Below are 144,179 nucleotides of genomic sequence, written 5' to 3'. Positions count from 1 at the left end.
GGATGGGAAACGGTGAAGGGTGTGTGTGGGGGGCATTACTGGAAGTTTGAGAAATTGATGTTCATGCCATCAGGTTGGAGGCTACCCAAATGGAATATAAGGTGCTGTTCCTCCAATTCAAGTGTGGCCTCATTATGACAGTGGAGGAGGCCATGGATGGACATATCTGAATGGGAATGGGAAGTGAATTTCAAATGGGTGGCCACTGGGAGATCCTGCTTGTTCTGGTGGATGGAGTGTTGGTACTCGGTGAAGCGGTCTCCCAATCTACGTCGGTCTCACCGATATACAGGAGGCCACACCAGGAGCACCGAACACGGTATATGACCCCCACCCCACAGACTCACAGGTGAAGTGTTGCCTCGTTTGAAAGGACTGTTTAGGGCCCTGAATGGTAGTGAGGGAGGAGGTGTAGGGGCAGGTGTAGCACTTGCTCTACTTGCAAGCTTAAGTGCCAAGAGGGAGATCAGTGGGGGAGAGGATGAATGGACAAGGGAGTCACGTAGGGAGAGATCCCTGCGGAAAGCAGAAATTTGGGGGGGCTGAGGGAAAGATGTACTTGGTGGTGGGGTCCCATTGGAGGTGACGGAAGTTGGAAGATTCAGAGAAGTATGTGCTGGACATGGAGGCTGGTGGGGTGGTAGATGAGGACGAGAGGAAACCTATCCCTGGTAGAGTACGTCTGAAGGAGATGTCCTCCTTTTTCAAAGAAAGGGGCTTTTCTTCCTCCGCCATCAATGCTGCCCTCAACCCCATCTCTTCCATTTCACACACATCTGCTCTTATCCCATCCTCCCAACACCCTACCAAGGATAAGGCTCCTCTACTGCCCCACCAGCCTCTGCGTCCAGGACATACTTCTCTGAAACTTCTGCCACCTCCAATGGAATCCCACCATCAAGCACATCTTTACATTTCCCTCCAGCAAGTTCAATATTCAGGTATGGTGATCCAGAAACAGCAGGTTTACAGAATATCATTGACAGCCGGTTTAACACTCAGACAAGTTGATCCAGAAACAGCCAGTGACAGTGGGACAAGCACGCGGATATCACAATCCCAAAACTGCAGCTTCAGGGGATACCAGTGACAGCAGGTTTAACATTCGGTTACAGTGATCCAGAAACAGCATTTTAGAGGATGTCTGTGACAGCTAATTGAATACTAGGGCATGGCTGTCCATAAATTGCAGGTTTAACACTCTGGCGTGATGATCCAGAAACAGCAAGTTTAGAAGTATGCCAGTGACAGCAGGTTTAACACTGGGGTACGGTGATCCTGAAACTACTTGATTAGAGGACCCCAATGACAGCAGGTTTAACATGGTGATGCAGAAACGGTCGGTTGTAAGAGGGTGCTAGTGACAGCAGGTTTAACACTGGTACAATCACCCAGAAACGTCATGTTTCGAGGATGTCACTGACATCAGTTTTAACATTCAGTAATTGAATTGACTTTATTACTTACATCCTTCACATACATGAGTAAAAATATTTACGTTATGTCTCTGTCTAAATGTGCAATGTGCAATTTATAGTAATTTGTATTAAGTAGTGTGTACACCAGGACAGTCAGTATAGCAAAGAAATACAGTTGTATCAGCGTGAATTATTCAGTCTGATGGCCTGGTGGAAGAAGTTGTCCCGGAGCCTGTTGGTCCTGGCTTTTATCCTGTGGTACCATTTCCCGGATGGTAACAACTGGAACAGTTTGTGGTTGGGGTGACTCAGGTTCCCAATGATCCTTCGGGCCCTTTTTACACACTTGTCTCTGTAAATGTCCTGAATAGTGGGAGATTCACATCTATAGATGTGCTAGGCTGTCCGCACCACTCTCTGCAGAGACCTGCGATTGAGGGAAGTACAGTTCCCATACCAGGCAGTGATGCAGCCAGTCAGAATGCTTTCAATTATGCCCCTGTAGAAAGTCCTTCGGATTTAAGGACCCATATCAAACTTCTTCAACCATGTGAGGTGAAATAGGGGCTGTTGTGTTTTTTTTCACCACACAGCCAGTATGTACAGACCACATGAGATCCTCGGTGATGTTTATGCCGAGGAACTTAAAGCTGTTCACCCTCTCGACCCCAGATCCATTAATGTCAATAGGGGTTAGCCTGTCTCCATTCCTCCTGTAGTCCACAACCAGCTCCTTTGTTTTTGTGACATTGAGGGAGAGGTTGTTTCCTTGATACCACTGTGTCAGGGTGATGACTTCTTCTCTGTAGGCTGCCTCGTAATCTTGTGACAGCAGATTTGACAATCTGACATGGTGATCCAGGCTGCAAGGATATCAGTGACAGCAGGTTTAACATTGGGGAACAGTGATCCAGAAACAGCAGGTTCAGAGGGTGTCAGCGACTGCAGGTTTAACATTGAGGAACAGTGATCCAGAGACAGCAGGTTTAGACGGTGTCAGTGACAGCAGGTTTAACATTGGGGAACAGTGATCCAGAAACAGCAGGTTCAGAGGGTGTCAGTGACTGCAGGTTTAACATTAGGGAACAGTGATCCAGAAACAGCAGGTTCAGAGGGTGTCAGTGACAGCAGGTTTAACATTGGGGAACAGTGATCCAGAAACAGCAGGTTCAGAGGGTGTCAGTGACAGCAGGTTTAACATTGGGGAATAGTGATCCAGAGACAGCAGGTTTAGACGGTGTCAGTGACAGCAGGTTTAACATTGAGGAACAGTGACCCAGAAACAGCAGGTTCAGAGCGTGTCAGTGACAGCAGGTTCAACACTTGGTTATGGTGATCCAGAGATGGCAGATCCAACACTCCAGGATGGTGTCCAGAATCAGCAGGTTCAGAGGATGCCAGTGATAGCAGATTTAACATTTGGGTACAGTGATCCAGAAACAGCAGGTTTTGAAATATGTTGGTGACAGCAGTTTTAACATTGGGGTATGTTCAGAAGATTCCAGAGACAGCAAATTTTATACTTGGTTATGGTGATTGAGTGGCAGCAGGTTGAATAACAACTTTAAGCCCCATGTGACTACCATCCCCTTGGTCAGGCAAGGACAGACAGTGCCACCCTCAGGCACGCTGGAGCCTGCTCTTAACTGGAACATGGTTGTTGACCTTGGACAAAAGGCTAATATTTCCCGCGGACACAGCAGAGCAGACTTGGTCTTGTGGTCCAGCAGTCCGAAGGCTTTAGTAATCTCAGAGCTCACAGTGCGCTGGGAAGACGCAGTCTGCGAGGCGCATGATCGGAAGCATGGAAGGTACGCTGAGCAGGCCACGGATGCTGAGCAGTGTGGATGGAGGATGCAGAGTTTTCCAGTACAGGCTGCCTACAGAGCATTTGTGGCTACTTCCATAGTCAGATTGCTGAAGGGATCGGGCGTCAGAGGCCAGCGCCAGTGGCAAACTATAAAAGAACTCTCGGAGGCAGCCAAGCCAAGCAGCCACTGGTTATGGATGAAGAAGAGTGAAGGCAGCTGGGCCCTAAAATGCCCCATGGGTGGAGAGATGTGAGGGGGGGGGGTGTATCTGAGACACTGGTTGAGCCCTCCAGAGATGTAGTGGGCTTAAATTGATGAAACATCTAAGAAACATCCCTCCTGATGACCCCGAGAAGCATCTTCCACCCACTAACTCCACCTGAAGATCTCTATGCTACGGCTTGAGTTAGGATCTGCTTGTCAAAGGCATTGCAACATCTGGTCCTCTGAGCTCGAACACTCCAGAAAGGTGCTCCTGAAACAGAAGGTTTAGAGGATGTCCGTGACAGCAGGTTTAACACTAGGGTATGGTTCTCAGTTATCAGCAGGTTTAGAAGGTGCCAGCGACAGCTGATTTAACACTGGGTTATGATGATCCAGAAACAGCAGGTTTGAAGGATTCCAGTGACAGCAGTATTAACACTTGGTTATGTTTACCAAGTAACAGTCCGATATGGTATTCCAGAAACAGCAGACTTAGAGGACGCCAGTGACGATAGGTGTTCCATTCTGATCTGGTTATCCAGTAACAGCACTTTGAGAGGGTTCTAGTGACACCAGGTTTAACACTGTGTTATGGTGAACCAGTGAGAGCAGATTTAACAATCCAGTACGGTGATCCACAAACTGCAGGTTTACAGGATACCATTGAGAACAGGTATAGCTCTAGTTTATGGCGATCCAGAAACAGACAGTTTAGAAACACAGAAAACATAGAAACATAGAAAACCTACAACACAATACTGGCCCTTCGGTCCACAAAGTTGTGCTGAACATGTCCCTACCTTAGAGATTACTAGGCTTACCAATAGCCCTCTATTTTTCTAAGCTCCATGTACCAATCCAAAAGTCTCTTAAAAGACCCTATCGTATCCACCTCCACCACTGTTGTCGGCAGCCCATTCCACACACTCACCACTCTCTGAGTAAAAAACTTACCCCTGACGTCTCCTCTGTACCTACTCCCCAGCACCTGAAACCTGTGGCCTCTCATGGCAACCATTTCAGCCCTGGGAAAAAGCCTCTGACCATTTTAGTGGATACAGTGGCAGCAGGTTTAACATTCTGGTTTGGTGATCGAAAAGCAGCAAGTTCAGAGAATGTCAGTGAAAGGGGGTCTAACAGTTGGCAATGGTGATCCAGAAACTGCAGGTTGAGGGGATTCCAGTGACAGCAGGTTTAACAGTCGGTGTGCTGATTGATCAACAACAGTTTTAGAGAATTCCTGTGACAGCAGGTTTAATACTCCAGTGAACCAGGAACAGCAGGATTAGAGGATTTCAGTGACAGCAGGTGTAACACTCGGTTATGGTGATCCAGTGACAGCAGATTTAACATTCCGGTGTGCTGATCCATAAACAGCCCATTTAGGGCAGCCCAGTGACAGCAGGTTTAACAGTCGGACTGGTGGTTCAGAAACTGCAGGAGGATGCCAGTGAAAGTAAGTTTAGCATTCGGGTACGGTGATCCAGAAACAGCAGATTTAGCGGATTCCAGTGACAGGAAGTTATGGTAAAGCACTGAGAGCAGATTCAATAATTCGATATGGTGATCCAGAAACAGTGAATATAGAGGATGCCAGTGACTGCAGGTTTAACACTAATGTATGGTTCTCCATACTAAAATGTTGCCTGGGTTTCATCTCCTAAGTTACAGAGAAAGGTTGAACAAGTTAGGTCTTTATTCCTTGGAGCGTAGAAGGTTGAGGGGGGACTTGATAGAAGTGTTTAAAATTATGAGGGGGATTGATAGAGTTGACGTGGTTAGACTTTTTCCATTGAGAGAGAGGAAGATTCAAACAAGAGGGCATGGGTTGAGAATTAGAGGACAAAAGTTTAGGGGTAACATGAGGGGAAACTTCTTTACTCAGAGAGTGGTAGCTGTGTGGAACGAGCTTCCAGCAGAAGTGGTGAGGCAGATTCTATGTTGTCCGTTAAAATTAAATTAGATAGATATATGGACAGGAAAGGAATGGAGGGTTATGGGCTGAGTGCAGGTCGGTGGGACTAGGATAGAGTAAGAGTTCGGCACGGACTAGAAGGGCCGAGATGACCTGTTTCTGTGCTGTAATTGTTATATGGTTATATAAACAGCAGGTTTAACAATTTGGTATGGTGTTTCAAAAGCAGCAGGTTTACATGATGCCGGTGACAGCACGTTTAACACTTGGGTATTTTTACGCAGAAGAAGGAGGTTTAGAGGATGTCAGTGACAGAATGTGAAACACCTGGGTGCAGTGATCCAGAAACAGCAGGTTCCAAGGATGCTAGTGACAGCAGGTTTATCGGCCTGGTATGGTGATCCAAAAACAGCAGGTTCAAATCGTACTTTGAAACAGACTGTGAAATGCTCCATTTGCTTCAACTATCAACCCAGCCTGTAAAATCATGCAAAGTCCCCAACTTGCTGACACTAACTCATATGTCCTTTTCTGGGATGTGGGTGGAAGTCGCATCATCCGAAGCAAACCCACATGGTCGCGGGGAGAACCTGCAAACCCCTCACAGACAGTGAACTGGGATCTTTTGATTGCTGGCACTGTGAAGCATTATGCTACCCGCTATACTAGTGAGCCATCCACATATCCCATACTCTCCACGGGACTCCAAACGGAGTCATGCTCAAGATCACGTATTGGCAACACCATTTGTTCGAATGGAGACATTCACAAACTTTCAAGTGGACAATTTCAAAGTAAATTTATTAGCAAAGTACTTATATGTTGGTAGATATAATTTACCTGGATGTTATGGTATCATGGTACATGTGACAATAACAATCTGATGACCAATGAGCTTAAGGTTGTTATTGCCGGGGGTAGTAGTGGGGATAATCTCCCATTATCTATTAGGACCCAATGGTATGCATCTCAAAAAGCCTCTGAAAACCAAGTCCAGCTCCTGGCCTCCATGCGTGGCTTAGTTACTAAGCCCAACACAACTATTTATACTAACAGGAGAAGGAACAAAGGCAGGTTATTGGCACCTTAAAACCATTTGCTTCGGGCAGATGGAATTCATCAGCAGTGGTTGGCAGCTTATCTGGAAGGAAAACTTTGATTTCAAACCTCCATTGCCAGGTGGCTATACTTATTCATGGAGAAGGCTTTGGGAGTTAGCCCTGACGGCAAAATCTCATGCTGGAGTCCCTAAAGCAGTCCTACATAGAGTTCAATGCTGACTGACAACTCCTGTGATGTTGCTGGTGCCAATCTGTATCGGTCTCTTCAGTTCCTTTGGGTTCATCAGCTGCGTGGACGGGAGGCGGGTGGTTGTTACATAGGCAGCAACTTGCTCTGCATATTGTACTACTCTGGCTTGTGTATCGTGTAGACATCTTGGACACAACATCTATGGTTGAGGCTGATGACAGAGGCCTCTAGATTTCTACCAATTACCAGCTCGGTGGTATTTACTTCTGAATGGGGACATCAATAAACTTTGGTGAGTGGGACTTCCTAGTCACTTTCAAGTCACTTACTAGTGCTCTGTATCGGTAATGGTAAATGAAAAGTTGGTTACATTGGTTACATCTCAGAGGAGGCGGGAGTGGCAGAGAGGTGGGCAGATTTAGGGAGACCATGCAGGAGCTTGGAGTTTACAGTTTAAACAAATGCAGGGAGTTGACAATAGTAGAGGAAATAACACGGAGGATGGAAAAGACCAGAACTGAAGGGTATGCACTGAATGTGAAGGGTCGTAGAGCCAACCTGTGGTTGGAAATTTGAAACTGACACATTACCATCACAGGAAGCAATGTAGAGCAGAGTTCATTATGAGCCTTCATGTATCTGAATGCTAATGCCTGTGGGATGTAGCTATGCCAACAAATTGTGATCTATATATTTCATCTAACTGATTTGCTGTTTCACTGTGAAAATAAAGCAGATTTAAGAACCAATGTGGGGGAGGGAGTTGGGGCCAGAGGGAATGTTCTGGTTTCAGCCACAAAGATCAATTCTTTGGAACAAGTGAGTCATGCAGCTGGATTCACAGACAAGTTATTCCTGTGTCAATTGTCTCGTCAAATGGGATGTCGGCTTCCTCATTGTCAAATCAGCCAAGTAGTGTCATCAGTTTAGGAAGGGACCCCCTCATCTCAGACAGCCTGATGCTCCAGACACCCCCAATATTTCACAAAGAAGGAGCTGCCTGCTCTTGAGAGAAACAATGGTCAGAGCAGGGTACTGTTTACAACATCACTCAGAGATCACATTCCCAGAAAAACAGAACACCGCTTTTTGATGGCAGTAAGTGAAATTAATGGTCCAATATGATGGAGGTGACAAAGGAACAACAATTCAGATTCACTCTGGATGTGTTGATGCCTTAGGACTCATTTTGGAATTTAATAACTTCAGATGTCTGCTTCTTTTTAGCCTGTCTCTCAAGATTTGTTTCTCTTTTCTTTTCTACCTCTAACTACCTTTAGACCTTCTGTCTGAACAGGACCAGAGACATTCCCTCCATTTTACCTCCTTTTCAAAGTTCAAAGAAAATTTATTATTGAAGTATGTATACCATATATGTTGTGTTTGTTCTTAATAAAGACCAGCAGTGTGGGTTAAACTAACACGTTTTTATTTACAGGACACTCCAATCATGGCTTCAGCTTGACACAAGTGAGTGAGACCAGTTCATGGCTTCAACTCGACCTGAGTGCGTGGGCCCAGCTCACCAACTTCATTCCCGGTTCCTGGTGAACTGCCCACAGTGCACACTGGGAACTGAAGTTCTTTATTACGTACACTAATAACAACACAATATATACAACCTTGAGATTAGTTTTCTTGCAGGGAGCCAAAGGGAAATAATGAAATACAATAGAATGCAAGAAAAACCATACATAACAAATGCAGAGTCCCAGAAAGGAGTCTATAGGCTGTGGAGTCTGTAAGTGAAGACATTCACACTGGTCCAGGAGCCCAGTGGGTGTAGGGCAGCAAATGTTCCTGAACCTGGTGACATGGAACCCAAGACTCTTGCACCTCTCGCTTGAGGGTAGTAGTGAGAAGAGGGAGATTGTACAAACGCAGGCAGACAGGGTAGGCTCAGCAGGGGATCTCGACTGGCGCGGAGCAGTAGGGCTGAACACCAGTTCATTTTCCATTCTCAGACCTCAACGCTTTAATCTGGCTTGAAGTCCACCCCAGTGCTCTCTCTTCCATTCCTGCTATAACTACATTCCTGAGAGACAGGTTTGCCAAATCCTTCAGGACAGCACAAAGTCAATAGTTTGTTTAGACAGTACAAAAGTTTGTTTCCACAGTTGCCTTTTCTACTTTTCCAGTTCTGAAGGATCCTTGACCTGAAATGGTTGCTGTCTACCTCACCTCACTGATGTTGTCCAACCTACTGAGCAGGCCACCATTTTCTCCTTTCATTTCAGCTTGCTGACAACAGCAGATTGTCGCTGGATTTAAAACTCCCATCTTTGTTTTCAAACCCTGTAAAATCTAAGCTCTTCATCTCAATATCATCCCCCACCTCCATAACCTTCCTAAGATCTTGTGCCGCTTTTTTTCCTCGTGCTTAAGCATTTATTAATTCAATTGTAGAAACAACTTCAGTAATCTCACACTTTTGAATTTCCTCCAGAAATCTCTCTACCTCTCTCACCTCCTTCTAGCACACCAATTAATTACTTATCCAATACAAAACACATAAACATATATTTTCCAATGATGCTACTGTGAAAGCTTTTGGGATGCTCCACATATTGGATCCTTTTTAACCAAAAACTAGAACCAGAGGACATAGCATCACATACAAAATTCTGGAGGAACTCAGCAGGTCAGGCAGCATGAATGGAAATTAATAAATAGTTAACTTTTTGGGTCGAGACCCTTCTTTAAGACATAGAGGACACAGCTTGAGGGTTCGGGGAATAGATTTAGGATGGAGATGAGGAGAAACTACTTTTCCCAGAAAGTAGTGAATCTGTGGAATTCCACCCAGCAAAGCAGTAGAGGTTACATCGTTAATTATTTTTAAGACAGAGTTACATATATATTTATTTATTTGCATTACAGGTAAGTTAAGGGTCAAAGGGAAAAGGTAGGCAGGTAAAGTTGAGTCTACAGCCAGATCAGCCATGGCTTAATCCTGCTCCTATTAGATTCTTGATTGGTCAGGGCATGAAGGGATAAGGGGAGAAGGCAGGAGATTGGGACTGAGAGGAAAATTGGATCAGCCATGATGAAATGGCAGAGCAGACTCGATGGGCCAAATGGCCTAATTCTGCTCCTGTGTCTTATGTTCCTATAGCCTATGTTTGTAGAATTCACGGTTGCACAATACTTGGAATTAGAATTGGTTTATTAATGTCGCATGTACAGTGAAAAACCTGTCTTGTTCTCACAGACTAAATCACTAAGTTAGAGCAAGGTAAAACAATAGCAGAATAGAGAATGAAGTGCAACATATTACATCTAAATATAGGACATATAGTACAGTACAGCACAGTGCAGGCCCTTCAGCCCACAATGTTGTACTAGCCTTTTAACCTACTCCAAGATCAATCTTCCCTCCCACGTAGACCTCCGTTTTTCTTTCATCTCTGTGCCTATCTAAGAGTCTCTTAAATGTCCCTACTCTTTCATAGAATTCACGATCTCTCAGCAGCAGCCTTGGCAACCAAACCTGGCAGTGCATTCCAGGCATTTATCACTCTCTGTGTAAGAAATTATCTACGTTAAATCTTCCGCCACTCATCTTAAAAGGATGCACCTTGTATTGACCATTGCTAATCTCGGAAAAAGGTACTGACTGTCCACTCTGTCTGCACCTCTCATACACCTCGATTGAGTCAGCTCTCATCCTCCTTTGCCCCAAAGAGAAAATACTTAGCTTACTCAACCTTTCCTTATAAGACGTGTATGGCAAACATGGCAAATCATTAAATATTCTGACAGTATTTACATGATATCCTATGGACAGTATTTCTTTCCCAAGCATTCAATCAGGGATACATTTGAGAAGATTTTATACAGGGGCCATACACTTTGGTGCTTCCCCATATAGCATTTGCTGTGGCTGTACCTAGCGTCAGTGGGTCCTTCAGCACATACCCCTTCACCTTATCATGAGCCAGTTGACAGCGTCCATTTGTGCACATTTCCTTGCACTGACAAACCAGTAAGGATCAACCAAACACAAGTGCATCTTTCAAAGAGTTTGTGATCTCTCAGCAGCAGTGAGATGTTTGTTTCAGCATGGGTCCTGTGTTACACAGCTGTTGAGATGAATATTAACAAAGACTGCTGTATTTGTTTCCTGACCTTTTGCAAATACACAGTCCACAAGAGAAACTCTATATGCAGAGTAACCTAACTGATGCATCACAACCTGGTATGAAAACACCAATGCCCAGGAACGGAAAAGGCTACAGAAAGTAGTGGACACAGCCCAGTCAGCACGGGCAAAGCCCTCCCCACCATTGAGCACCTTTACAGGGAGTGCTGACAGAATAAAAACGGCATTCATCGTCTAGATCCCCTGTCATCCATGCCGTGCTCTCTTTTCACTGCTGCCATTGGAGAGCTTTAGATCCCACTTCACCAAGTTTGGGAGCAGTTATTAGGCTCCTGAACCAGTATGGATAACCTCACTCACCTCAACACTAAACTGATTCTGCAACCTGTGGACTCGCTCTCAAGGATTCTACAACTCATGATCTCAATATATATATTTTTTTCATTTGCACACTTTGTCTTCTGCTGCACACTGATTGCTTGTCAGTCTTTGCTTATGCATAGTTTTTAATACATTTGATTGTAGTTCTTCATTTTCCTGTAGAAGCTTGCAAGAAAATTAATTTCAAAGTATAATATGGTGACATATGTACTTTGATAATAAATTGACTTTGACTGACTTTGGAAAACTGCTTCTCATCCACTGCAAACACCTTTGGAGATAATGCAGAGTGGAAATAAAATTCTGGCTGCACCTGAAGGAACAGACGGAAGTGTCCTAACCACCAGCCACATAAGGCCTTGGTGCTTGTGTGAAAGATATGCAGTTTATATATGTAACATCTATCATCAAAGATGATAAACACCTCCCAACAGTAGCCAGGATGTGGGTTACAAATTACAACAGGAGATGGAAAAGGCATGCGATAAGGGCAAAGATGCAGCCTCCCCTACATTGGTGAGACCTGTTGTAAATTGGGGGACCACTTCATCAAGCCCCTCTGAACCATCTGCCATAAGTGGAACTTCCCGGTGGCCAAACATTTTAATTCCAATTCCTATTTCCATTCCAGCATGTCGATCTGTGGTCACCTCTTGTGGCAAGATGAGACCACCCTTAGGGTAACACTTTATGTTTCCAACCTGATGGCATGAACAAATTCCTTCAACTCCTTCCCCTATTCCTTCAATTCCTTCACTCTGACCTTTCATTTCTTCTCACGTGTCGATTACTTCTCCCTGGGTCCACTCTTCCTTCCCTTTCTCCTATTGTCCAATCCCCTCTCTTATCAGATGCGCTCTTCTCCAGCATTTACCGTTCCCACCCTTCCGGCTTCACCTATCACCTTCCAGCTAGCCTCTTTCCCCTCCACCCACATTTCATTCAGGCATCTTCCCCCTTCCCTTTCAGTCCTGAAGAAGGATCGTGGCCCAAAATGTTGACTGTTTACTATTTTGTATGGATGTTGTCTGACCTTCTGAGTTCCTCCAGCATTCTGTGTGTGTTCCTTAGTCAGGGAGTGTTGTCTCTGTAGAATTAATGTCCTGCCTTCTCCCTGTAACCTTTGACGCTCTTACCTATTAACCTCCCCTTTAAAGATAACCAATGACTTGGTCTCCACAGCCATTTTTGGCAATGAATTCCACAGGTTCATCACCCTCTGGCTAAAGGAATCATTATCATCATCTCAGTTCTAAAGGGAAATCCTTCCATTCTGCGGCTGTACCTTCTGGTCCCAGGCTCCCCACTCTAGGAAATATCATCTCCACGTCCACACTGGAACATTCAATAGGTTCAAATGAAATCACCTCTCATTGTAATAAGCTCCAGCAAGCAGACCCAGAACCACCAAACACTCCTCCATGTTAACCTTTCCAATCCTTGGCTCATTCTTGTGATCTTTCTCTGGACCATATCCACTGCCAGCACATCCTCTCTCAGATAAAGGGCCCAAAAGAGCTCACAATACTCCGAGTATGGTCTGGCCAATGTCTTATAAAGCCTCAGCGGAAGAGATATCATTAACTTTTGCACAACAAATTCTCAGGCAACATGTGTGGTGTCCTCTTGCTAGCATGATCTCAGAGACATACTAACTCCTACAGATTAACACCTCACCCCAACATGAGCATCACAGGAGTAGCCGTTAATTTATTAATTAGATGGTGAGCTAATTAAAGAACATAAGAAATAGGAGCAGGAGTAGGCCATCTGGCCCGTTGAGCCTGCTCTGTCATTCAATAAGATCATGGTTGAAAGTCAGACTGTGACTTCCACCACAAAGTCATTTGGGATTGGGGGTGGAGGAGGTGGAAAAGAGGCAGATATACCAATAGCAAAACTAGGAGTATTTGTCATGTAACATAGAACAGTACAGTATAGGAGGAAGCCCTTTTGCTCATGATTTCAGTGCTGAATACAATGCCAGATTTAAATAAATCTCATTTGTCTGCACATGATACATAATCCTCCACATTCCCTGCCTATCTAAAAGCCTCTTAAACATCCCTATCATAAACACAAGAGATTCAGCAGATGCTAGAAATCCAGAGTAACACTCACAAAATGCTGGAAGAACTCAGCAGGTCAGGCAGCTTCTGTGGAAAGGAATAAATAGTTGACGTTTCAGGTGAAGACCCTTCATTAGAACTGGAAAGATAGAAACATAGAAAACCTACAGCGCTATACAGGCCCTTTGGCCCACGATGCTGTGCCGGACATGTACTTACTGTAGAAATTAGATTAGATTAGATTACCGAGTGTTACCCATTGCCTTCTATTTTTCTAAGCTCCATGTACCTATCTGAAAAGACTCTATTGTATCCACCTCCACCACCATCACCGGTAACCCATTCCATGCTCTTACCACTCTCCGCATAAAACACTTACCCCTGACATCTCTTCAAATCACCTAGAAACTATGCCCTCTCATGTTGCCATTTCAGCCCTGGGAAAAAGCCTCTGGCTATCTACGCGAAAGGAAGGGGTTAATAAGGAGGTGAGGGGAAGGAAAGGAGGAGAATCGAGAAGGTGATAGGTGAAGATACGTGCTATTGAGAATCTGGGAGGTGATAGATGGAAAAGGGCTGAAGAAGAGGGAATCTTATAGGAAAGCAGAGTGGACCAGGGGAGAAATGGAAAGGAGGAAGGTCATCTGGGGGAGGTGATAGGCAGGTAAAGTGAAGAGGTACGAGAGAAGCCGGAGTGGGGAATGGAAGAAGAGGGAAGAGGAAAGGGGAAAAATTACCAGGTTAGAGAATCAATGTCCATGCCATCAGGTTGGAGGCCACCTAGATGTTATTTGAAGTGTTTCTTCAACAACCTGAGGGTGGCTTCATCATGGCAGTAGAGGAGGCCATGAATTGACACGTGGGAATGGGAGCGGGGTTTATAATTAAAACGGATGGCCACCGGAAAATCCTGCCTGTTATGGAAATGGTACATGGTCCACTATACTCTGCTATCAGATTCAGAATCAGAATCAGCTTTAACACCACTGGCATATGTTGTAAAATTTGTTAACTTAGCAGCAGCAGTACAGTGTAATATATGATAAATATAGAAAAAATACAGTACAATATATATGCATATTTAATATTCAAATTAAAAATAGTAGTGCAAAAACAGAAATAATATTAAAAAGTGAGGTTCATGGTAGTGTTCATGGGTTCAATGTCCGTTTAGAAATTGGACATCAGAGAGAAAGGAGCTGTTTCTGAATTGCTGAATGTATGCCTTCAGGGTTCTGTACCTCCTTCCTGATGACAGCAATGTGAACAAGGCATGAACTGGGTGATGGGGATCTTTAATAATGGACGCTGCCTTTCTGAGGCACCACTCATTAAAGATGTCTTGGACACCATGGAGGCTATGGAGGGAAGATTCTTTCTTCCTCTGCCCTTTACCTTTTCCACCTCCCACCTCCCAATGTCTTACTTTATCCCCCGTCTCCCACCCATCTGGTTTCACATATCACCTGTCAGCTTGTACTCCTTCCCCTTTCCCCAGCTTCTGATGCTTCCCACTTCCTTTCCAGCCCTGATGAAGGGTCTCAGCCCCAAACAGTGACTGTTCATTCCTTTCCACAGATGCTGCTGCACCTGCTGGGTTTCTTTAGCAACTTGTATGTGCTAAACTTCACTGTCATATCTCCTTCCACTACTGACCCATTGCAGCCTACCTCTCTGTAAACAAAAACTTGCCCTGGACATCTCCTTTAAGCTTTTCCCCGCCAACCATAAATGTATGCCCTCTAGTATTTGATAGTTCTATCTTGTGGGAAAAAAAAAGATTCTGTCTACCTTAGCTAAATCTCTCATAATGTTATAACTTCCATCAGATCTCTCCTAATCCTCCAACTCTCCAGATAATTAATCCAAGTTTGTTCGGTCCTGCCCGAAACATTGTCTGTACTCCTTTCCATAGATGCTGCCTGGCCTGCTGAGTTCCTCCAGGATTTTGTGTGTGTTATTTGGTCCAACTTCTTCTTAGAACTTGTACCCTGTAACAGGGTAGCATCTCAATGAACCTCTTCTGCATCTTCTCCGAATCCTCCACATCCTTCCTGTGATAGAGCGAGCAGGATTGTACACAGTTACGTGATGGGATAGAGGCCCTGAAGAGGTTCTAATGCATGTTCAGAGAATGAAGGGATATGGCCATTGTGTGAGCAGAAGGGATGAGTTTAGTTAGGCATTTAATTACCAGTTTAGAGCAACACACACAAAATGCTGGAGGATCTCAGCTAGTCAGGTTGCATTCATGGAGGGGAATCAACAGTGACGTTTCAGTCCTGATGAAGGGTCTTGGCCCAAAATGTTGACTCTTTATTCCCCTCCATAGATGCTGCCCGGCCTACTCAGTTCCTCCAGTAGTTTTTATGTGTTGCTCTGGATCTTCTTGTGCTTAATTTGGTACAAATCTGGGAGTTGATGGGTGGAAGTGACAAAGTGGCGAAAGTGATAGAATCTGATTAGAGAGTTAGATGGGGACTGGAATAAAAGGAAGGGAGCTGAGAAGGGAAGACAGCAGTGGTGAGAGATGGGCACCTATAGGATCTATATTATTGAAGGGTAGGTGGGAGATGAGCACCTATGGGATCTATATTAGTGAAGGGTAGGTGAGAGATGGGCACCTATGGGATCTATATTAGTGAAGGGTAGGTGGGAGATGGGCACCTATGGGATCTATATTAGTGAAGGGTAGGTGGGAGATGGGCACCTATGGGATATATTTTAGTGAAGGGTCAGTGGGAGATGGGCACCTATGGGATCTATATTAGTGAAGGGTAGGTGGGAGATGGGCACCTATGGGATCTATATTATTGAAGGGTAAGTGGGAGATGGGCACCTATGGGATCTATATTAGTGAAGGGTAGGTGGGAGATGGGCACCTATGGGATCGATATTAGTGAAGGGTAGGTGGTAGATGGGCACCTATGGGATCTATATTATTGAAGGGTCGGTGGGAGATGGGCACCTATGGGATCTATATTAGTGAAGGGTCGGTGGGAGACTGGCACCTATGGGATCTATATTAGTGAAGGGTAGGTGAGAGATGGGCACCTATGGGATCTATATTAGTGAAGGGTAGGTGGGAGATGGGCACCTATGGGATCTATATTAGTGAAGGGTAGGTGGGAGATTGGCATCTATAGGAGGTGTATCTGAGTGAAGTTTAGGTATTCAATATTCATGCCGTTGGGTTGTCAACTACCCAAACACAAAACGAAGTACTGTTTCTCCAGTTTATATTTAGAACATAGAGCATTGAACAGTACAACATAGTATGGGCCCTTCAGCCTGTGATGCTGTGCTGACCCATATAAAACCACTCCATCATCAATCTACACAGTACATAACCCCTCAGCTTTCATATACTCATGTGCCTATCGAAAAGCCCTTTAAATGCCCTGTTATATCAGCCACTATCGTCATTCCTGACAGTGTATTCTAGGCATCTACCACTCTTTGTGTAAAAAACACTCTTCTCGGACATCTCGCCTAAACTTTCCTCCATTCATCTGAATCAGATGTTTGCTGGTATTGGTCATTGCTGCCCTGGGAATAAGCTGCTGGCTGTCCAGTCGATCTGTAGGGATCACATAATCTTTCACAGTACACATCTGTCAAGGTTCAGCTTTAGTCTGCGCTGGAGGAGGCTGAGGATAGAAATGTCAATGTGGGAATGGGAGGGAAGAGAACTAAAGTGGCCGGCAACCAAGAGACCACCCAATCATGATAGTTACAGTGAAGCTACTCAGTTTGTGTAGCCTCTCACTGTTGCAGAGGAAGTCACAACAGAAACACCAGGTGTCTCTCATTGGGTCAGTGATTCTGCCCCTCCTCCTTGCTAATTTCCCAGGCCTATGTACCCCTGGCCAATCAGAGATAGAAAATAAACACCATGTTACTGAAAACCTCAGTACCAAAAACCCCCCAGAGTATATGGGAGTCTAGTATATTTGGCTCAAGAAGGTGACCTGCTGCTGAACTACCCACCCACCCATCTCCTGTCCCACTCATGAGAGAGTCTGTAGACCCTCACTGGCCTCATCAGCAACTGCAGAACACCACAGAACTGGAGTAGAGGCAGCGGATGGCACTGTGGTGTAGACAGAGGAGCCACTGTCATATCCTGAACTTGAGTGCACATCTGATGAGCATCATCCTTACTGTTGTACACAATATACTGATTCATGAGAAGACTGTCCAACTTCTACAGCCTTAGTGATTCCAGAGCTATTTCTCAAGTTTTGCTTTATTGCACAGTTAAAAAGGAACAATAATCTTTGTTTTCCCACAGGCAGCAAGTGTCCTGAATTATTCATTCCTTGTTAATGCTACTATGGTATTCTAAAACCACTCCACATAAAACTCATTAAGGTAAGGGCTGACCTTGAGTTCAGCTTTCGATTTTCTCTCTCTTCATTGCAATTCTGCACAATTTCCATCTGATCTGTCTCTGCCAAAACATTAAATGAGTATCACCAGTCACCTTTTTGCTGTTGTTTAATCCAGTGTTGGAGAAGAAAGAGATGAGTGCTCTTAACATTAGTATGACCAAGGAACTGATTGTAGACTTCTGGAAGGAGAAGCCAAGGGAACACACAGCAGTCCTTGTCGAGTGGTCAGCAGTGGAAAGGGTGAACAGTTTCACGTTCCTGGATGTCAACATCTCTGGACTCTATCCTGGTCCCAACATGTTGATGCAATTATAAGAAGGCATGGCAGTGGCTATATTTCATTAGCGGTTTGATGAGATTTGGTATGTCAGCAAAGACTTGTGCAAATTTCCACAGATGTAGCATGGAGACCGTTCTAGCTGGTGGCATCACCGTCCAGTATGGAGGGGCCACCGCACAGGACTGGAAAAAGCTGCAGAAAGTTGTAAACTCAGCCAGCTCCAGCATGGGCTCTCTCTCTATATGTATCAAAGTTCCAAGGTACATCTATTATCAAAGAATGTATAAGTTAAACAACCTTGAGATTTGTTTGCTTCCAAGTAGCCACAAAGCTGAAAGAGCCCAATTTAAAAAAATTAGACCAACACCCGATGTGCAAGAGAAAGGGGGAAAAAACACAAATCATGTGAACAAGAGAAGCAAGCAACAACATTCCAAACCAAATTGGGTCCTTAGATCCGAACCGCGGAGCAGCCCAGAGTAGGCCCAAAGCCTTGGTGTAAGCTCATCATATTAGCAGGCACAGACCACAGCAGCTGGGGCAGTCTTTGCAGACTCAGTGTCATGGAGGAAGGGAGTGAAATCAGCTCTCACCTCTGATCCCGACACCCTGTCATTCCAGATACCTGAGCTAGCATTTAAATTGTCCAAACCGCATATCGTACCTTGAATTAGGACCCGAGAACTGATGCAGCGAAAGGCTCCGGGACTAGACCACACTGCCCAGCGACTTAACTCGGACACAGATTTTGGCATCCAGCCTGAAGCCACACTCAAACTCTCAATTGTCTTGGCATCCAGGGTGACCTAACTTTGCACCCTGGACAGTTGTACTGGCATTGTACTCCTCTGCCTTGTCTCCTCCTCTACAAACTACTCACTCCATTAGTGTCAATTCTGCAACACACCAGCGTGGCTCAACCCTCGAACTCACTTCACTTCTTTTTGCCTTTTCATTGTTTGCAGTGATAATTTATCACAATTTAATTTGTACTTACTTATTATTATAATTTATGCTCTTATATAAAAACGCATTACAATATGCTGTTGCTGCAAAACAACATATTTCACAACATATGCCAGGGATATTAAATCTGATTCTGATTCTGGAATACACAGCATATTGCTTGCTTGGAACTAGTGGTTCAAGAGTTCTTCTGTTAGTCTCTTTCTCTCTCGAACAAACTATATCCTATATCCTACCCATTCAAACATCTCCTACATCTGGGCACATCAAAGTTTGAGGCTGAGACTCCATTCTCTAAGCTTGTCAGACTCACAATCAGATTTAGTATCACCAGCATATGTCGTGAAAGGCAAAGAAGGAAAAGCTGTTCCTGAATTGTTTGAGTGTGTGCCTTTAGGCTTCTGTACCCACTTCCTGACAGTAACAGTGTGAGGAGACCATGTCTAGGGTTATAGGGGTGCCACCTTTTTGAGGCATTGCTCCCTGAAGATGTCTTGGATGCTACAGAGGCTAGTACCCATGATCGAGCTGACTGCGTTCACAAATCTCTGCAGCTGATTTTGATTCTGTGCAGTAGACCCCTCCCATATCAGATGGTGATGCAGCCAGTAAGAATGTCTCGCAAGCTCCTCCAAAATCTCCCTTTTTGCCTTTTATCTGTCACTTTCTTCCTACGCTGCCTCCTCTCACCCCACTATTGACAAGAGTTTTTGTCGGCCACCAAGCCACATAAAGGGCAAGACAGAGTGAGGATTCTGGAATAATGGAAGAAATAGTTGGAAAGGAACTGCTAGAATCTTTGTGGTTGGACGAAAGGAAAAACTTTGATAAGCCCACGGAGATCTTTTTGACAGATTGATGCAAGGCTGTAAGGATTCCTGGCAGCGAGAACTCAACAGTTCTTTGCTCTATCATGATAATAATGGAAGAATCCAATACAGGTTAGAGAGACATGGGTTCAAAGAATACAAATTGGAACGCTGAAGCAGATATTTATTGTGTTGACACAGTATTGTGGACACAGTAGCAAAGCCAGTAGAGTTGTGCTGCACAGCTTCACTGACCTGAGTTCAATCCTAACCTTGGCTGCTGTCTCTGTGGTGTTTGCACCCTCTCTCTGTGACTGCCGTCTCTGTGGTGTTTGCACCCTCTCTCTGTGACGGTTCTCTCTGTGGTGTTTGCACCCTCTCTCTGTGACTGCCATCTCTGTGGTGTTTGCACCCTCTCTCTGTGACTGCTGTCTCAGTGGTGTTTGCACCCTCTCTCTGTGACTGCCGTCTCTGTGGTGTCTGCACCCTCTCTCTGTGACTGCCGTCTCTGTGGTGTCTGCACCCTCTCTCTGTGACTGCCGTCTCTGTGGTGTTTGCACTCTCTCTCTGTGACTGACGTCCCTGTGGTGTTTGCACCCTCTCTCTGTGACTGCCGTCTCTGTGGTGTTTGCACCCTCTCTCTGTGACGGTTCTCTCTGTGGTGTTTGCACCCTCTCTCTGTGACTGCCGTCTCCGTAGTGTCTGCACCCTCTCTCTGTGACTGCCATCTCTGTGGTGTCTGCACCCTCTCTCTGTGACTGCCGTCTCTGTGGTGTTTGCACCCTCTCTCTCTGACTGCCGTCTCTGTGGTGTTTGCACCCTCTCTCTGTGGTGTTTGCACCCTCTCTCTGTGACTGCTGTCTCTGTGGTGTCTGCACCCTCTCTCTGTGACTGCCGCCTCTGTGGTGTCTGCACCCTCTCTCTGTGACTGCCGTCTCTGTGGTGTTTGCACCCTCTCTCTCTGACTGCCGTCTCTGTGGTGTTTGCACCCTCTCTCTGTGGTGTTTGCACCCTCTCTCTGTGACTGCTGTCTCTGTGGTGTTTGCACCCTCTCTCTGTGACTGCCGTCTCTGTGGTGTTTGCACCCTCTCTCTGTGACTGCCGTCTCTGTGGTATTTGCACCCTCTCTCTGTGACAGCTCTCTCTGTGGTGTTTGCACCCTCTCCCCGTGACTGCCGTCTCTGTGGTGTTTGCACCCTCTCTCTGTGACTGCCGTCTCTGTGGTGTTTGCACCCTCTCTCTGTGACGGCTGTCTCTGCGGTGTTTGCACCCTCTCTCCGTGACTGCCGTCTCTGCGGTGTTTGCACCCTCTCTCCGTGACTGCCGTCTCTGCGGTGTTTGCACCCTCTCTCCGTGACTGCCGTCTCTGCGGTGTTTGCACCCTCTCTCCGTGACGGCCGTCTCTGTGGTGTTTGCACCCTCTCTCTCTGACTGCCGTCTCTGTGGTGTTTGCACCCTCTCTCTCTGACTGCCGTCTCTGTGCTGTTTGCACCCTCTCTCTCTGACTGCCGTCTCTGTGGTGTTTGCACCCTCTCTCTGTGGTGTTTGCACCCCCTCTCTGTGACTGCTGTCTCTGTGGTGTTTGCACCCTCTCTCCGTGACTGCCGTCTCTGTGGTGTTTGCACCCCCTATCCGTGACTGCCGTCTCTGTGGTGTTTGCACCCTCTCTCCGTGACTGCCGTCTCTGTGGTGTTTGCACCCTCTCTCCGTGACTGCTCTCTCTGTGGTGTTTGCACCCTCTCTCTGTGACTGCCGTCTCTGTGGCGTTTGCACCCTCTCTCTCTGACTGCCGTCTCTGTGGTGTTTGCACCCTCTCTCTGTGACTGCCGTCTCTGTGGTGTTTGCACCCTCTCTCTGTGACTGCCGTCTCTGTGGTGTTTGCACCCTCTCTCTCTGACTGCCGTCTCTGTGGTGTTTGCACCCTCTCTCTGTGACAGCTCTCTCTGTGGTGTTTGCACCCTCTCCCTGTGACTGCCGTCTCTGTGGTGTTTGCACCTTCTCTCTGTGACTGCTGTCCCTGTGGTGTTTGCACCCTCTCTCTGTGACGGCTGTCTCTGTGGTGTTTGCACCCTCTCTCCGTGACTGCCGTCTCTGTGGTGTTTGCACCCTCTCTCCGTGACTGCCGTCTCTGTGGTGTTTGCACCCTCTCTCCGTGACTGCTCTCTCTGTGGTGTTTGCACCCTCTCTCTGTGACTGCCGTCTCTGTGGCGTTTGCACCCTCTCTCTCTGACTGCCGTCTCTGTGGTGTTTGCACCCTCTCTCTGTGACTGCCGTCTCTGTGGTGTTTGCACCCTCTCTCTGTGACTGCCGTCTCTGTGGTGTTTGCACCCTCTCTCTCTGACTGCCGTCTCTGTGGTGTTTGCACCCTCTCTCTGTGACAGCTCTCTCTGTGGTGTTTGCACCCTCTCCCTGTGACTGCCGTCTCTGTGGTGTTTGCACCTTCTCTCTGTGACAGCTCTCTCTGTGGTGTTTGCACCCTCTCCCTGTGACTGCCATCTCTGTGGCGTTTGCACCCTCTCTCTCTAACTGCCGTCTCTGTGGTGTTTGCACCCTCTCTCTGTGGTGTTTGCACCCTCTCTCTGTGACTGCCGTCTCTGTGGTGTTTGCACCCTCTCTCTGTGACTGCCGTCTCTGTGGTGTTTGCACCCTCTCTCTGTGACTGCCGTCTCTGTGGTGTTTGCACCCTCTCTCTGTGACAGCTCTCTCTGTGGTGTTTGCACCCTCTCCCTGTGACTGCCGTCTCTGTGGTGTTTGCACCCTCTCTCCGTGACTGCCGTCTCTGTGGTGTTTGCACCCTCTCTCCGTGACGGCCGTCTCTGTGGTGTTTGCACCCTCTCTCTGTGACTGCCGTCTCTGTGGTGTTTGCACCCTCTCTCTGTGACTGCTGTCTATGTGGTGTTTGCACCCCCTCTCTGTGACTGCATCTGTTTTCACCACATATTTCAGTTTCCTTCCAAATGCCAGAGAAGTGCAGATTGATACGTCAATCTGCTACTGTAAATTGCCATGAGTGTATAGAATCTGGGGGAGGAGAGTAGATCTGATGGGATCATTGTGGGGTGGGAAGGGATGGGAAATTTCTATTTCCATTACAAATTTTTATTGATACAATCTATCCTAATGTGTAATGGCTTGGTATGGCAACTGCTCTGCATGCAACCTCAAGAAACTGCAGAGCACATAACAGACACTGACCTCCCCTTCATGGACCAGGAGAAGCACACAGCAGAAAGCGTGCACGTAGAGTGCAGCGGGAGAGACCCCTCCATGGACACTCTTCATAATTCTCACTGTCTCAGTAAAGCAGCCAGCAAAATCAAAGGCTCACCTATCCTGGAGAGTTCCTCTTTTTCACTCCCCCATAGGACAGAGGGTACAAAAGTTTGAAAGGAGATACCACCAGGCTCAAAGGCAGCATCTATCCTGCAGTTATTAGACTGTTGAATGCAGCTCCTGTATGGCAAAATGTATTCTTGCCTTTATAATCTACCTCATTATGAACCTGCACATTATTGTTCGCCTCCATTGCACATTTTTGGTAGCTGTTTTATTCTGCTTTGCCATAGTTTGATCTTACTCTGTTCGATGTACTGTGTAATGATTTAATCTGTAGGAACAGAATGCAGGAGAAGTTGTTCGCGGTATCTCAGTACATGTGACAATGATAAACTAATTCCAATGAGTGAGAGTCTCATGTGGCCTCCTCATGTTATTAGGAAATGTAATGGCTGGTAGCTGACACGGATAGAGTAAAGGCACTTAATGGACCATAAGACATAGGAGAGGAATTAGGCAAATCAGCCCATCAAATCTACTCCACCATTTAATTTTGGCTGACTTAATAGTTCAAAGTACAAAGTTCAAAGTTAAATTTATTATCAGAGTACATTCAGGCCACCAGATACAACCCCGAGATTCTTTTTTCCTGCAGGTATACTCGGTAAATCTGTAGAATAGTAACTGTAAACAGGATCAATGAAAGATTAACCAGAGTGCAGAACACAACAAACTGTGCAAATGCAAATATAAATAAATAGCAATAAATAAGCTAGCATGAAATAACGAGATAAACAATCCTTTAAGTGAGATCATTGGTTGTGGGAGCATCTCAGTAGATGAGTGTAGTTTTCCCCCTTTGTTCAAGAGCCTGATGTTTGAGGGGTAGTAACTGTTCTTGAACCTGGTGGTGTGAGTCCTGAGGCATTTGTACCTTCTGCCTGATGGCAGCAGTCAGAAAAAAGCATAGCCTGGGTGGTGAGGATCTTTGATAATGGATGCTGCTTTTTTACAAAAATGTTTCATGTCGATATGCTCAATCATTGGGAGGGCTTTACCCACTATGTACTAGGCCAAATCCACTACCTTTCAGCGGATTTCCCATTCAAAGGCATTAATGTTTCCGCACCTGGCTGTGCTGCAGCTGGTCAATACACTTTTCACTACGTATCTATAAATGTTTGTTAAGGTTTTTGCTGATTTATTATCCCTCTCAACCCCCATTCTTCTGACTTCTTCCCGTAAACTTTGATGCTCTTACTAATCAAGAACCTGTCAACCTCCACTTTAAATGTACCCAATAACTAAGCCTTCTGTCATAGGCTATAATTAAATGAAGTTTAAATGGAGTTCTATTTTATTAAAATGGAATTTAGTCATGGCACAGATCTTACTACCGGTCTAATGAATTCCTCCTACTCTCACAAACCTATAGTACCTAATTCCCTCTCTGCAGATGCCACCTGACCTAGCAAGCATTTTATAAGATATACCCATTTCCAGTATTCAGTGAGGTGGAGTTATTTCAGAGACACAAATTCATAAGGTTTGGATCTCTGGTCATGCAATTATGGGATGATTATCATTGACATTGACAGGACACAGAGAAGGAAGCTGTACAGATGTTTCAGGGTATTTGACATCCAAGTTGCAAGGAGAATTGAATGTCTGGTCTTGTTCCAACTTTAAAATGGATTTTTTTTTTGTTTAGTAACCACAGCTGGACCTTAAGATCGTAAAGGAGATTAAAGTTCTTAAAGGCATGAAAGGCTCAAACACCAGACAATAGCAGCGGAAAAATCAGGAAGTCAGGATGGGTTATTTTTTGAACAGATAACAGCTTTAGGCCATAGGCAGGTTTGGACAATATGCAAGGCACAGCTGGAGGCATTTGTGAAGAAAGTCAGTTGAGAGCCACGGCTGTGGATTGTTTCACGAAACGATTTTTTAAAAAATCACCGTGCTCTGTGGATCTTCTTGTCCTTGAGATTACTCCAAAACCTATCCACCACAGAAAGGTGGTTGGTCTTACCTGCCCAAACGTTGACCACGCAAGTGGGGTCATTTTTAGTGTGACGAGTGATTGACAGCTGTGTTACCAGAACAAACCTACATGAAACCAGAGAAATCATGTGTGGTACTAATAGCAAATACAGAGTGATATTACAGGAAAAGGCTCTTTGGCCCATATAGTCCATGCCAAATTGTTACTCTGCCTCGTCCCATTGACTTGCATTTGATCCATAGTCCTCTGAACCCCTCCCATCCATGTACTTATCCAAACTTCTGTTAAGTGTTGAAATCAAATCCATACCTACCACTTCCACAGACAGCTCATCTCACACTTGCACTATCCTCTGAGTGAAGAAGTTCCCCCTAAGATTCTCCTCAAATATTTCACTTTTCACCCTTAATCTACAACCTCCAGTTTTAGTCTCACCCAACCTCAGTGGAAAAGCCTACTTGGATTTACCCTATCTATACTCCTCATATTTTTGTATACCTCTATCAAATCTCCCCTCAATGTCCTATTTTCCAGGAAACAACATTCTAACCTATTCACCCTTTCCCTATGACTCGGGTCCTCAGGTCACAATAAAACCATAAGACATAGGAGCATAATTCCACCATTCAGCAAGGTATATGGTATGCAAGTCTAAACTGCTTGGTAAAGACTTTCATTCTAATCTTATCCTTCATGGACTCAGAACGTCCCAAAGCAATGGATATCACTGTGGCACAACTGGTGGAGCCGTTGTCTCATAGCAACAGAGACTTGAGTTTAATGCTATCTGTACAGAGCTTACATGCTCTTCCAGTGACTGTGTCCCTCCTACATGCCAACGGCATGTTGGTTTGTAGTTTAAATTACTGCAGTGAGCAGGTGAGGGGCACAAGCTGTCAGTAGAAGGTCAGAATATGCCAGAGACTAAAAGTGACATTAATAATGCACACAAACTGCTGGAGGAACTCAGCAGGTTAGGCAGCACCTATGCAGGGTGTACCATATAGCCTACATTATAATAAGGGACTACTTTATGTCATAGTAACACGTCGTTGCATGAGCTATTAGGCGCGTATGGATCTGTATGTGTGTGAGTAAAAGTTCGGACTCTACCAGTAAAGAACCATGAAAATTTGCTCCCATCTCCCGCGTTTTTTTTATTAATAACATAGTTGTGTAAACAGGCCACATACACAACAAATTGGCGATGAGAATTATGAACCTACATCTTATTGTGCCAGTGTGCTCAAAGCAGTCTGAAGAGCAGAGATAGCTCCTGCTGGCCAGGTTTTCAGGGTGTGCGTTCTGCAGTTTGCTAATAACGCCATACAGTTCATAGAGCGCCTCCTTAGCATTAGGACTGGGGGGAATGTGGACACTGACTATAAGGACAGTGGTGAATTCCCGTGGTAAATAAAATAAGTAAACTGTCCGTAGTGTGTAGTGCACGGTAGAATTTGGCAGAGCTGTGGAAAAAATACATGATCTGTTCCACAATAGGTCCGGGGTGTGCTCCAGGAGATAAACACTGCTCTTCAAAGTACTGCAATGGGATATTTTATGTTTCATTCACCTAAGTGAGAGTACTGCCATTGAAGCATTAGCCTGGTAATATACTAAATGAAAAACTGATAATGCTGTAAGTACCTGGCAGTTCAACAGCAGAGGGAGAAAGAGAAGGGTTTCAGCCCAAAACCTTGACTCTACTTCTCTCCATAGATGCTGCCTGGCCTGCTGAGTTCCTCCGGCATTTTGCGTGTGTTGCTGGGAAAAAGAGAGTTAGTGTTTCAGAACTTCATTGGAAGCTTTATGTCTGTGCTCAGATCTCTGGTGGGTCTTGTGTCCTTGTCCCTGTGTCAGAGGTCAGGGTGCAAAGACCTTCTGTCTGCTGCGGCTCGCTGAGGGACTTCAGCGGGTAACAATCGCCGTGTTCTCCCAAGTTCAGCTTCATTTGATGTAAATCTGATGTCTGTGTTACAGAGACCCACAGGGTTGTGATTTGTAAACTTTGTTCGGTGGGGCTTGCCAGTGCTTTGTTTAACATACTGCTATGTGTGTTACTCACACAGAACATTTAATGCACACATTTAGCCATTGGGAAAATGTTTTATGACCCGGGCAATGCTGTCAGGCTGTGCAAAAGTTGACAAACAAAAAGTTGGAACTGGCTGTCTAGATAGCCACAGCTGGGAAATAGACAATCTCTCAACAGGGAGGCACCATTATAACTAATTTAAACTGGTCGAGTAGCCACAGAAAATTACTCGACACTGCTCTACCTTGAAATCTGGTTCAGATGTAAATTCGGTAATAAAAGACCAAAAGAATGTATCTCTGGAAGAGCTCACTCTTTGCTAATTAATGGAACATATTTATTCTTTGTTCACACACAGTCTTCTGTCTTGTTTACTGGAAGTGTTTGAGCAGCCCTGCTTAGGACTCATTATCTCCGATATTATCAAAAATCCCTTTTTTTCCTTCTGACTGTTATATTGTTTCAGCTTTGCTTAATTAGAGTTACTGAGAGGCAGCGACAGATTCTTCCCCAGAAATAATTGGAAACAGTTAACCTAAACAGTGCCTCCTGCAAGTAGTAACCAAGAGTTAATTGGTTCAAATAAGTAAATAGACAAATTTATTAGGGTATGGTATGAAAGTTTCTTATACATCTTAAGCTGATAATTGATCCATTCTGAAACTATGCCAATAAGTCTTGCGCCCACCATACAGGCAATGCTGTCTTCTCATTGCTGCCATCAGGAGGATGGTACAGGAGCCTTGAGCCCCGAGCCTCAGGTTCCACAGGTTCAGGAACAGTTATCACCCTTCAACCATCAGACTCCCAAACCAGCGTGAACCACTCCAGTCACCACAGCACTGAACTGATTCCACAACACGTGGACTCACTTTCAAGGACTCTACAACATATTTCTCAGTATTATTATTTATTGTTATTATTTTTGTTTATTTTTTTCTCAGCTCAAGCTGGTAAACATAGAAACATAGAAAATAGGTGCAGGAGTAGGCCATTCGGCCCTTCGAGCCTGCACCGCCATTTATTATGATCATGGCTGATCATCCAACTCAGAACCCCACCCCAGCCTTCCCTCCATACCCCCCGATCCCCGTAGCCACAAGGGCCATATCCAACTCCCTCTTAAATATAGCCAATGAACTGGCCTCAACTGTTTTCTGTGGCAGAGAATTCCACAGATTCACCACTCTCTGTGTGAAGAAGTTTTTCCTAATCTCGGTCCTAAAAGGCTTCCCCTTTATCCTCAGACTGTGACCCCTTGTTCTGGACTTCCCCAACATCGGGAACAATCTTCTTGCATCTAGCCTGTCCAATCCCTTTAGGATTTTATACGTTTCAATCAGATCCCCCCTCAATCTTCTAAATTCCAATGAGTATAAGCCCAGTTCATCCAGTCTTTCTTCATATGAAAGTCCTGCCATCCCAGGAATCAATCTGGTGAACCTTCTTTGTACTCCCTCTATGGCAAGGATGTCTTTCCTCAGATTAGGGGACCAAAACTGCACACAATACTCCAGGTGTGGTCTCACCAAGGCCTTGTACAACTGCAGTAGTACCTCCCTGCTCCTGTACTCGAATCCTCTCGCTATAAATGCCAGCATACCATTCGCCTTTTTCACCGCCTGCTGTACCTGCATGCCCACTTTCAATGACTGGTGTATAATGACACCCAGGTCTCGTTGCACCTCCCCTTTTCCTAATCGGCCACCATTCAGATAATAATCTGTTTTCCTATTTTTGCCACCAAAGTGGATAACTTCACATTTATCCACATTAAATTGCATCTGCCATGAATTTGCCCACTCACCCAACCTATCCAAGTCACCCTGCACCCTCTTAGCATCCTCCTCACAGCTAACACTGCCGCCCAGCTTCGTGTCATCCGCAAACTTGGAGATGCTGCATTTAGTTCCCTCATCCAAGTCATTAATATATATTGTAAACAACTGGGGTCCCAGCACTGAGCCTTGCGGTACCCCACTAGTCACCGCCTGCCATTCTGAAAAGGTCCCGTTTATTCCCACTCTTTGCTTCCTGTCTGCTAACCAATTCTCCATCCACATCAATACCTTACCCCCAATACCGTGTGCTTTAAGTTTGCACACTAATCTCCTGTGTGGGACCTTGTCAAAAGCCTTTTGAAAATCCAAATATACCACATCCACTGGTTCTCCCCTATCCACTCTACTAGTTACATCCTCAAAAAATTCTATGAGATTCGTCAGACATGATTTTCCTTTCACAAATCCATGCTGACTTTGTCCGATGATTTCACCGCTTTCCAAATGTGCTGTTATCACATCTTTGATAACTGACTCCAGCAGTTTCCCCACCACCAACGTTAGGCTAACCGGTCTATAATTCCCCGGTTTCTCTCTCCCTCCTTTTTTAAAAAGTGGGGTTACATTAGCCACCCTCCAATCCTCAGGAACTAGTCCAGAATCTAACGAGTTTTGAAAAATTATTACTAATGCATCCACTATTTCTTGGGCTACTTCCTTAAGCACTCTGGGATGCAGACCATCTGGCCCCGGGGATTTATCTGCCTTTAATCCCTTCAATTTACCTAACACCGCTTCCCTACTAACATGTATTTCGCTCAGTTCCTCCATCTCACTGGACCCTCTGTCCCCTACTATTTCTGGAAGATTATTTATGTCCTCCTTAGTGAAGACAGAACCAAAGTAATTATTCAATTGGTCCGCCATGTCCTTGCTCCCCATAATCAATTCACCTGTTTCTGTCTGCAGGGGACCTACATTTGTCTTTACCAGTCTTTTCCTTTTTACATATCTATAAAAGCTTTTACAGTCAGTTTTTATGTTCCCTGCCAGTTTTCTCTCATAATCTTTTTTCCCCTTCCTAATTAAGCCCTTTGTCCTCCTCTGCTGAACTCTGAGTTTCTCCCAGTCCTCAGGTGAGCCACTTTTTCTGGCTAATTTGTATGCTTCTTCTTTGGAATTGATACTATCTCTAATTTCTCTTGTCAGCCACGGGTGCACTACCTTCCATGATTTATTCTTTTGCCAAACTGGGATGAACAATTGTTCATCCCAGTTTGTAATGGTCTGTAATGTAATGGTCCGTCTGTAATGGTCCTACCCGTTATTTCATCCTCCGTCGGATTCACGCCTGCAATCGCCGTTTTTTTGACTTTGTCATGTTAGGCAAAGATCGCAAGATGCTACATCTACGGACTCCAGAGCCTACCGGCCCTGACGCTAGCAGGCACGAACTTCAGATTGCGGCTCCTGCCACTGATCTCGGCGGCTCCAACACCTCAGGGCATATTCAAAACCCGGACTCCAGCAACGACCATGGACACCCTCACAGCGATAGCGCAACCACCAACTGCGACGCCAGCCTTGAACTCCAGGCCGGGTCTTTATGTGCTGCTGTTGTGACTCCCGTCTCCCCTTCCCCCACCACCACTCTGCAACCCCGTCTCCCTCAGATCCCACCGTCAGCTCCTGGGCCCTCAGAGGCTCCATCTTCCTCTCACCCCAACCCTCCCCTCTCCATTGACACCCACAGCCTCCCCCCTCTCCCCTCTGATCCCAGCTCTCATCCGTGCCGGGTCTTTACCATCCCCTCCGACCTTCAACTGTCTGAGGCAGAACGATCTGTCCTCAGTAAGGGCCTCACCTTTGTCCCCCTTCGCCCGCACCTCAGCGAGTTCCGTGTTCGCCATGATGACGAACTCTTCTTCCGCCGTCTCCGTCTCCGAGCCTACTTCTTCGGCAAGGACTCTCCCACCCCCACCGATGACCTCTTCTCCCGTCTTCAACACTCCTCTTCTTCATGGACACCCTGCTCTGGTCTTCTGTCTGCTCTGGATCTCTTTATCGCTAACTGCCGACGGGACATCAACCGTCTCGACTTCACCGCACCTTGTCCCCATTCCAACCTCACTCCTTCCGAATGCTCTGCTCTCCACTCCCTCCGCACTAATCCTAACCTTATTATTAAACCCGCCGATAAGGGGGGTGCTGTTGTAGTCTGGCGTACTGACCTCTACCTTGCCGAGGCACAGCGACAACTCGCGGATACCTCCTCTTATTTACCCCTCGATCGTGACCCCACTAAGGAGCACCAGGCCATTGTCTCCCACACCATCACCGACTTTATCCGCTCAGGGGATCTCCCATCCACTGCTACCAACCTTATAGTTCCCACACCCCGCACTTCCCGTTTCTACCTCCTACCCAAGATCCACAAACCTGCCTGTCCTGGCCGACCTATTGTCTCAGCTTGCTCCTGCCCCACCGAACTTATTTCTGCATACCTTGACACTGTTTTATCACCCCTTGTTCAATCCCTTCCGACCTATGTTCGTGACACTTCTCACGCTCTTAAACTTTTCGATGATTTTAAATTCCCTGGCCCCCACCGCTTTATTTTCACCATGGATGTCCAGTCCTTATATACTTCCATCCCGCATCAGGAAGGTCTCAAAGCTCTACGCTTCTTTTTGGATTCCAGACCTAATCAGTTCCCCTCTACCACCACTCTGCTCCGTCTAGCGGAATTAGTCCTTACTCTTAATAATTTCTCCTTTGGCTCCTCCCACTTCCTCCAAACTAAAGGTGTAGCTATGGGCACCCGTATGGGTCTTAGCTATGCCTGCCTTTTTGTTGGGTTTGTGGAACAATCTATGTTCCGTGCCTATTCTGGTATCTGTCCCCCACTTTTCCTTCGCTACATCGACGACTGCATTGGCGCTGCTTCCTGCACGCATGCAGAACTCGTTGACTTTATTAACTTTGCCTCCAACTTTCACCCTGCCCTCAAGTTTACCTGGTCCATTTCCGACACCTCCCTCCCCTTTCTATATCTTTCTGTCTCTGTCTCTGGAGACAGCTTATCCACTGATGTCTACTATAAGCCTACTGACTCTCACAGCTATCTGGACTATTCCTCTTCTCACCCAGTCTCTTGCAAAAACGCCATCCCCTTCTCGCAATTCCTCCGTCTCCGCCGCATCTGCTCTCAGGATGAGGCTTTTCATTCTAGGATGAGGGAGATATCATCCTTTTTTAAAGAAAGGGGCTTCCCTTCCTCCACTATCAACTCTGCTCTTAAACGCATCTCCCCCATTTCACGTACATCTGCTCTCACTCCATCCTCCCGCCACCCCACTAGGAATAGGGTTCCCCTGGTCCTCACCTACCACCCCACCAGTCTCCGGGTCCAACATATTATTCTCCGTAACTTCCGCCACCTCCAACGGGATCCCACAACTAAGCACATCTTTCCCTCCCCGCCTCTCTCTGCATTCCGCAGGGATCGCTCCCTACACAACTCCCTTGTCCATTCGTCCCCCCCGTCCCTCCCCACTGATCTCCCTCCTGGCACTTATCCGTGTAAGCGGAACAAGTGCTACACATGCCCTTACACTTCCTCCCTTACCACCATTCAGGGCCCCAAACAATCCTTCCAGGTGAGGCAACACTTCACCTTTGAGTCGACTGGGGTGATATACTGCGTCCGGTGCTCCCGATGTGGCCTTTTATATATTGGCGAGACCCAACGCAGACTGGGAGACTGCTTTGCTGAACATCTACACTCTGTCCGCCAGAGAAAGCAGGATCTCCCAGTGGCCACACATTTTAATTCCACATCCCATTCCCATTCTGACATGTCTATCCACGGCCTCCTCTACTGTAAAGATGAAGCCACACTCAGGTTGGAGGAACAACACCTTATATTCCGTCTGGGTAGCCTCCAACCTGATGGCATGAACATCGACTTCTCTAACTTCCGCTAATGCCCCACCTCCCCCTCGTACCCCATCTGTTACTCATTTTTATGCACACATTCTTTCCCTCACTCTCCTTTTTCTCCCTCTGTCCCTCTGAATATACCCCTTGCCCATTCTCTGGGTCCCTCCCCCCTCGTCTTTCTTCCCGGACCTCCTGTCCCATGATCCTCTCGTATCCCCTTTTGCCTATCACCTGTCCAGCTCTTGGCTCTATCCCTCCCCCTCCTGTCTTCTCCTATCAGTTTGGATCTCCCCCTCCCCCTCCAACTTTCAAATCCCTTACTCACTCTTCCTTCAGTTAGTCCTGACGAAGGGTCTCGGCCTGAAACGTCGACTGCGCCTCTTCCTAGAGATGCTGCCTGGCCTGCTGCATTCACCAGCAACTTTGATGTGTGTTGCTTGAATTTCCAGCATCTGCAGAATTCCTGTTGTTTATGAACAATTGTTGTAGTTCATCCATGCAACCTTCAAATGCTTGCCATTGCATATCCACCGTCAATCCTTTAAGTGTCATTTGCCAGTCTATCTTAGCTAATTCACATCTCATACCTTCAAATTTACCCCTCTTTAAGTTCAGAACCTTTGTTTCTGAATTAACTATGTCACTCTCCATCTTAATGAAGAATTCCACCATATTATGGTCACTCTTACCCAAGGGGCCTCTCACGACAAGGTTACTAATTAACCCTTCCTCATTGCTCAAAACCCAGTCCAGAATAGCCTGCTCTCTAGTTGGTTCCTCGACATGTTGGTTCAAAAAACCATCCCGCATACATTCCAAGAAATCCTCTTCCTCAGCACCTTTACCAATTTGGTTCACCCAATCTACGTGTAGATTGAAGTCACCCATTATAACTGCTGTTCCTTTATTGCACACATTTCTAATTTCCTGTTTAATACCATCTCCGACCTCACTACTACTGTTAGGTGGCCTGTACACAACTCCCACCAGCGTCTCCTGCCCCTTAGTGTTACGCAGCTCTACCCATATCGATTCCACATCTTCCCGGCATAGTGAAAATGTTTATTGCCTTTGTTATATTTTTACTGTTGAGATCCATTTAGCAGATTTTCTTAAGCCTTGAAGTAAATTCTGTCAACATTTTTTACTTTATCACACTGTGATATGATCTATTATCTTTCCTTGTTGATATCCCATATACTTATAGGTTTCATATTCATCCATCGGTTGTATTGTATCCTGCTGTTCTGTTTTGTATTCTATTAGCTCTCTTGCTCCTTTCATTATGTTTAATGTTCTGCACTTATCCAGTCCAAAGTTCATGTTTATATCTTTAGACAACAATTCTACTATTTGAATTAATTGCTTTAGCTTAACTGATGAAGGAGCATGTAATTTCAAATCATCTATCTATAGGAGGTGTGTTAAGGTATAGCTCATGTCGTTGTTTCTGATTTGTAACCCAGTTTTCACCCAATTCAGTAAATTAGAGTGTGGATTTAAAGCTAGACAGAGCCAATGCTTCAACAGGGGTTGCAGGAATTTCACAAGCCTTAGGTGTAGTTTATATATATTAAGAACTTCTACCAACCATGATTGTGGGACAGATTCAAATGCCCTTTGGTAGTCGATATAGCAACATGAAAGATTTCTGCTTTACCGGTGGAAAAATATTATTATTATTATTATATTTGCATAGTTTGTCAGTCTTTGTGTAGTGTTTTGTTGATTATATATATATTTCTTTGTTCTATTGGGAATAGCTTCAAGAAAACAAATCTCAGGCTAGTGTATGGTGACACATACATACCTTAGTAATTAAATTGAACTTTGAAATCTAGGTTTCTCCACGAATGAAACAGCCTCTGAAAAACTTGTCAACCTTCTTTACATGTTTTGATACGATCATTGTACATTCTTTCCAACTCCAGTGATAAAGACCCTCATCTTCTAAAGTCTGGTATGTCACCAGAGACTCGAGCAAATTTCTACAGGTGTATCGTGGAGAGCATTCTGACTCGTTGCATCAGTCTGGTTTGCAGGTGCAATTATTGCAGGATCGTAAGGGGCTGCAGAGGGTTGTAGACTCAGGCAGTTCCATCATGGGCACAAACTTCGCACCATCACGGACATCTTCCAAAGTTGGTGTCACAAGAAGGTGGCATCCATGTTGCTGTCCAGGACATGCGCTCTTCTCATTACTGCTATTGGGAAGGAAATATAGGAGCCTGAAGATGCAAATTCAAAACTTTTCAATAGCATCCTTCCCTCCGCTATCAGACTTCTGAAAGGTCCATGAACACCACCTCGCTCTTCCTTTTTTGCTTTATTTATTTATTTTGTCATAACTTTTGCCTGCACTGCCACAAAACAACAAATTTCACAGCTTATGTCAGTGACAATAAGCCTTATTGTGGTTTCTCAATCTCCCATCCCAGAAATCCAACTTCACATGGATACATCCTTGAAATTAGGTGACCAAAACTCTATTCTAGAAGGAGTTTTACCCATCCTCGACCCAGTTGTAGATTCGAAGTGCATTTATTATCGAAGTATGTATGCAGTAGAGATCCCTGACAATTGTCTTCCCCACGGATAGTCATGGAACGAAGAAGACCATGGAACCATCCTGTTCAAAGAAAAACATCAAACATCAACACCCCTCCCTCCTTGCAGAAAGCATCATGCTAATAACAATAAAAAAAAACCAAGTCTTTGTAGAAAGGCTTTCTACTTTGCTTTCTACTAAGCTGAAATGTTTTTAGAAAGTAATGTTTGTAGAAAGTAAAGCTGAAAGTAAAGATGACTCAACAATTGTAGGCCATATCTCAGGTAATGATGAGTTTGAGTACAGAGAGGAAATTAAAATCCTGGTGGCATGGTGCGAAGACAATAACCTATCCCTCAACGTCAGCAAGATGAAGGAACTGGTTGTTGACTTCAGAAGGAGTAGCGGACCGCACGACCCAATTTACATTGGTGGTGTGCAAGTGGAACAGGTCAAAAGCTTTAAGTTCCTCGGGGTCAATATTACAAATCGCCTGACTTGGTCCAACAAAGCAGAGTCCACTGCCAAGAAGGCCCACCAGCGCCTTTACTTCCTGAGAAAACTAAAGAAAATTGGCCTGTCCCCTAAAACCCTCACCAATTTTTATAGATGCACTGTAGAAAGCATTCTTCTAGGGTGCATCACAACCTGGTATGGAAGTTGTCCTGTTCAAGACTGAAAGAAGCTGCAGAAGATCATGAACATGGCGCAGCACATCACACAAACCAATCTTCCGTCCTTGGACTCATTTTACACTGCACACTGTCGGATCAGTGCTGCCAGGATAATCAAGGACACGACCCACCCAACCAACACACTTTTTGTCCCTCTTCCCTCCAGGAGAAAGCTCAGGAGCTTGAAGACTCATACGACCAGATTTTGGAACAGCTTCTTTCCAACTGTGATAAGACTGCTGAATGGATCCTGACTGGGATCTGGGCCGTACCCTCCAAATATCTGGACCTGCCTCTCGGTTTTTTTTGCACTACCTTACTTTCCATTTTTCTATTTTCTATTTAATTTATAATTTAATTTTTCTAATATTTACTATCGATTTGTAATCCATGGAGCGGGAAGCACAGAATCAAATATCACTGTGGTGATTGTACATTCTAGTATCAATTGTTTGGCGACAATAAAGTATAAAGTATAAAGGTATAAGAAATGTTAGTTATTTATTCCTCTCCACAGCTGCTGCCTGGCCTGCTGAGTTCCTCCAGCATTTTGTGTGTGTTATTTAAGAAACATTCATGCTGGTACTTGAATAAACAACCTGTTGAAGGATTTGGTCTTAATGAGGGCAAATAGTATTCATGGAGATAGCAAAAAGGTCAGCATGGTTATCATGGTCGTGATAGGCTGTAGGCCCCATTTTTGCATTATTCAGCATCATCATTCTGTGCCTCTGCAACACTGAGGGAGGCTGTTAGGCCTTTTGTTCTCTGCTGCTTCTCTGGCTGAACCAAAGAATCAAAACCTTGCAAACTTTTCCTCCCGAATATCTATCTAATTCTCCTTTGAAAACCAAAAGCAAACCTATCTCCATCACATCTGTAAGCAGTGCCTATCATATTCCAACCATGTTGCATTTAAAATGCTTTTCCTCACGCCACTCTTAATTTTTTTACTCTACATTTTATACCTTTGATCCCATAGTTCTTCATCCTTCCACCAACAGGAACCGTCTCCTACAAAGTACTGCATACAAACTCTCATCACCTTGTTTACACACACAGCTTTCTCTTCTCTGAAGAAAACAGTCCCAACCTCTCCAATCTACCTTGGTAACTGCAGAGCAGCAATCATTCTCATAAATATCTTCCAGACCCTCTCTAATGTATTTCTATAATAGGGCTATCATAACTATTGCCCTTCTCTGTAACCTCCTCAAATATTTGCTCCTCTGTAGAACACACCAAGCAGAGTAATAATCCATCTAGTGATTTTTAACTTTTACTAGACAGATTCTGCCTTTGAATCAAAATCAGACAGGTTTATCATCACTAAACTGTATAGTGGTATTTGTTGCTTTGTAGCAATATGCTGCAAAATATACCATAGTTATAATGAATAAATTGATAAATAAGTAATGCAAAAGAAGAATAATGAGGCAGTGTTCATGAACTATTCAGAAGTCTGATAGCAGAGGAGAAACAGCTCTTCCTAAAATACTGAGTGTGGGTCTTCAGGCTCCAGTAACTCCTCTCCGATGCTGGCAATGAGAAAAGAGCATGTCCCAGATCAAAGTTTCAAAGTGAATTTATTACCGATGAATAGCTTATACAACCCGGATGGTGGGTGTCCCTAAAGGCGGATGCTGTCTCCTTGAGGCACCACCTTTGGAAAATGTCCTCAGTTGTGGAGACGTTGTGTGCATGTTGCAACCGGCTGAGTCTGCAACTGTCCACAGACCTTTTCGATCCTGTGCATCGGAGCCTTTATGCCAGGCTGTGACATAACCAGTCAGAATGCCCTCCAGTGCACATCTGCAGAAACTTTCAGGAGTCTTTGGTCACCTACCAAATCTCTTCAGACTCCTAATGAAGTAGAGCAAGTGCCATGCCTTCTTTGTAATTGTATCAAAGTGTTGGGCACAGGACAGATCTCTGAGATGTTGGTCCCCAGGAACTTGAAATTGCTCACCCTTTCCACTGCTAACCCATAAGACCAGAAGAAATAGGAGCAGAATTAGGCCATTTGGCCCATCGAGTCTGCTGTGCCATTTCATCATGGCTGATCCATTTTCCCGCTCAGCTCCAAAGTCCTGCCTTCTCCCTGTATCCTTTTATGCTCTGACCAGTCAGAATCTATCATCCTCTGCCTTAAATATGCATAGATACTTGTGCAAATTCCAGATTCACTACTCTCTGGCTAAAGAAATCTTTCCTCATCTCCACTCTAAACAGATACTCCTCTATTCTGGTTATGTCCTCTGTTCTTAGATTTCCCTTACCAAAGGAAACATCCTCTCCACATTCAATCTATTGAGGCCTTTCACCACTCAATGTTGAACCCTCACTGTATATTCTCCTGACTTCCTCTTCCTGAAATCCATAATCAGTTCTTTGCCTTTGCAGACATTGAATGTGAGGTTATGACACCAAATTCAGCAAGTTCTTTTTAGTTTTTCTGTGAAATATCAAATGCCAATGGGCAACAATTCTAATTCTGATGACTATTGTTTGATGGAAATCTCTTGGGACTGGAAGGAATTCCCTGAAATTTGAGAAAAAAATCAAAGTTTCATGCTGGATTTTTAAAAAAGATAAGAATAGTTTATTTCTATGAAGAATGAAACTAGGAATTGCTGCTCTAAGGTTGACGAATGTTCCAATACTCATCCCACCATCCAGCTCCTTCATAATTTTAAACAATTAGAATGTAAATTTTGCACAGCACTTCCGCACAGAAAGTAGCTGTTTAGGCCAAGTTGTTGTTTATAAACCATTTCTTCCCACACCATCAGAATCTTTCATCAGGTCTTTCTTCTCCATTTCCTATTACTGAAAAAAATACAGGCTATTTGGCTGAACTTTTTCAAAGTTCAAAGTACATTTATTATCAAGGTATGTATATTATACACAACCTTGAGATTCATCTGTTTACAGGCAGCCACAAAACAAAGAAACACAATAGAACCCATTAGAGAAAGACCATCAACTCCCAAAGTGAAGAAAAAAATAAAAAGTAAGCAAAGAACATTCAGAACCAAAGTTCATGAAAGTGAATCCACAAACACGAAGCCAGTCAACACTACAGCCCATTCAGGGGTCCATTAGCTGCAGGCTACAGCCTCATTTCAGCACCGGGATAAGTAAACCTTGTGGAGCAGTGAGTGAATGCCAGCCCATCCCTCTCCTCCAATCCTGACACCTTTACACTTTCTATTTGACCCGGCACTTACACTGGACAAACCTGCTGCTTCGATATGCTCTCCGTCCCGGGCTCTGCAGACTCGATTCGGCCCGTACCAGATCTCTCTAATTCAGCCTGGTACTTAAACCTATCAAAGCTCAGGCCTTTCCTCACTCTTGGGCCCAGGCCCGGACTCTGCCATCTTAACTCTATCTTGCATCCACTTGCCGCACCTCGGTTCTGAGGCATCAAATCACCTTCAAGATATGGATCATGAGGGCCTGTTCCTCTGCTGTACTGTTCTGTGTTCTACTTAGCCATTGGCTTAAGACATCATCAGAGGTCACAAAACCTGGCTTGGTTACTAACTGCCTCAAATCCCTGCTAGAGGCAAGAGTCTCTTGCACTCCGGTACCCAAGTAGATACCTTTGAGGACTTTGTATGCAATACTTCATTAGTACTTAGACCATTTGTATCCCAGCAGGAATTTCCTTGGAAACTAGGAATAGCCCAATCTGAACGGCATTTTAAGGACCTCTTCCCAAGGTGAAAACCTTGGCAGAGTTAGTTGGATCCTACATGTTGTAACAACATAACATATAGAAGCAGAAATTGGCCATTCAATAAGATGACAGAGTCGGAGTCAGAGAACAACACAGTGTGGATACAGGCACACTGGCCCAGCCAGTCCATGCTGACATGTTCTCCAATTTTCTGCATTCAGCCCTTATCCCGACAGGACCTCCTCTCCTTGTACCAATCCAAGTGTTTCTTATATGTTACTATTGTACCTGCCTTGATTACTTCCTCTAGCAGCTCATTCCATCTCTTCACCACCTCTGTGGGAAATATTTTCCCCTCAGAACCCTTTTAAACCTTTCCCCTCTCACCCAAAACCCAAGCCTCCAGTTTTAGACTACCCCACGCCAGCAAACAGACTGTTATCATCTACCTAGTCGATACCACATATAATTTTAAGCACTTTGATGTGGTTATCCCTCATTCTCCTACATTCCATGAATTTTTTTGCCATATGTAGCTGTGGAGGCCAAGTCATTTTGTATACTTAAGGCAGAGGTTGATGGATTCTTGATTGGTCGGAGTATGAAGGGATATGGGGAGAAGGCAGGAGTTTGGGGCTGAGAGGAAAATTGGATCAGCCATGATGAAATGGTGAAAGAGACACGATGGCAATGGGCCAAATGGCCTAATTCTGCTCCTATATCTTATAGTCTTAAATAGAGACCTAGCCTGGCCAAACTCTCCCAATAGCCCAGGCCCCTGGTCCTGGGAAAATCCTTGTAAGTCTTTTCTGCACTCTTTCCAGTTAAACAATGTTTTTTCTTTAAAGCAGTGACCAAAACTGTACGCAGAAATCAGTACACTATACACAGATGACATCTAATCTTTTACCTCATAGCTATTTCCTGTACTAAGTCCACTAGATTCTGTTATAATCCAAAATATTATCAACTATGTCTCAAATATATACAACAATGGCATGAATATCTATTTCTCCTTCTGGTATTTTTTTTTATCTTCCCATTCCCCTCTTCCCCACTCCTTTTAACTGTTCTCACCTGCCTTTCGCTTTCCCCTGGGTCCCCTCCTCCTTCCCTTTCTCCCATGGTGCACTCTCCTCTCCAACCCTTTAACTTTCCCACCCACCTGGCTTTCTTCCTCTCACCCTACCTGTTTATCTGGCATCTTGCATCTTCCTTTCCAGTTCTGATGAAGGGTATTTGTTCGAAATGTTGACTGCTTGTTCATTGCCGTAGATGCTGTCTCACCTACTGAGCTCCCCCAGCATTTTTGTGTGATATACAACAAATGAACATTCTTAGATAATGAATTCCAAAGGTTCACCGCCCTTTGGGTGAAGTAATTTCCTCCTGTCTCGCTCTGTTATTTTCCTTACCCTGTGAATGTTAACTGTTTCAAAGTTCAAAGTAAATTTATTATCAAATTATGTATATGTCACCATATATAGTCCCCTGGGATGCATTTTCTTGCAGGCATGAAGCTCAGGTTAGTACATGCTGACACATATGTACATTGATAATAAATTTACTTTGAACTATTTCATGATCCTTGTTCCTTTCATTTTAAATATGAACTTTGTTCATGATATATAAATAAATAGAGAGACAAGCCACAATCCTGGTTTGAAAAGCAGAAAGCTCTCCATAGTACTTTATGGGATTTTGCTGTGGAAAATGGTGATCATTTTTGCCCTCAGTTTCCATACATTAAATCACTTGGAAACATTTCTGAGAGATGGGTAAAGTGCTATAGGAACATGGCTTTCCTTTGACTTTCATGGGAAGAAGGATCCACAATAAATATTAAGAAAATAATGAATGATAGGGGTCATTTCAAGAATGTCTAAGCTCATTCAGTATCCTAAATATTTTAGTAAGACATTCATTTCAGGAGCTGAGAAGGAAAAAATACCATGGACAATTGATTGTATTGGCTCCCTTCCTGTTTACTCTGTATGTCTCAGACTTTAGATAAAACACTGAGTCATGTCATCTACAGTCATTCTCTGATGACTCAGCAATAGCTGGGTGCGTAAGTGGAGGTCAGGAGGATGAACGCAGGGGCCTGATGGAGGACTTTGTCGAGTGGTGCAGGCTACAGCTCAACATTAGTAAGACAAAGGAGATGGTGATGGACTTTATGAAGACTAAGCCTGCACTGCTCCTTGTTACTACCGATGGTGAGGATGTGGATGTATTGAGGACATACAAGTACCTAGGAGTGCACCTGGATGATAGACTTGAGTGGAACACCAACACAAAGGCTGTGTACAAGAAGGGCCAGAGTTGTCTCTACTTCCTGAGAAGACGGAAGTCCTTTAGAGTATACAGGTCTCTCCTTCATATGTTCTAGTAGGCTGTTGTTGCCAGTACAATTTTCTGTGCAGTGGTGCACTGGGGTAATGGCATCAATATGGATGATGTCAACAGGCTCAGTAAGCTTATTAGAAAGGCTGGCTCTGTTATAGGAGTCAAACTGCACATACTGGAGGCTGTGGTAGATCAAAGGACCCTGGCAATTCTGGACAATGTTTCTCACCATCTGCATGCCACTTTGGCTGAACAGAAGAACACTTTTAGTAATAGACTAAGACAACTGCACTGATCCAAAGAGTGCTAATGAGGTCATTCTTGCCCTCAGCCATTAGACTCTATAATGAGTCAACCTATTGCTGGAGAAGTGATGATCCCCTTCCTGTTAAACTGTTATTAACCTCGGTTTACCAGAATTCTGTTTAAGCTTTGTTTACTGACATGGATTGAAAATTGGCTGGCTGACAGAAAACAAAGAGTAGTGATTAACAGGTCCCTTTCGGAATGGCAGGCGGTGACCAGTGGGGTACCGCAGGGTTCAGTGCTGGGACCGCAGCTGTTTACAATATATATTAATGATTTAGATGAGGGAATTAAAAGTAACATTAGCAAATTTGCCGATGACACAAAGCTGGGTGGCAGTGTGAAATGTGAGGAGGATGTTATGAGAATGTAGGGTGACTTGGACAGGTTGGGTGAGTGGGCAGATGCATGGCAGATGCAGTTTAATGTGGATAAATGTGAGGTTATCCACTTTGGTGGTAAGAACGGGAAGGCAGATTATTATCTAAATGGAGTCAAGTTAGGAAAAGGGGAAGCACAACGAGATCTAGGTGTTCTTGTACATCAGTCACTGAAAGCAAGCATGCAAGTACAGCAGGCAGTGAAGAAAGCTAATGGCATGCTGGCCTTCATAACAAGAGGAATTGAGTATAAGAGCAAAGAGGTCCTTCTGCAGCTGTACAGGGCCCTGGTGAGACCACACCTGGAGTATTGTGTGCAGTTTTGGTCTCCAAATTTGAGGAAGGACATTCTTGCTATTGAGGGAGTGCAACGTAGGTTCACAAGGTTAATTCCCAGGATGGTGGGACTGTCGTATGTCGAAAGATTGGAGCGACTGGGCTTGTATACTCTGGAATTTAGAAGACTGAGAGGGGATCTTATTGAATCATATAAGATTGTTAAGGGATTGGACACTCTGGAGGCAGGAAGCATGTTCCCGCTGATGGGTGAGTCTGGAACCAGAGGCCAGAGTTTAAGAATTAGGGGTAGGCCATTTAGAACGGAGTTGAGGAAAAACTTTTTCGCCCAGAGAGTGGTGGATATATGGAATGCTCTGCCCCAGAAGGCTGTGGAGGCCAAGTCTCTGGATGCTTTCAAGAAAGAGATGGATAGAGCTCTTAAAGATAGCGGAATCAAAGGTTATGGGGATAAGGCAGGAACTGGATACTGATTGTGGATGATCAGCCATGATCACAGTGAATGGCAGTGCTGGCTCGAAGGGCCAAAAGGCCTACTCCTGCACCTATTGTCTATTGTCTATTGTCTATACCATACCCTGCTATCAAAGACACCCTGTCCGTTCTTATTTGGACGGTGTGAAGGTGCACCCATTACTATTAATATTACAGTAATTCTTGCACTACCATTTTATCAATGTGAACTTGTAAATCTTGTAACCCTTGACTTGTAAATCTTGTACATCTTATTTTTAAGGTAACTTATTTGTTTTATATTTTCAGACTTCTCTTCTAATATTTGTACAGTGGTGCGAGAAAGCTTGTGAACCCAGTAGAATTTTCACTATTTTGTCATAACTATGACCTAAAATGTGATCAGATTTTCATGCGTCCTAAAACTGGATAAAGAGAACCCAGTTAAATAAGTAACACACAAATATACTTGTTCATTTATTTATTGAGAAAAATGATCCAGTATTTCATGTATTTGTTGTAAAAAGTAGGTGCATTCAGTAACTAGTGTGACCCCCTTGTTCAGCCAAACATTTCTGGTAACTGTTGATCAGTCCTGCAGATCGGCTTAGAGGGATTTTAGGCCATTCCTCCTTAGAAAACTGCTTCAGCTCTGGGATGTCAGTGGGTTTCCTTACATGAACTGCTTGCTTCATGTCTTTTTTCACAACATTTCTATAGGATTAAGGTCAGGACTTTGACACGGCGGCTCCAAAACACAATTTTTTTTTCTTTTTAAACCATTCTGTTGTTGATTTACTCTTGTCCTTTGGGCCATTGTCTTTTTGCATTATCCAACTTCTATTAAGCTTCAGGTGATGGACTGCTACCCTGGCAATCTCCTGTAAAATGTCCAGATACAATTTTGAATTCATTGTTCCCTCAATGACTGCAAAGTGTCCGGGCTCTTAGGCAAAAAAGCAGCCCCAAACCATGATGCTCCTTCCGCCATGCTTCACAATTGGGATGAGATTTTGCTGTTGGTGTGCTGTACCCTTTTTCCTCCAAATATAGCAATGTGCAATTCTGACTGAAAAGTTCAATTTTTGTATCACTTGTCCACAGAACATTGTCCCAGAAGCGTTGTAGACTATTCAGGTGGTCTTTTGCAAACTTGAGACATGCAACAATGTTTTTTTTTTGGAGAGTAGTGGTTTCCTCTGTAGTGGCCTTCCATGATCACCATTTTTATTCAATGTTTTTCTTATAGTGAATAAAGTCTCTAGCAAGTTCTAGATATTTCTGCAGGATTTTTGCTGTTACCCTTACACCTTCAGTATTGCACATTGTGCTCTTGGTGTGATCTTTGCAGGATGCCCACCCCTAGGGAGAGTAGTAACAGTCGACCACTCGTCTGGCAGCTCATACCAGCTACTCACTACCTCCTGTAAAAAGAAGTTACCTCTCTTTTATCTCACTTCTCTCATAAATCTCTCCCCTTGTGTGTGCTCTTTAGTGTTGGACTGTCCAACACTGGGGAAAGGTTATGACCATGCACTTCATTGGTACCCCTGGTGACTTATGATCCTTCAATTAGATCATCACAAATAAACAACTGAGGGTCAAGAATTGATTCCCATGGTCCTCCACTGGTTACACACCCCAGAGTCGTCTACTGGTTTTGCATTTGGACTGAATGCTTTGTTTTCTATATGAAAGGCAATTTTCAATCCATGCTAATTCACTTCTTCATCAGGCTCTTGAACAAAAGAGGATAACTACGTTCATTCTATTTTTCATGTTCCCATAACCAAGTTCCCACTTTAAGGATCGCACCTTGTTATTTCATGCTCCTGTTATTTATTGATAATCATTTATATTTGCATTTGCACGGTTTGTTGTATTCAATGCTCTTGCTCTTTCACTGATCCTGTTACAGTTACTATTCTATAGGTTTGCTGAGTATGACTGAAGAGAAAAGAATCACATGTGGTGACATGCATGTACTCTGGTAATAAATTTTACTTTGAGCTTCGAACTCTAAAATGACAAACACGAGTATGTCTGCAGATGCTGGAAATCCAAAGCAGCACATACAAATTGCTGGAGGAACTCAGCAGGTCAGGCAATATCTATGGAAATGAGTAAACAGTCAACGTTTCAGCCTGAGATACTTCATCAGGACTGAGAAGAAAGGGGGAAGATGCCAGAATAAAAAGGTGGCAGGAGGGGAAAGAGGCTAGCTGGAAGGTGATTGGTGAAGTCAAGTGGGTGGAAAATGTCAAGGGCTGGAGAAGAAAGAATCTGAGAGGAGAGGAGAGTGGTTAATAGGAGAAAAGGAAGGGGGAGGGGACCTAGGGAGAAGGGAAGTCTAAATTGAGAAGCCATAAGTTTATGGTGAGAGGGGAAAGCTGTGAAGGGGATCTGTGGGACATTGTTTTCACACAGAGGGTGGTGGGTATCTGGGACTAGCTGCCAGAAGAAATGGTAAATGTGGGTACAATATAGGGTTGCCACCTTTCTCACTCCCAAATAAGGGACAAAAGTAGCAGTCAAATACAGGACACTTGTGTTTACCCCGAGAAAGACAACCATGACCATAAAGTCTTGCGCGGGCACCTGTGTGCGCATGCGTGACGTGTGCATAAGTGATGTGCACATGCGTGTACGTGCCGATTTTTTTTCTACAAATCGGTTTTGGCTTAATCTTCCCGATTCTAATACACTGTATATACATTATTTCTGCTTTATATAGGCTGTGTATTTATCATATCATTCCTGCTTTTACTATATGTTAGTGTTATTTTAGGTTTTATGTGTTATTGGTATGATTTGGTAGGTTATTTTTTGGGTCTGGGAACGCTCAAAAATTTTTTCCATATAAATTGATGGTAATTGCGTCTGCGCTTTACGCCATTTCGGCTTACGAACGGTTTCATAGGAACGCTCTACCTTAGCAGGGGAAATACGGGACGAGGGCAGTCAATATACGGGATGTCCTGGCTAATACGGGACAGTTGGCAACCCTAGTACAATACACTGTTTTAAAGACATTTAGACAGGTCCATGAATAGGTATACAGATAAATGTGGGCTCTTTGGTCAGCATGGACGAGTTGCTACAAAGTGCCTGTTTCTGTGTTGTATAACTCCATGAATCTGTAACATAGATAAATGCATGATGCAATTTCCATTGGGAAAAAGGTATTTATGTCCCAATGAGGCTTCACTTGGCCTAGTCGTAATTTGGTCATTGTATCTGCGTAAGAGAATGACTATATCCTTGGCAATTGTACCAGAGCCTTGGATTGCATGTTTCAAACCCTCGGACATTGGGTTTTAATCAAAAGCCTGTTATCGATCATGTTTCACTCTGCTGCAAGTTCAGGGACTCTTGTTCTTTCCCTTGAATCGCTGCAACACACTTACTGCCTTTCCAGCTGCGTCACCATGGGAACGACTGGACATTCCTAAGTGAGTTAATGTAAACCCAGCAATATGCAATGGTACAGTTGTGGATAAAGTCTACAGTCTGTGTGGGATACTGGACAGTGTGAACATACTCCACCCAATATTTAGCAGTGTCTCTCAGATCTCACTACATTTGCATTTCAGCCCAACAACCCCACCTCCACACACTCTACACCATCCTCCTCATTCTCACTATCTGTTGCAGTCCTGATCCAGCCTGTGAACCATCTTGTGGCACCATCTTTTATTGCTGTGCTGACCCTGTTCCCAAGCCATTGACCTAAACCAATTTCCCGGACAGATTTGAACTTTAAAGTCCCCATAGTTTAAACTTGATGTTTCCTTCCTTATTTATGTAAAGCGGCTTATTTATAAAACTGGAGAGTTTATATAAATGCTCACGGCCATTAGGTTAAACACTTACAGTCGTGTAATAGTGTGGGAATATGCAGCGGTGATATTACTGGGTTAATATTCAGATTTACTTATCACGTGCACACCGAAACATGCAGTGAAATGCGTCATTAGCATTATCAACAAACACACCCAAAGCAGCCCGCAAGAGTCACCCCACATTCTGGCATCAACAGAGCATGTCCAAAGTGTTCAGCAGAACACCAACAGCAAACCAAGCCCCTTTCCCACCCTACTCACCACCCCCACACACACAGTCCGACCTCCAACCCCTCCAGTGCTTGTCCCCAGGAGTAGGAGTATTCCATCTGGCCTTCAATTGAACTGAATTGATTTTATTACCTACATCCTCCATATATATGAGGAGCAAAATTCTTCACGTTACACCTCCATCTAAATGTGCAATGTGCAATTTATAATAAATAGTATGTACTACAGGACTATCAATATAACATAGAAATACAGTTATGTCAGCATGAATTAATCAGTCTGATGGCCTGGTGGAAGAAGCTGTCCCGGAGCCTGCTGGTCCTGGCTTTTATGCTGCAGTACCATTTCCCAAATGGTAGCAGCTGGAACAGTTTGTGGTTGGGGTGACTCGGGTCCCCAATGATCCTCTGGGCCCTTTTTGCACACCAGTCTCTGTAAGTGTCCTGAATAGTGGAAAGTTCACATCTACAGATGCGCTGGGCTGTCCACACCACTCTCTGCAGAGTCCTGCGACTGAGGGAAGTACAGTTCCCATACCAGGCAGTGATGCAGCCAGTCAGGATGCTCTCAATTGTGCCCCTATTGAAAGTTCTTGGGATTTGGGGGCCCATACCAAACTTCTTCAACCACCTGAGTTGAAAGAGTTGCTGTTGTGCCTTTTTAACCACACAGCTAGTATGTACAGACCACGTGAGATCCTCAGTGATGTATATGCCAAGGAACTTAAAGCTGTTCACCCTCTCAACCCCAGATCCACTGATGTCAATAGAGGTTAGCCTGTCTCCATTCCTCCTGTAGTCCACAACCAGCTCCTTTGTTTTGTGACATTGAGGGAGAAGTTGTTTTCTTGACTCCACTGTGTCAGGGTGATGACTTCTTCTCTGCAGGATGCCTCGTTATTATTTGAGATTAGGCCAATCAATGTAGTGTCATCAGCAAATTTAGCAGATTGGAGCTGTGGGTGACGACACAGTCATGGGTATACAGAGAGTAAAGGAAGGGGCTTAGGACACAGCTCTGAGGGGCACCTATGTTGACGATCAGAGGGGCAGAGCTGAGGAAGCCCACTCTTACCACCTTCTGGCGATCTGACAGGAAGTCTAGGATCCAGCTACACAAGGCAGGGTAAAGGCTAAGATCTCTAAGCTTCTTGTTGAGCCTGGAGGGAATTATTGTGTTGAATGCTGAAATGCAGTACAAGAACAAAATTCTCACATAAGCACCATTCTTTTGCAGATGTGTAAGGATGGTGTGTAGATCTGTCGATCGGTTGTGTCGGTAGGTGAACCGATCAGTGTGGGTGGTAGCATGCTGCAGATGTAGTCCTTGACCAGCCTGTCAAAGCATTTGCTTATTATTGAGGTAAGTGTAACAGGACGCCAGTCATTCAGACATGTTACCTTGGTCTTTTTAGGTACTGGAACAATAGTGGATGTTTTGAAGCAGAACGGCGCTCTACACTGGGAAGGGAGAGATTACTCCATCAGTCATTGAGCTAATCTTCTACCTCAGCTCCATCTTCCTCAACTATCCCCACACCTCCTGTTCAACTAGAGATCCGGAAACCTATTGATATTTCTCCTGAGACTACACAGCTCTCCAAGGTAGAGAATTCCAAAGATTCACTGTCTCTATGTGAAGAGTTCTGTGCTCCTCATCTCAGTCCTGAATTGCCTCTTACTCTGAGACCGTGACCCCGGCAACTTTCCAATCTTCTTCTTCCCCCCAGCCCACCCTTTCAGAGAAAACTTTTTCCCTGTCTTCTCTTAAAGGACGAGTAATCATTTGTGTGCCCAGTTAAAGATTGAGAGGTCATCTCCTTAAAACTTATAACATTCTCCTGTGGAGTTATCTCCTAAAACTATTACATTCAATCTCTATCTGGAGACACAAGAGATTACAGATGCAGAAGTATGAAACAAGGAACAAGCCGATGGGGGAACTCAGCAGGTCAGACATAGCTGGTCTATTGAATACTCGTTACATTGCTGTGTGGCACATCTACCTGTCACAGGCAAGGAGCCTGACATTATTGGTAACAAATCATTGTTGAATCCTCTCATCACATTTTAGGGACTTTAAATTGTTAACTAAATAGATTTAGTATCAGTAAAGGTACCAACCTAATGTCATGAAAAGAAACATCTGATTTATTTATGTCCATCCGGCATGGAAATTTGCCTTCCTTACCACCCTGTATTATGACTAGCAATACACAAGGTGATGGAGGAACTCAATGGGTCAGGCAGCGTCCGTGCAGGGAAATGGAGTGTCGATGTTTGGGTCATGGCCCTTCATCTGGATTGAAAGATAGAGGGGAGATAACCAATATAGAATGGTGGAGAGAAGGGCTGGGGCAAGAGATGGCAAATGATAAGTGGATCCATGTGAGGAGGCATTATAGGCAGACGGAGGAGAGGTAAATTGAAATGGTAGTAGAAGCTTATAGGTGATGAGTGGCCGTGGCAAAGGGATGAAGATGATGGAATCTGATAGGAGAAGAAGCTGAAGCATGGAATCAAGGTGCCATGAAGGAGGCGGGAAAGAACAGTGGTGGGGGGAATCCCAGTAGGAAGACCGTGTGGGTGATGGTTAGATGGAACGGGTGGGCAAGGGGAAAAACAGGGTGTAGGGGCTACTGTGAGAACAGGAAGAAATGGGTAGATCAGAAGGAGAGAGAGATGAGATGGGGGGAGCAGTTCACCAGAAGTTGGAGAATTCACTGTTCATGTTGTTGAGCTATGAACTGTTCAGGTGGAATGTGAGGTACTGATCCTCCAGATCAGGGCTCCACAGACCCTTCGGTTAGTGGTAAGGGTCCATGGCATAAAAAAAGCTTGGAAACGTTTGCTCCAGGTTGTACAATCAGGGTTATAGCACTGTGGAAAATTCCTACAATTCATGGCCAAACATAAATAAATAATAATTGTACTCTGCCGATGAAATTGATTTTCTATCAATAAACTATATTAAAAAAAGAGCCTCAATTTTACACATTTTTTCATCTCTTTACTATTCATTGTTACTGTTACTACATTGCCAGTCAGAGTCTTGGATGCACCACCTTCCAGCTCTCACTTCAGTCACTAACTGTGTGAATGGGGATCCAATAGGAAGTTTCAACCCAATGGCTACCCATCATATTGAATCTTTATGGTGATCCCTCTTCCCTCAGCCAAATGGAAATCAAGAATTCACCTTGTTCCCAATAAGGTGACGTGTGACTATTTATCAAACAAGCCCTCCTACAAGCTCATCCAATCCATCAGCAGCACTTACATAACGCACTACCTCAAAAAGGCAAAGTCTATTATCAATGATCCCTATCATCTGGGCCCTGCCAACCTCTTGCACCTACAGAAACCTGAATTTCCACCGCAGCAGGTTTAGGAAGTTATTTCTCTTTAACCATCTGGTTCTTGAACCAACCTGCACATCCCTAATCACTGCCTCTGTACAGCAACACTGTGTCTACTTTACACTTGGACTTTTTCAAAAAATTCAAATTATGCCCTTTCTTCTATAATTTATGCTTAATTTATGTTCTCTTGAATGTAGTGTATCTGATGGCATGTGCCTGTGATGTTGATGCAAGTTTTTAAACTGTATCTCTGAATTCATGTACGTGTGCGTATCACAATAAGCTTCACTTTAACTTTGAGTTGTAGAGCATGCAATTAGACCCTGTGTCCCAACATATACTTGTTGACCTAGCCCCATTTTCCTGTGTCTGGCCCATATACTCTTAAACTTCTCCCCATCTACGCACCTTTTACCATGTTGCTAGTGTACCTGCCTCAACCACTTCCATCTACATGTTTCCCCTCAGGTTAAAATGCTCACTTCTCACCTAAAACCTATTCCCTCTAATTCCTAATTCCTCATCCCTGGGAAAAGAGTGAGAGCATTCACCTATGCTCTTCATGGGTGGACACTCAGAAGTTGCTTCTTCTTACAGGAGAATCTCGAATGAGTGCAAATTGTCCATTGGGACCAAGGTGAAGAAAAGAATATTCCTGTGAGCCTTTCAAACTTCTTTCCTCCACAAGCACTCATTTTTTCATTTCATTCCAGATGAAGTTGATAAATGTTCAATATCCCTCAGAACACTTCTGAAATTAGCTGACTGTTGATGAGAGTGGAATGCTGAGTATCATCATAAAGCACTCAAAAAACCATTTGTGCACGAAGAAATGTGAACAAAATCCTGATTATAATTAGAAACCGACAGTGTGGTGAATAAATGTTAAGGTTTCTTTAAAAAGAATCCTGGCAGATAATGGTCTGAGTCACTTCAGTGCTTCATTATGCCAATTTCTCAAACATGAGGAGAGAAGAAATGTGGTTAGTTTTTACATTGGGACAATGCAGAAGTTGGAATCAGCGTTGCCAAACCATGATCCAATTGAATAACATCTAAGATGACAGCCCCAGGTAGAAGCCAGAACTATCTTGGCCTGTAAGAACAAAACCCATAAGACCAAAAGATATAGGAGCTGAATTAGGCCATTTGAACATTCAAGTCTGCTCTGCGATTTCAACATAGCTGATTGAATTTTCCTCTCAGCCCCATTTTCCTGCCTTCACTCTGTATCCCTTCATTCCTTGACCAATCAAAAATCTATTGATATCTGCCATAAATATACATAAAGACTTGGCCTCCATAATTGACTGTGGCAAAGAATTCCACTGATTCACCACTCTTTGGGTAAAGAAATTCCTCCTCATCTGCATTCTAAAAGGATGATCCTTTTTTTACCTCCTCAGCCCCGCTCCATGGCCTTCCCCCGTAACCTTTGATGGCATACCCAATCGCCTCTATTCTGAGCCATGCCCTCTTATCCTAGACTCTCCCACCACGGGAAACATCCTTTCCACATCAACTCTGTCTGGGCCTATCAACTTTCAAAAGGTTTCAATGCGATCCCCTCTCATCCTTCAAAATTCTAGCGAGTAAGGCCCAAGACATCAAATATTCATTGTATGATAATCTTTTTATTCCCTGAATCATCTTTGTGAACCTCCTCTGAACCCTCTCCAATTCTGGCACATCTTTTCTAAGATGAGGGGCCCAAACTGATCACAGTACTCAGGATAGAGGGGCACCCTTTCAATATAGAGATGCGGAGGGATTTCTTTAGCCGAAGGGTGGTGAATTTGTGGAATTTGTTGCCACATACAGCTGTGGAGGTCAGGTCATTGAGTGTATTTAAGGCAGAGACTGAATGGAAATGGGATTAAAGGTTACAGGGAGAAGGCTAGGAACTGGATTTAAGGGGAAAATTAAAAATAAGGACCAGCCATGATTGAATGGTGGAGCAGACTCGATGGCCAGATGGCCTAATTTTGCTCCTATGTCTTATGGTCTTATAAGGAGCCCAAAACTGTTCACTGGTGTAGGGAGCAGGGTTTCAGATTTCAGGATAATTGGGACCTCTTCTGGGGCAGGTGGGACCTGTACAAGAGAAACGGGTTACACTTGAACTATAGGGGGACCAATATCCTTTCAGGGAGGTTTGTTAATGCTATTGGGGGGGTTTTAAACTAGATTTGCAGGGGGATGGGAACCACAGTACCAGAGCTGACAGTGGGGCTGGGGTGAAAATAAATGATGTTAAAAGTTCAAGCAAATCCACTAATAGAAAGGTTGTGAGTGGTGGTAAAAATCTTCTGAGGTGTATATATTTCAATGCTAGGAGTATTGCGGGGAAGGCAGATGAGTTGAGGGCGTGGATTGACACGTGGAATTATGACGTTGTAGCAATTAGTGAAACTTGGCTACAGGAGGGGCAGGACTGGCAGCTTAATATTCCAGGGTTCCGATGTTTCAGATGTGATCGAGGCAGAGGAATGAAAGGTGGGGGAGTGGCATTGCTTGTTAGGGAAAATATTACAGCAGTGCTCAGGCAGGACAGATTAGAGGGCTTGTCTACTGAGTCCTTGTGGGTGGAGCTGAGAAACAGGAAAGGTATGGCCACATTAGTGGGATTGTATTACAGACCACCCAATAGTCAAAGAGAATTGGAAGTGCAAATCTGCAGAGAGATAGCAGGCAACTGCAGGAAACATAAAGTTGTGGTGGTAGGGGATTTTAATTTTCCATATATTGATTGGGTCTCCCATACTGTTAGGGGTCTAGATGGTTTAGAGTTTGTAAAATGTGTTCAGGAAAGTTTTCTAAATCAACATATAGAGGGACCAACTAGAGGGGATGCAATATTGGATCTCCTATTAGGAAACGAGTTAGGACAAGTGACAGAAGTCTGTATAGGGGAGCACTTTGGTTCCAGTGATCATAACACCATTAGTTTCAGCTTGATCATGGACAAGGATAGATCTGGTCCTAGGGTTGAGGTTCTTAACTGGAAGAAGGCCAAATTTGAAGAAATGAGAAAGGATCTAAAAAGTGTGGATTGGGACAGGTTGTTCTCTGGCATGGATGTGATCGGTAGGTGGGAAGCCTTCAAAGCAGAAATTTTGAGAGTGCAGAATTTGTATGTTCTTGTCAGGATTAAAGGCAAGGTGAATAGAAATAAGGAACCTTGGTTCTCAAGGGATATTGCAACTCTGATAAAGAAGGAGAGGGAGTTGTATGACGTGTATAGGAAGCAGGGAGTAAATAAGGTGCTTGAGGAGTATCAAAAGTGCAAGGAAATACTTAAGAAAGAAATCAGGAGGGCTAAAAGAAGACATGAGGTTGCCTTGGCAGTCAAGGATAATCCAAAGAGCTTTTACAGGTATATTAAGAGCAAAAGGATTGTAAGGGATAAAATTGGTCCTCTTGAAGATCAGAGTGGTCGGCTATGTGCGGAACCAAAGGAAATGGGGGAGATCTTAAATAGGTTTTTTGCGTCTGTGTTTACTAAGGAAATTGGCATGAAGTCTATGGAATTAAGGGAAACAAGTAGTGAGATTATGGAAACTGTACAGATCGAAAAGGAGGAGGTCCTTGCTGTCTTGAGGAAAATTAAAGTGGATAAATCCCCGGGACCTGACAGGGTGTTCCCTCGGACCTTGAAGGAGACTAGTGTTGAAATTGCAGGGGCCCTGGCTGAAATATTTAAAATGTCGCTGTCTACAGGTGAGGTGCTGGAGGATTGGAGAGTGGCTCATGTTGTTCCGTTGTTTAAAAAAGGATCGAAAAGTAATCCGGGAAATTATAGGCCAGTAAGTTTAACGTCGGTAGTAGGTAAGTTATTGGAGGGAGTACTAAGTGACAGAATCTACAAGCATTTGGATAGACAGGGACTTATTAGGGAGAGTCAACATGGCTTTGTGTGTGGTAGGTCATGTTTGACCAATCTATTGGAGTTTTTCGAGGAGGTTACCAGGAAAGTGGATGAAGGGAAGGCAGTGGATATTGTCTACATGGACTTCAGTAAGGCCTTTGACAAGGTCCCGCATGGGAGGTTAGTTAGGAAAATTCAGTCGCTAGGTATACATGGAGAGGTGGTAAATTGGATTAGACATTGGCTTGATGGAAGAAGCCAGAGAGTGGTGGTAGAGAATTGCTTCTCTGAGTGGAGGCCTGTGACTAGTGGTGTGCCACAGGGATCAGTGCTGGGTCCATTGTTATTTGTCATCTATATCAATGATCTGGATGATAATGTGGTAAATTGGATCAGCAAGTTTGCTGATGATACAAAGATTGGAAGTGTAGTGGACAGTGAGGAAGGTTTTCAGAGCCTGCAGAGGGACTTGGACCAGCTGGAAAAATGGGCTAAAAAATGGCAGATGGAGTTTAATACTGACAAGTGTGAGGTATTGCACGTTGGAAGGACAAACCAACGTAGAACATTCAGGGTTAATGGTAAGGCACTGAGGAGTGCAGTGGAACAGAGGGATCTGAGAATACAGATACAAAATTCCCTAAAAGTGGCATTACAGGTAGATAGGGTTGTAAAGAGAGCTTTTGGTACATTGGCCTTTATTAATCAAAGTATTGAGTGTAAGAGCTGGAATGTTATGATGAGGTTGTATAAGGCATTGGTGAGGCCGAATCTGGAGTATTGTGTTCAGTTTTGGTCACCAAATTACAGGAAGGATATAAACAAGGTTGAAAGAGTGCAGAGAAGGTTTACAAGGATGTTGCTGGGACTTGAGAAACTCAGTTACAGAGAAAGGTTGAATAGGTTAGGACTTTATTCCCTGGAGCGTAGGAGAATGAGGGGAGATTTGATAGAGGTATATAAAATTATGATGGGTATAGATAGAGTGAATGCAAGCAGGCTTTTTCCACTGAGGCAAGGGGAGAAAAAAACCAGAGGACATGGGTTAAGGGTGAGGGGGGAAAAGTTTAAAGGGAACATTAGTGGGGGCTTCTTCACACAGAGAGTGGTGGGAGTATGGAATGAGCTGCCAGACGAGGTGGTAAATGCGGGTTCTTTTTTAACATTTAAGAATAAATTGTACAGATACATGGATGGGAGGTGTATGGAGGGATATGGTCCGTGTGCAGGTCAGTGGGACTAGGCAGAAAATGGTTCGGCACAGCCAAGAAGGGCCAAAAGGCCTGTTTCTGTGCTGTAGTTTCTATGGTTTCTATGGTTTCTATAATGTTCAAGGCCTCACCAGTGCCTTATAAAGCCTCAGCATCACATCGCCGCTTTTATACAAGATAACCTATGGCACATTACAGGCCCTTCAGCCCACAATGTTGTGCCGACCATGTAACCTACTCTAGACACTGCCTAGAATTTCCCTAGCACATAGCCCTCTATTTTACTAAGCTCCATGTACCTATTTAAGAGGCTATTACAAGACTTTATCGTATCTGCTTCCACCACCGCCAGCAGTGCATTCCACACACCCACCACTTTCTGTGTGTAAAACTTACCCCTGACATCCCCCCGGTACCGATTTCCAAGCACCTTAAAACTATACCCCCTCGCGTTAGCCATTTCAGCCCTGGGAGAAAGCCTCTGGCTATCCAAACGACCAATGCCCCTCATCATCTTATACACCTCTATCAGGTCACCTCTCATCCTCTGACACTCCAAGGAGAAAAGGCCAACTTCATTCAACCTATTCTCATAAGGTACACCCTCCAATCCAGGCAACATCTTTGTAAATCTCCTCTGCACTCTTTCTAATATATCTACATTCTTTCTGTAGTGAGGTCGCCAAAACTGAACACAGTACTCTAAGTGGGGTCTGTAACATTACCTCACGGCTCTTGAACTCAAATCCCACGGTTGATGAAGGCCAACACACCATACGCCTTCTTAACAACACTGTCAACCTATGCAGCAGCTTTGAGTACCCTATGGACATGGACCCAAAGATCTCTAGGATCCTCCACATTGCCAAGAGCCTTGCTATTAATATTATATTTTGTCTTCAAATTTGATGTACCAAAATGAACCAGTTTATACTTACCTGGGTTGAAGTCCATCTGCCACTTCTCAGCCCAGTTTAGATATCAAAAAAAAATCACAAAGAGGAGGGGTACACAGAACATATCCCTGCGGAACATCACTGGTCACTGACCTCCATGCATATATTCTATATTCATGCTTATATTCTAGACCTCTTGAAATGAATGCATTTGCCTTTCTCACCACTGACTCAACCTGCAAGTTAGCTTTTAGGGTGTTCTGCAACACCCAAGGACTCCCAAGTCCCTTTGCATCTCAGAATTTTGGATTTTCTCCCCATTTAGAAAATAGTCTTCATGACCAAAGTGCATGACCATGCATTTTCCAATACTGAATTTCATTTGACACTTTCTTACCCATTCTCCAAATCTGTCTAAGTCCTTCTGCAGCCTATCTGTCTCCTCAACACTACCTGCCCCTCCACCAATCTTTAATCATCTGCAAATTTGACAACAAAGCTTCATATTCCTTCATCCAAATCATAGATATAGAGCATAAAAAGAAATGGTGCTGACACCGACTCTTGTGGGACACCACTAGTCACTGGTAGCCAACCAGAAAAGGATCCTTTCATTCCCACTCGCCGTCCCCTACCAATCAGCCAATGCTTTAATCATGCCAGTAACTTTCTTGTAATACCATGTGCTCTGAACTTGGTAAGCAGCTTCATTGGTGGCACCTTGTCAAAGGCCTTCTGAACATCCAAATATACAACATCCACTGCATCCCCTTTATCTATCCTACTTGTAATCTCTTTAAAGAATTCCATCAAGTTCATCAGGCAAGATTTTTCTGAAGGAAACCATACTCACTTTGTTCTATCTGATCCTGTGTCACCACCAAGTACTCTATAATCTCATCGTTAGCAATTGACTCCAACATCTTCCCAACCACTGAAGTCAGGCTAACTGGTCTATAATCTCCTCCCTGCTGCCCCTCTCCTTTCTTAAAGAGTGGAGTGCCATTTTCTATTTTCCAGTCCTCTGGCACCATGCTAGAGTCCAATGACTTTTGAAAGAGCATTACTAATGCCTCCACAATCTCTACTGCTACTTCTTTCAGAACCCTAGAAAGCAGTTCAGCTGGTCCGGGTGACTTATGTATACTTAGGTCTTTCAGCTTTTAAGCACCTTCTCCCTTGTAATAGTAGTTGGACTCACTTCTCTTCCCTCACACCCTTCAAAACCTGGCACACTGCTAGTATTTTTCACCGTGAAGACCAATGCAAAACATTCATTTAGTTTATCTGCCATCTTCTTTTCCCCTGCTATTATTTTCTAGTGGTCCTACATCCACTCTCATCTCTCTTTTATTTTTTATATACTTAAAGTTTTTTCTATCCACCTTGATATTATTTGCTAGCTGCTTTCATATTTCTTCTTTTCCCTCCCAATGATTCTTTTAGCTCCTTTCTGCAGGTTTTTAAAAGGCTTCCCGATCCTCTATCATCCCATTAATTTTTGCTTTGTTGTATGCCCTCTCTTTTGCTTTTACATTAGATTTGACTTCCCTTGTCAGCCACAGTCATACTATTTTGCCATTTGAGTATTTGTTTTTATAATTCATCTATCCTGCACTTTCCTCATTTTTTCCCCCAGAAACTCAAGCCATTGCTGCTCTGCTGTCATCCCTGCCAGCATCTCCTTCCAATTTACCTTGGCCAACTCCTCTCTCATGCCACTGTTATTTTCTTTGCTGCACTGAAATACTGCTTTCTCCCTATCAAATTTCAAGTTGAACTCAATCATATTGTGATCGCTATTCCCCAAGGGTTGCTTTACCTTAACCTAATTGCTTCTGGTTCATTACATAACACCCAGTTTAGTATAGCTGATCCTCTGGTAGGTTCAACGACAAACTGCTCTAAAAAGCAATCTTGTAGGCATTCAACAAACTCACACTCTTGGGATCCATTACCAACCTGATGTTCCCAATCGACCTGCATGTTAAAATCTCCCATGACCATCATAACATTGCCCTTTAGACACACCTTTTCTATTTCTCATTGTAATCTGTGGTCTACATCCCAGCTACTGTTGGGAGACCTGTGTATAACTGCCATAAGTGTTCTTTTACACTTGTAGTTTCTTAACTCAACCCACAAGGATTCACCATCTTCTGATCCTATGTCACATCTTTCTACTGATTTGATGCCATTCTTTACCAACAGAGCCACACCAAGCCCCCACTCCGCCCGGCTACCTTCCTATCCCTTCAATACTACATGTAATCATGGATATTTGGCTCCCAACTACAACCACAATTCAGTGATGGCCACAACATCATACTGGGCAATCTGTAATAGAGCAGAAAGATCATCCACCTTATTTCTTACACTACGCACATTGAGATACAACATTTTGAGTCCTGTGTTTGCTACTCTTTTTGGTGCTGCATCTCTAATGCTTGGTGTTGCACACAGAAGTCAGATGCTCTCAAAAAGAAACTGTCTGAGATGCTTTTATGTGCTTTTTGAAGCTGATGAAATTATTTGAAGACTCGAATGCTTCGTTCAGTAATCAATTCAAAAATATTAGGCATGACATTGCTGACTTGTTCAGAATTATTCACAAAGTTTAATGAAATCGATCTTCAATTTCAAGAAAATAATGTGAATCTTATCAAGGTCCATAAGGCCATGACACATAGGAGCAGAATTAGGCTATTCAGCCCATCAAATCTGCTCCACCATTTCATCATGGCAAATCCTGGATCCCACCCAACCCCATACACTTGCCTTCTTGCCATATCCTTTGATGCCTTGAAACTCAAGTCAGTCATCTCCACATGTCCGTCCAAGTTAACTCTATTTAAGTACAACCTTTTACAATTTCCGAGCCTCTCTGAGTTAGCAGAGAAGGAAAGAATATCAGATGATGATTTTCATATACACTGTGCCCACCGGGGTGTGCAATATAAAGATATGTAAAAGAGTTTTCAGGATCTTCTCTCAATCCAAATTCCAAATAGGTTAATAAATCCATTCCTAAATGCTCGTAATGAGGAATTATCGGGAAGGATGGAGGATGAACTGATCTCACTATAAAACGACTTCAAACTGAAGCCAAACTTCAACAAATCATAGAGACTTAGTTGCAGAAAGGAATCTCCGAACACGATCCGGCTCTGTGGAAAAACGTCAAGATGTTCATTATTGCTTTTCCAACCTCGTATTTAATGAGCGCGGTTTCAGTACAGTAGCCTAAATTCTTTCAAACCAACAAAAAAACATTGCAAATTAGTGAATGCGGGTTCGGAGACTCCTGACTGGCATTCAGCCTGATGTTGAGAAACTGGTATCACTTGTCATTGCTTTGAATGTGCAGTTCCTATTTTCTTTCACTGTACATTGCAAATCAAAGTTCTTTATAGTTTTTAGGTAACGGCTAGAAAGGGGGAGCAGGCACTGGGGATGTGGTCTGGGAGACAAGGGGCAGTAACCCAAAAAATTTTGGGTATCACTGCTCTAGTGTTTACAAAGAATTGTGTGTGTGTATATACAAACGCATATATATCTCCAATAAGTGCCAGTTGTGTGGGCAAAATGCCTCATTAATGAGGCAGGTCAGAGAAGAATGGCCAACCTGGTTCAGGCCAGTAATTCAAATACCCACACGTTACAACAGTGGTCTGCAGAAGAGCATCTTCTTAAACCTTGAAAATGATGGGTACAGCAGCAGAAGACCACAACCATACACTCTTTGGTCACTTTATTCTGTACAGTAGGTATCTCCTCACAGTGTCAGAGACTCGTGTTCAGTCCTGACCTCTCAGTTTGTCTCTGTGGAGAGGTCACGTTCACCCTGTGACTGCACACATTTCTTCCATTCCTCTGGTTTCCTTCAACACACCAAAGACAAGCAGACTGGGGGTTAATTGTCTGCTGTGAAATGCCCCTAATACTGTAGGCAGCTGAGTGGAAGAATCTGGGGGTATTTGACGAGTATGGGGAGAGAATGAAAATAAGGATCAATGTAGGGTTATTGTGAATGGGTGGTGGATGACTGGTACAGACTCGAGGGGCTGAAGGATCTGATTCTGTGCGCTCTCTCTGAATGGCCACATGATATCAAGTGATTGTTTGAAACTGTCATGAAACTGAACTAGCTGTTTGATTTAAAACCTTCAATAGCTTCAAATTGGTCATACATTATTCTTTCTAGTCATATTCAAAGTCAAGTTTATTGTCAAAGGCACAGGTAAATGTATGTACAAGAGCAATGAAAATCTTCCTTGCAGCAATAGCATAGGCATGTAGCATCACTTATGCAGTATTCACAAGGAAAAAATTATGTATTCATATAATGAACACAACTCGAGCAGGAGTCCATGTTAACACAATGTGATCAAAGTGCTCACGGTGTTGCTAATCTGTAGTGAATAAGGTGTGGAGGCTGGTCCAATAACCGAGTGTTTGAAGTAATTGTTCTTGAACTTGATGGTGTGGGAATTCTGCCTTCTGTACCTCCTGCCCAAGAGGTGTGAGAAGGTGGTATGGCCCAGATGGTGGAGATCTTTGATGACAGACACTGCCTTCCTAAGCAGTGCCTCATGTGGATAATGTCGTTGATGGAAGGGGCGGAGCTGAGGATGATGGCACCTAACAGCAATTCCTTTACTTGCATCTTCCCAAACTCTATTTCTTTCTTTAATATCTCTATTTTTCCCTTTCAAGGTTCCTTTTAAGACCCTGACCTGGAGTTACAGGCTGACTTTGGTTCTGTGTGGCAATGGGACCTGCTCTTGGGGTCTCACAACTGGCTGTTATTCGATATACCAAGGACACAGCCTGGAAGATTACCTCGCCTTCGGAATCTCTGGAGGCGGGCAGACTCACGGTCAGTGCCTCCGCAGGAAATCGGTCTGTCGTGAGAGACAGAAGATATCTGGCTGTGTGTCCAGAGACCCAAATTCTTTGGACACAGAGCTCGGAAAATGCCACGCAAGGGACTTTTAACATCATAAATCAGTGAGTTGTTGGTCATGTCTCCCCTCTCGCTGTAAAAGGGAGACATCTCTTTTTCCTGTATTAGGGTCTGTGGTATGTCGAATTACCGGGTGAACGAGTAGTCTTTGGGATACTGCAAGTCTGTGTCTTTATTGATGCTTTGCTGCATGCTTGAGTGCTCAGTGGGGGGGGGGGGGTCCAGCAATGCTTTTTTTTGCTGGTGGGGGAGGGGGATCGTTGCTTTGCTGCTGGTTATGCATGGGGGGGGGAGCTGGGTGAGGAGGCTTTGGGGTTCTAACGTTTAACTGGCATTCATTCTTTGGGGCATGCCTCTGCTTTCATGGATGGTTTGGAAGAAAAAGTATTTCAAAATGTATATTATATACATTTCTGATGTTAAATGTACTTCTGAAACCTCTTGAAAGGTGTATGCCCATGATACATTATGCTGAGTTCTCCTCTTCTGGCAGCTTCGTCCATTCTTGTACATTTGAATTGCCGTGTCAGACTATGATACAACCAGTCAAAATATTTTGAACGTTATACATTTGATATGAATATGACAATGACACGAGAGTTTATGTTACATGGAGTAAATCTGTATTGACTTCCTGCCATATTCAATTTACTTCCATTTCACACTGTGTACAGCTGTTCATTGTGAACCTTAGGAGTAGACAGGCAGATGGTCAGACCTGTTGATTTAAAGGAACATTGAACCATTGACCGCTTGAAGTAGGGATGCATCGAGTCTGTACCAGGAATACTGAAGAGCACAGCTTGCCCGTTATCCACCAGCCTACAAATTCTTCCCTTTCAGATACTTATCCAGCTTCATTTTGGTCCAATACAACAATTAAAAATGCCCAGGAATGCAAGGAGCTGCTGAGAATGGTGGACTCAGACCGGTACTCGACTGGCATACCCCTTCCTACTGACAGGAGACCCACAGGACGTGATTCCTCCAAAAGGCAACATCTAGATTCAGATCTATTTATCACATATACATTGAAAAATACAGTGAAGTGTTGTTTGCTTTAACAAACATCACTCCCAAGGATGTGCTGGGGACAGCCCACAGTTGTTATCACACATTCCAGTGCAGATATTGATCGCACACAATGCTAGCAGAACAACACAGAACACAGCAAGCAACAACAGTGAGACAAGCTCCATTCCAACCTCCCTACCACCCACCCAACCATTCACACACAGAGTCCTCTAATGCCAGTTCAGTCCAGCAATCTTCGACCTCCAGCAGTCTTGTGGATTCACTGTCATTGGGTTCTGACCTGCCCAGCAGACTCACGGAGATCTGCAGACCTTGGGCTCTGCCATCAGGCCTCGACTACAGCAAAGATCTATCATCAAAGATGTCCACCATCGGGGCAATCTCATACTCTTGCAGCTACCTCAGGGAGGAGGTATGGAAAATTGAAAGCTACTCCTCCAGGTTCAACTACAGTTATTTCTCTTGAACCAAGCTGCACAACCCTAATCACAACCTCAGTATAACACTAACAAACACTTTGCACTACAATAAACTTTGAGCTTTTAGTTCACATGGTGTTCTTTCTTGAATAATTAATGTTTTATTTGTTTTTCTAGTGTATATTGTATATGTGATGCTGCTGCAAGTACGTTTTTCACTGCACGTCTACATCCATGTACTTGTGCAATGACAACAAATTTCACTTCGAACAGTATACCTCAAACTGTATTCATTACGTCCCTGGCAGTGCATTCAAGACTACCACTCTGCTGCTATGTGTAGTGATTTAAGCACATCTAAAGTATATTCACAGTTATAACATAGGAAACACTACATGCAATATTTCACAGAACAAAGCCCAACAAATAGCATTGTAACAGCTTCAAAAATTTGCCTTTGGGATAAATCCTGGTCTTGACGCTGGAAAAAATTTCCCTAACCTTTTCCAAAAGAGTGCAGAGTGGTATTCTGTAGGGATTTGTGTTTACACTTCTATTATTTGAGATATATATACACACACATGACTTAGAGAAAAATATACATAGGCTTATTGGCAGATGACATGACAGTTGGTGGAGTTGCAGATAGTGAAACAGGGTATTGATCAGTTAATCTCTGAGAGGTGACAAATGGCAGAGAGACAAGTATGAGTTGTAGTACTTTGGCAGATGAAACGTGAGGGTAAAGGACACAGTTATTTGTACAACCCTTAAAAGCATTGATCTATAAAGGGACCTTGGGGTTCAAGTCCATGTCTTCCTGAAAGTAGCAACACAAGTACTTAAGATGGTAAACAAGGCTCCAACATGGATACAGAAGACTTCATCATAGGGGCCACATAATGAAACATAAAACAGTACAACACAGGAACAGGCACCTCAGCCCACAACGTTGGGCTGAATCAGCTAAAACACAAGAGCATAAGAAACAGGAGCAGGAGTAGGCCATCCGGCCCATCGAGCCTGCCCTGCCATTCAATAAGATCATGGCCGATCTGTCAATAAACTCAGCTCCATCTACCTGCCTTTTCCCTATAACCCTTAATTCCCTTACTATATAAAAACCTATCTAACTGCTTCTTTAATATTTAGTGAGGAAGCCTCAACTGCTTCCCGGGGCAGAGAATTCTACAGATTCACCACTCTCTGGGAAAAACAGTTTGTCCTCATCTCCGTCCTAAATCTTCTCCCCTGAATCTTGAGGCAATGTCCCCTAGTTCTAGTCTCACCTACCAATGGAAACAACTTTCCTACTTCTATCTTATCTATCCCTTTTAAAATTTTGTATGTTTCTATAAGATCCCCTCTCATTCTTCTGAGTGTATAGTCCCAGGCAACTCAATCTCTCCTCATAGGTTAATCCCGTCATCCCTGGAATCAATCTGGTGAACCTCCTCTGCACTGCCTCCAAAGCCAGTATATCCTTCCTCAAGTATGGAGACCAGAACTGCACACAGTACTCCAGGTGTGGCCTCACCAGTACCCTGTATAGTTACAGCATGACCCCACTGCTCTTGAGTTCAATCCCTCTAGCAATGAAGGCCAACATTCTGTTTGCCTTCTTAATAACCTGTCGTACCTGCAAGCCAACTTTTTGTGATTCATGAACAAGCACTCCCAAGTCCCTCTGCACAACAGCATGCTGCAATCTTTCACCATTTAAATAATAATCTGCTCTTCTATTATTCCTTCCAAAGTGGATGATCTTGCATTTACCAACATTGTATTCCATCTGCCTGACCTTGGCCCACTCACTTAACCCTTCTATATCCCTCTGCATACTCTCCACATCCTCTGTACAATTTGCTTTTCCACTCTGTTTAGTGTTATCAGCAAATTTTGCTACGCTACACTCAGTCTCCTCTTCCAAATCATCAAAAAAAAATCAGAAACACCCAAACACTAATCCCTCCAACCTACACAATATCCATATCTCCCCATCTTCTTCACATCCAGGACAGTATCAAACTGTCTCTCAAAAGCCCCCAATATATTTGCCTCTACCACCATACCAAGCAGCGTATTCCAGGCATTCATCACTCTGAGTGAAAAAAGCTCACATTCCCTTTGAACCTGCCATGCTCTCCTTCAATGCATGCCTTCTGGTATTAAACATTTATCCCTGGGAAAACCATACACCCTCTCTAACTGACCTATACCTTTCATAATCTTATAAACATCTATCAGATGTTCCCTCAGCCTGCTCTACTCCAAAGAAAACGACACATTCGTCCAGCCTCTCATGATAGCATATGCACTCTAAACCAAGCAACTTCCTAGTAAACCTCTTCTGCACTCTCGCCAAAGCCTCAATATCCTTCTGGTTCTGGTGAGGTGACCAGAACTGTTTGCAATGCTCCCGATGTGGCCAAAGCGGAGTTTTATAAAGTTGCAATAGAACCTGTTGACTTTTGAACTCAGTGCCTCAACTAAAAAAGACAAGCATTCCATAAGCCTTCTTAACCACTCTATCAACCTGTGTAGCCACTTTCAAGGAGCTATGAACTTGGATCCCAAGATCTCTCTGCTCTGCAACACTGTTAAGGATCTTGCCCTTAACAGTGAACTGTCTCTTTGTATTTGACCATAGCCCTTAAGACCATAAGACCTAGGAGCAGAATTAGGCCATTTGGCCCATTGAGTCTGCTCTGCCATTCAATCATAGCTGATCCCTTTCTCCCCCCTCCTCTACTCCACTCCCCAGCCTTCTCCCCTGTAACTTTTGATGCCGTGGCCAATCAAGAACTTATCAAGCTCTGCTTTAAATACATCTAATGACCTGCCCTCCTCAAATTGAATTGAATATTAACATTGCATTTGCCTTCCCCACACTGACTCTACTTGCAAGTTAAACTTTAGGGTGTTCTGCACAAGGACTCCCAAGTCCCAAGTCCCTTTCCATCTCAGATTTTTGGATTTTCTCCCTGTTTAGAAAATAGTCCGAACATTTACTTCTACAAACCAAAGTGCATGACCATGCCTTTCCAACATTACACTTCATTTACCACTTTCATGCCCATTCTCCAAACCTGTCTAAGCCCTTCTGCAGACTTCCTGTTTCCTCAACACTACCAACCCCTCCACCAACCTTTGCATCATCTGCAAACTTGGCAACAAAGCCATCTATTCCATCATCTAAATCATTGATCTACAGCATAAACAAGAATCAGTCCTAAAACCAAGCCTTTGCTTAACACCACTAGTCACTGGCAGCTAACCAGACAAGGATCCTTTTATTCCCACTCGCTGCCTCCTACCAATCAGCCAATGCTCTAACCATGCCAGTAACTTCCCTGTAATACCATGGGGTCTTAACTTGGTAACCAGTCTCATGTGTGGCACCTTGTCAAAGGCCTTCTGAAAGTCCAAATATACAACATCCACTACATCCCCTTTATCTATCCTACTTGCAATCTCCTCAAAGAATTCCAACAGGTTAGGTTCATCAGGGAAGATTTTCCCCTTAGGGAAACGTACTGGCATTGTCCTATCTTGACCTGTATCACCCAGTACTCCACAATCTCATCCTTAACAATTGACTCCAACATCTTCCCAATCACTGAGGTCAGGCTAACTGTCTATAATTTCCTTTCTGTTGCCTTCCTCCTTTCTCAAAGAGTGGAGTGACATTGACGTGCTGCCAGAGGACTTGAAAATTGCGAAAGTCCAATGATATTTGAAAGATCATTAGTAATGCCTCCACAATCTCTACCGTTACCTCTTTCAGAACCTTAGGGTGAAGTTCGTCTGGTTTGGGTGACTTAAATACCCTTAGATCTTTCAGCTTTTTGAGCACCTTCTCCCTTTTAATTTTAACTGCACTCACTTCACTTCCCTCACACCCTTGAACACCTGGCACACTGCTAGTGTCTTCCACAGTGAGGCAAAATACTCATTTTATTCATCAGCTATCTCCTTGTATCCCATAATTATCTCTGCAGTCTAATTTTCTAGCGGTCCTATATCCACTCTCATCTCTTATTTTTTATATACTTGAAAAAGCTTTTACTATCCATCTTGATATTGTTTACTAGCATGCTTCCATATTGCATCTTTTCCCTCCTAATTATTTTAGCCGCAATCTGCAGAGTTTTCAAAGCTTCCTAATCCTCTCTCCTCCCACTAATGTTTGGTTTGTTGTATGCTCGTTTGCTGTTACATTGGCTTTGACTTCCCTTGTTAGCCACAGTTGTACTATTTTGCTGTTGGAGTATTTCTTTGTTTTTGGAATATATTTATCCTGCACCTTTCTCATTTTTTCCCCAGAAACTCAAGCCATTATTGCTCCGCTGACATCCCAGCCAGTGTCTCCTTTCAATTTGCTTTGGCCAACTCACCTCTCATTCCACTGTAATTTCCTTTACTCCACTGAAATACTGCTACATCAGACTTTCTCGCTATCAGATTTCAAGTTGAACGAAATTATATTGTGATCACTGTTCTTTTACCTTAAATTCCCTAATCACCTCTGATTCATCATATAACACCCAATCCAGTATAGCTGATCTCCTCGTTGGCTCAACGACAAACTGCTCTAAAAACCCAAAATAATCTGCAGATGCTGGGGTCAAAGCAACACTCACAACACGCTGGAGGAACTCAGCAGGTCGGGCAGTATCTGTGGAAACAATGAGTCAACGTTTCGGGCCGGAACCCTTCGTCAGGACTGAAGAGGGAGGGGGCAGAGACCCTATAAAGAAGGTGGGGGGAGGGTGGGAAGAAGAAGGCTGGTAGGTTCCAGGTGAAAAACCAGTAAGGGGAAAGATAAAAGGGTGGGGGAGGGGAGGCAAGGAGGGGACAGGCAGGAAAGGTGCAGAAGGAATAGGGGAAAACACAATGGGTAGTGGAAGGAGGCAGAACCATTAGGGAGGTGGTAGGCAGCTGGGGGAGGGGGCAGAGTGAAATAGGGATAGGGGAAGGGAGGGGGAGGGAATTACCGGAAGTTGGAGAACTCTATGTTCATACCAAGGAGCTGGAGACTACCTAGATGGTATATGAGGTGTTGCTCCTCCAACCTGAGTTTAGCCTCATCATGGCAGTAGAGGAGGCCATGTAAGAAACATATCCGAATGGGAATGGGAAGCAGAGTTGAAGTGGGTGGCTACCGGGAGATCCTATTTGTTATGGCGTTCGGAGCGGAGGTTCTTGACGAAGCGGTCCCCCAATATGCATCGGGTTTCACCGATGTAGAGGAGGCCGCACCATGAGCAGCGGATGCAATAGATGACCCCAGCAGACTCACAAGTGAAGTGTACCTTCTCAAATGCCTTGCTGAAATCCATACACACTACATCTACTGCTCTTCCTTTGTCAATTTGTTCTGTCACATCTTCAAAAAATTTCAATCAGGCTTGTAAGTCAGGACCTGACCTTGACAAAGCCATGCTGACTATTCCTAATCATTTTTTGCCTCTCCAAATGTTCATAAATCCTGCCTCTCAGGCTCTTCTCCATCAACTTACCAATCACTGAGGTAAGACTCACTGGTCTATAATTTCCTGGGCTATCTCTACTCCCTTTCTTGAATAAAGGAATAACATCTACAACCCTCCAGTCCTCCAGAACCTCTCCCGTCCCCATTGATGATGCAAAGATCATCGCCAGAGGCTCAGCAATCTCCTCCCTCGCCTCTCACAGTAGCCTGGGGTGCATCTCATCTGGTCCTGGTGACTAGTACCTCTGCTATTTCCTCTGGTTCCATACACACTTTCCTACTGTCACACTTAGGTCCTATTCTTTCATGTCTTATCCTCTTGCTCTTCACATACTTGTAGAGTGCCTTGGGGGTTTCCTTAATCCTGCCCACCAAGGCCTTCTCATGGCCCCTTCTGGCTCTCCTAATTTCTTTCTTAAGCTCCTTTCAGTTAGCTTTATAATCTTCCAGATCTCTAACATTACCTAGCTCTCTGAACGTTTTGTAAGCTTTTCTTTTCTTCTTGACTAGATTTACGATAGCCTTTGTACACCATGGTTCCTGTACCCTACCATAACTTCCCTGTCTCATTGGAATGTACCTATGCAGAACTCCACACAAATATCCCCCGAATATTTGCCACATTTCTTCCATACTTTTCCCTGTGAACATCTGTTTCCAATTTCCTGCCTGATAGCCTCATCATTTACTTTACTCCAGTTAAACACTTTTCTAACTTGTCTGTTCCTATCTGTTTCCAATGCTATTGTAAAGGAGATAGAATTATGATCACTATCTCCAAAATGCTCTCCCACGGAGAGATCTGACACCTGACCAGGTTCATTTCCCAATGCCAGATCAAGTACAGCCTCTCCTCTTGTAGGCTTATCTACACATTGTGTCAAGAAACCCTCCTGAACACACCTAACAAATTCTACCCCATCTAAACCCCTTGCTCTAGGGAGATACTAATCGATATTTGAGAAATTAAAATCTCCCATCATGACAACTCTTATTATTACACCTTTCCAGGATCTGTTTCCCTACCTGCTCCTCAATATCTCTGTTACTATTGGGTGGCCTAAAAAATACCCAGTAAAGTTATTGACCCCTTCCTGTTCCTAACCTCCACCCACAGAGATGCCATAGACAATCCCTCCTTGGCGTCCACCTTTTCTGCAGTGGTGACACTATCTCTGATCAACAGTGCCACGTCCCCACCTCTTTTGCCTTCCTTCCTGTCCTTTCTGAAACATCTTAAACCTTTACTTAGGGATTAACGAGAATATTTAGGGATTATCCTTAATCCTATTTGTCAAGGACTTTTCATGGCTCCTCCTGGCTTCACTAATTCTCTTTCTTCAGTTCTTTTCTTTTTTGCTTTCTTATATTCCTCAAGTGCTCTGCTTGATCCTAACTTACGAATCATTACATACTTTTCCTTTTTCTTCTTAACCATATTCACCACCTCTCAGGATATCCAAGGTTCTCTTATTTTTCCATCCCTGTTCTTCTTTCTAACAGGAAGATGTCTTTCCAGTACTCTGTGCAATTGATCTTTAAACACAGCAGAATTGAACTCTGATTCACCAAACTAACTTTATTCAGCTACCCACTTTGATACCATGGGGCCCCACATTGTATCTGATGCTGTGCACCTACAATGCTGCTGAAAGTAAGCTTTCTTTCCACCTTCCATACAAGTACTTGTGCAGATGACAATAATTTTGTCTTTGACTTTGTCTGTTGTATGCAGTTCTGATCATCCCATTGCAGGAGGATGTGAAATTTCTTGAGAGGCATCAAAAGAGGTTTACCAGAAAGATGCTGAAATTAGAGGGGTATTAGCTAAAAAAAATTTTTTTTAAAATAAAGATTAGCTTTATTTGTCACATGTACATCGAACCATACAGTGAAATGTGTTGTTTGTGTCAAATCAAATCAGCAAGGATTTTTGGAGGCAGCCTGAAAATGTTATCACCATATAACAATTACAGCATGGAAACAGGCTATCTCGGCCCTTCGAGTCTGTGCTGAATATGTTGCCATACTTCTGATGCCAGAACATTATGCACACAACACAAAGTGCCAGAAGCCTAACCGGTACATCATGGGAATGTGGGAGAAAATGCACATGATCGCAGGGAGAACATACAAATTCCTGACAGACAGCAGCAGGGACTGAATCCATTATCACTGGCCACCGCGTCAACTGCTGCACCACCGTGCCATCTCAAAGGCTGGACAAAGTTGGACTGTTTGCTCTGGAGCATTGGGGGCTGAGGGAAACCAGATAGAATTTTATAAAATTTGAGAGGCAAAGCATAGGGTGGACACTCAGAATCTCCCCCCCCCCCACCGCCCCCACCAGCAGTAAGAATGTTGAATATCAGCGGGCAGAGGGCATAGCTCGAAAGTGTGAGGGAGAAAGGTTAAAAGGTATGTACAGTAGGTGCCTGGAATGGAATGGGCTGCTGGCAGTGATCCACGGAATGGAGGACATAGCAGTACCACACTGCAGGCCCTTCAGCCCATAGTGATGTGCAAACTTTCAAGCTACTCCAAGATCCATGTAACTCTTCCCTCCCACATTGCCTCTATTTTTGTAGTGGGGGAAGATATAATGTAGAGTTCAAGAGCTTTTTGGGTAGGCATATGAAAGTGTAGGCAACAGAATGACATCCATCACAGAGGGTAGCAGAGGCCTATTTAACTTTGCATAGTTCACATGAGCAAGAGACCCACAGCCTTTGCTGTGCTGTTCAGTTCAGTGGTTTGTATCTAATCACAATTTTTTACATTTATTCATCCATCCCCCACAATTTGTCATCCTGAAGACATAACATCTGTACTGCCACAAAAAGTCGGGTTGTACTGAAGCCTTCAGAATTGTCAGGCCTACTAACAGAGTCAAGACTGACACCATGTTACTGGCAGGTGTATATGCTGATCATTCACACCTCCTGAAGCTGCAGATCAACACTCAGACACTGAACCAGCCAAAGCAAAGCATAGAAAAACTATTATCAAACAACCACAATTATTTAACTCAGATAGATGGTTTGAATGTTTCATGGAAATTGCAGCACCTCCTTCCAATAAAAACAATGTCCTTTCCCCAGAAAAGTGCAATAACTGGAGGAATGTCGCATACAAATAGCCATATAAATGGGACGTGCTAACTTAGAAGAAGCAGCTCATTCTATCACAGTAACAAATTCAATCTGCTCTCCTGTGGTACTGTTATAACTAGGAAATTACAAAGCCTATCAGCACTGTCTGTTGATGCAATCTATTCCCACCCATCTCCGCATTTAAATTAACCCAATTCATTCCTCAAAGTTTATTCTCAAGTACAAAGCAGAATTGGCTCATTCTACGACGAGCCTTTCAAACCAAGCTTTCATTAAGCAGTTACAGGAGAAAACAAGTAACCAATTATTTGATCAGCAGGGAATGCAGAAAGTGTGCTGAATTGGCTGCATCGCGGCCTGCTATGGGAACACCAATGCCTTTGAGCAGAAATCCCCACAAAAGTTACTGGGTTCTCCCAGCACGTCACAGGTAACGTCCTCCAACCACCGAGCACAGCTACATGGAATATTGTCGTAGAAAAGCAGCATCCATCAGAGATCCTCACCACCCAGGCCATGCTCTTTTCTTACTGCTGCCATCAGGTAGAAGGTACAGGTGTCTCAGAACTCACATCACTGGGTTCCAGAACAGTTACTGCCCCTCAATCATTAGGCATTTAAACAAAAGAGGATAATTATATTCAATTAAGGAATCTTTTATCTTGTTATTTCATGTTTGTTATTTATTACTATTTATTTATATCTGCATTTGCAGTTTGTTTATTTCATACTTCATACTTTATTGTCACCAAACAATTGATACTAGAGCGTACAATCATCACAGCGATATTTGATTCTGCTCTTCGTGTTCCCTGCTGTACAAATCGATAGTAAGTATTAAAAATTTAAATTATAAAACATAAATAGAAAATAGAAAAGGAAAAGTAAGGTAGTGCGAAAAAACCGAGAGGCAGGTCCGGATATTTGGAGGGTACAGCCCAGATCCGGGTCAGGATCCATTCAGCAGTCTTATCACAGTTGGAAAGAAACTGTTCCCAAATCTGGCCGTACGAGTCTTCAAGCTCCTGAGCCTTCTCCCCGGAGGGAGGAAGGACAATTTAGACATTCTGTTTACAACAGCTGTTCTATAGATTTGCTGAGTATACCTGCAGAAAAAGAATCGCAGGGTAGTATGTGGTGACATGTATGTACTCTGATAATAAACGTCACTTTGAAATTTGAATTATGAGTTCATAGCTTTGATGAAGTGAAGTATTTGCCATCGCAGTGGAGCGAAGTATTTACAATTCTTATGCTATCAGATCCAAGGTCAGTACAAGGAGCGAACATACTTTTCAGTAACTTCATGAGTGATCAAAGTTCAAATTTTAAAGCAAGCCTATTATCAAAGTTACTGTACAACTATGTCACCATATACAGCCCTGAGATTTGTTTTCTTTTGGGTAATCACAGTAAATACAAGAAACACGACAGAATCAATGAAAGACTGCATCCAACAGGACAGACAACAACTAAAGTGCAAAAAAAACAACAAACTGTGCAAATACAAGAAAGAAAAATGAAATAATAATAACCAAATAAGCAATAAGTACTGAGAACACGAGCTGAAGAGTCCTGAAAGTGAGTGGAGTTCAGTGGGGACAGTTCAGTGATGGGTGAGTGAAGTGGAGGGAAGTTATTTCCTTTGGTTCAAGAGCCTGATGGTTGAGGGATAATAACTGCTTCTGAATCTGGTGGTGAGAGTCCTAGGGCTGCTGTACCTTCTTCCTGAAGACAGAAATGAGGAGAGAGCGTAACCTTCACAATGGGGGGGTCCTTCATGATAGATGCTGCTTTCCTGCAACACTGCAAGATGTACATATGCTCAGTGGTGGGGAGGGGTTTACCTGTGATGGACTGGGCACTATCCACTATTTTTCTAGGATTTTCTGTAGAAGGGCACTGGTGTATCCACACCAGGCCGTGATGGAACAAGTCAATGTTCTCTCCACTGCGCATCTATAGAAGTTTGTCAATGTTTTAGATGGCATGCCTTCTAGGAAAGTAGAGGTGCTGCTGTGCTTTCTTCATAATGGCACTTCCACGCTGGACACAGGACAGATCCTCTGAAATGATAACACTGAGGAATTGAAAGGTGGTGACCCTCTTCACCTCTGAACTCCCAATGACAACTGACTCATGGACATGAGTTCCCTCCTCCTGAATTCAATGATCATCTTCTTGAGTGACGCCACTCAACTAGATTTTCAGTCTCCTTCCTGTAGGCTGATTCATCACCAGCTTTGATTGGGCCCTCAACAGTGGTGGCATCAGTAAACTTGACAATGGCAATGGAGCTGTGCTTACCCTCACAATGGTAATCAAAAAGATTAATTATTTGCCTTGTATTACTGGTGGCAGAATTCCATTCATTTTTTTCTGGGATAAATTTGGTCTCCAGCCCAATGCTAATTGATTTGAGGAGTCTTTAAATATACACACGTGATCACTTTATTAGGTAAATCTATACACCTGCTCATTATTGAAGAATTTTTCCTATTTCCTGACCCATCTGCTCCACTACATCACCTCCCAACTCTCAAACAGGAGAAGATCTGCTGATACTAGAAATTACAGCAACACACACAAATGGCTGGAGGAGCTCAGCAGGCTAGACAGCATCCATGGAAAAGAGTACAGTCGACATTTCAGGCTGAAACCCTTTGGCAGGACTGGAGAAAGAAAAGCTGAGGAGGAGATTTAAAAGGTGGGTGGAGGGGAGAGAGAAGCACAAGGTGATTGGTGAAAGCGAGAGGGGAAGGATGAAGTAAAGTGCTGGGAAGCTGATTGGTGAGGGGAGGTGAGAGAGGAAAAAGGGGAGAGGAAATGGAGAAGGCATTTGTTCCTGCAAGTGGAACAGGTGCTACAGCTCCTCCCTCACCACCATCCAGGGCCCTAAACAGTCCTTCCTGGTAAGGCCGGAAATTGGAACTAGATGGGTGAATAGTTTAGCTCATGGGGGAGCTGCGGAGCAGACTCGATGGGCCGAATGGCCTATTTCTGCTCCTTTGTCTTGTGATCTTGTGAAGGCGACACTTTACCTGTGAGTTTGTTGGGGTCATTTACTATGTTCGGTGCTTCTGGTATGGCCTCCTATATAACGGTAAGACCCGACAGGTATTGGGAGACTGCTTCGCTGAGCAGTTCAATGTTCCGTCCGCTAGAACAAGCGGGATCCTGCAGTGGCCTCCCGTTTTAATTCCACTCCCAATCCCATACGTCTATTCACGGCCTCCTCCACTGTCGTGATGAGGCCATATTTTATGAAGAACAACATCTTATATTCTGTTTGAGTAGCTTCCAGTCTGATGGCATGAACATTGATCTCTCAAACTTCCGGTAACTCAAATTCCACCTCCCCGCTTCTCCATTTCCCACCCCCTTTTCTCTCTCTCACAATCAACTTTGCAGCTCTTTATTTCATCCCTCCCCTCCAGGTTTCACCAATCACCTGGTGGTTCTCTCTCCCCTTCCCGCCACCTTTTAAATCTACTCCTCAGCTTTTTCTCTCCAGTCATGCTGAAGGGTTTCAGCCCGAAACATTGACTGTACTTCTTTTTCCCTCCATAGATGCTGTCTGGCCTGCTGAGTTCTTCCAGCATTTTGTGTGTGTACCTCCCAGCTCTCATTCATATCCAGCTTTCTAGACCACTTACACCTCTGTCTCCTCCTCTCTTGCAGAACTCCTATTCTGTCCTGTCACTGGGTGTTCAACAAATTGCAAGAGACAATAAACTGTGCAAATACAAAAATAAATTTTGAAATAATAAGTTATAAATATCAAGAAAATGGCATGAAGATTCCTTGAAGGTGAATCCGTTTGTTGTGAGAATATTTCAATGACGGGCAAGTGAAGTTGTGTGATATTATCCCCTTGGTTCAAGAGCCTGATAGCTAAGGGGTAACAACTGTTCCTGAACCTTATGGAGTGAGTCCTAAGGCTCCTGTACCTCCTTCCTGATGGAAGCAGTGAGGAGAGAGCATGTCCTGGATGCTGCTTTCTTACGACTGCGTTTCACGTAGACGTGTTCAAAGTTGCAGGAGGCTTTACCCGTGATGGACTGGGCTGTGTCCACCACTTCATGTAGGGTTTTCCATTCAAGGGCGCTGGTGTTTCCATAACTGGCTGTGATGCTGCCAGACAATATGCTCTCCACCACACATCTGAGGAAGCTTGTCAAGGTTTTAGATGTCATGCTGAATCACCACATACTTCTACTTATTTATGGTAACATTTTGGGTTATGTGCTGTGTGTAATATACATTTTGCTGATGCACTTTGGTCTGGATGAACATTGTTTCATTTGCTTGTATAAATGCAAGTCATATGACATTCAGCTTAAACCTGAACTAGACACCGTCCACTGTGTGAAAACCTTACCCTAGACATCTGCCTTTAATTTACTGCTCCTCCTCCTTCAGTGCTTGCCCTCTAGTATTCGTCATTTTGACTCTGGGAAAAGATATTGAGTGTCTACACCTCTCCTTTGATGAAGGAAATGAGTGAATCAGCTTGGTGTGTTTTTTATATAACCGTCTAACTGTTCCTTTACTCATCATTTATATGTTTAATTCTACTCTTCGGTGGAGTGCAATGGAATTCAAACTCAATTCCCACAGACCAGTAATGTCTGATTACTTGTCCAGTAATTTAACCACCATGTCATTGTAAAAGGAAAAAGGTTTACTCAGATGGCTGGAATTAGAGAAATCCATGGGAAGAACAGACCTTTCAGTCCCATGTCCACACCGATCAAAGACTCACTTTTGCACTTTTCCTATCATAATCCATTTTATTCTTCCTAGAGACATCCTGAAATATTTCAGCAAGAAGGATAATTGAATCAAATACTTCAGGATTCAGGAGAATTCCAGTGGGAATGAATGATGAGTTGCTGTAGATAGTGGAGTAGAGGATCCCCAGATACACCATGAACCACTCTGTCTCGCCACCTCACTTCTTCGCCCTCAATCTCTCTCATACTCTCTATCTCACTCCCTTGCTCTCTCAATTGTTCTCTCTATTCCTCTTTCTCTCTCTCTTTAACTTGGGCACTCTTTCTGGTTGCTGTGCAACTGTTTGTGTGTCTCTTTCTTTATCTCTTCAACCATTCTCTTTTTTTTGTCTGTCTGACAGTTTCTGTTTTTAATTTGGTCCCTCTGTGTGATTTCTTGTCCTTCCCTCCCTCACACTCCATCTGTCCCACTACTCTCCAGTCTTTATCCATCACTCACTGTCCTGTCAATCTGTCTGTCTCTCTTTCTCTCTCTCTCTGTTTCAGAATGTTTTGCAACACTACCATTGCTGTAAAGATATCCAAATATCCAATAAAGTTTTGGATTAGTGGAGTTTTCTTCAACATCAAGATTTCTTTTATAAGGGTGGGTGCCTAAACATGTGCTAATGAGCCATTGCTGACTGTAAGATGTGGGAGAAATTGGGCAGCTGAGAAGTCACAGGCAGCAGTGCACATAGTTTTTCCAGGGTCCCTCCCTTCATTTTCAGACTGTGGTCTGTAACCAGTGTCCTCTGAACTTCAGAGCAAGGTAGTGGGTGTAAATTGGAACCATTCAACCTCATCCGCTTTTCCCCCTCCCCCGGGTCTCTGCTTGACACGGAGTTCATTTCATGCTTTGTCTAAACCCATCAAGCAATTGCCTACTAACAGAAATGTGTTTGTGTGTGGAGACAGAATAAAGTCTCAGTATACTCTTCAGCAATATGTTTTTGAAATCATGGAAAATATTACATTATATACTTGGCATCTTGAATTTTCCTAGACTTGGGATTCTCTTGGCCCTTCAGCCCAGATTAGTTTTAAATTTAAAATGAGCTCTCATATAACCCGAGATAATAATGCTAATATCTTCACAATATAAAGGTACAAGCAATCCCAAACATGCACTTGTGTTCCAGAACTTTTGAAGCATTGTCAGTGGGAATTTCATTCAAATTGCTTTCTTATGTTAGGAAAAGCACAGAGCAGATTAATTATTGAGCAGCTGAAAAGATTAATGAAGGGAGGAGAAAGTCAAATTAATGATATTCAAGTACAGAATTGGTACAGGACCAGACCAATTTGTCCATCCAATCTGTTATTTATAGCGTGAAGGCTCATCTAAATATGACCTTGATACTTCACTCTAGCCCACCTGTATTCCCCACTAACTTTCACCTCTTTAAGTCACCAAGAATTAGAATTAAAATAAGGTTTAATATCACCAATTTATGTTGTGAAATTTGTTGACTTTGCTGCAATACATAATAAAGGTAAACAAAGCTCTGAATCACAGTAAGCATATTTATTAAATAGTTAAATAAATAGTGCAAAAATAGAAAAAAAAGTGGTGAGGTAGTGTTCATGGGTACAATGTCCATTCAGAATTTGGATGGGCAGAGGGAAGAAGCTGTTCCTGAATCACTGAGTGTGTGTCTTCAGGTTTCTGTACCTCCTACCTGATGGTAGCAATGTGAGCATGGCATAACCCAGCTAATCAGGGTCCTTAATGATGGATGCCACCTTTTTAAAGGCATTGCTTCTTGAAAACATCCTGGATATTACAGAGGTTAGTGCCCATGATAGGAAGCTGCAGAGAGCTGCAGCTTCTTCGATCCTGTGCAGTCACCCCCTACCCCACCTCCATACCCGATGGTGACGCAGCCAGTTAGGATACTCTCCACAGTACATCTGCAGAAAATTTTGAATGCTTATGGTGACATACCAAATCTTCTCAAACTCCTAATGAAATATAGCCACTGTTGTGCCTTCTTTATAGCTGCATCGATATGTTGGGACCAGGATAGACCCTCAGAGATATTGACACCCACAGATTTGAAATTGCTCACTCTCTCCAATTATGATTCCTGTATGAGGACTGGTACATGTTCCCTAGTCTTAACTGTTCTGAGGTCCACTAGCAATTCTCTGGTCTTACTGATGTTGAGTGCAAGGTTATTGCTGCGAAACCACTCAACTAGCTGATATATCTCGCTCCTGTACGCACTCATGTCACCAATCTGAAATTCTGCCAATGATGGTTGTATAATCACAAATTTATAGATGGCATTTGAGCTGTGGCTAGCTACACAGTCATGGGTGTAGAGAGAGTAGAGCAGTAGACCAAGCACACATCCCTGAGGTGCACAAGTGTTGATTATCAGCAAAGTAAAGATGTTATTTCTGATCCTCACAGATTGTGATCTTCCAGTTAGAATCTGTCTACTTTTGCACTTTTCACTGCCTTTTAAGTCAGAGTCTTCCAAACACTGAAAAAAAAAATTGTGAAAACCATAAGGAATTAGAAAATGTTAAAGCTTCAGGTGCAGGGTCCTTAATGAAACTAGGGAATATTCTCTTTCCCGCTTCTGAGGAAGGATCCCAGATCTGAAACCTTACTTGTTTCTCTTTCCAAGATGCGATGATCATACTGAATGGCGGTGCAGGCTCGAAGGGCCGAATGGCCTACTCCTGCACCTATTTTCTAGGTTTCTATGTTTCTATGCTAACCTACGGAGTTTTCAAATAAATTTGAGTTTTTATTTTGGACTTCTAAATCCCGCCATGTATTGTTATTGCTAATAGCCTATTGCTGGGATAATTAGAAGATTATTTTCATGAATACCTCCACAAATTTCAGGGCTCTGTTAATGTCTCACCTCTGTTTCTGAAGGTTACAGGATGGAGGAGGTGGCTGGGGGGTGGGAGGTTTCAAGCTCCATTCCAGAGATCTGAGCACAAGACATCTGGATGGACTGTACGCAGGCAGATGAGAATAGGTTAATTTGCCATCAAGATCAGCAGAGAGATGGTGGACTGAAGGGCCATTTTCCTGTGTTTCTATGCAATGCATTTCATTGGGAAATCTAACATACGTTGTTCATCTTGAATGGTCTCCAATCTCTGGAAGCAGTCAAATATGCTATTGTGTTAGTGTCACCTGTATGTTTAAGAGTCATCTTCAGCTCTTTTTCTAATAGTAATAGTCATGCTCACCTGAAAGGCAGACATCCTGCATTTGATGAAAACAAGGCAAGATCTCATAGTTCTGTATCACATTTATTAGGTTCTCTCTCCATTTCCTACCTATCTAAATGCCTCTTAAAGTTTGCTATTATTTCTGGTCCCATCACTTTCCCTGGCAGCAACAACCACTCTATGTGTAAAAATCGTGCCTCACATGTTCTTTAAACTTTCTCCAAGTCCTCTTGTATTTGACATTTTCTCCATAGGAAATGTCTGTCTCTAGAATTCAAGCAGAATCTGTTATGACTTTGACTACTCACTCTATTTATGACTTTCTTAATTTTATATACTTCTATAAGATCACCCGTCAGCCTCCGCGCTCTAGAGAAAACAGCTGAAGTTTGTCCAGTTTCCACTCATAGCTAATACACAGCATTCCAGACAACATCGAGGGCAACCTCTTCTCTCAAATGGTGCAAGCTGAATCATCTGCAGCTCAACATCAGTAAGACAAAGGAGATGGTGATGAACTTTAGAAAGACAAAGCCTGCACTCCTCCCTGTTACTATTGATGGTGAGGATGTGGATGCGGTGAGGACCTACAAGTACCTGGGATACACCTGGATGACAGACTTTAGTGGAGCACCAACACAGAGGTTGTGTACACGAAGGGCCAGAATTGTCTCTACTTTAGATTAGATTATTAGATTATGAGGACACTCAGTTCTCTTTTATTGTCATTTAGTAATGCATGCATTAAGAAATGATACAATATTCTTCTGGTGTGATATCACAGAAACACAGGACAGACCAAGACTGAAAAACTAACAAAACCACACAATTATAACATATAGTTACAACAGTGCAACAATACCATAACTTGATGAAGAACAGGCCATGGCACAGTAAAAAAGTTCAAAGTCTCTCAAATGTCCCACATCTCACGCAGACGGGAGAAGGAAGAAAACTCTTCCTGCCATGCCCGACCACAGTCCGACTCTGAGTCGCCCGAAAACTTCGAGCTCCGATCAGCCCTCCGACACCGAGAACCGAGCACCATCTCTGCCAAACGGTTCGACCTCAGCCTCGGTCACCAGCAGCAGGCAAAGCCGGGGATTTTGGGGCCTTCCCTCCGGAAGATTCTCCATCGCGCAGTAACAGCGGCAGCGAACCGGGCATTTCTCCAGAAGTTCCTCTGTGCTTTCACGCCTGTCTGCATCAAATCAGAATTGTCCACGGCGCCTATTTAACAGATATGATATCATTTCACCGGAGAGCTGCGCACGGTGCGTCACGCTGCCATCTTCTCCTCCCACCGTCGGAAGCTGGTACTTCCAGAGGAGACCGAAGTCAATCGGAGTACACAGACCTCTCTTTCACATTTTCTATCAATCTGTTGTTGCCAGTACAATCTTCTCGATGGTGGTGTGTGGGGCAATGGCATCAACACAGGTGAAGCCAACAGGCTCAATAACCTGTTCGAAAAGCTGGCTCTGTTTATAGGAGTCAAACTGGACACACTGGAGGCTGTGGTGGAATAAGGGACTCTGGCAGTTCAGGACAATGTTTCTCACCCTCTGCAGGCCACCTTGGTTGAACAGAAGAGCATGTTTAGTAATAGATTTAAACAACTGCACTGTCCAAAAGGCATTATATACAAGGTCATTCTTACCCTCGGCCATTGCACTCTGTAACGAGTCAACCTATAGCCGAAAAAGTGGTGACCCCCTCCTGTCAGACTGCTGAGGCAAATTTTTTTTTCTTTCTTACTTCTCTTGTAATATTTGTACATCTGTACTTGTAATACTATTGTGACACTGATTCCCTTTGGGATCAATAAAGTCTCTATCTCTACCGTCAAAGCTTCTGTATCCTTCCTATAGCATAGTGGTCAGAGCTGCACAGAAAACTCCAATGTGGTCTTTCCAAAGTTTTAGGAAGGTGCTACGTAACTTCCCGACTTTTACACTCAATGTTCTGGCAGATGAAGGCCTGCTATTTATTGTGTTCTTTCCCTTTAGATCTGACTTTCCAATGTGAGATACTGTTACCAGTGACTTGTTTGGATTAAACTCCATCTGCTACTACTTTGCCTGTATCTCCAGCTGCTCTACATCCTGCTGAATCCTTTAACACCCTTCGTCACTATACATGACTCTACCAATTTCCCTGTCAACATTTGTAAACTTAATAATGAGCCCACCATCCAAGTTGTTTATATATAATGCCACAAGGAGATCAAGTTGCGGCGTATGTAGATCATTGCAAATCAGTACTGAGCACAGAGTTCCAGTCAGTAGAATGTGCTTCCTCCACTACCTTCTATGACCAAGTTGATTTTGGATCCAATTTGGTATTTCACGGAATGGTAGGTTAATTTGTCATTGTAAATTGTCACCGATTGGGTGGAGGTTAAAAGTGGGGTTTACTGTGTAGTGCATCTTGAAAGGCTGCAGGGGCTTATTCTGTGCTGTAGTTTTTAAAAAAAAGCATTAAAAAACTATAAAATACAATGATAAATGCAGTGAATTCCGGTTAATTGAGCCAACGGTTAATCAGGGTAGCCAACTATTTGGAACAACTCTTAAAGAACAAAAATTAACTAAGAGAGTAGCAGGATTCCCTTCATTTATTTGAGACAGGAGACTTTCAGACAAGTTGCATGTCCTTGTCTGGCCATTGGGCACCGTACCATACTTAGAGCAAACAGTTTTTAAAATAGTGTCAACTGGGTATGTTTGTGTTCAAAAACCAGTGATTTTTGTCACTGAGAGTTGGCAAGAAATAAGCAGCAAGACAATTTAGAATTGTTTTGCTCACTGCACTTTCAAACATTCTGGCTTGGAAATGCCAGAAACAATCAGGAGTGAAAATAGAACAATTTCACTACTTTAACAAATTAGGAAGACTGAAGAATTTGAATCAACAATCTTAATGAAAATGAAGGCTCGAATCATCTGAAACATTGTATGAAACAACAATTAAAAGAACACATCTGTGTGTTGGTTGTCCACTGTATCCAACAATCACAGTGAAGCCTATGTGGGAGTTTATATAAAGTGGAAAGGCCATTGCACTGCGACCAATCTCCTCTCTACATCTCAGAAGTCTGGTCCAGTGGATGAGTAGTCATCACAACTGGGGTCTTCCTTGGTTGCAGTGGACAGCCATGACTTTGCTTTCCATGGAGCATTGCAGACCCACCTTCCTGGCTGTTGATCTTCACTGCTGATCTCATTTGGCCAGCCCACCAGAGCTAACTTTGCATGCTAGAAAAGACATGTCCCTATCACACCAGGGTATGAAGCCCACTGGCCACCCTCCGTGTACCATTGAGTTTCATCCTATATCTAAACAATTCCCAAAATCTTTAGAATTGTTTTGCTCATCACAGTAACTCTGCTGGTACCTCACTGTTCCTGCAGCTCCTGTTTGATCCTGCTGTCTGCTTGGAGTCAGAGTGTTTTTTCTAAGAACACGCAGGTTTCCTCTGGATACTCCAGTTCTCCCCACATCCCAACAGGTTGGTCAGTTAACGGGACACTGCAAATTGTCCATAGTGTGTAGGTAATTGCATACCTATGGGCCAGTCGACGGGAAAGTGGGGAGAATGAAATTAGATTAACCTAGAATGAAGCAAGTGAATGCTTAATGGTGATTCTGGAGTCAATGGCCAAAGGCAGTCTTTCCTTGCTGAATGACTGATTCAATTCTTATCAGTTATTCTTGATGCTCAATTCATTTTAAAAGCAACCCATAAATATACTTCATTGTGATGCAAGCTCATAGTTTCATCACACACACCGGCCATGAATTCTCTGCATGAAGTGAGACACAGCTCCAACACTATATTCAAGTTTGCTAACGACACCATTGTTGTTGGCCAAAACACAGCTGGTGATGAATCAGCATATAGGAGGGAGATTGAAAATCTAGTTGAATGGTGCAATGATAACATCCTCTCATTCAGCAAAACCAAAGAGCTAATTATTGACTACAGGAGGAAGAGATCAGGGATCCATGAGCCAGTCCTCATTTGGGTATTGGAGATGGAGAGAATCAGGTTTATTATCACTGGCACGTGATGTGAAATTTGTTAACTTAGTAGCAGCAGTTCAATGCAATACATAATCTAGCAGAGAAAATAATGAAATAATTATAAACAAGTAAATCAATTATAGTACATGTATATTGAATAGATTAAAGACATGCAAAACAGAAATACTGTATATTAAAAAAAGTGAGTTGTGTCCAAGGGTTTTTTTTTGCAATTTATTTTTTATTGGATTTCAAACATTTCCATAAGATGTATTTCAGATACTGTACATATATATAATATTTGTCACAAATCTCCACATAATATTTATCTCAGGTATACACTTATAGAAAGGAGAGGAAAGAAAGGACAATCGAAAGAAGAGAACTATGTACAGAGTAGGGAGTGATTTTTTTTACAACATATTCATTGACTTGAGAGAATAAAATCAGGCCTATGAGGTGTTATGTAGTTAAACCCTTTTTCCCAGTATGAATCAAATTGTTCCAACTTATGATTAACAGATGCTGTTATCTTCTCCATCTTGTAGATGTCCATTGTAATTTCCATCCATACATTTAAAGCTGGGCTCTCCTGTGATAACCATTTCCTGGTAAGATTCTTTTTACCAGCCACCAGCAGTACATTCATTAAATATTTATCTCTTTTCAATCATTCTTGAGGTATATACCCAAAGTATATGGTCTTTCTCTCCAAGGACATTTCACATTTAAAAGATGTTTTGTAGGGCATTATGTATCCCACTCCAATAGTCTTTGATAACAGGGCATTCCCAGAAAATATGATAATGGTTTGCATTTTGATTTCCACAATTTCTCCAGCAAACAGGGAGGTTACTATCATAATGGGATTTCTGAGAGGATGTAATAAAATATCTTATCAAGTTTTTCCACCCAAACTCCCTCCATTTCTGTGAACTGGTACACTTCCATTGATACCTCCATATTATTGTCCAGTCTTCCTCAGATATTATTATCCCTCCTTCCTTCTCCCATTTTGTTTTAATATATGAAGTTGAATGTGTTTTAAGATTTGACAAACCCTTATGCACACTTGAAATGATCTTACTACCATTGTCTGAATTATATGCTTTTCTAAATAGCTCTATCAGACATGTACTTGCCTTGGTTACATTTTTAACCCTCCTATTCACATACTGTCGCATCTGTAAATACCGGTAAAAGTCTTGTTTTTCTAATAAGTGTTTCTCTTTGAGCATTTCAAAACTGAACAGTGTTCCTTCTTTCATTATATTGCAAATAGCTGTTATTCCTTTAGCTGTCCAGTTCTTAAATCTAGTATCCAGTTTATTCGGCGTAAAATCTGAGTCATATGCACACCATTCAAGAATTGCAATGTCTCTCTCTAGTTTATATTCTTTTATAATAGTTTTCCATATTTTAAAGAGTCCATTTCACCCACGGGTTATCAATAGTATTTATGTAACTCTGTAGGTTGTTATCAGCCAAAATTGCCTGTATGGGGATGGAAAGTATCCTCTCCTCAATGTTTTTCCATTGAGCGTCATATGATGGGTTGCACCAGCATATCACAGCTCTCAACTGTGCTGCAAAATAATAATCTCTAAGAGAAGGTAGGCCCCATCCCCCCTTTTCCTTGGCTAATTGCAAAGTTTTGAGCCAAACCCTGGGCCTTTTACCTTGCCATATATATCTTGATAGTATCTTGTTCCATTCATTGAGTTGATTTTGGTTAATCTCTGCTGGAAGGGTCTGAAAGAGATCTAGTAGTGTGGGCAGTATATTCATTTTAATAGATTCAATCCTTGAACTGAGACCAAGAAAAGGGATTAGGTTCCACCTTGCTATATCTTCCTTAATTTTTTTATATATTGGCTGATAATTGCATTCTAATAATTTTGCCAAATCTTTTGGCATGATGATGCACAAATATTTGACAGACTCTGTTTGCCATGCCCAAGTATATCTACTTTCAATTTCTCTTGGTGGGCTATAGTTATATGAAAGTAGTTGGGTTTTATCTATGTTGATCTTGTATCCTGATAATTGGCCATATTGTTCAAAGGATTGCATCAGTTTAGGTAAAGAGTATGTTTGTTGCCCTAAAGAGATCAAAATGTCATCCGCGTAACAGGCCAATTTATGTTCTGTCCCTATAATAGTAATTCCCCTGATATCTTCATTTTGTCTGATGTATTGAGCTAATGGTTCCAGATATAATGTGAAGAGTTGCGGTGACCATGCACAACCCTATCTCGTGCTCCTTTCTAGGGTAAAACTATTAGATAAATATCCATTGATTTTAATCCTAGCAGTAGGATTGCCGTATAGTGCCTGTATAGTTTTAGTAATTGTCATGTAGACCAAATCTATGTAAAACTCTGTAAAGAATTCCAATTAACCGAATCAAATACCTTTTCAGCGTCCACGCTTATCACTATTGCTTCAATTTCATTTTTTTAAAAAAAATATGATCCATAATGTGAAGTGTCCTTTGTATATTGTCTTGTGTTTGGCGTTGTTGTATGAAACCTGTCTGATCATTATGTATCAGTGTGGGTAGAAACTCTTCTAATCATTTGGCCATGATGGAGGTAAATATTCTATAATCCACATTAAGAACGGATATTGGTCTAAATGACCCACATTCCATTTTATCCTTGCCTTCTTTCGGTATAGCTGAGATTATCGCCTCCTTCCAGCTGGGTGGCATTTGCACCTCTTAGAGCCCAGTTCAGTGTGGGGAGTAAAACAGGGATTAACTCACTTCTAAACTCTTTATACCACTCTGCCGTATATCCATCTGATCCGGGTGACTTGCTTAATTTAAACCTACTAATTGCAGCTTTTAGATCTGCTTCAGTTATGTCAGCAGTCATCGTTCTATTTTGTTCTTTGCTTAAAGTGGGTAACTCTAAAGAATTCAGGAAGGTGTCAATTTGGGTTATGCTTCCCCTTGGAACTTTGGAATATAGAGTTTTGTAAAAACATTTCAAAAGCTTTTTGAGTTTCACTTAGCTTTTTTTTTAAAAATCGCTTTTGTTCTTGGATCCCTAATTCTATGAATTGTATGTTTTGCTATTTTTTTTCCCCCAGTTTCCACGCCAGTATTTTCATTGATTTAGATCCACTTTCATAGCGTCTCTGTTTTATATTAAATTTTTTCTAATTTCTTGTGTAAGTGTCCAAGAGTTCAATGTCAATTTAGGAATCGGATGGCAAAGGGGAAGAAGCTGTTCCTGAATCACTGAGTGTGTGCCTTCAGGCTTCTGTACCTCCTACCTGATGGTAACAGTGAGAAAAGGGCATGCCCTGGGTGCTGGAGATCCTTAATAATGGACACTGCCTTTTTGAGACATCGCTCCCTGAAGACGTCCTGGGTACTTTGTAGGCTAGTGCCCAAGATGGAGCTGACTAGATTTACAACCCTCTGCAGCTTCTTTCAGTCCTGTGCAGTAGCCCCCACCCCCCATACCAGACAGTGATGCAACCTGTCAGAATGCTCTCCAAGGTATATCTATAGAAGTTTTTGAGTGTATTTGTTGACATGTCAAATCTCTTCAAACTCCTAATGAAGTATAGCCACTGTCTTGCCTTCTTTATAACTGCATTGATATGTTGGGACCAGGTTAGATTCTCAGAGATCTTGACACCCAGGAGCTTGAAACTGCTCACTCCCTCCACTTCTGATCCCTCTATGAGGATTGGTAGGTGTTTCTTTGTCTTGCCCTTCCTGAAGTCCACAATCAGCTCTTTCGTCTTATTGACGATGAGTGCCAGGTTGCTGCTGTGGCACCACTCCACTAGTTGGCATATCTCACTCCCATACGCCTTCTCATCACCACCAAAGATTCTACCAACAATGGTTGAACCATCAGCAAATTTATAGATGGTAATTGAGCTATGCCTAGCTACAGAGTCATGTGTATATAGAGAGTAAAGCAGTGGGCTAAGCACACACTCTTGAGGTGTGCCAGTGTTGATTGTCAGCGAGGAGGATATGTTATCACCAATCTGCACAGATTGTGGTCTTCCAGTTAGGAGGTCAAGGATCCAATTGCAGAAGGAGATACAGAGGCCCAGGTTCTGCAATTCTCAATCAGGATTGTGGGAATGAGGGTATTAAATGCAGAGCTATAGTCGATGAACAGCATCCTGATATGGACATTTGTGTTTTTCAGCTGGTCTAAAGACTTGAGGAGAGCCATTGTGATTGCATCTGCCATTGATCTAATGTGACGATAGGCAAATTGCAAAGGGTTCAGGCCCTTGCTGAGACAGGAGTTCAGTCCGGTCATGACCAACCTCTCAAAGCATTTCATCACTGTCAATGTGAGTGCTACTGGAGGTTCAGTTACTTTAAATTCCTATTATTTAGGCGATCTGTCCTGGGACCAGCGTTTAAGTGCAAATACAAAGGCGGCATGGCAGTGCGTTTACATCCATAGTGCAGATTCAGCTTGTCAGATAAAACTTCTGGAGATGTATGGTGGAGAATATATTGATTGGTTGCATCATGGCCTGGTATGGAAATGCCAATGCCAAAAAAAAAGGGTGGATGCAGACACGTCCAATACAGGAAAAGTCCTCTCCACCAATGAACACATCTACAAAGTGCACTGCCAAAAGTAAACTGCATCAACCAAGGGCCCCACCATCCAGGTTATGCTCTCTTAGGTGGGGGAAGGAGGATGAAGGTAAAGCTGGGAGGAGATAGGAGGAAAAGGTAAAGGGCTGGCGAGAAAGGAATACGATAGGACAGGGAGTGGACTATGATAGGGAAGGAGGACGGGACTCAGGAGGGAGTGATAGGCAGGCAAGGAAAAGAAATACGAGGACAGAGTGGTGAATTGCAGAGGGAAGTGGGAGTAGAAAAATTTCCAGAAGTTCAAGAAATCAATGTTTATGCCATCAGTTTGGACGATACCAAGACAGACTATATGGAGTTGCTTCTCCAATCTGAGAATGGCATTGTAGTAGAAAAGGAGGCCATAGACCAACGTTTCAGACCAGGAATTGGGATAGGAGTTAAAATGCTTGACCACTGGGAAATTCTGCTTTTTGCAGCTGGAGCAGAGCTGCTTGACAGAGCAGTCCTTCCGTCTATACTGTGTCTCATCAGCGTGGAGGTGGCTGCATCAGGAACACTGGATACAATAGACAACCCCAGCAGATTTGCAAGTGAAATGTTGCCTACCTTAGAAGAACTGTTTGAGGCCGTGAATAGAGGTGAGAGAGGAGGTGAATGGGCAGGTGCATCACTTTGGGCGCTTACAGGGATAAGTGCTGGGAGGGAGATCAGTGGGGAGGGACGAATGGACAAGGAGCAATCCCTGTAGAAAGTGGGGAGTGAAGTGGAAAGTAAAAATGTATTAGGTGGTGGAGTCCCGTTTAAGATGGTGGATGTTGCAGAGAATGAAGTGTTGGACATGGATGTTCATGGGGTTGTCGGTGAGGTCAAGAGGAACTCTTGTTTGTGATAACTTATTCAAGAACTTTGTGTGTAGGTTTTTAAGTTGGTTCTGTTGCATCTCTTTGTTCTACTGTGAATGGCCACAAGAAAATGAATCTCAGGGAATGAACAATCAATATTTTGTGTCAAGACCCTTCATCAGGACTGACATCAATCTTCTGCACTGGGGCTGACACATGATAAAGGGATAGCTGATTACAATTGGAGACACAGATCTCCCTCCAGTATAGCTTGCAAAGAAACTTAAAAGCTGCTTGAAGACACTAATACAAGCCAGAAAATTGCAAGTGACACAGTTCCCTGGATATAGATCAGATGGAAGAAATTGGCAAAATATTCACACTTGACATCTTGAAAGAAAGAAGAAAGAAGATTTGGCCAATCAAGAGGAGGATGGAAACCGACAAAATTCTGGAGGAATTCAGCAGGACAGGCAGCATCCTTGGAAAAGAGTAAATAGTTTCTGTTTTGGTCTGAGACCCTTCATCAGGACTGGAGAAAAAAGATGAGATGTCACAGTAATATGGTGGAGCAAGAAATACAAGGTAGTAGGCGATAGGTGAAACTGGTGGGGCGGGGGAGAACGGAGGTGAAGTAAAGAGCTGGGAAGTTGATTGGTGAAAGAGATAAAGGGCTGGAGAAGGGGGAATCTAATAGGAGAGGATAGAAGGCCATGGAGGAAAGGGAAGGGGGAGAAGCACCAGAGGGAACTGATGGGCAGGTAAGGTGAGAGAGGGAAATGGGAAAAACAACAATGAGGCAGAGTGGAGGGTGATTACCAGAAGTTCAAGAAGTTAATGTTCATGCCATCAGGTTGGAGGCTACCCAGACAAAATACAAGGTGCTGCTCCTCCAACCTCGCATTAGGGTTAGGGTTAGGGCAATAGGGTTGTGGCAATAGAGGAGGCCATAGACTGACATGTTGGAATGGGAAAGGGAAGTGGAATTAAAATGAGTGGCTGCTGGGAGATCCCACTTTTTCTGGCAGATGGAGCGTAGGTGCTCAGCAAAACAGTTTCCCAATCTCTGTCGTGTCTCACCACTATACAGGAGGGCACACCGGGAGCACCAGATACAGCACATGACCCCAACAGGTTCAATGGTGAAGTGTCATTTCAACTGGAAGGACTGTTTGGGGCCATGAATGGTAGTGAGGGAGGTGGTGTAGGTGTCGGGGCAGATGCAGCACCAGTTCCACTCACAAGGATAAGTGCCAGGAGGAAGATCAGTGGGGAGGGATGAATGTACAAGGGAGTCCTGGAGGGAGCGATCCCTGCAAAAAGCAGAATGTGGAGGGGGAGGGAATGATGTGCAGAATCCCTCCACCAAGCACATCTTTCCCTCGCCCCACTCTCTGCAAGGATTGCTCCCTACGCGTCTCCTTTAGATCTCCCTCCCGGCACGTATTCTTGCTCCTGGATGAGCAAGGTGTGGATTGCTAGGGTCTAGGTGCAGGTAGGTGGGACTGGATAGAAGACCGGGCCAGCATAGACTGGATGAGCAGAAGGGTCTGTTAACCTCACAGCTTTGGTAATCAAGGATCAATCTTGACATTGGATGCCATCTGTATGGAATATGTACACTCTGCTACTGATCAGATTCTTACCAGGAGCTCCAGTTCCCTCACACATAACAAAGGATGTAGGTTGGTAGGTTTACTGGCCACTGAAAATGGTCCTTAGTTAGGTGAGTGTTTAGAATCAGAGGTCAGTTGATGGGAACATCGGAATTAGGTCAAATGGGTGTTCAGTGGCTGGTGAAGAGCTGGTGGACCTCATTTGCTTTTGTATTACTGTGTTTGTCTCGGATTATGCAAACGTTGATTCTGTCAGAGAGTCATACAAAGTTGTATGATATTCATATTGCTCTATGACAAACAGCGATGGAGGTTTCCATCCAGAATAGTTTTGCACACAACAGGAGTTTACATTTTCTCACTCCCACAACTACAAACTGTGCCCAGTACATCATAATCATGATTGTATATCTTTATTTAGTCTCTTGTGTAGCCTCAGGGCAAGATATTTGGTGACACAACTCAAGCAAGACTTACTAAACTAGAATTAATTTTATTTCTTAATCTATCTTTCAACATGAGGGAGAAAAATCTTTATATTGCATCGCCACTACAATGTCTTAGCAACAAGGAAGGGAGGTGCTTAGTGTTGCCCAAACACTAAGATTGTAGACATGTATGTACAGTCCAATACAATGTACAGTCAGATATGCAATCAGATCAATGTGTATTGATAAATCTGATGGCCTGGTGAAAAGCTGTCCCAGGGCCTGTTTGTCCTGGCTTTAATGCTGCGGTACTGTTTGCCAGAAGGAAATAGCTGAAGCAGTCTGTGGTTGGAGTGGTTGGAGTCCCTGATGATCCTTTTTAGATACCTGCTGCTGTAAGTCTCCTGAATAGAGCAAAATTCACATCCACAGATGTGCTGGACTGTCTGCACCACTCTCTTTACTGCCTTGCGATTGAGGCTAGTACAGTTCCCATACTAGGCAGTGATACAGCCAGTCAGGATGCACTCAAGGGTGCCCATGTAGAAATTCCTGATGATTTGGGGACTCACGCCAAGCTTCTATAGCCATCTGAGGCGAAAAGGGCTCTGTTGTGCTGTTTTCTCCACACAGCTGGTATTACAACCCAGGTGAGATCCTTAGTGATGTGCTCACCCTCTCAACTACAGCTCCATTGATGTCAACAGGGGCTCGTCTGTCTCCATTCCTCCTGTAATCCACGATCAACTCCTTCGTTTTTTTGACATTGAGGGAGAAGGCATACAGGAGCAATGTGTACCAGCTAGTTGAGTGGTGCCACAACAACAATCTTATCTTGCACTCAACACCAGTAAGATCAAAGAGTTGATTGTGGATTTCAGAAAGGGCAAGATGAGGGAACACACACCAGTCCTCAGAGGGATCAGAAGTGGAAAAGGTGAGCAATTTCAAGTTCCCGGGTGTTGACAGCTCTGAGGATCTAACCTGGCCCAACATATCGATGCAGCTATAAAAGCAGCAAGACAGTGGCTATATTTCATTAGGAGTTTGAGGAGATTTGGTTTGTCACCTAAAACACTATCAAATTTCTACAGATTTACCAAGGAGAGCATTCTAACTGGCTGTGTCACCATTTGGTAAGGGGATTGAGGGGCTACTACACAGCATTGAAGTAAGCTGCAGAGAGTTGTAAAATTAGTCAGCACTGGACTCTTATAGTATCTAAGACATCAAGGACTGGTACCTGAAAAAGATGGGTGTCTATCATTAAGGACCCCCACCAGCCAGGACATCCCATATTCTCATTGCAGCCGTCAGGAAGGAGGTATAAAAACCTGAAAGTGCACACTCAATGATTTAGAAACAGCTTCCTCTCCTCAGCCATCCAATTTCTGAATGGACAATGAACTCATGAACACTCCCTCACTACTTTTTTTTAATTTCTATTTTCGTACTTTTTTTTAAAAAACTTAACTAATTAATATATATAATGCCTATAAAAATGATTCCGCCCTCCCCTGAAAGTTTTCATGTTTTATTCTTTTACAACATTGAATCACAGTGGATTTAATTTGGCTTTTTTTTGATACTGATCAACATAAAAGTGTTTTGTGTCAAAAGTAAAAACAAGATTCTACAAACTGGTCTAAGTTTATTACAATTATTAACAAAATAATTGATTACATAATTACTCACCCCCTTCAAGTCAGCATTTTGTTGATGCACCTTTGGCAGCAGTTACAGTCCTGAGGGTGTGGATGTGTCTCTCAGCCTTGCACATCTGGACACTGCAATTTTCCACCATCCTTCTTCACAAAACAGCTCAAGCTTTGTCAGATTGCATGGGGATTGTGAGAGAGCAGCCCTTTTCAAATCCAGCCCCAAATTCTCAATTGGATTGAGGTCTGGACTCTAACTTGGCCAATCCAGAACATTACCTGTTGCTTTTAAGCCATTTCTGTGTAGCTCTGGCTTTATGCTTGGGTTATTGTCTAGCTGGAAAACAAATCTTCTCCCAAGTCATAGTTCTCTTACAGACTGCATCAGGTTTTCCTCCAGGATTTCCCTGTATTTTGCTGCATTCATTTTACCCTCTCCCTTCACAAGCCTTCCAGGGCCTGCTGCAGTGAAGCATCCCCACAGCATGATGCAGCCACCACCATGCTTCACATGGTGAGTTTTTGATGATGCACAGTATTTGGCTAACACCAAACATAGCATTTATTCTGATGACCAAAAAGCTCAATTTTGGTTTCATCAGACCATAGAACCTTCTTCCAACTAACTTCAATGTCTCCCAAATACCTTCTGAAAACTCTAACCAAGATTTCATGTGAGTTTTTTTTTCCAACAGTGACTTTTTCTTTGCCACTGTCCCATAAAGCTGCAACTAGTGGAACACCCGGGCAACAGTTGTATGCGTAGTCTCTTCCATCTCAGCCACTGAACCCTGCAACTCTTCCAGAGTTATCATAGGTCTATTGGTGGCCTCCGTCTCTAGTCCCCTTCTGGTACAGTCATTCAGATTTTGAGGACAGGCTGCCCTAGGCAGATTTACAGCTGTGCCATATTCTTTCCATTTCTTGATGATTGAATTAACTGTACTCCAAGGGATATTCAATGGCTTGGAAATTTTCTTGTATCCATCTCCTGACTTGTCAGGAGGTTATTTTTCAACAACCCTTTTGTAGAGCTGCTTGGAATGTTCTTTTGTCTTCACGGTAGTTTTTCCCAGGAATCTGACACACCAGCAGTTGGCCCTTCCAGATACAGGTGCATTTTTACCACAATCAATTGAAACACCTTGACTGCACACAGGTAATCTCCATTTAACTAATTATGTGACTTCTGAAATCAATTGGCTTCACCAGTGATGATTTGGTGTCTCATATTAAAGGGAGTAAATACTTATGCAATCAATTATTTTGTGTTTTATGTTTGTAATTAATTTAGATCACTTTGTGGAGATATATTTTCACTTTGACACAAAAGAATCTTTTTTTCTGAGGGTAAGTGCCAGAAAAGCAAAATTAAATCCACTGTAATTCAATGTTGTAAAACAATAAAACATGAAAACTTTCAAGGGAGGTGAATACTTTTTATAGACACTGTCTATACTTACTGTAATTCACAGATTTTTCCCTATGTTATCACATATTGCATTGTGCTGGTGCTGCAAAGATAGTCACAGTCATAGTCATAGTCATACTGTATCGATCCCGGGGGAAATTGGTTTTCATTACAGTTGCACCATAAATAATTAAATAGTAATAAAACCATAAATAGTTGAATAGTAATATGTAAATATGTAAATTATGCCAGGAAATAAGTCCATGACCAGCCTATTGGCTCAGGGTGTCCGACCCTCCAAGGAAGGATAGCAACTTTCACAACATATGCTGGCAGATTTTAAGCCTGATTCTGATTCTGAAGCATCCTATCGAGAGCCACACACACAGAGTCCTCAGACTCACAGACATCAGGCCTCCAACTTCAGACTTTAGTCCAGGATGCTGATTATAGGTTTGACCTACAGGCCTCTGCTTTGGGAATCACACAGACCTCTGATCCCAGTAACCTGGGCCCTCATGATGGTGAAGCACCCAAATTAATGAAGGACCTTACCCACCGCAACCATTCTTTTTGCTCCCCCCTCCTACCGGACAAAGTTACAAATGACTGAAAACATACTATCAGCCTCAGGGACAGCATCTATTCTGCTAGATGAGACCTCAGAATCTTCCCCTAGTATGATCACATAATCTTTTGACCTCACAACCTTGCTTGTGTTCTGTTATTGCTTTTCCCTTGTGCTATCTCAGTGGACTGATGTGGTGAGATGATCTGTATGATGGCATGCAAAACTAATGTTTTCTCTGTACCTGGGTACATGTGACAAGAATTAGCCAATTTACCAAACGATTACAGATGAGCTTCAGGATCAGTGGGCAACACTATAAAGGCCCAATCTCAAACCAGAATAGAAAATCACTGAAGACAGCTAAAGCTCAGAAATAAAAGCAGAAAAACAGAAAGAACTCATCCAGCCATGCAGAATCTGTGAAAGGAGAAGCCAGTTACCATTTGGGGGCATGGACCTTTTATTTGAACTAGGGCAGCAGTGGAACTGTGGCTGAACTGGAGAGGGGACGAGTGAGGTGTAAAGTTTTCATATCAATCCTAGATTATGCAGAAAAAGAGGTGTTAGTTTTAAACATCAGAGATTCAGCAGATACTGGAAATCCAGAGTAGCACACACAAAGTGTCGGAAGAACTCAGCAGGTCAGACAGCATCTATGGAGAGGACGATTTGACATTTTGGGCTGAGCACCTTCTTTAGGCCACTTGCGATCCTGCGCATTGATGTGTGACTGGCAATGAAAAATGGGTCAGGAAGAGTTGGTAATAGCAGAAAATCCGAGAGTTTTACAGAAGGGTTAACTCTGTGTGTTGTATGTTTTAAAACAGTTTAGTTTTGCTTGTGACAACCTTGGACATAACATCCTTATTTTTGCTTTGGGATGCCTGCTATGGAACCTCCAATGCACAGGATTGCACGTGGCTGCAGAGGGTTATAGACTCAGCCAGTTACATCGCTGGTTCCATCCTTTCCACCGCGTGAAAGCAGCACCCATTATTGAAGACCCTCACTGTGCAGAATATGCTCTCTTTGCACTACTACCATTGGGGAGGAGGTAGAGGAGCCTGTCGACCAAAACTCAACCTTTTAAGGAGAGCTTATTTCTATTAACTATAGGGATTCCTGAATGGTCAATGAATTCCTGATCACTACCTTGTTATTAGTCTTATTTATTTTGTAACTTACTGTAATTTTTTAAAGGTTTCCACTGTACTGCTGCCACAAAACTGCAAATGTCACCACATATGTTGGTGATAATAAACCTGATTAGGATCCCAATTCCAGAGTATCACCTGGTAATGTGCAGTTCACTTATTAGAATCCCAGATCACAGAGGTTCTGGTATGCTGGCCCTCATTGGTCAGAGCACTGTTGGGTTGTATAAGGAATTTTGAGATTCCATCTGGATGACTGTGTATGGTTTTAGTCATGTTGTTAAAGGAATGACAATATCAAGCTGGAAAGAATGTAAAAAAGGTTTACAACATTGCCAGGATTCAAGGGCTTGTGTTATACTGAAAGACTGGGCATCCTAGGACTTTACTTCATGCAGTGTAGGAGCCACTTATCTAAGAAAGGATGTTCTCCATTGGAGAAGATCCAGAGGAGGCTCATGAGAATGGCCCGGGAATGAATGAGTTAACGTACGGGGAACTTTTCATGGCTCTGGGCCTGTAGTCACTGAGGTTTAGAAGAATGAGGTGGAATCTCATTGAAACCTGTCAAATATTGAAATGCCTGCATAGAGTTGATGTGGAGAGGATGTTTCCTATGGTGGAGGAGTCAAGGGCCAGAGGGCACAGTCTCAGAATAGAAGGACGTCTCTTCAGAACAGAGATAAGGAGAAATTTCTTTAGCCAGAGGGTGGTGAATCTGTGTAATTTATTGCCACAAGTCATTGCGTATATTTAAAGCAGAGATTGATAGGTTCTTGATTAGTGAAGGTGTAAAAGTTTATGGGGAGAAGGCAGGAGAATCAGGTCGAGAGAGATAGTAAATCAGCCATGATAGAATGGTGGAGAAGATGCAGTGGGCTGAATGGCTTAATTCTGCTCCTATATATTATGTTATATGAGACGGAATGGCCTTAGGGAGATGTATAAAGTCATGAAGTACATAGATTTGATGAATACACCTCAATTTTTTTTTCTCAGTGGGTCAGAGTCTAGATGGCCTAAATCTAAGTGAGAGAAGGAAGGAATCTGAGGGATAACTTCTCCTCACAGGAAGTGGTATGTATATGGAATGGGCTGCCAGAGGAAGTCCAGTAACAACAGCGGGGCATACTCGTGCGTTGGAAAGGTATAGAGGGATACTGGGCAAATGTGGGTGCATGGCACTGAGACAAGGACAGAGAAATAGAACAGCTGAGTATGCTACCAGCCCTTCAGCCCACAATGTCATGCTTACTCCAAGATGATTCGAATACTTCTCTCCCAAATAGCCCTCCATATGTGCCTATCTGAGAGTCTCTTAAGTGTCCCCAATGTATCTCCCTTGATCATGATACAAAGATAGGTGGAGGAGAGGGTAGTGTTGAGGAAACGGAGATCCTGCAGAGACACTTAGATAGTTTACAGGAATGGGCAAAGAAGTGGCAAATTAAATATAATGTTGGAAAGTGTATGGTCATGCACTTTGGTGGAAGAAATAAATGGGCAGACTATTATTTAGATGGGGAGAGAATTCAAAATGCAGAGATGCAAGGAGACTTGGGAGTCCTTGTGCAGGACACCCTAAAAGTTAACCTCCAGGCTGAGTCAGTGGTGAAGAAGATGAATGCAAACTTGGCATTCATTTCTAGAGGTACAGAATATAAGAGCATGGATGTGACATTGAGGCTCTATAAGGCAGTCTTGAGACCACACTTGGACTATTGTGTGCAGTTTTGTGCTCCTTATTTTAGAAAGGATATACTGACATTGGAGAGGGTTCAGAGAAGATTCAAGAGAGTGATTCCAGGAACAAAAGATTTACCATATGAGGAACGTCTGGCAGCTCTTGGGTTGTATTCCCTGGGGTTCAGGAGAATGAGGGGGATCTCACAGAAACATTCTGAATGTTAAAAAGGCTTGAACAGATTAGATATGGCCAAGTTATTTCCCATGGTAGGGGACACTCACATTCTCCATGTAGCTCGATGCCTTCACTATCAATATGATACCAGAAGACCATAAGATATTGGAGCAGAATTAAGTAATTTTCCCATCGAGTCTTCTCCATCATTTCATCATGGCTGATCCATTTCCCCCTCAGCCCCAATCTCCTGCCTTCTCACCCGTAACCCTACATTCCCTGACCAATCAAGAATCTATCAACCTCTGCCTTAAATATACTCAGTGACTTGGCCTTCACAGTGGCTTGGAGCAATGAATTCCACAGATTCACCACTCTCTGGCTAAAGAAATCCCTTCTCATTGGGAGACCACATTCAGTGTGGATTGGAAATAATGTCTCCCCCTCACTGGCGTACATTAAGAATGCATGCTTAGACCACTGCTCTACTTTCTCTACACCCATGATTGTGTGGCTTGGAACAGCTTAAATGCCATCTGTAAATTTGTTGTTGACACAACTATTGTTGGTAGAAGATCTGTCCCTATTCTGGGCCCGACATATTGATTCAACTACAAAGGAGGCTATATTTCATTTGGAGTTTGGGGAGAATTGATATTCCACCAAAAACATTCACAAAATTCTACAGATATACCATGGAGAGCACTGTCTGGAATGGAAGGGCCACTGTGCAGGATTAGAAAAAGCTGCAGAAAGTTGTAACCTCATGGGCACTAGCCTCTCCAGCAACCAGGACATCTTCAAAAGGAGATGCCTCAAAAATACAGCATTCATCATGAAGGACTCCCGTCACCCAGGACATGCCCTCTTCTCATTGATACCATCAAGGAGGACGTACAGGAGCATGAAGACACACACTCAACGTTTCAGGAACAGCTTCTTCTCCTCCACTACATGGTTTTTCCTCCCTTTTCTGCACTACTTAGTTTCTGTATTTTTCATGTATGTACTGCGTGTGTGTATACTTATTGTAATTTATAATTTTTATTGCTATGTGATACAATGTACTGCTACTGCAAAACCAACAAATTTCACAACATGCCAGTGATATTGAATCTGATTCGTATTCTGATCCTCATAAGAGCATACCCAGAGAGAATAAACTCAAGAGATCACTAGAAGTCCAGAGCAACAGACATAAAATGAAGGAGAAACTCAGGTCAAACAACATCTATGGAGTGGAATAAAGAGCTGACATTTTGGGCTGAGATCCTTCATCAGGACTGACTTATCTCATAGATAAAGATGAACTTTTCCTTGTGGCAGAGGTACATAAGCGTAAAGTGAGGAATAAGTGATTTACAGAGGATCTGAGGAGCAGTATTTTCACTTAGTTGGTGTTTGAAGACTAGAGCTCAGTCTGAGACAATAACGTATCTGGATGAGAACCAGAATCACCAGCTATAGATTAAGTACTGTGAAATGGTATTTGCATAGATAAGTAACTGATAATCAGCAATGACGTGATGGGCCGAATGGACCATTTCTATGCTATATCACTCTGTGACTCTTAAGATGCCTTCAATATTGCAGCAATGCCTCAGTACTGTATTGAAACATCTTAGACTATTTGCTTGATTTCTGGAAAAGAGACATATCTCATTGCTTTACTGGTGCATACCCTACAGACAAGGCTTGCATTTATTGCCCATCTCTAAATGGCAGAGATGATGGTGGAACTTTCTCTTTGGTAAGCCACACAATAGCATAGTGGTTACAGTAATGCTATACAGCACCAGTGATAGGAAGATGGGGTTCAATTCATGCTGTTGTGTGTAAAGGGTTTGTTCTTTCTCCCTGGGACATTGTATGTTTCCTTCAGGTGCTCCTGTTTCCTCCCACATTCCAAAAAGAGACATACGGGTCATGGTTAGTAAGTTGTGGGCTCGCTATGTTGGCACCAGAAGTGTGGCGACACTTGTGCGCTGCCCCTAACACATCCTCAGAAAGTGTTGGCCATGAATGTTAATGACACATTGCACTGTATGTCTCGATGTTTTGATGTACATGTAACAAATAAAGCTAATCCCTAAAATCTTCTTTAGAGCTACTTCAGTCTGCGTGATGAAATTATTTCCACGGCATTTATAATCAGCTGTACTGAAAGACTCGTGATCTTCTTCCAAATAAGTAGAACTGTTTAAATTTGTGATGGTCTTTCTATTTCTATGAGAGATTCAGCATTCTGGCCCAACAAGCATGTGTCACCCAATTACACCATGTGACAAGTTAACTTACTAACCCGTACGTCTTTGCAATGTGGGAGGAAACTGGGGAGCAGGTAGAACTATATGGTCATGGACAGAATGTGCAAACAAATTGTCCAGTGATGGGAATTGAAGTCGGGCCGCTGTTGCTGTAATAGCATTATACTAAACATTATGTTACTGAGCTGTCCACTATTGATCAGAATTAGCAAATCATTTCAACATTTCAGTTATAATTAATTGTAATTGATTCTTACTTGTAGGCATTAATAATGGGCTTCAGTGAACATATCTGAGGGACTTTCTGGGGATTTATTAGCACTACGCTATTTTCAATCTTCAGACAAGCCCCATATGTTAAAGCTTTTGAGTTCAGTCACTGAAACTGATGTGAGTATTGGATTGACAAAGCCAGGCATGAATCAGCAGAATTTTGCTTGCTACTTTCGCTTAACACAAATAATTTCCAGTGGAAACGAATGTAGATAATGAGGTTTTGCAGCAGGAATTGGAGATTGTAGAGAGCAAATGAAATTGCAATAACTATGCAGCTTGTAGTCACCAGTTCTCTGCTGTCTGTAATGGTATTTCCAAACTTGGTAGTGATCTCGCATAATTGCAGCCAAATCAAACCCACAAACCCACTGAAACCACAAGACCATTACAGTTTATTTTCTCAGCTTTTATTTGTGTAGGCTAGTCAAGAGCTGGACTTTCCATGTCTAGCAGATCACTGTCTGAGGATCATTAATTAAACAAACAGAAATTTCCTTCTCATTGTACCCAATTCCTGCTGATTCTATTGGGTTGAATAGACCTGAATAATGTGAGGGACGTGTGACAGAGCAAAGTAGATCCCCTTAGTTGCCTGTAACCATAAATGAATTTTTGCCACTAGATAGCACGTTAAAATTGAACCAGTGTGATTGAGGAAAGTTCACCTTTAAAAGGTAAAATTTCCAGCTGGCTAGCTATCACCGCATCAAGCATGAGATCAGCTTTAATCTTGACTATGATAGCATCATTATCCGTGGAAGGGACTTAATCCGAACAAACCCGATGAAATATCACCTCACTTTCTCTCTCAACGTATGTGTCTTGACCTGCTGAGCATTGCTTGTGCTTTCTGGTCAGGCTCTTTGTATTTATGTTTTAAGTGTGATTTCAGAAACTGGGTGACGTTATGCCTCCTTCTGGTGTGCTCTGTAGTCCATATTCAATGAGAAATCAAACGTACTGGAAGATCAGGCACTTACCGCAGAGTCAGAATTCACCATGTTTGTCTTAGGCAAAAACAGAGTTATACAAAAATGCAGTATAGAATCAGGCCATTTGATCCATCGAATCTGTCCACCTGCCAATCACCCATTTACACTGAATCTGTCTGCCTGTCAATCACCTATTTACACCAAATCTGTCCGTCTGTCAATCACATTTACAACGAATCTGTCCGTCTGACAATCACCCACTAACACCAAATCTGTCCGTCTGTCAGTCTCTCATTTACTCTGAATCTGTCCTTCTATGCACGCTTTGAAATGGAGAACACAACTACAGCTGTGAAGATCTCTACTGGACCTCATGACCCTGTGATCTCCGTCTCAGAGGCCAATGTTAGACTGTCTTTAAAGAGAGTGAACGCTCGCAAGACAGAAGGTCCCAATGGAATACCTGGTACAGGTAAAGCTCTGAAAAGCTGTGCCAACCAACCAGCGGGAGTACTCAAGGACGTTTTCAACTCTCACTGCTATGGGCGGAAGTTCCCACATGCTTCAAAAAGGCAACAATTATACCAGCATCTAAGAAGAATAATGTGGGCTGCCTTAATGACTATCGCCCAGTAGCACTCACATCGACAATGATGAAATGTTTTGAGAGGTTGGTCATGACCAGACTGAACTCCTGCCTCAGCAAGGGCCTGGACCCATTGCAATTTGCCTATCGCCACAATAGGTCAATGGCAGATGCAATCTCAGTGGCTCTCCACAAGGCATTAGACCACCTAGACAACACAAAAACCTACGTCAGGATGCTGTTCATCGACTATAGCTCAGCGTTTAATACCATCATTCCCACAATCCTGATTGAGAAGTTGCAGAACCTGGGCCTCTGTACCTCCATCTGCAATTGGATCCTTGACTTCCTAACCGGAAGACCACAATCTGTGTGGATTGGTGATAGCATATCCTCCTCGCTGACGATCAATACTGGCACACCTCAAGGGTGTGTGCTTAGCCCACTGCTCTACTCTCTATATACACATGACTGTGTGGCTAGGCATAGCTCAAATACCATCGATAATTTGCTGACGATACAAACATTGTTGGTAGAATCTCAGGTGGTGACGAGAGGAGTGAGATATGCCAACTAGTGGAGTTGTGTCGCAGCAACAACCTGGCACTCAACATAAGATGAAAGAGCTGATTGTGGACTACAGGAAGGGTAAGATGAAGGAACACATACCGATCCTCATAGAGGGATCAGAAATGGAGAGAGTGAGCAGTTTCAAGTTCCTGGGTGTCAAGATCTCTGAGAATCTAACCTGGTCCCATCATTTCGATGTAGTTATAAAGGAAACAAGACAGCGCTATACTTTATGAGGAGTTTGAAGAGATTTGGCATGTCAACAAATACACTCAAAGACTTCTATAGTTGTACCATGGAGAGCATTCTGACAGGCTGCATCACTGTCTGGTATGGAGGGGCTACTGCACAGGACCGAAAGAAGCTGCAGAAGGTTGTAGATCTAGTCAGCTCCATCTTGGGTACTAGCCTACAAAGTGTCTAGGACATCTTCAAGGAGTGGTGTCTCAGAAAGGCAGCATCCATTATTAAGGACGTCCAGCACCCAGGGCATGCCCTTTTCTCACTGTTACCATCAGGCAGGAGGTACAGAAGCCTGAAGGCACACACTCAGCGATTCAGGAACAGCTTCTTCCCCTCTGCCATCCAATTCCTAAATGGACGTTGAATCTTTGGACATGACCTCATTTTTTTTAATATACAGTATTCTGTTTTTGCAGGTTTTATTAAATAAATTCAATATAAATAATCGATTTACTTGCTTATTTATTATTATGTTTTATTTTATTTTTTTTTCTCTCTCTGCTAGATTATGTGTTGCATTGAAATGCTGCTGCTAAGTTAACAAATTTCACGTCACATGCTGGTGATAATAAAACTGATTCTGATTCGGTCATTCATTCATACACACCGAATCTGTCTGTCAATCACCCATTTACACCGAATCTGTCCGCCTGTCAATCACCCATTCACACCGAATCTGTCTGTCTGCTAATCAGATTTACACCAAATCTGTCTGTCTGTCAATCACCCATTTACACAGAATCTGTCTGTCAATCACCCATTTACACTGAATCTGTCTGTCAATCACCCATTTACACCGAATCTGTCTGTCTGTCTGTCAATCACCCATTCACACCGAATCTGTCTGCTAATCAGATTTACACCAAATCTGTATGTCTGTCAATCACCCATTTACACAGAATCTGTCTGTCTGTCAATCACCCATTTACACCGAATCTGTCTGTCAATCACCCATTTACACCGAATCTGTCTGTCTGTCAATCACCCACTCACACTGAATCTGTCTGTCTGTCAATCACCCATTTACACCGAATCTGTCTGTCTGTCAATCACCCATTTACACCGAATCTGTCAGTCTGTCAATCACACATTTACACCAAATCTGTTCACCTGCCAATCAACTATTTACAATCCTACACTGATCACATTTGGCTTTCCCCTGATTGAACTGCTCACCCACACCTGGGGCAGTTTACAATGGCCAATGAACCTATCAACCTGAACTTCTTTGGGATGTGGTTGGAATCCAGAGTACCTGATCACTCTGAGAATGTGCAAACTCCGCCGGGATACCAGAGATCAAGACTCAGTCCATTTCTGTGACTCAGCCAGGTAGCGGTTTGACTAATGGCATCTCTGCGCTGTCCCTGCAAATTGCTTGAATAACATTCTGGCTCCTCCTTGAACCTAACGATTGGAGGAGAGAGGGTATGGGTGAACACCCATCTTGGCACAACCTCCTGGAATCTTATCCTCAGTGGTTCTCATTCCAAGAGTTGGGAGACGCCCACAGCATTTGATGTCTACCTGATACCTTAGCAGGTCACACACCATGAAGTCTATCACTGGGAATCTTCCTGATGGAGGTCAATTTTGGTACTGCAGTTTATCGGCTCTCCCATGGACATTCCACAATATGTGTCCCCACCCCCATTCTTGCAGTGACCTCAACCCACCACCCTCACAACCTCCAGTTCCTCCCCACCTACTCAGCAAGTGACCCATGCTATCCTCTGCTCCTTGATCCAGCCACCCATCCCAGTGGCAGAACATCTCTTTCAATCTCCCCTGCCTTTGGTACATGTCCCCAATCTCTTTACATGTCAGTCAGCCCGAGCTTCCACTACATGAGACTCTTCTCTACTTGTTGTCAAACAATGGCATGAAGTCCATTACGTACAACAGGCCTGATGCCAGGCTGGTCAATCAGTAAGTATGTCCTGGAGACACCAGAAAGCGAAGATGTTGGAATATGGATCACTACACAAAAGAACTGAGGGAACTCACTATGCAGTACAGTATCTATGGAGGGCACTTGGCCAAGTGGTTAAGGCATTGGACTTGCTACCTGAAGGTCATGAGTTTGAGCCCCAGCCGAGGGAACGTGTTGCGTCCTTGAGCAAGGCATTTAATCACACATTGCTCTGCGACGACACCGGTGCCAAGCTGTCTGGGTCCTAATGCCCTTCCCTTGGACAACATTGGTGTCGTGGAGAGGGGAGACTTGCAGCATGGGCAACTGCTGGTCTTCCATACAACCTTGCCCAGGCCTGCACCCTGGAGGGTGAAGACTTTCCAGGCGCAGATCCATGGTCTCGCGAGACTAATGGAAGCCTTCATTTATTTATCTATGGAGGGAATAGACTGGATGAACAGTCTCAACTCAAAAGTTTTACAGGCCATTTCCCTCCATAGATCCAGCTTGGCCTGTTAATTTGCTTCAGTGCTCCTTTTGTGCTGTTGCAGTAAATATGCCCTGTTCAGCAGCACATGAGCTATGCACCACTGAATTTCCTAGTTTGAGCGATAAAGTATTCACACAGATGGCTTGAGATTTAAATGCATGTATTAAATTTCCTCTGTCCCTTGCTTCCTGCCACCTACCTCTCTCAGTAGGTAAATCTGCCTCTGATTGCCCTTCTGCCCCAACCCCACTCTGACCACTGTACATAGCAATTGATCCCCAGCACTCAACATTTGCCCCTCTAGATCTTTTAGGAACGTTTGTTTCAGTGAAAGAATCCGCAATCTTTCGGTAAATACTCAGTATTCAGTAAATACTCAGCTTCTTTCTTTCATTTGAATTTCCCAAGCATGTTTGAAAAGACCACACTAACATTATGTCTCTTCCCCACCACACACTCATATCACCACGATCCTCTCTAGAGCCCATCTTGGTCCCTGTGGTTAGTCTCCCTCATGAGAAGTGATATTAATTAGGTATCATTGCAACTTGGCTTGCCAGAGGTTCAACATCTTCCCAGTGTCTGTGCTGGTATGTGAGATAGTTTCACTTTTAAAAGATATTCTCCTTTTGTTTTGCAAAGCAGCTGTTTCACAGCAGCTGGAGCATGTAAGGTAAATAATCAGCAAATCCCCCCCAAGGTGGATTTAACTTACCGTTACTGGGTAGGGGTTTTACAGAGGATTTGAGGGTCAATATTTTCTCCCAGAGGATATGTGGGATCTGGAAAACACTGCTGGAGTGTACAGTGAAGTCAGAAGCTCTCACAAAGTTGAGGAAATATCTGGATGAGCACTTGAATTACCAAGGTATAGAAACATTCAGAACCATGTGCTGAAGAATTGAGTTCTCTGCTGCATGACCCTATGATTCTCTAAACTGTCTAAGCAATGTACATCAGAGTAGGATCCACAATGATACCCTTAAAAATAATTGCAATGCCAGGAGCTTCGCCAGCATCTATGCAAAGGAATAAAAAGTCAACCTTTTGGGCCGAGACCCTACATCAGGATAAAGGTTCTGATCAAGGATCTCGGCCTGAAATCTTGACTGTTTATTTATTTCCATAGATGCTGCCTGACCTGCTGAGTTCCTCCATCATTTTGTGTGTGTTATTCTGGATATCCAGCATCTACGAAATCTCTTGTGTTCACAATACCATCATTTTAGACTGAGGAAGATGGAAGTACTTTCACGCACCACTCTTTCCACAGCACTTCTCTATCTTTATGTATTTTCACTGGCCAGAGGATCAGGAATTATGGTGACCGCTTGATATTGAACCATATTACCGTTCTGAGAGGGAGGTTAACCACTTTCCCTTTGACATTGAATTGTGTAACCATTCTGATATCCCCTATCAATATCCTGGCTGATCATGATCAGTTTAGATTACTTTAGATGTATTGGTCACATATACTTTGAATCATATCGTGAAATGTGTTGTTGCATTAACAAAAATGTGCTGTGGGCAGCCTGCAAGTGTCATCATACATCCGACACACTGGACCAAGTCTAAAAGAGCATCTCAAAGATAAGGATAAAGATGAGCTTTATTTGCCACATAAACATTGAGACATGCAGTGAAATGTGGCATTTGCTTCAAATCAAATCAGCAAGGGCTGTGCTGGACAGCCCTGAAGCCTCGTTGTCCTTCCAGCGGCAGCTTTACATCCCCACAGCTCCTTAACCCTTACCATGCCTGTTTGGAACGAGGGAGGAAACTGGAGCTCCCAATGAGAACCCAGGCAGTCACAAAGAGAATATACAAACTCCTTACAGACAGTGGTGGCAATTGAACCCCAATCTTACAGCGTGCACTGTAAAGAGTTGTGTTAACTGCAGTGCTACCATGCCACCACTAATCTGATGCACTGGACCAAGTCTAAAAGGCTGGGTATCCTGTAGTACATGAATCACTTTCTGGCACACCGAGGCCTTTTCATCTCCTATAAGCAGCAATTCAGGAGTATGACAGAATATTCGCCACTTACCTGGATGAGTGCAGCTTTAGAAACTTTTGCTGCACTGAAAACTGACATCATTCAGTGCAAAACAACCCACTTGAGTGATACCACATCCAGCACCCTAAACATTCATGCCCTCCATCAACAACACACACAGTACTTGCGAAATGTACCATCTCCCAAATGCACTGCTGGCCACTACTTCATCATTTCCCAAACCCATGACATCTATGGCTCATGGGCACGAAATGCAGGAAGTTTACACCTTTAAAGCTTAAAGATAGACTTTACGCAATGCTAAAACAAGTCTCACATTTTCCAGAGCGGTCACTTTATCTCCTCAGTCCACATTTGAGCAACATGATGGGAGCATCTACAGTAGAAACAGTTAAAGATGATGGCTCACCATCACCATCTCAGGGCCAGGTAATAAAAGAGACTGCAAGGGAGTGTTGGAGTGGGTTTTATTGTGTCGCTCTTTCAAAGAGGTTGCACAGGTATAAGAACTCAAAGGCCTTCTTTGGTGAAGTGAGATTCTAACAGTCTCAGCCAATAGTGATCTCTGGGAGAACCAGGTAAGTGCAATGTTAAAAGAGGAACTGCTCAAGGCAGATGCTTCATGCCACATTCCATGGGCAGTGAGCTCCTGGGGCTGGTCCCTTTTAAGCAATGCCAAAGGAGTTCTCACATTTTCCAGAGTGGACACCACAATATCTTTAGAAGCTGACTGTGATTGGGAGGAAGGTTTAGTCATGCTGTTCTACCTATCACGTTTAATAATCTAGTTTGTCTTCTCCTGTCTGTCACTTTGCCTTCTTTGCTAGGTTAAAGCCACTGTTCAGAAGCAGTCTGTTGTTATTCGGCTCAAGGGAAAGGAATTTCTGCAGAGCATATTGAAGCATTTATTTTTCTCTCTGAATCCCAGCAGATGCCTGGTTCTTTCAAGGGGGCTATCGTATTTTCTTTTCCCTCCTCATCCCATCCCTCAAACATGACTCATTCTTTCTCAGGCCCACGGATCAGTTTTTGACTCATTGGGTTGTACAGGCTTGGGTTCATTTCTGATTGTCTCTTAAAACTTTGGTTTTAACTCTGTACTGATGCCAGACACAATCTCACTTTGCAAAATTAATAGTGCTGTTTGTCTATTGACAGCTATTTGGCTCATCCAGAGACATATTTCACAGAAACAGACCCTTCAACCCCCGCTAAGTATTGAGAATCTATGCATGCTAATTCAAATTTCCAGCTTTTGACCTGTAACCTTTTCTGCCTTGCCTTATCCAGATACTTATTAAATGCCATGAGGGTCTCTGCTTACACCATCACATCCCACCCCAGTGTGTTCCAGATTTCATACACCCCCTGGGTGAAAAAAATTCTCCCTCAGATTCCCACTAAACCCCATACCCAATACCTGAAACGTATGCCCTCTTGCTCAATAGACCTCCGATATCGGAAAATGTTTCATGATATCTATTCTCCCTGCAGTCTGCATTATATTACTAACTGTTTCCTCCTCTGCCTCCTCCACTCCAAGCAAAACAAACACAGCCTATCCATAACAGAAGTGGGCAACATCCTGATGAATCTCTTCTGCATCCTCCCCACTGTTGTGACATCCTTCTTACAGCATTGTGATCCGAATGACACACAGTATCTTAGCAGTGGATTAACAAATTCTCATCTCTGCTCATTCTCCCTTTTCTCAAAGGAAAATAGTCCCATCTTGAAATAGAGAAATGACTGTGTTTATTCTATTCTGGCTCCTTGGAAGAATGTGAGGATTTTACTGAGGATTTCTATAGATAAATGTTGGAAAGCATTCTGTCTGGCTGGATCACCTCCTGGTATGGAGGCCGCAACGTCAGACGTGAAGTGAGGATAGGTTGAGTGAGTGAAGGCTTTTCCCTCTGGAGTGAAGGAGGTTGAGAGGTGTGCAAGATGATAAGAGGCATGGATTGACCCAGTAGTCAGAGACTTTCAAGTTTGTGCATGACACAGCAGTGCTTGGCCTCATCAACAATAATGATAAAACAACATACAGAGAGGACGTAGAGTGGCTGGTGGATTGGTGTGAGAAGAACACCTAAGTCCGAACATGAAGAATACCAAGGAAATCATTGACTTCAGGAAAGTACAGATGAACCATCCCCCTCCGTGAATACATAGCTCCTCTGCACCAAGTTCCTGGGAGTTCACATCACACATGACCTCACCTGCTCCCTTAATATCACCAGCCTGAACAGGAAGGCACTGCAGCGCCTCCACTGCTTAAGGAGATTGAGGCAAACGAGGCTCTTCCCAGCCCCCATCTTAACTGCGTTTTACAGGAGCACTATTGAGAGCACCCTGACAAGTTTCATTTCCATCTGGTGTGGGAGCAGCCAAGCAGCAGACCAGAAGTCCCTACAAAGGACGGTGAGAATGACTGAGAGGACCATGGGGGCTCCCTACCATCCATCAGGGACATTTATCAGGAGGGGCTGCCTATACAAAACCCTTAGTATGATTAAGGATCCCATTCATCCATACAGCATCTTCTTTTGACTTTCTACCATCAGGCAGGAGACTACGATGCACAGAAAGAAGAACGGTCAGGGTAGGGAGCAGTTTCTTCCCTCAGGCCAGTAGGCCTCTGAAACCCCTGCCACGTCACATTTAAAGTGTCACTGGGTAATCTGTTCTGTACCTTGCAATATTTAATTTATGTACTTGAGTTTGTAATTTATGCGTGATTCATCTGTAGATGTTATCCTTACTTTCACAAGTTATCGTGTGTTATTTGTACTACCGTGTTTACACCCTAGTTCGGAGAAACATTGTCTCGTTTGATGGTATATATGTATATTGTTAAATGACAATAAACTTGACTTTTATCCAGTGTGGAAATGGCTAACATGAGGCATAAATTGAAGGTGATTGGAAGAAGGTATAGCACGAGGCGGGGACGTTAGAGGTAAGTCTTTACACAGAGAGTGTTGAGTGTGTGGAACACCCAGCTAGGGTTGGTGCTAGGAACAGATACGCTACTCTGCAGATTGCCAACACCACTCTCATTCTCCTACCAGCCACACGTGGAGTCCTTGTGATCACAGAAGGAACATGGAAACTGCACACAGAGGGCACGGGGGGAGGGAGATCATGTTGCTCGAGCTGTGAGAAAACACACTGCTAGCTGCATCCCTCTCCCTCTTACCTTGTTACACTCACTCTTGGGTTGCATCATCTCCCACGTCTTCCTGATGTGAGTGAACAACCTGGTGCTCATTATTGAGTGGGGCTGAAGTCTTTCAGCTGTTAACTAAAAACAACACTGTCTTTGATCTGCATCATTTCCTTTGCTCCCAGTGTTCTGTTGCCCATTATATAATGGCTTCTCACATGTGAAGGAAATGTCCCCTTGAAGTGTTACAACTTGAGCATGTTCCAATGAACAAGATGTGTGGGATCCAACCTTATGGCAGTTACTGATGACGAAAGCTGTAAGAGACCAATAGATTAGTAAGGTGGGCAGAGAAGAGGCAAGCACAGTCAAATAAAAACTAGGATCAAGACAACACTCCAGTCCCTTGAGCCTACACTGCTGATCAGTAAGAAAACGGCTGAAGATCACAGGCTGATTTCCTCACTCATCCCATCCAACAATTGTTGGAATTTTTACCCATCACTAATTGCCCCTGCCGGGCTATTTAAGAGCCAAGCACCTTGACGATCAGACTAGTAATGACCAACATTCAGTAAGACCTTGGCTGATCTATTCTTGGCTTTAGCATAACAATTCATGTTCTCCTCTACTCCTTTGATTTCCTTGTACTGTAGTTCAAATGTCTGTCAATTTCTGACTTGAAGATATCCACAGACCTTCTCTGAATAGCTTGCATAGAGTGGACATAAGGAGGGTACTTCTACCACAGAAGAGTCTAGGATTTGAGGGCACAAGCTCAAAATGAAAGGACAACTCTTTAGAAATGGGATGAGGAGGATGAATTTCTTCAGCCAGAGGGTGGTGAATCTTTGGAATTTGTTGCCAGGGCTTTGGAGGCCAAGATAGTAGGTGTATTTTAGGAAGAGATTAGCAGGTTCTTGAAGGTAAGGGGTCAAATGTTACGGGGCGAATGCAGGAGAATAGGATTGAGAAAACTAAACAACCATGACTGAAGGTGGAGCAGACATGACGGGCTGAGTGACAATTCTAATTTTATACCCTACTGTCTTACAGTCTCTGCATATGATCATAAGACTCCAAAGAGCTGTAACCTCCAGAGTGAAGAAATAACTCTATCTTAAAAGGGTGAATCTTTAGTTTGTCTCCTCCCCAGTTTTAGATACCCCTGGTGCAGGGAAACATCCACACATCTGTCCACCCCCCTCAAAATTGCACATGCTTCCATCACCTTGTTCTCCAAACTCCAGTGTGTCTTGGGCCAACTGACTCGATCTCCCTTCATATGTCAATTTGTACAAGCCAGGAATTGACCTGAAACTTTCTGATCAGGACCACTCCAGCCGAGGACAAATTTGATTGCTGGTGTTGGTGGTGTGCCCAAAGCAAGCAGTACTACTTGGATATCAGCTTTGATTATTGCAGGTCCGTTGTGGAATTGATCATTAGTTTGTGATTGTAGCGTGTACTAAGGTACAGATCAATTTATCACATCAGTACTGTACACCAAAATCGTAGAAACAATAACAGATTGCGGAACAGAGATGGTAAGAGGCATAGATGAAGTAGACAGCCAGGGGTGTTTTCCCAGGCTGGGAATGTCTAATATGTGGAGGCGTAATTTTAAGGTGATTTGAGGAAAGTGTCAGAGGCAGTTTTGCTTTCATGGAGCATGCTGGGTGCATGGAACACACTGCCAGGGATGGTGGTAGACGCAGATACTGCACGTTACAGATATGTAAGCAAGGAAGGATGAAAGAAAACTGGAGGGCAATGAGGGAAGAAAAGGCTAGTCTGATCTTAGAGTTGATTAAAAGGTCTGCACAAGATTGTGGGCCAAAGGACCTGAATTGTGCTGTACTGTCCTATGTTCTAATATAGTGCTAGTGTTACTGAGGAAGTATAGTGCAGGCAGACAATAAGATGCAAGGTCATGGTGAGGTAGATTCGGTGTCTGTCCTATCATACAAGAGGTCAATTCAGTCACCTTATTACAGTGGGATAGAAGGTGCCCTTGAGAGTGGTGGCAGATGCATTCACAATCATGTTGAATGGTGGTGTAGCAAAGAGCTGAGCAGCCTCCTCCTCCTCTTTTCCTTTGTGACTTTAATCTATTTGACTCTTGCAGCAACAGTTGAGTAACAGCGCACAGCATTTATCTCAGAGCCAATTTGGCAGCAATGTCGAGATCAATGAGTCTGCAAATAGAGAGAATTCCTGCACCCACTACTCATACTCTGACCTTTGTTTCAAAGCCACATCTACAGTACAACAGTGTTTCATTTCATTCTCCAGTCAGTCGTCCCTCAGCTCCTTAAGGCTGTTAAACTTGTTTTGAATTATGGTGGGTTCATGAACTGCACACTCACCGGGGAAGAGTCTTGACAGTTGTCAAATCTCCATTCACCCCTGACATCCTTTCAATGGCCTCTTTATTAGGGAAACCTGTTCGTTAATGCAAATATCTCATCAGCCAATCATGTGGCAGCAAATCAATGTATAAAAGCATGCAGACATGGACAAAAGGTTCAGCTGTTGTTCACACCAAACATCAAAATGGGGTAGAAATGTGACCTAAGTGACTTTGACTGTAGAACGATTGTTGGTGCCAGACAGGGTGGTTTGAGAATCTCAGAAACTGCTGATCTCCTGGGTTTTTCATGTACAACAATCTCCAGAATTTACAGAAAATGGTATGAAAAACAAAAAAAAATCTGGTGAGCGGCAGTTCTTTCTGTGGGTGAAAACTCTTTGTTAATAAGAGAGGTCAGCAGAGAATGGCCAGATTGGCTCCTGCTGACAGTAACTCTAATAACCATGCATTACAACAGTGGTGTACAGAAAAGCATCTCTTAATGCACTACATGTCAAACCTTGAAGTGGATGGGCTACAGCAGCAGAAGGCTATGAACATACACTTAGTGGCAACTTTATTTGGTACAAGTGGTAAATGGCTCATAGCCAATTTCTTATCCTGACATTAGGAATCTCTGGCTGAATGGGGCCTCCAGAGAGCCTACTAGAAGCCAAGGTTGTCTGCTGTGGTGCAGTGGATCAAAACCTGCTCTAGAGATTTGAGTGCGAAAACCCTTGAGTACTATCCTCACCTCTCACCCAACAGGCTGAATAGCTACCATCCGTGAAACGGAGAAATATAATCTGAGGAATGAGAATGATGGGAATGCTTTGTAAGCTAGCATTGATCCAATAGGCTAAATGGCCCACTTTTCTACAGAAAGAAAATATGAAATATCAAAGAGCAGAATGCTGGAAGGACTCAGTGGATCAGGCAGCATCTGTGGAGACAAAAGGAGTGAGTTTGGTGCTTCAGGTCGAGACACAGTGTCAGAACTGTGAGTGGAAAGGGAAGATTGCTGGTATATTGCAGAATGTGGAACGCGGAAAGGTTGGAATAGAGGCTGGCAGGTGATGGATGGAACCAGACAGGGAGGAGACGATAGGTAGGTGGAACTAGGCTATATGACAGCTTTCGCAAGTCTCCTTATATCATCTTCTGGGCCATGACCCTGCAGGATAATGTAAGGGATGGAAACGTACAGAATTCACCACTGCTGATATTGAGATGGGATTCACTTTAAGAGGCGAGTCTGACATGATTACATAATTACATAAAGGACTTTTACTGCGCTTTGCGTTAGTTTTTAGGAGTTCAATAAATGAGTTGATACATCTTTTTCTTAAACATAAAATGCCCCATGTTGTTTTATTTGTGAAAAACTGCATTGGTGACCCCAGTGCTCTATGACAATTCCATAGTTATTGAACATGTTCGCCAATGCAGCTGCTTTGAAACTGCCAGAGTTTTAGGAGCAAAATGCCGTTGCTTGGTTAAACAAGCCGAGGCTCACCCCTTGCTGCGAGAGATTTCCACTTGCCAACACCAAGTTCAACTATGTGGAGGCATTGCTTGGAAGCTCCATGGCAGCGAGAATGGTGCGTCTATTAGAATACCCATCTGCACACGACAAAGACCGATTGCTGAAAATACACCTTTTCTAGATTTTTGTACTATCAGAGCCTGAGCGCACCAAACAGTTGTTCTCCTTGCCCGGCCTCAGTGATGCTAGGCCATTGGAGCTAATGGACCACATGCTGTCTCTCCTGGGAAATCACCATCCTTGTTTTAGTTTTATAGAACTCTTCATGCAGCAAATGCCTGATTAAGTTCACATAGCCCTCACTATTGCACCCATGATGGACGATAGGGAGCTTGCTAAAATGGTTGATAGTCTACACTCAGCCAGGCAGTGATACACAATTCCTTCTCTTTTCCCTATCTCAATAAGCCCGGTCAGCGATGCCTCCAGCAGAAGCACGTGAAATAGATGACTAACTAATGCTGTGAAACAGACTACGCTGGGTCTGTTTCTACGACACTTGCTTTGTTACAAACACTAGGAAGTGCCAACCGCCTTGCAGTGTCAACAGTGCCGGCACATCGGGACATCAGAGGTCTGTGAACACCATGCGTTCCAGCTGCCAGGCTCATCCACTGTTCATTACGGACACCCTTTCGGGTCGACACTTCCTGCGTGACACGGATGCTCGAGTGAGTGTGCTGTCAGCATCTCCTATTGATGAGAAGACAAAGAGTGAGGCAGTCTCACTGGAGGCCGTCAACAGCAGCAGGATCCAGACATACGGAACACAATGGGTGGAACTCTGCCTCAGTGGGCCAGCCCTCTGCTTCATGCAGTCACAAAACATGGGGGCTGAGCACCACATTGCGACAGTTGGCCCGGTAGTCCTTGCCCATGTGCGTAGACTGGACTCTGAAAAGCTAGCAACCACAAAGGCTGAGTTGGCAACATGGAAAGAATTGGCATTGTACCCTGGTGAAATAGCCCCTGGGCTTCTGTCCTCCATATAGTCCTTAAGGTGGTTGTCGCCCAGGTAGTGACTACATATGCCTTAACGAGGCCACTAACCCTGATCGTTACCCAGCACATCCGTTCTCCCGAGAGGAAGTACCCTGCCTTAAACCAGCCCACCAAGTTTTGGAGGATTCTGCTACCTTGCCCTGCCATCACGACATGCCCATGAGCAAGTCAACACACCTCTGGACGAGCCAAAGGCTCTGGACACGCTCACAATGCCAGTTTTAGTGAATTCTGAGAGTGCCAGTGTAGGGTATTGTAATTGGTTTAAACATACAGAATTTACAACCACCAACATGAGTTGGGGTACACTTTCAGAGGTGAGTCTGACATGATTATGTAATTACATAAAGGACTTTTACCGCACTTTGTGTTCAGATTTTTTGGGGTTCAAATAATGAGTTGTCATTTCTTAAACATAAAACACCTCATGTCTTATTTGCAAAAACCTACAACCTCACTAACAGTGATGCAAAGTTTAGGGGAGATATCAGAGGGAGATATTTTACACACTGAATGGCAAGAACCTGGCATACATTTTGAGGGGTGGTGGTAGTGTATGATACACCAGCCTCTACATTTAATATATCATTTCTCATTTTTCTGTTTGCTGCAACGTAGTCCCACAACAAGTAAACCTTCTCGTCCCCCCTCAATTCCCTCTCTGCTTTCTACAGTGACTACCCCTCTTCATGAGTTCCTCATCTGCTCATCCCGTCTAACTAACTCCTCCAGTCTTATGGCAACTTCGCCTGCAATTGCAGGAAGTGTAACAACTGTCCCTCCTTCCTCACCACCATCAACAGCCCTTCCAGCTGAGGCAAAGATTCACCTGCATCTCTTCCAACCAGGTCTAGCTTGTCCAATGCTAACAATGTGGCCTCCCTCACACCTGAGAAACCAAGTAAAGATTCATCAACCCTCTTGCAGAGCATCTGTGCTCTGACCATAATGGCCACCTCAAGCCTTTGGTTGCATGTCATTTGAATTCTCCCTCCCACTCTCACACTGACCTGTTTGTCATTGATCTTCTCCATTGTTAAGGGGGTTTGAGGAGCAAATTAGAAACGTAACATCCTGGTCCACTTGGGTTGCTGCCAACCCAATGATACATAACATTGAATTTTCCAAGTTCGGATCTCCTACACCTCATATTCTCCTCCGTCATACATTTACCTGTCTACCCAGTTTTTTCACCCTTTTTTCAACTTTGCCACTCTCCACTTCTCAACTAACAATCTCTGTCCCACTCTACGATGCACACTCACAGCTTTTCTTTCTTGTTCCCTGTCCTGATACAAGGTCTCAACACTTCTTGCTTCCACAGATGCCCCCTGACCCATTGCGTTCTTCCAGAGATTAAAAGCTAGAGAGTCATAGACCACTACAGCACAGAAGCAGGTCCTTCAACCCATTTAGACCATGTCATCTCGGTCTTCTGCCCAGTCCCATCTACCTGCACTGGGGCCATATCCCTCCAAACCCTTTCATCTATGCACATATCTAAGCTTCTCTTTAATATTACAACTGAACCTGCATCTCACACAACCCTCTGAGTGAAGAAGGGTTAGATTGACCTTAGGATAGGTTAAAAAGTCGATACAACATTATGGGGTGAAAGACCTCTAGAGTGCCATAATATTCTATGGTTTATGTTCTTGAATGTTGTTTGGTTAACTGGTCTTTGTGAATTGCCCCTAGTATGTCAGTGAGTGGTGGGAATCAGGTGGAAATTCTGAAGAATGGAGAACAAAATGGGATTCAAGTTGGATTGGTGCAAATAGATGTTCAATGACCTGCTCTCCTTGGATGGGCCAAAGGGCCAGCTTACGAGCTCTCTTTGACTCCGTGGTTATTTGATCATTATCACATGATTTTCTTGTGGGAACTTCTTCTGTCTGTTCCCTTCATTGCCATGGTAAATGTATGCATTGTTGGTAACCAGTTCATGGAGGGTCTGCACGACTAAATTGAGGGAGCCTGTTCCCATTACGACTCTTCAATGATCATGAGATACTAATTTTTCATTGAAAAGAGGGATACAATGAAAGACATTGTTTTTATTTCATATCATTTCATGGTCACAAGTTGAAAATTTCTCCTCACAGGTGTTGTAAAACTGTTAGTCACTTCATTCAAAGGGGGAATGAAAGGCAATTTGAGAGAAAAAGACTTTCAGGTTTATAGGGGAAGGGTGAAGAGCTGGAATATACACCACAGCACTTCTATCATTTATCAGGATGACACGGTAGCACCTCACTTTAGAGCAGCATCTGTAAAACTGGGTTTGATTCCTGCTGCTCTCTGTAAGCAGTTTATACCTTCTCCTCATGACCACAATGGTGTCCTCTGGGTGGTCCATTTTCCTCCCTCATTCTGAAGAAGTACAGATAGGACTTGTGAGTTGTGGACATGCTATGTTGGCACTAGAAGCCTGGTAACACTTGCGGGCTGCCCAGCACAATTCTCACTGATTTGATTTGACATAAAAGTTACATTTTATTGTAAGTTTTGATGTACACATGACAAACAAAAGTAATCTTTAATCTTTGTGCTTTAGATGTAATGAAAAGGAGGCAAAAGATACTATCGTAATGCATATTTCTCTTGTCAATGGTGAGCTCTCTTTATCCCGGATCCAATGAGCATAAGTCCTTTGCCTCAATATCCAAAGATCAAAGGTTCATTTTATTATTATCAAGGTACGTATGCAGACTACAACTCTGAGATTTGTCTTCTTCAGATAGCCATAAAGTCCAGAAAACCAAAGAGGTGGTTGAAAGAAAGACATCAATCAGCACCCCCCTACACATGAAAAGAAAAAGAAACAAAAACTCACTAACTCCAACCCCCCCAACCCCTCCCTCAAACAAAAACTAAGAGATCACCCACATGGAGAAACAAGAACATCAAACCCCAAACCCCTAGCCTGCCAATTGGCAAGAAGAAAGAATGGGCAAGAACATAAAAGAACACAGAACTGAAACAGAACTAAAGTTAGTTTGAACTACAGTCATAATCTTGAGAGCCAAATTTGTAAAAGGGATAAATTACAATCCCCTGTCAGTGTTCCAAAAACTTAGTTGTGTTTTAAGCAGCCACCTGAAGGTCACAAAGTATTTAGTGCTCAACTTGATGCCACCTAACAATTAGACTTCCATGTCCCCTTGCACACTGGTTGCTGGAGTGTGCACTTACAAATGGTCAGGAAATCTTGAGCGGTTAGCATGATTTTCCTTTAAGAAAAGGTTTTCAAATAAAATAATTGATTGGTTCATTTAAACTTGCAACAAGACTCGGAGGAATTCACAAGAATAATCCAGGGAATAAAAGGGTTAACACATGAAGAGTCTGATGCTCGGGGCCCGTACTCGCTGGAGTTTAGAAGTAGAATGTTGGGGGATGGGGGATCTCATTGATCTGCATCGAATATTGAAGAGCCTAGATAAAGTGGATGTGGTGAGGATGTTTCCTGTAGAGGGGAGTCTAGGACCAAAGGCACAGCCTCAAAATCAAAGGGCATCACTTTAGGACAGAGATGAGGAGGAACCTTTTTAGCTGGAGGGTAGTGGAACCTGTGGAATTCATTGTAACTGATGCATGTGGAGGCTGTCATTGAGTATATTTAATGCTGAGATTGATAGGTTCTTGATTAGTAAGGGTGTCAAAAGTTATGCGAAGGCCGGAGAATGGGGTTGAGAGGGATAATAAATTCACCATGATGGAATTGTGGAGTAGACTCAATGGGTTGAATGGTCTAATCATTCTCCTATATCATAGACTCCCATCAAGGAGTTAATATGAAGTAGACTGACCAAGAGATTTCAGCAAAGACACGATCTTTGTTTAAGAAAAAGCAGAACCACATGAACAAGTAATCTCTTGTCAAACCTAAGAATGTCATGAATTCAGAAGAGGGTGCATGGCTGTCAATTTTTCTAACAACCCAAGCTTTAGATCTGAAGATTAATTGTTGAATAATCATGCAAGATGAACAAAACTGGTGTACATACCACAACAGAAAACTGATGTTAGCCACCAGTCACAGAACGCTAACTATTCTGAGTACTGGCTGGATGGGGGACTTGCTTTGGCCTGAGTATTTGGAATCCTTTTCCCTTTCCTCATGCATGTTAGTTGCTTCATTGCTATAAATTGCAGCCTCTCCTAAATTATTTATTGTCTGGATATGCACTCTGCTATCTGTACACCAGCTCATTAATGCAAATATCTAATCATGTGGCAGCAACTCAATGCATAAAAACATGCAGACATGGTCAAAAGGTTCAGTTCTTGTTGAGACCAAACATCAGAATGAGGAAGAAATGTGATCTAAGTGACTTTGACTGTGGAATACTTATAGATGCCAGACAGAGTGGTTTGGGTTTCTCAGAAACTGCTGATCTCCTTTCATTTTACCACAGAACAGTCTCTAGAGTTTACGAAAAATGGTGTGAGAAACAAAACCATCCAGTGAGAGGCCATTCTGAAGGTGAAAAGCCTTGTTAATAAGAGAGTTCAGAAGAAAAGGCTGGTTGGTTCAAACTGACAGGAAGACGACAGCATCTCAAATAACCACGCATTACAACAGTGGTGTGCAGAAGAGCATCTCTGAATGCACAACGTATCGAACCTTGAAGTGGACTGGAGTACAGCAGAAGAAGACCATGAACATACACTCAATGGCCATTTTATTAAGTACAGGAGGTACCTAATCAAGTGGCCACTGAATGGATGTCATTAGCACAATTAAAGTGCTTAATTTCAGATGATGTGTCGACCATTGGGATTTCAAAGAGTGTTGCATTTAGAATTTTCTACCCCTCAGGCTGTAACTGATCCAGTAATCATGTATTACTCTGTCTGAAGCCAGATGTATATAAATATTCTATAGGGGAGTGCAGCGATTAGGTATAATCTCATTTGAACTTGCTCAATGCTCACCAACTATACAGCTCTCCTTGAGTTCTCTCCCTCTGACAGTACAGAGTCTACTCAGTGCTTTCCCCTCCAACTGTAGAAGAATGAAGCATGCTGTCAGGAGTACCCTTCCAACACTGCAACTCTTCCTCAATACTGTCTAATGTTCAGTCTTCATTGGTGGAAAATTCCCTCACTGATCTCCCTCAGTACTGCTTAGGTGAAATATTTAAAGGGAATTTGGGTAGGGAACTTCTTCACTCACTGGGCTGTGTAAGTGTGGCATGAGTTGCTGGTGGAAGTGCTAGATATGAATTTAATTTCTATTGTGCATGTTCCCTTAACAGTCAATCTTCAATAGTGGAACAGTCCTCACTGACCTCTTCCAACAGGAACAGTTGGCTTAGAATTGTATTGTACTAGAATAAATGTACAGTTATTACCCTACAACCATCAGGCCTCTGAACCAGTGTGGATAACTTCAAACACCTCAGCACAGAACTGACTCCACAATCTATACACTCACTTTCACAGACTCTACAACTCAGTATTATTTAATTACCTTTTGCATGACTTGTCCTGTTTTGTATGTTGGATGTTTGTCAATCTTTGATAAGTATAGTTTTTCATAAATTCAATTGTATTTCTTTATTTTCCTGTAATTACCTGCAAGAAAATTAATAGCATATGGTGACATGTATGTATTTGGTAATAAGGTGACTTTGAATTTTGAATAGTTTGGTCCTCCCTCCTTACTAAACCTAAAGAGAACAGCACTCCCTCCCTATGTAGTGAGTTTCCAGCAACACCACACTTCCTCTCTGCTACTCCTACTGCATATTTTAAACCAGAATCTCAGCCAACATGTTATGCTCAAGCCATGGAGAGGAATTTGAATCCACAACCTCTGATTCACTGGAGGATGCATTGCTTTTGTTTCTTGGCATGGATGTTTTAGAAAACTTGGACACCAGAGCAGTAAACTATTACTGAGAAAGGATAAGATTATTTATGATTCAGTACAAAACTCCCACCTACCATCCCAAGGCTGAGTATCTAGAACAGTTAAAGTGAGTGTGCAAGAGTAAGATCTGTGGACAATATAGCTGAACATTTTTTAATATCCATATACCAATAGACACTTCCATGTCAACAGGAGAGTGAAGAGGAGAGACATTGTTCAATGGGAGAGACATCTATCATTAGAGGGAAGAGGAGAGACATCAGTCCATAGGAGAGAGAAAAGGAGAGACATTGGTCAATAGGAGAGAGAAGAGGAGAGACATTGGTCAATAGGAGGGGAAAGAGGAGAGACATTGATCACTAGGAGAGGGAAGAGGAGAGACATTGGTCAATAGAAGGGGGAAGAGGAGAGACATTGGTCAATAGGAGGGGGAAGAGGAGAGACATTGGTCAATAGGAGGGGGAAGAGGAAAGACATTGATCAATAAGAGGGGGAAGAGGAGACACATTGGTCAATAAGAGGGGGAAGAGGAGAGACATTGGTCAATAGGAGAGGGAAGAGGAAAGACATCAGTCACACATGATAAGACCACTCTCAGGCTGGAGGAGGAACACTTCATATCAACCAACCTAACGGCATGAAAATCTATTTTTCTAATGTTTAATTTCTCCCTCTCACTTCCCCTTCCCTTTGCGTTCATTCCCCACTTTTGCTCCCCTCTTACTTCTGCTCTTTTCCTCCCCCGGTGCTTCTCCATGAACCATTTTGCTCTCCCATTGAATCCTTCTTCTTAACCCTTTAGCTTTCCCACCTATCACCTCAAAGCTTCTTATATACCCCCTCTCCCCCACCCACCTGGCTTCACCTATCACTTGCCAGCTTTTACTCCTACCCCCAACACCCCCCCCCCCACGTTTTTATTCTGGCTTCTTCTCCCTTCCTTCCCCCTCCTGGTGAAGGGTCTCAGCCTGAGATGTTGACTGTTTATTCCTTTCCATAGATACTGCTTGCCCTGACGAGTTCCTCCAGTGTTTTGTACAGTATGTGTTATTCCAGACTTGAATATTTTGAACAATGTATCATGCAATGCTTTAATAGAATATATTCTCAAATTTGCAATTATGATTTTAATTTGCTCCATGTTCTATTTCCTTAGTGGCAGATCACAGCTTACCACCAACAAATCCAACAGTGTTAGTTCAATACGTTGGTTAACCAGTTTGGAGCACATCAACAGAGTACTGAGGTTATGCACGTGTAAATAGTAATCCATTGTAACAACACACACAGAATGCTGGAGGAACTCAGCAACTTAGACAGCATCTATGGAAAAATGTACAGTTGACGTTTCGGACCGAGACCATTTGGCAGGACTGGAGAAAAAGAGATGAGGAGTAGATTTAAAAGGTGTGGGAAGGGGAGAGAGAAACACAAGGTGATAGGTGAAGCCCAGAGGGGGAGGAATGAAGTAAAGAGCTGGGAAGTTGATTGGTGAAAGAGATACAGAGTTGGAGATAGGGGAGTCTGATAGGAGACGGTAGAAGACATTGGAAGAAAGAAAAGGGGGAGGAGCACCACAGGGAGGCGATAGGCAGGCAAGGAGATAAGGTGAGAAAGGGAAAGGGAATGGGGCATAATGAAGGCGGGGAAGGGGGGAGTACCAGAAGTTCGAGAAATCGATCTTCATGCCATCAGATTGGAGGTTACCCAAATTGAACATAGGGAGTTATTCTTCCAACCTGAGTGTCAGTTCATCATGACAGGAGGCTTCTGTTGAGGATGTCTTTTTGTTTCTGTTGTCAGCAAAATCTCTCTGGAACATCTTTAGTTTCCCTGTGGGGAATTAATGTGATTAAATTTTGAAATTAACAAAGACCATTTCGAAAGTTCTCTATATCGACTCTGAAATTATTTTGTGGATTTCTGTTGTCATCTTCATATTTGTGGCTAACACTGAGCAGTGGTGTGGAGTAAATAATCTCAGAGTGCATGTTCAGAAGTTCAATGACTGGTTTGGATCTCTGTTATAGCTGCGATGCTACTTCAACACTATCCTTTCCACAATCCAGTACCCCACAGCACTGTCCATATCCAGTGAGACACTCCCTCAGCAACTCTGTCCTACACACCCTCATACTGTCTCTCTGACAGTGTGACACTCCCTCATACTGTCCCTCTGACAGTGAGACACTCCCTCAGTACTGTCCCTCCGACAGTGTGACACTCCCTCAGTACAGTCCCTCTGACAGTGTGACACTCCCTCAGTACAGTCCCTCTGACAGTGTGACACTCCCTCAGTACAGTCCCTCTGACAGTGAGACACTCCCTCAGTACAGTCCCTCTGACAGTGTGACACTCCCTCAGTACAGTCCCTCTGACAGTGTGACACTCCCTCAGAACAGTCCCTCTGACAGTGAGACACTCCCTCAGTACTGTCCCTCTGACAGTGTGACACTCCCTCAGTACTGTCCCTCTGACAGTGTGACACTCCCTCAGTACAGTCCCTCTGACAGTGAGACACTCCCTCAGTACTGTCCCTCTGACAGTGAGACACTCCCTCAGTACTGTCCCTCTGATAGTGAGACACTCCCTCAGTACTGTCCCTCTGACAGTGTGACACTCCCTCAGTACTGTCCCTCTGACAGTGTGACACTCCCTCAGTACTGTCCCTCTGACAGTGTGACACTCCCTCAGTACTGTCCCTCTGACAGTGAGACACTCCCTCAGTACAGTCCCTTTGACAGTGAGACACTCCCTCAGTACAGTCCCTCTGACAGTGTGACACTCCCTCAGTACTGTCCCTCTGACAGTGAGACACTCCCTCAGTACTGTCCCTCCGACAGTGTGACACTCCCTCAGTACAGTCCCTCTGACAGTGAGACACTCCCTCAGTACAGTCCCTCTGACAGTGACACTCCCTCAGTACAGTCCCTCTGACAGTGAGACACTCCCTCAGTACTGTCCCTCTGACAGTGTGACACTCCCTCAGTACTGTCCCTCTGACAGTGAGACACTCCCTCAGTACAGTCCCTCCGACAGTGTGACACTCCCTCAGTACCGTCCCTCTGACAGTGTGACACTCCCTCAGTACAGTCCCTCCGACAGTGTGACACTCCCTCAGTACTGTCCCTCTGATAGTGAGACACTCCCTCAGTACTGTCCCTCTGACAGTGAGACACTCCCTCAGTACTGTCCCTCTGACAGTGACACTCCCTCAGTACAGACCCTCTGACAATGAGACACTCCCTCAGTACTGTCCCTCTGACAGTGAGACACTCCCTCAGTACAGTCCCTCTGACAGTGAGACACTCCCTCAGTACAGTCCCTCTGATAGTTAGACACTCCCTCAGTACAGTCCCTCTGACAGTGAGACACTCCCTCAGTACAGTCCCTCTGATAGTGAGACACTCCCTCAGTACTGTCCCTCCGACAGTGTGACACTCCCTCAGTACAGTCCCTCTGACAGTGAGACACTCCCTCAGTACAGTCCCTCTGACAGTGACACTCCCTCAGTACAGTCCCTCTGACAGTGAGACACTCCCTCAGTACTGTCCCTCTGACAGTGTGACACTCCCTCAGTACTGTCCCTCTGACAGTGAGACACTCCCTCAGTACAGTCCCTCCGACAGTGTGACACTCCCTCAGTACCGTCCCTCTGACAGTGTGACACTCCCTCAGTACAGTCCCTCCGACAGTGTGACACTCCCTCAGTACTGTCCCTCTGATAGTGAGACACTCCCTCAGTACTGTCCCTCTGACAGTGACACTCCCTCAGTACAGACCCTCTGACAATGAGACACTCCCTCAGTACTGTCCCTCTGACAGTGAGACACTCCCTCAGTACAGTCCCTCTGATAGTTAGACACTCCCTCAGTACAGTCCCTCTGACAGTGAGACACTCCCTCAGTACAGTCCCTCTGACAGTGACACTCCCTCAGTACAGTCCCTCTGACAGTGAGACACTCCCTCAATACTGTCCCTCTGACAGTGTGACACTCCCTCAGTACTGTCCCTCTGACAGTGAGACACTCCCTCAGTACAGTCCCTCTGATAGTGAGACACTCCCTCAGTACAGTCCCTCTGACAGTGAGACACTCCCTCAGTACAGTCCCTCTGATAGTGAGACACTCCCTCAGTACTGTCCCTCCGACAGTGAGACACTCCCTCAGTACTGTCCCTCCGACAGTGTGACACTCCCTCAGTACTGTCCCTCCGACAGTGAGACACTCCCTCAGTACAGTCCCTCTGACAGTGAGACACTCCCTCAGTACAGTCCCTCCGATAGTGAGACACTCCCTCAGTACTGTCCCTCTGACAGTGAGACACTCCCTCAGTACAGTCCCTCCGATAGTGAGACACTCCCTCAGTACTGTCCCTCTGACAGTGAGACACTCCCTCAGTACTGTCCCTCTGACAGTGTGACACTCCCTCAGTACTGTCCCTCTGATAGTGAGACACTCCCTCAGTACTGTCCCTCTGACAGTGAGACACTCCCTCAGTACTGTCCCTCTGATAGTGAGACACTCCCTCAGTACCGTTCCATCTGACAGTGTGACACTCCCTCAGTACTGTCCCTCTGATAGTGAGACACTCCCTCAGTACTGTCCCTCTGACAGTGAGACACTCCCTCAGTACCGTTCCATCCGACAGTGTGACACTCCCTCAGTACTGTCCCTCTGATAGTGAGACACTCCCTCAGTACTGTCCCTCTGACAGTGAGACACTCCCTCAGTACTGTCCCTCTGACAGTGTGACACTCCCTCAGTACTGTCCCTCTGATAGTGAGACACTCCCTCAGTACCGTTCCATCTGACAGTGTGACACTCCCTCAGTACTGTCCCTCTGACAGTGTGACACTCCCTCAGTACCGTTCCATCTGACAGTGTAACACTCCCTCAGTACTGTCCCTCTGATAGTGAGACACTCCCTCAGTACTGTCCCTCTGACAGTGAGACACTCCCTCAGTATTGTCCCTCCTCAGTTTTAAACCAGTTCCTCAGTCAGTATATTGTGCTCATGCCACTGAGGGAAATGTGAATCCACAACCTCTGACCCACTGAGTCCATTGTTTTTGTTTGCATGCCTGATTAAAGGCCAGTCTCCACCCTCACAGTGGAAGGTGTTATGTGAAACACTCCACTCACAACTTCTAAATGCCTGCCTTTGGGTAATATTCTCAAACTACAGATCATATGGCATATAATGAGGTTACATTACCAGATTTAACAATATACGTAGACATCCCTTGCACCAAATATTAATTTACCAGGAAGGCCACGATTGAATTGAGATATTCTTGGAAGTAGTTTGTTTGCTCAAAGTCCATTGTGGACCTCAGAAACCCTCAGTAAACCAAAGCAGGATTGATGGACCTGTGGTGAGAGGGAGAGAATCAGTAACAGCTTTGTCTCTGTCCGATGAATTTTTCAGCTGATCCTGATCTTAGCCAATTCAACAAGACTGATTGAGCTAATCCTTGGCTTCAGTTCAGTGAGCAGCTCCACAACGTGAAGCAATGAAGTTAAAGGTTCAATTCCCGCGCCCCCCCACCCCCAGCAGTTAAACAGTCCTAATCTGAATGGAAACTATTGTGAATGTTGTATAGGTACTGCCCCATATAAAATTATTGTTCGTCAGGAAATAACAGAACTTACACCAGCGGACACTTAAAGTGGAAGTTCAGTATATTTACAGAGATTTTAAGTTTTCTTAACAAACAGTTAATAGAAAACAAAAAGTGTCCATTACAGTTAAACCAGCCTAAATATGCACATAAACATTGGAGCTCATTTCTAGAATAGTTGGATGCTTCACGTTAATTATTCTTGGTGCTGAACTCACGTCACCAGCCACAGTTCAAACTTCCCTCAGAGACGGTTACAAATGAAATGGCTAACTCAGGAGCATTGCCTCTTCCTCCTTGTAACAACTCATCTGCACAAAGCACTTCTTGTGACAGAGTCTCTCCTTAGGGTGAGATTCTGTGAGCGTCTTCCCTTGAGCTCCGGTCCATACCTCCTTCTTCTTCCAACACCTGTGAACAAAGGATCCCAAGCCACCCGACTGTCTCCTAGAAATCTGATGCCTTCAGTCTCTCTCGAATGTTCCACAGCATTCCACCGGAAGGAATGTTTCCAAGACAAACCTGATTAGCTGACACTACATTCCTAAACTGAGCAAATGACTCCTTGTTTTAGCAGAAGCCAAACTACTGAACTGTGAAGCTTAATTAACAGAACACACAGTGTTGTACAGAAAAGCTGCAGAGAATAAAACACTAAATAGCACAACAGTAGTAACACAATAAAACATGTTCTTAGCCCAGACATTACACCTTCCACATTCTAAAGATGTATTGTTTGGTAGGTTAATTGGCCATTGTAAATTGTCGAGGGATTAGGCTAGGGTTAACTCGGGGTTGCTGGGCAGCTTGGCCTGCAGGGCTGGATGGGTCTATCCCAAGCTTTATCTCAATAAGTAAATAAAATAAATCACCCCTCTCTCACCTGCCATCTCTTGCTCCAATCCTTCACCCCCCCCCCCCGCTTGTTACACCTCTTCCTTTCCGATCCTGATAAATGGCCCTGCCCAGAAATGTCGACTGTGTTACCTTCCATTGATGCTACCTGACTCAGTGAGTTTCTTCAGTGTTTTGTTCTGTGTTAGATTGCCAGCATGTACAATTTCTCTTCTTCCTTCTGTCTCCAAAGAACTACCTATTCTGATTTTCTCTTTTATATGGTAACCAATCTTCAGTCACTGATAACACCCTACACCCAATACCCGGAAATTTATTTCAGGCACCAGCATCTTATACGCTACTTAGTCAAATGTGTTCAGGAAGTACAAATCCGCCAAGTTTATAGCTTTCCCCCCATCGGCTGGGCTGGCTACATTCTTGAAGAACTCAAGCAATTATGCCAAGCATGATTTAACTTTTATAAAAAGCACACTGATTCGGTTTGATTGCATTAAGCTTTTCTAAACTACTAGCTATTTCCTTTTTGATTATAGACGCTTGATCACAGCTATGGGAGTTTTCTGTGCAGGAAATAGTCATTTAATATACAAACATAATCTGTTTCAGGAAAGCCATACTTTGATCTCTGGTACTACCATGTAGTTAGGACCGATTGTCAGTAGAAATTAGACCCAAAGATAAAGAAGCAGAATTAGGCCATTCAGCCCATCACATCTGCCTCAGTATTCCATCATGGCTGATTTATTTTAACTCTCAGTCCTATTCACCTGCCCGCTCCCCGTGACATTTGATACCCTTACTAATCAAGAAGCTATCAGACTCTGTTTGAAATATACCCAATCACTTGGCCTTCACCACCATCTGTAGCAATGATAGCAATGATTTCCACAGATTCACCACCATCTGTCTAAAAATAAATTTCCCCATCTCTGTTCTGAATGGATGCCCTTGTACTCTGAGGCTATGCCCTCTGACCCCAGACTCCCCTAGTACAGGAAACATCCTCTCCACATCCACTCTATCTGTACCCTCTGACCCCAGACTCCCCCGCTATAGGAAACATCCTCTCCACACCCACTCCATCTGTGTCCTCTGGCCCAAGACTCCCCCGCTATAGGAAACATCCTCTCCACATCCACTCTATCTGTACCCTCTGGCCCCAGACTCCCCCACCCCAGGAAACATCCCCTCCATATCCACTCTATCTGTGTCCTCTGACCCAAGACTCCCTCGCTATAGGAAGCATCCACTCTTTCTCAGCCCTTCAATATTCAATGGGTTTCAATGAAATCCCGCCTAATTCTTCTGAACTTCAGTGAGTTCAGGCCCAGAGTCATCAAATGCTAGTCGTATGCTAAACCTTTCACGTCAGAGCAGCAGGTGACTCATTCACCGGGTGGAGACTGGGAGGTGCCTGTCTCTGCAGGTGACTCATTCACTGGGTGGAGACTGGGAGGTGCCTGTCTCTGAAGACCCTGGCAGAAGGGATCTCCTCCATTGGCTTGACTATGGGGAACAAAAGGGGTTGGTAGCCATGAAGCACTTCAAAGGGTTTCAGTGGGGGTGTGTAGATTGTAGACAGCTCGGTCCGGAGCAGATAATTCTTCCACACAAAAGGGGTAGAGGTGATGAAGCTTTGCAGGAACTTTTCCACTTGCTGATTGGCTCACTCTGACGGTTGGACTGTGGAGGGTAGCCAGAGGGCAAATTCACTGAGGAGTGGAGGAGTGAGCAGAGGCTCACCAGAAGTGGGAGATAAATTGTGAGCCCTGGTCTGACACAATGTCCTGAGGGAAAACCATGGAGTCGAACTACATGTTGGAAAACCAGTTCTGCCATCTCAGTGGTGGCAAAAGTTCGGGGAGGGCAATCACGTTGGTCACCTTGGAGAATCAGTCCACCACTGTATGATTACAGTGGCCCAGTCAATAGGTGACAAACCTGTGATGAATTCCATTGCGATGTGGAATCACTGTGTCAAGGAACCAGTGGGAGCCGCGGGAGTCCAGAGGACTGCTGGTTGGAGGAATTGGACAAAGTACATTGAGAGTAGGCAGCTGATGTACATCTGATGTATTTCTGCCGTCATGGTGGGCCACCAGAACTTGTGACACAGAAAATCTGTAAGACCTGCAGCAGAATTAGGCCATTCATCCCACTGATTCTGCTCCGTCATTCCATCATGGCAGATCTACTATCGCTCTCAGCCCCATTCTCCTGCCTTCTCCCCGTAACCTGTGAAGCAGCAGATTGCTGGCTTCTGTTTTTACGGAAGGCTTCTGCTATTCCTGTGGAACATTGGTGAGGTCGAGCGCTTCCTCTCTCTCCACTGATTGACAGGATGAAGTCAACTGAATTTGCAGGCAGGTGGTCTGGCCAGCAGGTCGCAACTTTGTGGTGAACTTGATGATCAAGCAAGGTGAGGGTTCTGAGCGGGGAGGCATTAGACGGACTTGCGGCGCTCTCGGATGCTCGTGTACCCAGGCCGTATGCGCGCTCTGACCATCTCAGACCCCAGGGTACGTCCGTCAATGGCCCTGATGCAGCAGAAGTGAGGGTTGGGCTGGGTAGGAAATCCACACTGTACATACATAGTCCGGTCCAGACAGTTGCCTACTCTGTAGGAATCCACCAAAGGCTTCTGTGCATGCAGAACCATTGGGATGTGAAGGAAGACAGGGAGAGAGAGTGAGTTAGGATATAGTGCTGGAACAAGGGGCTCGGGGAAGCTTGCCAGCTAGATGGCACCTCGTCTCTACCTGGTGAAGCCTTTTTCCTGGATGGAATGGGTATTTGATGAGTGTGCTGTTGGCAGCTGAAGCCTTTCTACTGGATGGAATGGGTATTTGATGAGACGGTGGTTGATGGTTCTGCAGTAAATGCAGAAGAGGCTTCTCCACCGGTGCCCCCACTTTTGAAGAGTTGAGGGAGCTCTCCTGAACTGTATAGGTTCTGGACACGTTACTGAGGATGTTCCTGGAGCTAGAAGTGGTTTGGGTATGGAACTGGGGTTCTGGCTGGTGATCCAGAGGGTCACTTGTCAGGATGCTTGTCTTCACAGAGCACCAGAGTGATGAGGCTTTCAAGGTTGGTGGGCATTTCCTGGGTAGACAGCTCACCCTTTCAGCGTTCCAAAAAGCCATGTTGATAACGTGTCAGCAGCGCTTCCACATTCGAGCCACAATCTGCTGTGAGGGTCCTGAAATCCATGTTGTAAACCAGCGAGCCTTGATGCAGATAAAGTATGTGATCTACTGCTTCCCATGGACTTCCTGGAAGGTCAAAAACCTGAGGCGTCTCAGTGGTTAATTCCTCATATTTATGGCCTTGGTGATTTTATTGTCCCTGTAAACAGCAACCCAGGTCAGAGATGGGCCAGTCAAGAGAGAGATGATGAAGGTAAACTTGGCTTGGTCTGGAGAATGCAGGAATGGCTGCAGCTTGAATTGCAAGTTGCACTGGAATGGAAGTTGCTGCATCAGGTTGGGGTTCCATTGAAGTATTCAGACACCAGATCCGGCTCTCTGTAGGAGGAGGCTGACTGCTAATGTTTTCTGTAATGAGATGGAGACTTGGTTGATGACGAGCAGGTGGTCAATGATTTCTTGCTACTTCCGGATCATGTACTTGTGCTGGTAAACAGATTCTTTTAGGCGAGCAAACTCTGTTCATTGGTTCACCCACCCTGTCAGGAAAAGTTGAGGAGGCTTGACCCAAACGCAGAGTAGTGGAAATGATTAACAATTAGATTAATAATAAACTGCAAAATAACAAGCTACAAGAGGCCACAAAACAAGAGAGAATGACACTTAATATGACAAGGCAACAATGTAACTCAAGGCAAGGAACAATTGTTTGAGACTGGCTGGTTTGTATGAGTGAACAAGATCTGTGGATGAGAGTTGGGTTTAAATAGGCTGCAGGTGATAAGCTAGAAATGAGTGACAGGTGACTCCTGTTCGCTAGGTTGAGAATGGGAGGTGCAAACCTGACATTTCATTACTGTCATTTTGTTCTCATTATCCTCTTCTGGATCCTCTCCAATACCAGCCCATCCTTTCTTAGATAAAGAGCCCAAAGCGACTCATAATACTCTAAGTGCGGTCTGACCAATGCTCTATAAAGCCTCAGCGTTACATCCTTTTTTGATGTCCAAGATAAAAACAAAATTATTTATGTGTTTTGATGGAATTGGAAACACAATTTTGCGATTATCAGACATGTTCAGAAATATTTATTGATATTGTTAGGGCAGAGAGAGATAGAAAATGGAAAATTTCCACCAAGGTTCAGGAACAAAAAAAAAAATTGTGATCCAAAACATCACTTTGGTAAATGCTGAAGACTGTTAACTGCTATGAAAGCTATTGTGCAATTTTGGCACTGAATATATAATGACCATTCCAGCACTTTCATCATTAAAAATTTGGCCCTCCTATTGACCTAATGTGCTTTGTCAGTAACCATGGTAATCTGGAGCTTTCTTTAAGTACAACTGGGTATTTCCTGCATGTCTTCCTGGAACTGACTGTAGCCTTAGTGGTTTGGACTTATCTCCCTTTCACCATGCCAACAATTGGATTGGAGATGTGAAATCAATTGAGCATCTATCTGGTTGTGCACATGGTGGCCTCAATAACCTAACTCTGATCTTTTGCATCAGCCTTCTATGTGGCACTTTGTCAAATATCTTCTGGAAACTCAAATCCACTAGCTCTACAGATTCCTTTCTGGTGACTCTGTTCGTCATATCAATGATTAGTTCTTCATGTGTTTCAGTGCCTCAAGGTCCATGATCAATTTATGTTGTTTCTGCATCTGTATTAGTTGCAGTTCTAAATAAGAATGTTTCTAAGTTTAAGACCTGCTCTGGGAGACTTGAAAGCAACTGTTAAGGCAAATACCCTGATAATGTGGGTGTGCTGCAGTGACAAAGAGGCCCATCTTTGGAGTGAAATGATATTAAATTAGGAAAAAACCCTAAGATACTCAGTTGCCCTGGCATTATATACTTCTCAATCAATACAGAGGATTAACTCCAAGATTTGATTGGAATAAAACTGATTTTTAGAATCATAGAGCGTTTACAGCGTGGAGATAGCCCTGCCAAGTCTATGCATACCATCAATCATCCGTAAGATCAGAGAACACAACCTATTAACCCCTGCTTTAAATATACCCAATGACTTGGCCTGCACTTATGACAATGAATTCCACAGGTTCACAATCCCATGGCTAAAAAAAGACCTCATCTCTGTTTTAAATGGACATCCCTCAATTGTGAGGTTCTGCCCTCTGGTCCTAGAATCCCCCACTATAAGAAACATCATCTTCACATTTGCTCTATCTAGGCCTTTCAATATTTGATAGGTTTTAATGATATCATTTCTCATTCTGTTAAACTCAGCAAGTACAGGCCCAGGGACATCAAATATTCCCCATACATTAACCCTTTCATTCCTGGGATCATTCCCATGAACCTCCTCTGGACCTTCTTTGATGCCATCTCTTCTTTTCTTAGATAAGTAGCCCAAAATTGTTCATACTGCTCCAAGTGCTGTCTGACCAATGCCCTATAAAGCCTCAGCATCACATCCTTGCTTTTGTATTCGAGTTCTCTTGAAGTGAATGCCAATATTGCATTTGTCTTTTTCAACTTTGCCTCAGTCTGCAAATTAATATTTAGGGAATCCTACACAAGGACTCCATGGTGTCTTTGCACATCTGATTTTTGAATTTTCTCTCCATTTAGAAAATAGTCTGTGCCTTTGTTCCTTCTACCAAAGTACATGACCATGCATCTGCCTACAGTATATTCCATCAGCCACTTCTTTGCCCAGTCCTTCAACCTGTCTAAATCCTTCTGCTTCCTCAACACTACCTGCTTCTCCACCCACCTTTGCATCATCCACAAACTTGGCCAGAAAGCCATCAATTCCTTCATCTAAATCATTGACATATAACATGAAAATAAGTGGTACCAACACAGACCCTTATGGAACACCAATAGTCAAAGGCAGCAAACAAGAATAAGCCCCTTTGTTCCCACTCTTTGCCGCCTACCAGTTGGCCTATCTTCGAACCATGCTTGTACATTTCTCTAGTATGGGCTTTCGTCTTTTTGAGCAGCCTCATGTGTGAAACATGGTCAAAGGACTTCTGAAAATCCAAATAAACAACATCTCTGAATCCCGTTTGTCTATTTTGCATGTTATTTTCTCAAAGAATGTCAAAAGGTTTGTCAGACAAGGTTTCCCATTTAGACAACTATGCTGACTTTGGCCTATTTCATCCAAGTACCTTAAAATGAAGAGCTCACATTGGCAACGGTTCAAAAGAGATTCACAAAAATGGTTCCGGGATTGAAAGGCTTATCATATGAGGAGCTTTGGGCTATCAGTGGGGAGGGACCTCGTTGAAACCTATTGAATGTTGAAAGGCCTCGATCGAGTGGATTTGGAGAAGATGCTTCCCATGGAGGGGGAACCTAAGACCAAAGGACACAGCTTGAGAATAGAGGGACGTCTATTTAGGATGGAGATGAGCTGGAGGAACTGCTTTAGCCAGCGAGTGGTGAATCTGTGGAATTTGTTGCCACAGGTGGCTGTGGAAGACAAGTCATTGAGTGTATTTAAGGCGGATATTTATAGTGTCTTGATTAGTCAGGGCATGAAAGGATATGGGGAGAAGGCAGGGGACAGGGGCTGAGAAGGAAATGGATCAGCCATGATGAAAATGATGGAGCAGACTCAATGGGACAAATGGACTAATTCTGTTCCTATAGAAACTCCAACGCTCTAACCACTGAAGTCAGGCTAACTGGCTTATAATATATTTTCTTCTGCCTTCCTCCCTTCTTAAAGAATGGAATGACATTTGTAATTTTTCAGTCCTCCAGAACCATGCCAGAATTCATTGATTTTTAAAAGATCATGACCAAGGTCTGCACAATCTCTCCCGCTACCTCTTGAGAAGAATGTGTGGGGATCTCATTGAAACCTACTGAATGTTGAAAGGACTAGATAAGATGAATATAGAGAAGATGTTTCCTGTTGATGGGGTAACCAGAACTAGAGGGCACAGCCTCAGAATTGAGGGGCAACCCTTTAGAACAGAGGTAAGGAGGAATTTTTTTAGCTAGAGAGTAGTAAATCTGTGGAATGCTCTGCCACAGATTGCGGTGGAGGCTAGTCCGTGTGTATATTTAAGGTAGAAAATGATCATTTCCTGATCAGTCAGGACAGCAAACGATATGGCGAGAAGGCAGGTGTATGGGGTTGAGTGGTACCTGGGATTGGACAGAGCAGGCTCGATGGGCTGAATAGTCTAAGTCTGCTCCTATGTCTTATAGTCTTATGGTTTCTTTCAGAACCCTGGGGTGTAATCCATCTGTTACAGAATTATCTATCTTCAGACTTTTCAGCTTCCAAGCAGCTTCTCCATAGTAATAGCAACTGCACTCACTTCTGCCCCTTGCTACTCTTGAATTTCTGGAATTGTGCTTGCGTCTTCCACAATGAAGCCTGATGCAAAATACTTATTAAGTTCCTCTGCTATTTCTTTGTTCCGCATTACTATCTCTCCAGTGTCATTTTCTAGAAGTTGGATGTCCACTCACACCTCTCTGTTATTCTTTAATTATCTTTTTGTATCCTCTTTTATATTATTAGCTATTTTACCTTCATATTTCATCTTTTTCTCTCTTTATGGCTTTTTAGTTGTTTCTGTTGGTTTTTAAAGACTTCCCAATCCTCTATCTTCCCATTAATTTTTGCTATATTATATATCCTTTTTCTTTTATGCTGTCATTGTCTTCCTTTGTCAGCCTTGTTCTCATCCTCCCTGTAGAATACTACTTCCTCTTTGGGATGTATATTTCTTGTCCACACCATATTTACCCCAGAAAGAGCAGCCATTGCTATTGTGCCATCATTCCTGCTAGTGTCCTCTTCCAGTAATTTTGGCCAGCTCATCTCGCATGCCTCTGTAATACCCTTTTCTCCACTATAATACTGATATATCTAATTTTACCTTCTCCTTCTCAGCTGCAGGGTGAATTCTATCTCATTATGATCACTGTACCCCTAAGGGCTCCTTCACCTTAAGCTCACTAATCAAATCTGGGTCATCACATAATACCCAATCCAGACCTGATTTCCCCGATCTATCTGCATGTTGAAATTCATGATTATCACAACGTTGCCCTTTTAACATACCTTTTCTATTTCCATTTGAAATTTGTAGCCACATCCCAGCTACTGTCTGTACCCCCCAACCGCTTCATTTTCACTATGGATGTCCAATCCCTATACACCTCCATTCCCTATTAAGAAGGCCTCAAAGCCCTCCACTACTTTCTGGATAATAGACCTCACCAGTTCCCCGCCACCACTACCCTCCACCGGTTGGTGGAACTGGTTCTCACACTCAATAACTTCTCTTTTGGCTCTTCCCACTTTCTTCCGACTAAGGGTGTAGCTATGGGAACTCGCATGGGCCCCAGCTATGCCTGCCTCTTCGTTGGTTATGTGGAACAGTCTGTGCTCCAAACCTATTCTGGTACTGCTCCCCAACTTTTCCTTCGGTACATTGACGACTACATTGGTGCAAATTCCTGCACCCATGCTGAGCTCGTCAATTTCATCGACTTTACTTCTAACTTCTAACTTCCACCCAGCCCTCAAATTCACTTGGTCTATTTCGGACACTTCTCTTCCCTTTCTCGATCTTTTGGTCTCCATCTTTGGAGACAGACTGTCCACTGACATCTTCTACAAGCCCACTGACTCTCGTAACTATCTCAACTATACCTCTTCCCACCCCACCACATGCAAAAATGCAATTCTCTATTCCTTGTTCCTCCGTCTCCGCCGCATCTGCTTCGAGGATGAGGTTTTCCATTCCAGGACATCTCAAATGTCCTCTTTCTTTAAGAATCGTGGTTTCCCTTCTGCCCTCACCTCACTCATCAATGATGCCCTCACCCGCATCTCCTCCATTTCCCGCACTTCGGCTCTCACCCCATCCTCCCGCCACCACAACAGGGACAGAGTTCCCCTTTTCCTCACCTACCACCCCACCAGCCTCTGGATCCAGCACATTATCCTCCGCAACTTCCGCCACCTTCAACAGGACCCCACCACTAAGCACATCTCTCCACCCCTCTCTGCCTTCCACAGGGATTGGTCCCTCCGCAACTTCCTGGTCCACACGCCCCTCCCCACGGATCTCCCACCTGGCATTTATCCCTGTAAGTGCAAGTGCTACACCTGTCCCTACACCTCCTCTCTTGCCACCACTCAGGGCCCCAAACAGTCCTTCCAAGTGAGGCAACACTTCACTTGTGAGTCTGTTGGAGTCACCTATTGCATCCGGTGCTCCCGGTGTGGCCTCCTCTACATCGGTGAAACACGACGCAGATTGGGGAATCGCTTCATCGAGCACCTCCGCTCCATCTGCCAAAACAGACTGGATCTCCCGGTAGCCACCCACTTCAACTCTGCTTCCCATTCCCATTCAGGTATGTCCATACATGGTCTCCTCTACTGCCATGATGAGGTTAAACTCAGGCTGGAGGAGCAACACCTCATATACCGTCTAGGTAGTCTCTAGCCCCTTGGTATTAACATAGAATTCTCCAACTTCTGGTAATTCTCTCCCCCCTCCCTTCCTCTATCCCTATTTCACTCTGCCCCCTCCCCCAGCAGCCTATCACCTCCCTCATGGTTCCACCTCCTTCTACTACCCATTGTGTTTTCCCCTATTCCTTCTTCACCTTTCCTGTCTATCACCTCCCTGCCTCCCCTCCCCCACCCCTTTATCTTTCCCCTTACTGGATTTTCACCTGGAACCTACCAGCCTTCTCCTTCCCACCCTCCCCCACCTTCTTTATAGGGCCTCTGCCCCTTCCCTCTTCAGTCCTGACGAAGGGTTCCGGCCCGAAACGTTGACTGATCATTTCCACAGATGCTGCCCGAGCTGCTGAGTTCCTCCAGCGTGTTGTGAGTGTTGCTTTGACCTCAGCATCTGCAGATTATTTTGTGTTAGAGATTTACAGGGATGCTGCCTGGATCAGAGGGCATGTCTCCTGAGGAAAGGTTGAGTCAGCGATTGATTTTCTCTTTGGAGCGAAGGAAGATTGTATGTGACTTGAGAGAGGTGTAAAAGATGATAATAGACACATTAGAGTTAACAGCCAGCATCTTTTTCCCATGGTGGCAATGACTGATGAGCAACATCATACATTTGAGGTCACCGGAGGAAAGATTAGGGGAATGTCAGAGGCAGGCTTTTTACACATATAGTGGTATATGCATGGAACACAGTTCTGGGGTTGGTGGTAGAGGAAGATACATTATGGACATTTAAAAGACTCTTAGATAGGCACATGGATGAACAAAAATTAGAGGTCTATGTGGGAGGAAAGGGTTAGATTAATCTTGGAGTAGGTTAAAAGATCGGCACAACATCATGAGCGGAAGGGCCTGTACTGTTCTCTGTTCTATAAACGCAAACTGATGCACTCCAGGGTTAGAACGCTCACCAAACATTCCCAAATATTTGCTTTAGTTGAAGAAGAATTTCCAGCTTGTTATCTGCTTACTATCTGCTTACAGAGTGAGATTTTGCTGTGCTTAAATTAGCTACTATTTGTACGCCATTTAGGTGATGGGCTTCAATTTATGATTACTATATTGGTTAGAGTCACAGAATCATAGAAAAGTACAGTGCAGAAACAGGCTCTTCGGCCCATCTAGTCCACGCCAATAACATTTAAGCTACCTACTCACATTGACCTGCACTGGGACCATGGACCTCCATACCCCTAGTATCTATGTACCTATCCAAACTTCTCTTAAACATTGAAATCAATCTTGCATGCACCACTTGTCTTGTCAGCTCATTCTATACTCTCACGACCCTCTGAGTGAAGAAGTTTCCCCTCATGTTCCCCTTAAACTTCTCACCTTTCACCCTTAACCCATGATCTTTGGCTACAGTCCCACCCATTCTCAGGGGAAAAAGCCTGCTTGCATTTGCCCTATATATACCCCTCATAATTTTGTATACCTCTATCAAATCTCCTCTCAGTCTTTTACATTCTAAGGAATACAGTCCTAACTTATTCAATCTTTCCAGATATCTCATGTCCTCCAGACACAGCAGAATCCTTGTAAATTTTCTCTGTACTCTTAACATTGTTTACATCTTTCCTGTAGGTAGTAGATCAAAACTGCACATAATACTCCAAATTAGGCCCCACCAACGTCTTACACAACTTCAAAATAGCATCCCATCTTCTGTACTCAATAATAAAATAAAGGCATCCGTTAGTCTTGCGAGACCACGGATCTGCGCCTGGCAAGTCTTCACTCTCCAGGGCGCAAGCCTGGGCAAGGTTGTATGGAAGACCAGCAGTTGCCCATGCTGCAAGTCTCCCCTCTCCACGACACCAACGTTGTCCAGGGGAAGGGCATTAGGACCCAGACAGCTTGGCACCAGTGTCGTCGCAGAGCAATATGTACATCAAATACATTAATTTCTGAAGGTTAATGTGCCAAAAGCTTTCCCTGTGGCTCTATCTACATGTGACACCAGTTTCAGTGAATTATGAACCTGTATTCCCAGATCCCATTGTTCTACCACACTCCTCAGTGCCATACTGTTCAATGTGTAAGACCTACCCTGGTTGGTCCTACTGAAGTGCAAAACCTTGGACTTGTCTGCATTAAATTCCATCTGCCATTTTTCCAGCTGTTGCAGATCCCTCTGGAAGGCATGATAGCCTTCCCCATATCCACTACACCCCAATCTTGATGTCATCTGCAAATTTGCTGATCCAGTTAACTACATTAATATCCAAATCATTGATATTCATGACAAACAACAAAGCACCCAGCACTGATCCCTGCGGCATACCACTAGCCGCAGGCCTCCAGTCAGAGAGACAACCATCTACTACCACTCTCTGGCTTCTCCCACAAAGCCAATATCTAATCCAATTTACTATCTCATCATGAATGCTGGGCGACTGAAACTTGTTGACCAGCCTCCCATGTGGGACCTTGTCAAGTGCCTTACTAAAGTCCATGCAGATAAAATCCACAGCCTTGCCTTCATCTACTTTCTTGGTAACTTCCTTGAAAAACTCTGAAAGTTTGCTTAGACACCCTCAAAGTCATGCTGACTATCTAGTGCCCTAAGCTGCGCATTGAAATACATGCAGCTCAGGACACGAGTTGCACCATGCTCAACCTTTTGATTCCCAACTTTGTCAGAACTCTTACCAACATCTGCCTCCACAACCTCTCCACTAACTGTTCTAGCACTCTGGTTCCAGTTTAAACCTGATTGTGAAGCATTAACAAATGTTAATGCTTCACAAACCTTCCCTCTGGGATATTAGTCCCTCCTCCAGTTCAGGTGTAAACCGTCCCTTCCCTGGAAGAGAGCCCAATGATCCAAAAGTCTTGGTTAGGCCTAAATCATTGTGGCTTCTCCTGAGACTCTCAAGTCTTGACCTTTAGATGGGCCTAAATCATTGTGGCTTCTCCTGAGACTCTCAAGTCTTGACCTTTAGACCTCAGAAAACATTATGCTGACAGCATTGTAGCTGGGCTTGTGGGTTCTTTGGCTGGTTGATGATCCCCTCTGTGTGTGTGGAACACAGGGCTCCTTTATACCGTGACTGCCTCCCTCAGTCAAATCAGTGTTGACAGTAGCACAAGTGAAATAACAATTGAAATGTTTGTTCGTGAAGAGGGGGAAGGATTCATTATGCAAATGAAGAGCAAGACAAATGTGGAGCTCAAAAAGAATTGAACTGTCTTGTAACTCTGAATTAATGTGCTGGGAAACATGGCTCAATCATGTCCCATTTTCCAATGCCAGTCCTGCTTGTATTACCGATGTAACTAACCACAAGCATACAAATTCCCAAACAAGGATCACAATTTTCCAATTGCACCCACAGGTAACTCTTCTAACTCCTCTACTAATCTTAAAAGGGGCCTGTTAAAAAAAATGCTCTTTTGAAAATAGGAATCCCTTTCATAGACATTTGTTTAGAGATACAGTATGTTAACAGGCTCTTCTGGCCCAATGAGCCCGCACCACCCATGTGATCAATTAACCTACTAACCCATACATTTATGGAATGTGGTAAGAAACCCACACAGTCACGGAGAAAATATACAGACTCTGGCAGGAATTGAACCCCGAATGCTGGTGTTGCAAAGCATGGTGCTAACCACTGTTCTACTGTGCAGTCCATACCATGCCTGTTAAAATATTTTTTTCTCTAGTAAACACAACAACATAAACGTTCTGTAATTCTCTGAAGACTTTACTCCACTAGATATAATAGCTGACAATTTAAACGTTTTTGTTTGAGCAGACAACAGGACGCTGGGTTGTCATGACTCCCTGATAGACAATGTCTCTCAACATTGCAAACTTATAAACAGCTTCCCGTCGATCAAAAGCTTGAAGACGCTGGAACCCAAGTTATGTTCAGAGCTGATACAAATTGCTCGAGGTAACACTGTTTCCAAGCTGGGCCCTGCCAACTGGAATTCTTCCATCTTACTACTAAATTCTTTAAACCTTACCATTCTTGAAAAGCAGACTTGAACTCAGGGGTTGTTTGTGCTATGTTTGCTGTACACTGAGATTCTTTAGCAACTTTCATGACTCTTGATGACACAACCAGCTTCTCAGCCAATAGGGAGCTGATTACTAATGGCGATGTAGAAACATAACAAGAGCCCACACAATGATTAGGTTTTTTTTCTTGGTAGTAACGAAGGTTAAGAGTTAAGTACTGAGTATGATTTGAGTATTCTTGTGGGCTACCCAGCACAATCTACATTGATTTGATTTAATGCAAACAAAACGTTTCACTGTATATTTTGATGTATATGCTACAAATAAAACTAATCTCTTACAATGGCTGATGTAACCAGGGAATCATAGACTTGCAATCCTCTGCATCTACCTGCAAGGTAAATGGGGCCTCACTTCAACATCTCATCCAAACAGTGGCACTTCAAGACTAAAATAGAAAGATTACTTTGGCATTTTCTCCATTTATCCTGGGGTGGTTTTTGAACCTTCCCAGAGACAAAAGTGAATCTCAAGATAATATATGGTGACATATACAGTATATTCTTTGATAACAAATTTTGTTTGAAATTTGAACTTAATAATATATGAACTGAACAGGATGGTGGGAAGCCTAATCATGATTCTGCTCTGTGCGTAAGACAGAAATTTCCATTAATTCTGGCCAGGATGAGAGAATATGAGAATTTCACCAATATATTGGTATCAAGACAGATATATTCCAAATGGAAGGACACTACCATGGCTGACAACTGAAGTCAGAGCCAAAGTAAAAGCAAAAGAGAGGGCATACAATGAAGCCAAACCTAGTGGCAAGATAGAGGATTGAGAAGCTTTTAAAAACTTGCGGGAGGAAATTAAGACGGTCATTACGAAGGAAAAGATGAAGTATGAAAGAAAGCTAGCAACTAATATCAAAGAAGATAGACAAAAGACAATAGGTGCAGGAGTAGGCCATTCGGCCCTTCGATCCAGCACCGCCATTCACTGTGATCATGACTGATCATCCACTATCAGTATCCCATTCCTGCCTTCTCCCCATATCCCTTGACTCTGCTATCTTTAAGAGCTCTATCTAACTCTTTCTTGAAAGCATCCAGAGAATTGGCCTCCACTGCCTTCTGAGACAGAGCATTCCACAGATCCACAACTCTCTGGGTGAAAAAGTTTTTCCTCAACTCCGTTCTAAATGGCCTACCCCTTATTCTCAAATTGTGGCCTCCGGTTCTGGACTCCCCCAACATCGGGAAGATGTTTCCTGCCTCTAGCGTGTCCAATCCCTTAATAATCTCATATGTTTCAATCAGATCCCCTCTCATGCTTCTAAATTCCAGTGTATATAAGCCCAGTCGCTCCAATCTTTCAACAGATGACAGTCCCATCATCCCGGGAATTAACCTCATGAACCTCTGCTGCACTCCCTCAATAGCAAGGATGTCCTTCCTCAAATTTGGAGACCAAAACTGTACACAATACTCCAGGACCCTGTACAACTGCAGAAGGACATCTTTGCTCCTATACTCAACTCCCCTTTTTATGAAGGCCAACGTGCCATTAGCTTTATTCACTGCTTGCTGTACCTGCATGCTTCCTTTCAGTGACTGATGTACAAGGACACCAAGATCTTGTTGTACTTCCTCTTTCCCTAACTTAACACCATTCAAATAGTAATCTGCCTTCCTGTTCTTGCCACCAAAGTGGATAACCTCACATTTATCCACATTAAACTGCATCTGCCATGCATCTGCCCACTCACCCAACCTGTCCAAGTCATCCTACATTATCTCAACATCCTCCGCACATTTCACACATTAATGTATATTGTAAATAGCTGCGGTCCCAGCGCCGAGCCTTGCGGTACCCCACTAGTCACCGCCTGCCATTCTGAAAGGGACCCGTGAATCCCTACTCTTTGTTTCCTGTCTACCAACCAATTTTCTATCCATGTCAGTACCCTACGCCCAACACCATGTGTTCTAATTTTGCCCACTAATCTCCTATGTGGGACTTTATCAAAGGCTTTCTGAAAGTCCAGGTACACTACATCCACAGGCTCTCCTTTGTCCATTTCATAGTTACATCCTCAAAAATTTCCAGAAGATTAGTCAAGCATGATTTCCTCTTCGTAAATCCAGGCTAACTTGGACCGATCCTGTTACTGCTATCCAAATGTGCCACTATTTCATCTTTTATAATTGACTCCAGCATCTTCCCCACCACTGATGTCAGGCTAACTGGTCTATAATTCCCTGTTTTCTCTCTCCCTCCTTTCTTAAAAAGTGGGATAACATTAGCTACACACCAGTCCTCAGGAACTGATCCTGAATCTATAGAACATTGGAAAATAATTACCAATGCGTCCACGATTTCTAGAGCCATCTCCTTAAGTACCCTGGGATGCAGACCATCAGGCCCTGGGGATTTATCAGCCTTCAGTCCCATCAGTCTATCCCACACCACTTTCTGCCTAATGTGAATCTTCTTCAGGTCCTCCGTTACCCTAGGTCCTCCGGCCACTATTACACCTGGGAGATTGTTTGTGTCTTCCCTAGTGAAGACAGATCCAAAGTACCTGTTCAACTCGTCTGCCATTTCCTTGTTCCCCATAATAAATTCACTCATTTCTGTCTTCAAGGGCCCAACTTTGGTTTTAACTAATTTTTTCCTCTTCACATGCCTAAAGAAGCTTTTACTATCCTCCTTTATATTCTTGGCTAGCTTGCCTTCGTATCTCATCTTTTCTCCCTGTATTGCCTTTTTAGTTATCCTCTGTTGCTCTTTAAAAGTTTCCTGATCCTCCGGCTTCCCACTCGTCTTTGCTATGTTATACTTCTTCTCTTTTATTTTTATACTGCCCTTGACTTCCCTTGTCAGCCACGGTCGCCCCTTACTCCCCTTAGAATCTTTCTTCCTCTTTGGAA

At 43.7% G+C, this 144,179-nt stretch overlaps 1 long non-coding RNA gene across 6 annotated transcripts; it reads right to left on the bottom strand.

The window, feature by feature from the left end:
* Window positions 1–80,483: 80,483 nt before the first annotated feature.
* LOC140191183 (uncharacterized) lies at window positions 80,484–127,850 on the bottom strand. 6 transcript variants are annotated; one of them, XR_011883774.1, is made up of 7 exons: window positions 126,996–127,255; window positions 126,421–126,526; window positions 122,894–122,987; window positions 120,753–120,856; window positions 112,742–112,817; window positions 110,406–110,689; window positions 80,484–81,319 (listed from the first exon to the last, which is right to left on the bottom strand). It is a non-coding gene; the product is annotated as an uncharacterized lncRNA (long non-coding RNA). The 6 variants fall into 6 exon arrangements; XR_011883778.1 differs by lacking the exons at window positions 80,484–81,319; window positions 126,996–127,255 and adding an exon at window positions 127,765–127,850 and having other exon boundaries at window positions 106,823–110,689; XR_011883777.1 differs by lacking the exon at window positions 80,484–81,319 and having other exon boundaries at window positions 106,823–110,689; window positions 126,372–126,526.
* Window positions 127,851–144,179: the final 16,329 nt, after the last annotated feature.

Source organism: Mobula birostris, chromosome 32 (genome assembly GCF_030028105.1).
Source record: "Mobula birostris isolate sMobBir1 chromosome 32, sMobBir1.hap1, whole genome shotgun sequence".
Lineage (NCBI taxonomy): Eukaryota > Metazoa > Chordata > Chondrichthyes > Myliobatiformes > Myliobatidae > Mobula > Mobula birostris.
This window is presented reverse-complemented; position numbering and strand designations above follow the sequence as displayed.